Genomic DNA, 144179 nt, shown 5'->3' with positions numbered 1-144179 from the left:
CGGGTTTCTGATGAGCCTGGCCAATGGAGGTGGCGGTGAATAAAACATGCCTCCAGCTCCCGCCTGCCGCGTGGGTCCCTCCGGCAGACCCGCTGCGTGTTTGTGGGGATGGGGTGTTTGGGTAACACTTTCGCTCGTGCAGCAATCGTTAAAATAACTGGACAAGGCACAATCACGCACTTGAGAGTGCTAGAAACAATTTAAGAAATGTTCTTGGGACCAACGGCGGGTGCTGTGCAAACAGCTCCCCGGGGTTTGTGAAAGGGGCCCCGGCTGCCCGGCCCCCCCGGCCTCGCAGGAATGCACTTGCACCGATAACCTGCTCCGCTCCTTTCGTAACCTCCTTCGTTTCGTCCTTCAGGCCCCCCCCTGCTCCCTCCCCGGGGTTTCGGGGTGCTCTTTTTGCAATAAAATCAGGAAAACAAACCAGAGGTATTGCAAGCCCATGCCACACTATCTCCAGCTCTTCTTTTCTATCCAATATGAAAGCGAGGGACTTCTGTAAGAACTTCAATGTTCCCCACAGGTCTCCCTTGGGTTTTTCCCCTCCATGGCTTCCTGACTTCAGCAGACTTTAAGTTGAAGCTCGCTGGCCTGGCCAGGTTCGTACGGCAGCCCGAGCGCTGCTGACCCCGGAGCTGGCGGTGCAGCAGGGATGCGGGGGCTTGAGTTACAGCAATCCATCAGCTGCTAATCCACTCTGCCAGCCCCACCGCTCCGTGCTGCTATCAATCATGTGCGGAGCCCCAGGGCGGGTTCGCAGCACGGTTGCTCCTGTTCCAGTGGGTTCACAGGGCTGTGGCCGCAAAGGGACCCCCAGGCGTATGGGGACTATACGCAGCCCCCGGAGCTGGGACCTTCCAAAGGCAACAGGAGAGGGAGGGGGACATCCACAACGTGTCTCCCTGGTCTTTGGGAATGGTGTCAGGATCAGTCCCGTCTCTTCCTGTCATGGCTGGGGAAGTTGGGGGACAGCATCAGTACACCTCAGGAAGGGGCAAAGCGGCTGAGGTCACATTCGAGATTTGCGCTTTGTCATGGAAGTGCTTCAGAAAACCTCATTTGCTGTGGTGAGCAACCTCTGCCTCTGATAACTTTTGTCTGATATTTATGAAATATCTTTAAAAAGCAGAGAGGGGTGCTTGCAACAGGCTCCCAGTGCAAACAGGGAGCAGAGTTAGGCCGATGCCAGACGTGTATGAAATTGCACAGCCTCACATTGGCCCTCCAAATTCAGCCACGACCCTTTGCATCCCCCCACCAGCTGATGTAGTAAGGGTGGAGGCTGTCCCGCCTGCAGCAGCCCCACTTTGCAGCAGCAGCTCCTGGGCTGCGCGCGGCCGGAGCGACACAGAGGAGACGGCCAAGCCAGGTACCAGCTTCGTACCCGATGTTCTCGTCTGCTGCATCTTCCCTGTCACGCTGCCAGCTTCATCTTTTCAAATGGCTTTCTTTTACCTCTAATGCCTTTGTTTGGGGTTTTTTTGTCTTCTGTTTTTTCTTTCTTTTATTGCTCTTACACGCAATCTGATCCCAGTCTCTCGGATGAGCACAGTCAAAATAATACCAATACATCAAAATAATAAGATCTGATTCCAGGGGCTCTCGCAGAGCCACGGCACTGAGCAAAGGCTAACGGGTTTATTGATCACTAGCACAGGATTTAGCTCCTAGATGGACACTAATGTGTAGATGTGTTTTTTCTCTCTGGCAAAAGCGATGTGTAAATATTCTGTGGGTAATGATACAGGTCTGCTCCTCGTTCAGTTAATAGGGGAGGCGCCAGCAAGCATGAAAAGAAGCAAAAAGATTGAAGTGAAGGTCTTGCCTTCTAAAGCCGCATGACTGATCCTAATGCCCTGTCCTTTTTCTATCAATCAATCAAGGTTGATTGGCAAAGCTTTTTAATTCAAGTCTCTAAGCGGGATGATCAGCGTTTACTTAGCTAGTGTTGATTTCCACTTGACCAGGCTGCTCTGGAGTAAGGTATCGTCTTATAGCGCAAACCCTCTTACGAGGGATAAAGAAACTGAGACCGCCTCGATCCTCGTCGTTACCTCCTCAGACCCAACAATCATCCCCAGCCGCTCTCTTGCGGGTAGGGTGGACGGGGCTCCCGGGGGAGCCGGGCCGGCACCCAGCGAGGACCGCGGCTCGGAGGGAAGAGGTGCAGAGCGCAGAGCATCACGTTTGGTCCCAGCCCCGCCGCGGTGGCTGGCTCACGGCTGCCCGGCCCCACGTCCCCCCCTCCATCCCCGGCCCCTCTCCCCCGAGTGCTGTGCGTGGCCTGGGCCCGAGTCCCAGCGCTGCTGCAATATAAAACAAACCTGGCACCGGTAGCGCGCAGCCTTTGGCACATCTCTCCCGGCTATTTTTAGCTGCATTTCCAGAGAAATTGGGCTTATGCAGCCTGCCTCCGAGTGCAGGGGCTCCAGCTACTGCCCACCCCCAGCACCTCCGCCTCTCAGACCGGGTAGTTGCTCCAGGATGGGTTTAACTTTGCTATTGGAGAGGGCAAGCCCACGGAGCAGAGACACGAGCATCCCACAGACCCGGCCCCAAGCTCTGCTGCTCGCAGAGCAACCTGTTTCCTCCAGCATTTCTTCTGCTGCCTGCACCCAGGCACCCACCCAGGGCTGCCCGTGGGGAGAGAGAGGAGATGGAAGCATGCAATGCAACTAGTTTAACGCTAAACAAAGTGAGTCATTTTTATGCAGCAAAGTTGTTCCCTTGTAAAACATGTTGTTCCCTGTTTCTGGAAAAGATCTGAGAGGGTCTCATGATCTGAGCTGAGTGTGGTGGTTCGGCTTTGCAGGACTTGTGCTTGCAGGGCTGGTTTTTCCTCCCTGGCTTCATAAAGCACATCCAGAATATGCATACAACAGTGCAGAATTAACACAGAGCACTTAGTCTTGATATAAAAATTAGGAACTTTTTTTCCCCTCAGCTAATATATTTAGATCTTTTATGTGGAATAAGAATTTTGGGGGTTCGAGGGTTTTTTCAAGAAAAGTAGGGACCCTGTTCTGAGCCCCTGGCAGCAGGTAGGTCTAGGAGGGGAGTCTGGAGCCAGGCAGGACCACTCTGCACGCTTTGGGGGGGCTCAGGACCCACCTACAGCCAAGACTTGCCATGGCACGAGGAAGCCCTCGGTGCTCGGGGAGGGCCCATGAGGCCACAGGGGCAGTGGTCTGGTGTCTCCTGCAACGTGCCCTACTGCTACTGCAAATATCCATCCAATGCGTTGTTCAAAACGAAAGTGAAGTGCTCACCTGCAGGAAAGCAATCAGATGCAGCTTGGGGCATTTCACAGCTCCTTTCTTTTTGGCAGCAAAGCAGCACACGTTCTGCCACATACAGCCTAAGCTATAGGGATGAGACGGGAGTTAACAGGAGCCAGCTGTGCAGGTTAGGAACTAACTATTTCCTTCCCTTTAACCAGTTTCAGGGCAGCTGGGTTGCTCTGGGGCACAGGGTGTGTGTGTGTCCTGGTTTTGGCTGGGATAGAGTTAATTTTCTTCTTAGTAGCTGGTATAGTGCTGTGTTTTGGATTTAGGATGCGAATAATGTTGATAACACACTGATGGTTTAGTTGTTGCCAAGCAGTCAAGGACTTTGCAGCTCCTCACACTGCCCTGCCAACGAGTAGGCGGGGGTACACAAGAAGCTGGGAGGGGACACGGCCAGGACAGCTGACCCAAACTGGCCAAAGGGATATTCCATACCATATGACAGCATGCTCAGCATATAACTGGGGGGAGGTGGCCAGGGATCGCTGCGGCTTGGGAACTAGCTGGGCATCAGTCAGCGGGTGGTGAGCAATTGTGCTGCACATCATTTGTTTTGTATATTCCATTATTATTATTATTATTATTATTATTATTATTATTATTATTATTATTACTATTTCTGTCCTATTAAACTGGTTTTATCTCAACCCACGAGTTTTACTTTTTTTTCCGACTCTTTTCCCCATCCCAGTGAGCAAACAGCCGTCTGGTTGTTTCAGCTGCCGGCCGGGTTAAACCACAGCAGCATGCTTGCCCCTTTGTGCCACCCGAAGATGTTAGATCTCACGCAGCAGCACCCGATACAGAGCAGATCAACAGTATTTCAGGTCATTAAACTGATGCAATGCTCAGCCCTCCCGCCAGCCATTTGCATGTAGATCATGGATGCTCTAGATCGAATTAGTTCTTCTAAAATTTAGGTAATTTTCAACATTTGTGTACATAAATTCAACAAGTGAAAAATGGTCAGCGAAGCACCAGGACTTCAGGAACTGTGTTGCAGTACAAAGGCAGGGATCTCATTTTTATCTCTACCCATTTCTTTGATCCAGTAATCTACACTCTGCCATGGGATCTGTGTTTGAGCACTGACTTTTTGAACGTGCTCACCTCCTCTTTACCAAATTAAAACATTTAGCTGTTGCTGTTTAGTGTGCCAGTGTATTCACATACTCACAAATAAAGATCCTGCATCCCAGCTCATAATACTGTCTTAGCTTACAATAGTCTGGCGTTCACGTTTTAAGAAATGTAAATACTAAACATTAAAAATACTAGACAATTCCAGTAAGTGTGTGTGTACACTAATATTCCTTTTAGGCTACAAAACACACTATTACGGCGCGGAAAGACTATTGCACTAATGCCCCTTATAAAACCAGCCTGAGTTTTAGTACTCAGAAAGCTGCTTATCTGTTCCTTTGGACTGAGAAGACTGAGATGCCTTTGAATTATTAAAAGGGCTGAATTATGTCTCTGTCTAAACTTGGAAGTCAGAGGAGCCACAGACCTCTCCAAGACCTCTAAAGGAAGTAAAGTCCTTTAAACCCAAGCTCAGCTTTTCAGAAAAAGCATGCGACTTCAGGAGGGATCCCTTATTTACTTGTTTGTTTTCAACTGAACTTATTTCCAAGCGATTTGCATTAACACGCTTTACTTGGGCTTGGGCTTTCCAGTCCTTCAAGGAAAGTCCCAGCCTCAAGGACTGTGCCGTCCCGGGTGATAACAGATGGATGTGCAAGGAGGGACTTGGCTCCCAGCCCTGTGTGTGCCGGTCGGTCCAGCTCCCTCCCAGCATCATGCCACCAAGCAGCCTTTTCTAAGGGACATTGTTTTCACCTGAAAATTTGGAGACTGGGAAGCTCGATCTGCTTATTTAGTACAACCTAACACAGCACTGTAATCCTGAGAGGCCTCGGCATCAAAGGCAATAGTTTCATTTGCAAGCTGCGAAAGATTTTTAAATGGAGTTTTTCTTTGTAGAACACCAGCCCTGGGTGAAAGCCAAGGTCCTGAAGGTTAAAGGACGATAGGGAAATACAGCAGACCTACAAGGATACTGGATATATTTTCTATTTGCAGATTTATGTGTCTGTCCTGGCATGCGTTTTTTGTCATGCATACAGCATGAGCGCTGTATTTGACACTTTAAATCAAGGAACAAAGGACTAAAACAGTAGAGGGGACTAAATTGAATTGAATTAATTTGTTTATCCTGCAAATCAACATCTGCTCAGACCTATTTCTTTCCACTCTGAAGTTGTCATAACAGAAAATTTTGCCTTCTGCTCAGTCTAATTATAGACGCACAAGCCAAAAGCTCTTAATTTTCCTCACAGCCATCAGCAGGAGCTTTGCTGTCGCACTCAGAGCGGGCAGGATTAAACCAAGCTGTGTGTAAAAGGCTCTTTTTCAGGAGGGTGTTTTCCCCAGTAAGTTGCGTGTTGGTACCCATCTAAGGGGATGTTTTTATACTGAATTAATTGTATAGCTTCTTTTCAGCACTGATGAAAAAAAAGAAGACATCAGATCCCAAAGGATTGGGTCTGCTCAGGCTGGGCTGGGAGGAAAGTGCTTGGTGGCAAGCAGCTGTCTGCCATCGTCACCCTGCAGTGACCAAGAGGAGATGGACTTGTGCCACAGCACAAATAAAGCACCTTCACCATGGAGGGCCCCAGAAAAGCTTGTAACTCTATAAATATCCACCAAGAAAGCCTTTCCTCCATCCTCATGTGGAAGTGTGGCTCCTGCAGGATGGAGGTGCCCAGGCTGGGGCAACCATGGAGCCGGTGGCTTCACTGAGCCCAACAGAGATGCCTGCAGGTTCAGTGGCATCAGCCCAGGGAGCTTGAGCCTGGTGCAGGCTTGTCCACACACCTTCAGCTGTGGGATGTGTATGACCTTAGCAACCATGGTCACTGGGTTGCATTTCTGATCATATTGAATGATATCCTTTTCCTGCCACCCCCACACGAAGTCCGTGTGTCCCACACTGTGATGACAAAGGACTGTGGCTTAATCCTTTCAGGTTTCATTTCTTGGAAATATGAGGCATCCCCACTTCAAGAGATCTCCAAAAGCAAAGGGTAATGTTCAGCTGTTTGCAGTACTGATGGAAATGATACGGCTTTATTTGCAACCTCAGGACCAAACCAGGTTGGATGCAAACAAATACAGCTCCGTTGTTGTCAGAAAAGGGTCTATGTTGACTTACACTGCACAGGAAGATAGCATGACTTCTTCGCCTTGATTGTTTTGGCACAGCTCCTGAAGCAATATGACCAGCTTACAAGGAACTGTCAACACCAAACTCCAGATCTGCTGTTGAGGAAAAGGAGCATTCACAGGGCTTCCAGGTCTTCTTACCACAGATCTGACCAGGAAAAGGTCACGGGGATGGAAAAGTGCAGAGAAATTGCTCTTCCCTCCCTTCAGAGCCATACCTGTCCCTGAGCTCTCCCCAGGACCTTTTGCTGGTCAGGAAAGTGTCTCCAGCATCTGTCGGTGGCTGCCCCTGTCGAGGCCCTGCCCTGCAGGTCCTCAAGATGTTGTCTGCCTGCCTTACCACCCTACTGCTGCTTATCAGCAGCCCTGGCTTGAGGCTACCCCAGTAATTCTCAGTTTCAATGCATGGCCATTATTTCCTCTGTAGAGTTGCAGAGTTGGGTAAAAACAACAAGCTATTCCCAACGTTTGATATTCGCAGCTGTGGGTTGCAAACTAATTAACTCCCCTATCTACAGTCATCTTCAGCACACCAACTGGGTCTTCTTTAAGTAAGGCCCATTTAAAAAAGAGCATCTCGTTAGCAGTATTGGGCCTCATACATTTAGGGTTTTTTTTCAGAGAGGCTTGGGGAGATGAAGAGTTTTTGCTTATGAGTCACAGTCTTCAGATTTGAGTGCTTTTCTCTCCATTAGAAATATGCCCTGGAAAACTCAGCTGCTGAAAGCAATCCTTGTGCACGGGTCTGTATCAGCATACACACTGGAGGGGCCAGGATAGTTGTTCTCTCCATGGACCTATAACACCTTCCTTACCTGCTGTCTCTGGATCCTCTGTCAAGTGGTTGACTTCAACATCCTGTGGATCTCACCACTTGATATGACATATTGGACCAGAACTTACGAAAAAGTTCAATATTGCCATTTAAATATAAAGACAATATTAAAAAAAAAAAGGCCTAGCCATTCATAGCAGGTACCTCAGTTGCAGGTTCATCCTCCAGAATCCCTGGAGAGGCAAAAGTCCCTCAGTGAAGGCAAATGCAGGAGTGGTCCAGATGTTCCCTGTAAAATGTGGAATAAAGAGTTGGAGGGAAGTTAGTGCTGTGTTTAGCTATTGAGATTGTGCCTAGCAAATGGGCACAAGAGACCCAGGATAAAGGGACATGGTAACCGTCCTTGTTCCTCCAAACACTGGAAAATATCTGCATTTCTCTGAGTGGAGCCTGGCTGGTCTGTTAGTTGGATTTGAGGTTCTAACAAACAATGAAAAAAGACATGAAGTAGAGCAGGAATGTGCCTGGTGAAACCCTGCCCTGCGGAAGTCAATCCACTAGTTCTGGAAGGGCCAGGATTTGACTCTCCGCCAGCTGCCCTGTTTCTGCAATCTTGTGTGAGGAGTGTGGCAGTGGCTGGATGTAACTGCTGTGTCCCAGACATCTGCAGGACCTTCTCTGCAAGTGGCACAGGCTTCCTCCAAGCTGAAAGGCTTGGAGAATGAAGGTAGCACTTAAGCAATATCTTCTCCCAGAGACTGAGCAGGAATTTGGAGCACTTGAATAGTCCATCCCCAAAGAATCTTTTCCAGGTCTGACCCTGATCCTGGTGCATGCTGAGACAGGACTACGCAAATTCGTAATCAGGGCTGTAGACGTGATTTAAAACCCCATAATATGTATCTCACTGTCACATCACAGTGCTTTGAATTGAGGATCTCAAAGTATTGTATTTTCATGCATATAGCCTGCATCTCAGATAACTCACACCACTGTAAAAGAACTGTCCTTTGCAAACAAGTACTTAGCTAATCTGCATCCTCAGACAACCTGGGGGTCATCCCAGTGTACCAGTTATGTATGTGAAACCACGGGTACAGGGTGGCAAGCAGCCGTCCCCTCCTTCCTTTAAGCCTCTACCATCCGTTCCTGCTCCCACCTCCTTCCCACAAGACAACAATCTTTCTGCAGTCCACATTTCCCTCCCACTGTGTGGCAGATGTGAGACGGGACAACAGAACCAGCAGAATCTCATGCTGCTCACACCTGCCCTCTGGTTCAGTTCTGTTTCTCCATGTGCGGGCACCGAGCATGGACCACTCCACGGTCAGTGCGGTGGCAGCCTGCAGCTGCCAGGAGCTGGTGTAAGGAGGGTGGAAAGATGGGGGAAGTCACAGATTTGGCCCTAAAACTGAAAACCAAAATAACTAATTCTGTCTGTATTGCAGGTGTTGCCCTCTCAGAGGTAGCTCTATCCAAATGATCTTTCTGCATCTTGTTTTCTTATTCCCAACTCAAAGTGCAGACGGTAAAGCCTCCCTGATGCAAATTTCCACTCCAGCCTACAGAAGCTTGGCAGAGGAGCTGAGCATTTACAGGGATGCTTGCTGCAGCCAAGAGCCTAAAATTAGACTTTTAATGCCACAGCCAGCACCCAAGAGGTGACCTGATTTTCAGAAGTGGGGGGAAATTTCAAAGCCTGGTCCATGTATGGCTTGATACTCCATGGAAGCGGCCGAGTCTGCAGCAGCTCTGAATCAGCTCCTTAAACCCTGTTTTGCACCAGCCAGGCAGGTCTGCAGCACAGAAGGAGACCATGCACGTAAAACCCAACTGCCCTCTTATTAGAGGACTTACCTGCAGAGGTGTTTCATCTGTGGCAAATTTATTCGCCCACCTTGCCTCCTCCAAACTTCTCACTCGGAAAAATGTCTGATCATCCCTTTCAAGTTCTGCAGTTGAGCAACTTTGCACATGCATTTATTCAGCTGATAATGGCACAATGTATTTGCAAACATCAGCTCACGGGCACAGAAATTTGCCGGGCTATGGGGTTTATTTAAAAGCAGAAATGTATTTCATGGTTTTCAAATGAGCCAAAGAAATAGCTAGTCTCCCAGCCAGCAGCAGCAGTGCTGCTGGGTTTACACAAGGCCAGCCAGCTTCGGCAAGACAGTAACACATAAAACCTTTTTTATAACAAAACCTGTGAGTGTATCAACCCCTTTGCACATGCTGCACCTTGGGGCCTGTGTTTGTTTTTGACCAAGGTCATCAAATGAATTATATCCTCATTGCAGGGTTTGTTAGAAAGGTTTTTGAAAGCAGATGGGATTGTGAAACACTCTTTTACTACACCTAATGCATTGCAAATAACAGTGAAAAAACTGACAGCAGGCTGGAATGCTGAGAAAATTGCTTTGATAAACTAAAGTGTTTAAAATAAACTTTAATGTTATTGATTTTAACCCATGTCGGGAAGCTGAAGCAAGAAGCATTCTTTCTAGAGTAAATGAGTTCAGCTTCAAGTGTCTGTAAAATTGTAAGAACAATACAGGGAGCAAGAATTAATCTGTGAAAAATTAGAGATGTGCGAGCCATCTCAGAAGAAAATAAACAAAAGCTGGGCATCCCTCAAAACTTGCTCTGGTTTTATTATTTTCTTTCGCAGAGGAATATAAGCATCCTAGCTAGCACCGCGTGCGGTAGCTTGAGAAGGTGTTGGATGGAGGATGCACACAGTTGAAGCGCACGGTCCCTGGGCAGGGGAGAGCTCATGCAATGCCTGTGCCAGGCAGCATCGAAGGGCCATCTCCTGTGCTGGGGCTGAGCCGGGATCCTTCCAGGCAATATGTTTTAGAAGACATCTCATTTGATTTCCATTACAAAGCCACCTCCATGTCTTTGGTAGTTTCTCTATTGCCACATGGAGACAGCGTCCCATGGTTCAGTCTCTGAAACTGAGCTGAAACAGCATGTTCACCACCAGGCGAAGGCAGTGGAGAAGTGGTGGGGGGAGGAGGGCTGTGATCACATCAAATTGTCTATTAAAGCTGTGAAACAAGAAATTGGCACTCGCTGGAGCAATGCCCACAGAGAGCTGCTAAGTCTCTGGTCCCCATCTCATCCCAAGCTTGGGGACAGGGGGGTTGTCTTTGCACCACTACAGACTGGGAGACGTTGACAATCTCCTGTGGGCAAATGTCCCCAGAGCCATCAAAATACATAGAATCATAGAGTCATAGAATATCTTGAGTTGGAAGGGACCCATAGGATCATCAAGTCCAACTCCCTGCTCCTTGCAGGACAACCTAACTCTAAACCATATGACTAAAAGCATTGTCCAGATGCTCCTTGAACTCTGACAGGCTTGGTGCCATGACCACTTCCCTGGGGAGCCTGTTCCAGTGACTGACCACCCTCTCTGTGAAGAACCTTTTCCTAATGTCCTATCTGAACTTCCCCTGGTGCAGCTTCATTCCATTCTCTCGTGTGCTATCGCTTGCATTTCTCCTGTCCATAGAGACAGGGGAGTGTTTGCAGCTCAAGGGACCAGGCACTGCTCTCCCATCCCTCCTCCGGCAGTGATGTCTGCTCCAGGGCCAATGGATGTGCCACACCAGCATGGACCAGTATGCCCTGAGGGTCAGGCCCATCGCACGCCAGTCCTGCCAAGCAGGCTGGAGGGGCAGCCAGCCCCATCCCTGGGCACTGGGATATCCCCTGTGCCAGCTGCCTGGGTCCTGCCCCAGATGTTGGCACCGGTGGAAGCTGCCAGGGCTTCTCCAGCCATTGCTGTTTCTTATCGAAGCGGCTGGTCACTTGCTTTCAGAGATGAAAGCAGAACATATTACTCTCTCCCAGGAGCTTTTCTGCTGCTCCTCTGACCCCATCCCTCCTTTCTGGCTGTGCAGGTCCCTTTTCTGCTCAGGGATTGTGTCGGGTCCGTCCACCTCTGTTTGTTGGTAGTCTAAACAGAAGACACAACCTTTAAACAGCCAAAGAAACCCTATCGACAGCCTACAAGAGCTGAGAAATGCTACCTCCTGCCCAGGCCATGTCATAGACCTGGGCTGGGACTGAGGTCTTTGAACTGACCCTGGATTTGAAGCTTTAATGCCCCATCCTGCCCCATGTCCAAATCTCCTTGCACGGGCCCCGAACAGAGCAGAGGGTCAGATTCATAAAAGCTGCTTGCTTGCTTCTTTTTCCTGGAAATCTCCCAGCCAGCTGCTGCTGTGGCCTCGTCTTGTTTGGCTCATGAGGTCTGATAGGATCACAGCCCGAGGTAGTACAACCGCAGGCCAAAACGACTGGTGTCATCTGCTCCTCACTTGTAGGAACAAGCCCCCGAGGACTCGATGGTGACAGGTCTGTAGGGTCCCTCTTTGGGGTCCTCCTGTCCGCAGCACCCTTCTCTGCAGAGAGGATGTTGCTGATACATCTTCTAGATCCTTCCTTTCAAAAAAAGCACAAAATAACGCTGCATTTGTCTCGAGGCTTTGATAGATACTGTTACGTAAAGCAGCTGCTTAACCCCTGAGGGCTCTGTGCTCTGCTTTTGGCTCAGAGTCTCAGGATGTGGAAGCAAGATAAAAACAAAGTCTCCTGATGAAACATCTCTGCTGGACTCAAGGACTGTGAACCCACGGCGGGAGTGCAGGACCCTCAGGTCCAGCCCCATCTTGCCACGGGCAGCACAGTGGTGTCATCCCCTTTTGTGACTTGATCTGTCTCTGCCATAACCCACTCCGCTTTCCTACAGCGGCTGAGGCTTTGATGCTTCGATTTTGCACATACCAACACAATCCCTCTGGGTATTAAACCCTACCTCGAGTCCAAGTCTTTAAAAATATATATCGATATGCACCCTTTCTGAAAGTCTATTGGAATTGGCAAAGCCCCTGGTGCTGCATTACAGAGCTATTTGAGGGGCAAATAATACTACTGCTATTAAATCTCAAACGAACCCGTTTAGGATAATGACTGTTCCTGGGGTGGTCACTGCAGGCACGTGACAACGTCCCCCCATCCTGCCCCGTCCCAGCGTGTGCTGGCGGCCGTGGGACTACCTACATTTGGAACCGAGGAGCCAATTGTGGGCCAAAAATGGCAGAGCACGGCATAAAAAAACGGGTGCAATTTGGCCCTGCAGATGTATTTTTAGACTTTCTATTTCAGACTACTCATCTCTAGCATAACATCTGTTGGATCGTTTTATAGCTGTGATTGTTTACTGGTGACCGGTTGACACTGACACTACAGGGATTTGGTAATAGTATTTTTTTCTGTGTATCTGTAGACAGACGTTACTGGAAGGCAGTGAGGACGGGTAAAAGAGCTGTATTTAAACACCACAGCAAAGGGAATACATTTTTAAATCAATCATTTTCTTGCTACCTGAGGATCATCTAGTCTGTAAAAGACAAAAGAAGCAAGCTCTAGGCTAATGTTTGTTATTCAGAGATTACCTTGAATTTGACCCTTCTGCTCAATTTACTCTGTAGAAGCTGCTGAAATGATCATGTCCAAATGCCACAGAGTCAATTAATCTGGGCTTTGCAGTTGCAACTCTGTCCAGGGACTCCATGGTTTCTGCACTGTCAGTTCCTGCAAGAGTTTTATCTGCAGGGCACATCAGACAAAGGAGAGTGAGGGGGGGTTTAAATGATGAAATTGTGGTTTATTCAAACAAAACAAGGAGGGAGAGAGGCAGAGAGGACAGGCAGTTTCCATGAGAGGAGAATCAATCCAGGCAGAATGTCCAGCAAGGCACATTTAGACGCAGTGCGTAATGGAGATTGCATTGATTTTCCTCCATTTACTGTAAGGTAACTGCGAGTGAAACTGTAACAGGAAACTTAGAAATGCTCTTCACAGAAGCTATATTTAGGCAGACACACTGACATGATACCACTGAATAAAATAAACATGCAGGAGACAACCAGTCCTGAGAGACTTTCAGCTCCATCCACATGACATGCAGCGAGGGGGGTGCGTTATTCCCAAGCCACCTATGCGACCTTTACTGTAGAAACCTATAGAAAGCCAGCAGGCTGCTGGGCAACAACCTGGGTAAACTGGGGGCATCTCACTTAAACGCAAAGGGGTTTGCCCCTCCCTGCTAAAACAAAACGCCTGCTAGCTGGCTGGAGCACAGCTCCTCAGGCTGCTGTTCCCTTTTATATAACAGGATAATTTATGGCTTGTTGTCAACAGAAAGAGCAACAATTTGTTTGCTGTACAGGCTGGGAGAGATGAGTTTTCTCAGAAGTCCGGGTGATTTCTGGAATTAGGTGGCAGCTGCTTCTTTAAAGCCTCTGGCATCGTCTCCTGCGTGAAATTAAGCCGTGCACCAGGTCCAGCTGCCAGCTCTCGGTGATGCCATCGCAGTGTACGCAAGGGCCTGATTTTCCACGGGGCAGCCAAAGCTTTATCCAGTTGCCCGCGCTGAATGCCCTGTTGCTCCTTTCCCACTGGCAAGGGACACCTTTCCCAAAAAAGATGGCTCCCCAAGTCCCGGGAAAGAGCAGCACTGTGCCCATGGGCTCTGCTGGCTTTTAGGTCCTGCTAGGGTCTTTCCAGAGCGGCCATGGACAAGTCACTTAACCGCCCTGTAAGTGGGAGCGATGATGCTTTCCCTCCTCACAGTCTGCACGTGACACACGCTATGTAAATATTTAGTATTTGAGCCAACTAATGCTTGCCGGAGCGGCACAAGTGAATATCAGATCTGCAAACATTACGTCCAGGAATGCAGCAGAGAACACTGTTTATTTTTATGAGCTAAGTGCACACCTTCTCCTCTTGGCTGCAAAGGCTGCTCTGTGATGGGAGGGGAAAGCAAAAACCTGCACACTGTCCCAAATATCAGCTTATCCCTCTTTACACAGCATCCACATTGAAGTTAGCCTTGCAGGCATTAAGGACAAGATGTGAAACGACCTTCCAACTAGGCTGGAAGACCTCAGGGTGCCACCACCATTCCCAGTAGCGGAGGAGGACAGGGAGTTTCGGCAGGTAGCAGTGAAACTCTCTGCCCGGGCTCTGAAGAAATGGGTGCTGAGGCCAAATACCCTCAGAGATGAGACAGCAAAGTCAGAGGATGGTGTGGGGCTGGCAGTGTCTGCAAAGGAAGCACGGGGAGCTACGCCAGCTGGTCTTTGCCATGACCCATGCTTGAGGATCCCTCCTGAGTAGCTGAGGAATAAAGATAATCCACATGGGCAGAGGGTATATTTCAGCCCAAGAAGGTGACGCATGTAATCTACTCTTTGTTATCAAGTAAGCCCATTGTTTCCCATCTTCTGGTTTACACTAAGTGCCAAAATGATGGATTCATTTGTGGAAATCAGCCATGTGAAATCAAGCCCTTGTTTTTGCATACCTGGGGTTAAGTCACTTCTCTGTGCATTAAAGCAGGTTTTATCTCTCTGCCCACCAGAAAATAAATTCATGACTCTTCACCCAGGTTGAGGGGGTTGCACGAGCAAAGCCTTGCTCCGTTCCATGCGCACACTTAACATTTGGTTACATTAATCACACAAAACTGATCGCTAGGCCATTTCTTCTGCCAGACAGAGGCAAACCCCCCTCGGTCTGTGGTTACAGACTGCAGAACTGTGCTCCGTGCTGAAGCCACAAGCTAAGATAAATATGTTGTGTAGATATTTCAAACATTTGCAATGCCTCAAAATCCAACTGTTTCCAGGACAAATTTCTGTGTGAGTTTCACTTGTTACAGACAAGTGTCTGTAAGGCATCTCCAAGGCTTTTATCCTGTGCACGCTCCATCTTTCAGATGACTACTGTGGTAAATCAGCACGAGACATCTACAGTAAAAATCTGCCGCGTGACAATTAGATGTGTTTGCCGGTGCCACTCATCCTCGTTATATTTAGCAACATGAGCACCAGGTGGGCCAGCAAGGGCTGACCCGCTGCAAGGGACAGCATGGATGATCTCACTCCCCTGCAGCCTGACAGTGTGGGAGGGGAGGAGGAGGTGTCAGTGGAGGCCAAGGCAAACAAAGGATATATGTCATTTTTCAGTTATTCTGCTGTCTTTTTTATTGTTTGGTACAGGTCACAGGGAGGCCACTGGCCAAGGCGAAGAGACATCTCTGCCAGCTCTCTGGGGAACGTTTCTCCACAGCATCAGTAGCCTTGGTCCAAGTGGTACCCACTCATTAGGAGCCTACATCCACAAGCAGCAGCTGTGTATCTTTATACAGGAGAAAGAGCATGGTCCAGCGGTTGCACCCCCAAGAGATGATGTGATGGGGCACAATGTTGGGGGAGGGAATTGAAGCCCGGAGAAGGGTAAAATGTGCGCGAGGAGTTGCGGACACAACACAAGCCGTCGAGTGCCATCTGCTGCTATCTGGAGATCATGTTAGCTCTGCGAAGGGCACGACACTTAGGGGTCTGCCTAATATGGAAGGAAAAAGCAGGAATGAGCTCAGTGGTGCTGCATCTGCTCCCCCAGGCTAAGGACAAGCAAGGAAGGGGTCTGGAAATTGTATAGATCCACCGCCTGGCTCAGCACAGCCCCGATGCAGAGCGCAGCTGTGCCCCTGCGCTGGGGAGGAAAGTCTTTCCCGGTGATGTTTTTCTTGCCACCAAATGTTAATAACGTGGTGTGAGGTCCTTGCAAACAGGCAACTGCTGCCCTTTCTCCTCATGCCGCAGAGCTCTCTGAGGTGATGTCTTTCGCTGCTGCAGGGATGAGTGGTTTGCGTGGCCCTCGCTGATGCCATGCAGGGACCCCAGCCCCGGAGAAGGCAAACTAAGGCTGTCAAACCACTCACAGGAGCTCAGGAGCAGCTGTAGCTCCTAAAATAGTTGGGTTGTGCCATTTCAGTCCCAGTGGGCCAAAGCCAGCATCCATGCAGAGCAATTGGGAATCTGCCTGCACAACCCGTCCTTGTCTTCTCCGGACAGATGGAGCTGCTGCACCAGGATGTGACCTCTGGGCCACCAACAGAACCACGAAGAGGGTGTGTGACACATGGTCGACTGCTCTCCTCTCCTCTCCCATAACCTACAGCACCCCAAATCATGCCTTAATCATGGCAAGGCTTCACCAGAAGACAGAGGATACACCCTGCAGCCACATCACAGGCAAAATCCCCTTGCCCATGCCTGACTCAAGGAAATGTAACCCCTTCCCTTGACTTCCTCCTGGACCTCTCCCTAAATGCAAAGTGATGTCCATCTGCGGTGTCCATGCCTTGTCTTGGCGCATGGTGTGAGCTGTACACACAGGGCTGAGGCTGCCAAACTTTACTCTCAGGCAATGCAGGACCTGCAATTTTTGAACAAGTGCTCCAGTGATTATTTCATGACAGCATCGTGTGAGTTTGGCTCCTCCTGTCATTCCCTTGAGAAAGACTGACTTGGTTAGGAGCGCAGGTTCATTTGTCAGTGGTGTAACAGCTGCACTTAAATGCAGTTCTCATCCCTGCCACACAGCTGACCAACTTGTTCATAGACCTACCCCGATCACCCAGCCGCGATACCATAACCTGCTCCATGCAGTTCTCAGCACTGAAAATGGTGATTTCTTTAGAAATATAGATGTATAGATGTATCACAGAAATGATGAGACAGTTTCTGGGTGGAAAACGCTTTGTTTTCTGATCCCAGACTCCCCTTGTGCACTGCAAAACCCTCTCTTCCTCATTGAGAGGTAAAGCAAACAGTAAAATTGCCTTTTTTTCTTCATCTAAATGGGTCTTCGGATGTTGTGAGCTACTTCATGTCATTGTTTCTCTGACTCCACCGGCAGCAGGACAGTCCTGGGCAGAATCCACCCCCGATGCTGGGAACAGGGGATGCAGGGGGAGCAGCGCTGGGGCTCGGTACGGAGGCAGGGGTGGAGAAACCGGCATGTGCCGTCTCTGCCAGCAGCACCTGCTCGCGTGTGAGTCAACTGCAGAGCGAGAGGCTCTTGAGAGAATGTAAGAAGGAAAGCAGATATTTAAGAAATTAGTCACAAACATAATGGCTTAATCAAGAGCCTGTTGGAGGCAGTTGGGCTCCGTTTCACCAGAAGCTGTTCTGGCCACCTGGGCCAAGACGTGGGGGTGAGGGGTCTTGTTCAAGAGCATGGCTGGCTCTCGGCGTCCCTGCACCTTTCTTTCGCCAGCACCAGGGAAAACCTCCCGCCACGTACCTGCCCGTGCAGCATCTCTGTGAGCCAGCCCAGGAAACTGATCCAGCTGGAAAATAACACAGGGAAGGAGAAAAAAAAAAAATCACATCTTCCCCACAGCCAAAATCTCATGTCTGCCACTGTCCTCACCAAACCCCAGTACCCTCCCACAAGCACGGCCAAGATGATGGAGCAGCGCAGGAGCAAGTCGCTGGGAGGGAGGAGTGGGAAGGGTGGGTTTGCCTGAAACTCAGCATGGCTGGAGCTAATGACCCTGGAGATGGGTCACTGGCCTGGGCTGGTGTATCCATGCGGGGCATCACACCACCCTGTACCACGCTGGTACCTGGGCCACTGCGCTGAGCCATGCAGGCATCACCTTCAGGCCCTCTAAGTCTCCAAAAGAGATGACGCGGTGATGGCCTCCCCTCCCTCGCACTGCCTGATGCTCCTTTAGCTGTTGCTGTTTATTATAACAGCAGGTCATATATGTATTCATAATGACAACCTGGGTATCACTGCAGGACAAACCAAGGGAACAGAGCGGGGAGATGCTGAAAAGCGTTTGCATGTTTGTGCTGTTCACACTTGGCAACTGATTACGTCTTCAGTGCAAAATGGATGTTGAAGGTAAAGTAAGTGCATCTCCCAAACGAGAAAATAAGGATTATTCCATGAACAAAGAAAATTCAGACTGAATCATCTGAACATAAGAATTCAGAAACTACCTTGTATTAATAGCTTTCTATTTAATTTCAAGTACTAACTGGAATATATCCTACTGATAGGAACAGAGGGCACACTGCTATTAGTAAATGTAGTTTAAACATTTCTGCTGAAACATTTTTGCTAGCCGAGAGAGTAATTTTTACATAAAAAGCCGTTCTCTATTTCATAAAAGAAATCCAGGGTTTTCTCAGGAAAGTCAAAATGCTTCAATGCAGCTAAAACTACATTTTGTCAAAAAATATCTCAGTTGGAAAAGGAAAGAGGAAAAGATAAGAGGATTTTCCTAGTCCACTCTAGCCATTAGCCACTTTGTTGCTTAATATCTTGCTTTCATGACCTCTAATAAAAAGTGGGAAGGGTCCCTGCACAACGATGTTATTTTTTCTGTCTCTACAAAATGCCTCAAGAAATGTTTGGAACAATGCAAGAAGTTCTGATAAGAGATATTGCCAATAAATTCCCAGCTGCATTAAGATGTAAACATAAAAGACAAGCATTACCCAAAAAAAAAGGAAAAAAAAGAGTTACAATTTATGTTAAGAGCATTCAGGATGGAAAAAGCAGTTGCTATAAACAAAGCTAGTGGTTTGAATTAGATCTTTCTTTCGGTTAGCCCACCTACTTCAATCTGGCTCTGGAACTGAAGACAGAATCTGGCTTTTTCAGTGTATAGCTACCATTTGCATATCAGGTCCATGAAAATGTGCTATCAAGCTTAACTTGTTACTTCTCCTCTGTTGCCTGAACGTGAGCCCTTTGCACAAAGTAAGAGTACATGGCCACGTTTTCCTTACAGTAAAACAAATGAGAGCAAGGAGGGAATAAAAGCCACCAGCAAAACCCACTCCTTCTGTTTAAAATTATAGATGTAAGCAAAGAGCCCAGGGAGCAGCCCATATTAGGCAAAGTGCACTCTTTTCTTGTAAAAAGTTTGAAGAATTGAAGGTCTGCTGTCCCCACTTACAATCATCAGCGCGCTTGTGTACTGCAAATGAAAACAAGAGAAGATGCAAGGGTACCGGAGCAAAAGGAGGGGCTTTAAACTGCTCGCTGTACGGCCTGAGGGGTGGATGGGGTGATGAGACATGCACAGAGGGAAATCATGGGGTCACCCCGATTCGGCTTGGTACCCACGGCCGAGCTGGGGTTAGCATCGCTGCTGCACCCACTCCGCAAACAAGAGGGGATCTCTTGGCCAGGCTCCCCTGGAGAAGGGGCAGCTGCAGGGTCCAGATGTCCACCTCCGTGCTGCAGGTAGTGGTGAGGGGCCACGCTCAGCCCCACGGCTGATGGGGCTTTGCTTGGCAGCTCAGCAAAGAGCACCCTGGGCTCCCAAAGCACCGTCAGACAGCCTGTGTGCACCCAAGACATAATCACAAAATCGAAGCTTGTTTTAGCTCTGAGAGCCTCACCGTACGTGACAATGCTGGGTAACCTAGTGAGGACATCACGAGTAATCAAACCTGTTCAAAGCACGATGCAACGCTATACCTGGGTCAGGATCCCAGGTATGATTTCTGCCAGCTCTGCAGCTGAAAATGTGCTTTCTGGTATCTGGTCTCTCTCAAGCTTCAGGGATCAGATTGGTTTATGAACCTGCTTATATTAAGAACAAACAATTTATCACTGCAGATTTTCCGTGGAGTCGCCTCGCTGTTGTTCCTCTGGTTTCACAGCTACCTGCCCCTGAGAGCTTGAACCTCGACCCACGGCGTCGGGGAGCTGTGCAGCCCGCGGTGACTCTGTGGGTACCTCTCCCTCCTTCTGTCCCCGAGGCACACCTCAAATCTGGCATTTTTAACCTTTCTTTTTACTTTTCCTGTAATTCTTCCTGCAAGGTGTCTTTGATCACAAACATTGCGTAAAGGGCTCTGGTGCATAACATGAGTGAGAACAGTACACTCTCTATCCTTTACACACAGTTTTCTGTGCCATGGCTTTTGGGTTGGTTACACCACAATCAATAAGGTGTGTTTTTTTCCAGATAGACTCCACATACCATACAGTATGTTTAAAATTGCTGCATCAACAAATCAAAGTAAACAACCTTCTCTCCTCTGTGAGATGATGAAAAACATAAATTATGTAGTCTTTAAACAAATGGTAAAGAGTTTCCTTATTAGGCTTCAGGGTCCTGTGTGTGTATATGCCCCTTGTAAAATCCTTGTCATTCCTGGGTCTGTAGATCTGTATAATGTTCTTCACAGGTTCAATTGAGTGGTCAGCATACCATGCTTGGGCTGGGGGATTTGACATACACACACACACACACATATCCATGCGCATATATATATATTTATAAACTACAGAGAAAAAGTTAAAATCTCTGCTGATTCTTTTGCAGAAGTTTTCTTGAGGGTGAACGCTTGCCTTGCTTTCAGTAGAAGATTTCCTCTTCCATTTCCCTTCTGTAGCATTTTCTCTGTTTCTTGGCTTGCATAGAAATGTCTCCTATGTTCAACCTCTTGCTTTGCCAGGTAAGAAAGACGCAGGCTGGGGACACGACCTTGTCCTTCCCAGCCATACGAGCTCTAGTCCACCTCCATGTCCCCCAAACAATGGACCCAGTCACATCCTCGCCCCTGCCCTTCCCTGCCCACCACCTTCTCCTGGCCACAGCCACCAAGGCACCTGAAAACCAGGGAAGACCTTGGTTGAAAACTGCAAAAAGACACTGAAAACATTGTATAAAAACGTACTGACATCTTTGCTCAGTCTCTCCATCGCAAGCTGGGCTGTAGCAGACATCTGGGTGAGCTTCCCAGGGGCCATGGGTGAGAAAAGCCATGAGGTGCTGTGCTCGCTGCCCCAGGCTGGGGACCAGGGCAGCTCACCGCAGCCCTTTGGGAAATGTCTCCTTTGAGACAGGACATCGCTGTGACCGTCAGCTAGCCGAGAACGCCTGCGAGTATAAGAGTCACAGCACCGGCCTTCCCTACATAAATAATTTTGCTTAAACAAACAGCATCTAGTTCATTGTACTCGTTATGGGAAATATCTTGAATAAGGCAAATACTGAGGTTATCAGAGAGATATGTCTTATCTAAGGCAAATGGCAATTTTTAGGGGGGGTCATCACTGTTGACTGATTAAACATGATTCTGATGGGATGTCTGGCATGTACTTATCCATAGGAATGCCTCACTTTTTCTGGGTAGCCTTTGACAGCACGAGCCTGTCCTGGTCTCTTGCCCACCTTCTATTTCCTGTGCAATTACCTGTTATCTCAAAGCAAATGTACAACAAAGGAGGAGAACCAACAAGAACTTTGCAAAATGGGGTGCTGAACCACAGCTAGGCCTCCAAGGATTACAGCAACATAAATAAGAAGTGTGTGTACCCAAATGTACTCGGTATCTCACCATCCTTTCCATCCATCTCTTTTCTACAGCAGCTTTTCACCCCACCATGTTGCTGTGTCTCATTTGAGATGTAACTCACGTTAAAGGTAGAAAGTCTTTCAAGTTACTTTAACTGAGTCAATGAACAACCATCCCAGGATCAAGCCATGAAACTGCACTCTCTGAAGATGACCTTTTTTTCCCCTCTTATTTCTCATGGACTGGTAAGGAACTGTTCATATCTTTGAAACTATAAATGGGACTGGAAAACCAAGTACTGCACAGGTAAAACAGCTGGCTTAAGGATGTTTTTAACTACATCATCACCTCAATTTTCTCGCCCCATTGCTAACAATTGCTCTTTGCAGTAGCTGAGCATTTTGCCAGCATTGATGAGTCCACTAGCATGACTCCCTGAGAAAGCTGGTGGCATTACCTCTTTTTGTCAGCTGGAAAAAGGAGAAACTAGGAGATTAAGGTCAAAATTGCCACTTTCCCAATTACTAGGAGTGCTCAGCTTGAGATTGTCTTGAATGCTCCATGTTTTACAGCAGCAAGCAGACTTTGTGGTTTGAACATGAAGGCTTTGCACTGGCTGTGAGCACTCAGACATCTGGAAATCTGAAGTCAATTATTAATCCAGTGCTTGTGCCCTTATATCCCTACCAAAGCACAGACAAGTCAATGGCCATCTCCCACGTCTCCCCTCTCTTCCCTCCCCCAGTGCACGTGTACATGCATGCTCAGCAGACCCATGAAGGGACAGGAGAGACAAGAGAGCAGATAATGCAATGATCGTTCATGTCCAGGGACTTCACCTTGGCTCTCCACTTCATGTGGAAGGCACTCAGGTGCTATAAAGTGTGGTGGCAATTTATCACAGTAAAATAAATCAGCGTCTCATGCTGGGCACATAGAAAATGAGGAATACACTAAAAAATTGCATGTGAGCAATTTGCCACATACTTTGTGCAATTTGCATGATGGCAGGTGCAGAGGAAGAAACAGTTTCTCCAGCCCGGTGTTCAAACACCCTCCTCGGGCCATCTCTTCCCCCTCATCTCACTCAACACTTGCTTTCTTCGGTAGACACTGAAAAAGCCCCCCAGAGCCCTGTGTGCTCCCAGCGAGACCCCAGCCCCTCCCGGAGCACCAAGACTGAGGGGCTGGAGGGAGGCGGCATGCAGCACGGGAGGCAAGAGTCTGCCACCTTGTCTTACAATCAGCCCAGCCTCCAGCCAGCTGGATTCGCCTCATGTCCAGGAGGAAAAAAGAAGGAAATCACCTCTGTCACTGCCACCAGGCAGGGTTTTCCCCTTGCACCCTGCTTGGCTGCCCATCCCCAGGCTGTGGGAGAAACCAGGGAGCACAAGGGACATGGACACCAGGTTGTTCACCATGCCATAGGAATACTGGCCACGTGGGAGACATCCCCCCTGCGTGCTGAACAAAGCCTTGGCCAGGTGGCACGGGGTCTTGACTGAAACCAGTCTCTGAGTTTGGTTAAGGAGGTTGTTTTCAATTAAACGGGCATTTTCTAAGGTGATGAGTTATTCAAAGGTGATTTTTGGCTTTGATGTCTTAGCACATACCACAGTTGGTTTCTTTAAATCACTGCTTTTTAAAACCCCTGAGGTAAGACTATCCACAGTTTCTTCTTTGCTTTCAGCACTATCAGTCTTTCATGGTGCCACATTATTTTTATCTGATTACTTCTAATATTACTTGTCCTGCCTGGTGAAAATCCCCTGGAGTAACAGCCCTCACACCCTCATCCTTGGCTTTGAAGCAGAAAGGTTCATGATCTGGAAAAGTGGGTAAAGACTTAATTATGGAGAGAAAAAAAGCAGCTCATGCAAGGAAAGCTAGAGATAATAATTTAAAAATCTTATATACCTGCCATCTTACCTGAGTTGAGGTTTTCTGCCACGGATAATTCAACGCAGTTTAACATAACATTAGGGACCTGACTCCTGTTTCATTTCCCTCACTGAAAAACCAGAATAAATCCATTCTATTCAGAGGAACTAAACCTTTTTAAAAGGGATTGGAGGTCACCAGTAGGCGTATGAAATCTAGGCAAATTTACATGATGTAGGAGTCCCCAGCTTTTCAGCCACAGTGTAGCTATTAAGTGAACGATCAGCGGTTCATTATATCAGTGTTGGCACGCAGTACAAGGTAGCAGATGACTGGGTAACACATTTCAAATGATCGCTGTGAATCAGATTTAGCTCACGCTTTCATTGAGGGCTGCTCACCATTATCTCCTGCAGAGATCTTTTCAGGCGTCAGCTTCGGGGGGACATGCACTGAAACGCTCTCTCCCTATAGATCGATAGGTGTAGAGAGAGATGGAGCAGGAGGTCGATGATCTGCACACCTACACCCAGCAGGACCAGGCTGGGCAGCGCACAAAGCATCCCCTACGTGGACCTGCAGAGCTTCAAAGCCCCATTGCAGCATCTCCTACCCAGGGTGGAAACCACTGCCCATCCCTGCACTCCCAGGACAGTTTGTGCTGGGGCAGGACCAATAAATAGATGCTGTTTACATCTCCACTTCCTCACCCTAAATGTCAGGAGGGTTATGGGGTATATTTTGCTTTCGTGCACAATGTTCGTGTGGTGCATGCCATGTTTCCTGCTCTCAGTTTTGCCTGTGCACGCACTGATTGTGTGGATACTGCCTTATCTTTATCTCAGCTAAGCTTTTTTATCTGGTCTCTGCTGTTTATTGCTTAATACATCCCCATATAGTCATTTGGCGGCCGAACACATGCCTTGTGAAAGGAAGGAAAGAAGTGGACGGGCACTTACAGTAGATTTAGAGACTTATTACAGTAACCAGCAGTTCGTGCCAGACACTATACAGCCAAAGCACCGAATAGGATTGCAAAACCTACCAAAATCCAGAGATTTTAGGCTGATTTTTCTGCTATTTCTCTATCCCCCATCACTGGCTCAAAATAGCACTTTTCAGTGTACAGACCCGTACCAGTACTACTTTTCCACATGGGCAAAAGAAAGACCCTGAGCACAAGCACATAGGCCTCCAGCAGAGACAGGAATTTGCAGCTCCATGCCCCCAAACAGCTCACCGGCAGTGGTGGTGGCTGGCCAAAGCGCTCTCCTGAACGCTCAGGGAGGAGGAGCAGCGCCCATGACCCAGCAATCTGCCACAGAGAACTGCTAATGGCATTGCTTATCTCTTGGCAAAAGCTGCTGGTAATCTCAATTTCCATTTCCACCCATTCCCACCTCCCATTAGACCAATTTGTCTCCTGCAGCAAAGTAGAATAAAATATTTGCGGCGCTGGTACACTCGGTCACCTCAGTGGCCAGCAAAGCCAGCCGTGAAATGCAACTTATTTAGAAAGTCATTGCCATGATTTAGAGACATTCTGGCATGTTCTTTGCTTTTTCCTCACTCCTCTTTTTTCATCCCTCTGTTTTTTGCCACCAGGATGGTTGTCTTCATTTCTGGCTTCCACCAGAGGCAGAGACACCCTCAGTGACCAGCTCTGCCTGGTACGTCGCACGGCCTGAGCCGATACCCGCACAGCTCCTGGAGCAACAACGTGCCCCATGTGGGGCTGATGGTCAGGTCACAGTGCTCCCTCCACATCCACGGGAGAACTTGGAAATAGCATAAATGTTGCTGCATCCAGCGTCCAGGTCCAGGAACAATCCCAAAGCAGGCACCTAACCTCTCCAAACTGTTTTCTGACCTGTCCCAGTTTGCAGACCCTCCCTGCCCAGGAGGTGCCCTGGAGGGAAACTGAGGCCTGCTGGAAACAGGCTTGCATTGCTAATCCTGCAGATCCTTGTCCGTGGTGTTTGGTGGTGAAGTCAGTTGTGCCAGCTCGAAGGATGGATAGGACGATGAGAATGTGGGAGCATCAGGGAAGCCTCTGGGGTCATGAGACTCTTTACGGTGACACTTCTGCACTGGATGATCCCCAGCTGTGGATCATGCACCGTGTTTTCTTTATCTCCCAAAAGCTGGCTGCAGAAGGCAGCTCTCCTGATGCAGCAGCACTGCTCCTTGCTTTCTTTTCCCCAGATGGAGGGCAGGCAGCTGGGGACCGGGCCCCCTGAGGTGAGCCACGCTGCAAAGCTGGGGCTTGGAGCCCCTCAAAGGGCAGCGGTGTTTGGATGTGTGAGCTTCATTCCGTCTGCAGTGAGGACAGAGCCTGTTTGCAAATCTGGATTTCAGCAGGGCTCAAAAATCCCAAAGTAAAGACAGCCTGTGATTTAAATAGGGCATGTCTGTCTTAAACGTTCACTCGGGAAAGAGTTTAGCTCGTAATCTTCCTTCTTGAGCCAGAAGGGCAGGATCAGTCCCCTCTGTTTTCCTCCTATTGTATAGCACCCTCTGAAACATCATGAGACCCTTAGGGAAGTTTAGATATAACGGTGACGGGCACATCACGAACTCCTTACAAAAATAAATTTGCTTTGACTGTTGTAAGTTAATTGGGGATTTATTTTCTTTAAAGCCTGAAGCCCCACCTCTTCAGTGTCTGGGTTGGTTTGAATAGAACTCGGAGGCCCAACGTTCAACCTGGGCTTTGAATAGGATCCCACAAAGCATTTGCTTCGTTCAGACCCCGAATGGGATGGCGAGTGCCCAACAAGTGAGTCAGTGAGGTTCTGTGAATCTGTTTATCAGACAGCAACAATCATTTGTGGAAATGTCTTTTGTAGCAACAGAAGAGTCTATTTGATGGTAGAACTGACTAATGTAAATGAGGATTAATTAATGTTTTCCTGCAGTGATGTTGGCACTGATAGCGCCTTATTCATGTAATTTAATTTCTATTGACAGGCTGCTAATGGAAATGGATAGCAATGGGTGTCTCTTCCATCAGGCACGCTCTGCCACAAAAATAATTCTCCGAACTGGCAGTTGGACTCATTCGTTGCTGGAAACGTGAGGCAGTAAAAGAGGACGAGTCAGAAATGGGAAACAAAGGGACTTATTGTCTAATCCGTAGCAGTTGTCTCCCAGGTATTTGAGCCGGGATAAATGTGGGGGTTCGGGTCTGGTTTGGGCTCACCTGCCCCTGGACCCCAGTTTCTCTTCAGCCCCAAATCATGGATGTGCAGCTTCACAGTGGGAAGGAACATATTTAAACCTGGGCAGGGGGATGTGCAGCAGTCCCACAGCTCAGGGCTTGGGAGGGGAGAGGCTCAGCTCCTGACCCCCCTCCGCCTCGCTCACAGCCCAGCACCGCGGCCGCGGGAGGAAGGGAACAGCAGGGTTAATATGCGCTAAGTCGGGTCCTTCCCTCCCCACAGGGAAATCCTGCACGTACAGACGCAGAGCAGTCCCCACTTTGAATGGGTCCCCAGGAAAGCCACCGCTGATATTGTAAAGCAGTAACCAGAAACGATGCTGGTGTTCAGGGATGGTTTGAGTTCAGCAAAAGTCTCAGGTTGGGACCCTCGTATAAACTGAGAAAATGGGTCAGTTTTCTTCTGGTGTTCAACTCCACACTTTCTGCAACTGTTCTCCTTAATATTTTGAAGCGCAGTTGGGGAACTGCAGTTCATCAGAAATCATGGAAGTAGAAAAGCAGAAAGAAATAATCTGGTGAAGGAAATGTATTCCCTCTTACCTAGCTAATGCATGTACAAAATTAACATACAAATATTTTTTTCTGTTTAATGTAATGAATTCTGCACATTGCTTACTTCTTGAGCACACACTTTCTAAGTGTCCCTGCATCCATGGGAACTTATGGTGAATTTCCACAGGACCATGATTTTATTCTGTACTAGGTCCCACACAAGGCTGACTGAAAGTTCCTCTGGGTGAGGAGGGAATTACCACACCATCAGAGCCCCACACATGCCATCGCCCCTCTCCTTGCAGAATTGAATGGCAGGAAACCATCTTTCAACATCTCTGTATCTTTAAGCACCATCAAATGTCCAGCACTGAAGAAATTTTAGCTATTGAAGGTCTTTCCTATGGTCATTCTGAAACAGTCAAGGTGACATTTTGGGTCATACTCCTGCTTTTATGACAACCAGTAGAAAAATACTTTGAAATGTGAAATGTGCCTGGTTATAGTAAGTGGGAAGGCTGGAACAAGAGCAAAATACCAACCTGGAAACAAGATGTAGCAGCACCTCTCTGAGAGGCAGAGGCAGCCAAAGCAAGAGCCCCGTGGCCAGTAGCTGCCCCATAACTCTGCTTGTCCCCACACGTAAGAGCCTGCAGCTCTCCCTCTAATCTGATCACCCATTTACATGCTCACCATTAGCATTTGCTTAAACCTCATACCTTCGCTGAACTCCATCCTTGTCCTTTCAAAGGGAGAGCAATAACCTCTCCCCTCCGGGTATGCTGCTGCTATCCCCAGTCTCTAACCAAACTGGAGGCTCTAATTTGACAATTTTGCTGTGCTCTGCCCTGATTGCAGCAACAGAAAGGAGAGTCCAGCACCTCAGAAAATGAAATCTTTACTATCTCAAGTCAAGCACCCAGAATCAGAGGATGCTGAAGTCATGAAGGGCTGTGATGTCCAAGTGAACTGCAATGCTACTCCATATATCAAGGTGTGGGTCTGGGTGAGATCAGCTGTGCTCAGAGCTGCACCCTGGGTGGTGGCAACAAAGCTGTGGTGGCTCAGCCTGCACAAGCCCCCCCAAGGTCCTGGTAGCTGAAACCATTGCTGTTGCAGCAATTTATTCCCCGCTGCCTTCTGGGGCATCTCCTTGCTGCTGTGAGCAGGGAAGAGCCCAGCTGTGGAGACCAGATCCCCTGGTTCCCACCATGGGCACTTTCAGACAAGGAGCCAAACCTCAAAGTCCCCCAGGAGGGCACCCATGCCCAGCTGGGATACAGCAGTGTTCTCCACCCCTCCTCCCACTGATGCTGAATTAAAAATAACTGAGGCTTTTGTTAGCCAGGAGATGAGGAGCGGAAACAGCTCCCCAGCCTCATGCTCAGGGCACCCTTAAGGAAAGCATTCTGCATTTAAAATTAATCAGATGCTGAAAGAGTTGGGGGAACAGAGTCAAGAGCACAGGGCTTTCCTCTCCTTGCCATTACACATGGAGAAGTAATGCCCCTCATCAGACCAGCTCACGTGGCAGGTTTCCAGTCCTAAAAAGCCTTCTTTGGGTTTGAAAGGGAAGGAGTAGTTCCATTCTGGGGATATCCGTGCACAATTTCTTGAGTTTAATTTTGTTAATTACTTAAATGAAAAGAGGGCTTAGCACCAGCACAGAAGAGAGGACTGTTAGCAAACTGATAAGGTGAGGGGAAAAAAGAGCAAGAATTACTGCCTAAGGAAAGGAGAGAGGTTAATTCAAAAGTAAAGTGTTAATAAAAGCCTGTGGAGTCCTTGTTTTTTTGCAGTCAGCATAGCTATGGAGTCTGGTTTCCAGGCTCACCTTTGTCACAGAGGTATTCCTCCCCTTTGCCCTCCTTCCCTACAAGCACCTGCCTGCACAAAGTCCTGAGCATCTCATCTGTGACCGGACAGCTAAAGTGCTCCCCTAAAAGGTGAAGAGAATGGGGCTTGGACCTGTCCCTCTTGCAGAAATGCTCTAATTAGGTGATGGTATGGAAAGTGTCTCCAGCCCACCTTCCTTCCCCTCACTTTCTGCTGGATCCATCAAGCATCTGACGAGCATGCTTCCTAATCTTCCGATAATAATACCCTGTCACCCTACTTCTTCAACACTCCTACCCCACGCAGGCTTTCCGTATCTGTTTCATTTACAGAACACAGTAATTATCTGTTTTACACATGAAGATACTAGCAGCAGCCCGGCATTGTTCGGCTCGTGGTGTTTCACCGCAGGTTGTAGCCTACTCTCACAGCCCGAGAGGTAAACAAACAGCCTATTTAATAAGTACCAAATTCTGTCAATGCTGGTAGTTGCTATGGTGAGAATTCCCGCTGCAGCCCTTGGTCACTCCGGGCAGACAAATGTGGGCGTTTCGGATCACAACACTCTGTTTACCAAGGTAGGTCTGAAACGCATCGGAGGGCAGGGGCGGAGGTGGCTGGAATGGGGAGCCTGCTAAGGAAACCGCCAGAAACAAACACTCGCGGATGGGAAGATTTAGGAATAATCAGAAAACCAGCTCAGGTCGGCAGCACCGGATTCAGCGCTGGCTGAGAGCTGTTTGGTTTCTGTTGCATTGGTATTTTTCAGGGCAAGCCAGAGTGTGCAGGGATCCAGAGCACAAAATCCCTCGGCACAGCAGCCGGCAAAGGCACCAATGAGCAGCTGCAGATGGAGAAATATCTGCTCTTTCAGCCCTCGGGGAAGGCTGTGCAGAAGAGATGAGAAGGCTGATAGCACGTTGCTTGATCTGCCTGCTGCATCCTCGCTGTGCGAGGAAAATTGCAGGCTCCAGGGCTGTCAAACCGTCAACTTTCACTTGGTTTGACAACAAACTCGCTTCACATATATGGTTACATTTAAAGAAAATAAGAGGAGGAAAAAAAGAAAGCTGTTGGAGCGAGTAATGTCCACAGATGCTTCCTAGAAGTAGAACGTTATTTTGTGATCTGGCACCAACATTTTAGCAGCCTATAAAAGGTAAAGTTGGTACTACAGCCAGCCATTTGTACTGTACAAATAAGAGCTGTGAATATATTCTGGAAGTAATGTCAAAGAGGACCAGATGGGAAATGAGCAGCATTCATTCTAATTTAACAAAGACAGCTAACCCAGAATATGCATTAACATGTAGCATTTTTCGTCTGCCTCCATTCAGAACAGATTCTCGGTATCAGTTCCAAGCAAAGGAAATTGAAGGAATACTTACTCCTTGGTGAATTACTGCGCTCTCATAATTGGAAAAGTTTGGCATCCGAAGCTAGGTGTAATATGTTTTGCCTGGAAATGTATGCAAGGACACAATACACCCACAAACCCCTGCGTTCGGGCGCGCAGCCAGCTCCGGGTGTTTTGGTCCATGCTGGATGGATCCAGGGTTTCGGAGGCCCCGGGCACGTTGCTGGCCCGGGGAGGGAGATCTCACAGGGCATGGCAGCGAGGGCAGGCTGTGCCAGCCGCACGGTGGGTCTGACACCGGACCTGGGGGGTCTCTCTCCAGACAGGGGTCAGTTTGCACGTTAAAGTAACTGCAGGTCCGATTCCCTGTTTCCTCGCATACCTATGTCATGGCTTGTGTGCAACATAAGCTTTGGACACAGACTTTGAGGGCTAAAACCAAATTTGGAGGCTACTGAATCCTAGGTGTACTTTTTTAAAATAGAAACTCATTTTTGGCTCTTCCAGGATTGCATCGAGTAGGGTGAGACTGTTTGAGAGGAGGGATCCCAGGGTACAATAAACTGTGGGATTTCTTCATGTGTTCAGTAGAATCTTTGATCCTATTTTTAAACAAAGCACCATTTCCATTCCCTCTCGTGTTTTTTTTTTTTTTCTTAAATATTCAGAAGGGGTTAACTACAGAAAACAAGCCACATCCTGAACTTTTTTCCAGCCTGAATTCAATCTTTTTAATCAGAATTTTTCATTACTGGAACCTCTCTCCACTTCCAAGCTCCTTCGTGTAACAATTCTTTTTTTGAAATCCAGAACTACCGCAGCTCCCCCAAACCCCCCATCCTGCCACATTACAAAGCCAAAGTTTTATAACATTCTGCTGAGTGGAGCTCTGCATTTAAAACATACCTTTAATTTACAATAGCAGCGTAAGTTCAACACACAGCTAACGAACAGGTATCAGCTCTACTCCAGAGCACTCTTCATTTGGGAGAAATGCACAGACACAACCTGTGCCGGCTCCCGAAGTTTTTTTTCTCTTTACGCAGCCCCAGGGCCAAATCCTGCCCAGTGAGTGGCCCTTCCTGAACCAAACTCAGGGAGCCCTGCTGCAGAGCTTCTCTTTTAATAACAGCAAACACGGCAAAAGCCTGAAAACCAGTTGAGGTCAGACCGGATGACCATCAAGTTTCCATCCGACCTTGAAAATCTGATCAAAATGCACAGCTCTGACTGTGAGTTGACACTGTACACAAAATGCTTTTTGTACGACTGAAGCATCTGGTTTAATGGATCCCTTTGCTCCCTCAACTTTGTCTACGCAGAATCACATTTGGAGCGGCAACGTGTAACTCCTGGCCAGTGTTCTGTGTCTGCAGGGCACGAATCCTCTTTCTCTCTCTCTCCGTAACACGTACAATACATCCAGCTGGTATGTGAAGAAGCCACTTTCAGGAGCAGAATGGGATCTCCAACTTCCCAGGCGAAGGCTCTGCCCTTGATCCCAGGGACAGCTGTGCTAGCCCGACTCCGCAGGGGACCCGGCGCGCTGGGGGCAGACCGAATCCGGCAGCAGTCCCCGGCTAAGGCCTGCGGCCAGCACCAGATCCATCCCGGCAAACTTACCAAATCCCCGCTGCCCCCAGCTCTGTAGGTCCCTGTACCGCTTCCTATGGGGTCCCTGCACTAACACGTATGTGCTGTGTAATTCTCCGTGAATAAGAGGCGGTGGAGCCTGCTGAAAGTGGTGCAGCCTGTTTCACTACCTGCGTCATTGCGGCTTCGTGTGCTAAGCAGGTGCAGAACTGGCTATCGGTGAGCGAAGCGAGGCACACGCTTGGAGCCTTGCTTGTTCGTGGCTTTGAGGGTTTATAAAGCAATAGTGAACAACGTGTGAATATGCTGCTGTGTGAATATGCTAGGGATCATCATGGCCAGGAACAAAAATGCAGGCTGGAAAAAATCTTAACCTGCAGTTATGTGCAGTATAGTGCACCAAATCCTCTACGCCCCACCACCTTTTTTTTCCCCCATGCTTTCAGCCTCTGCAAAGCTAAGGTGCAGGTTGCGTCCTATTCATTAGGGCTGGAGTAATGACTTACAATAGCTCCTGAAATTGCTACCCTTGCTGGCTAGGGCAAAGAAAGCAGCATGAATCTTTATATGCAAGAAAGACTAATAATCTCTCTCCCTTCTCCCTTCCTCTAAAATCCTCCCTCAGCCCTCCTCTCCCGGAACAAACACACTTTTAAAAAGGCTTTTAAATAATCTCATGTTCCTTAACAAAATTACAGCAGCAGTTTCCTCCTTTAATAGCACTCTTCTTTTTAGTAATCTTGTTTTAGCTACAGTTTTTGATGGGAGAGAGCTGGTAGATGAATCATCTGTTGCCCCTCTTGGTTATTTTGCCTGGCTTCAGGAAGAAGGAATGCTGTTTCAGAGCAAGGTCTCTTGTTCAGAAGAGGAAGCTCTCATTTATGTCTGCTTTTAACTAGGAGTGATAAAAATTTTATTTGAATGGTTAATCAGGGCATAAACAGATGAATTGTGAATGTGACTCTGATCCAGCACAATGGATGGCATGGTCCTGGCTCTGAGTCACTTATCTCAAATGAATTGAGCTGTCTTCTGCAAGCTAAAGGTCTGCTCCTGCACTTCGCCTTCTTACAGAACGCACTGGAAGGCAGTGGCTGAAAGAAGGGTCAAAGACTGACCGAGATCCGAGTGTTAATGGAGACAGGGGGCACAAGTATTTTAGTTCAAGAGCTCTGATGTGGATAATCACTTCTCTGACAACCTCAGCTATGCATAAGCCCAAAGACAGAATTTTTTAGAAAGAGATCTGATTTTATTTATCCAAATATAAGGGCTGGAGGTGCCAGTCAGGGAGAATAAAGATTGCATGAATATGCACATCGGATCAAATTATGCATCAAGCAGTGATTCAAATAAACGCATTAGTAACTGGAAAAAATCTATAGGAACGTCATAGTTATTGGTTTGGGGGTTTTTTGGTTTTTTTAAAAAAAGAAAATCAGTGTCACTGCATAAGTACATTACTGGGCCTTTGCACTGGAAGAGCTCAGGTGTATCTCCACTGCAGAAGGCTGCACTGGCATGGTGCTCAAACTAGGACATCACCAGTGTGGTGTTCAGCAATGCCACATACAAATCTGCATTTCCTTAGGTCTGACTGCTTTACTTTCAAGCACATTGTGTTACAGTGGTCCCTACATGGCAGAAGACCCTAATAAAAAGCAATCCTTCCTCCTCCAATGTTGGGTAGGTTTTCCAGGTGACCAGAAATAGTGGACAGTATCAGCTGAGGATTCTGCTGTGCAAGAGCCTAATATCAGTAAGGAATGTATGAACCCTACTCCACTAATGGTAAGTAGGATGCTTTCAAACAAAGAAGATGGAATAATAGCTTTAAACACCTCATATTTTTTCTTCCATCATCTACCATACTCTCCACCTTACTCACATTTAAGTTTAACAAGCTGTGAGCTGGTCAAGGCCAACCACATGGCTAATGTGGTGAAAGGAATGTCATTGTATGAAGAGAAACATACCATTATCATAGAATGGCTTGGGTTGGAAGGGACCTCAAAAACCATCTAGTTCCAACCCCCCTGCCATGGGCAGGGACACCCTCCACTAGACCAGGTTTTGCAAAGCCCCATCCAACCTGGCCTGGAACACTTCCAGGGATGGGGCACCCACAGCTTCTCTGGGCAACCTGTTCCAGTGCCTCACCACCCTCACAGGAAAGAATTTCTTTCTAACATCTAATCTAAATCTCCCCTCTTTTAGCTTAAACCCATTACCCCTTGTCCTATTACTCCATGCCCTTGTAAATGGTCCTTCCCCATCTTTCCTGTAGGCCCCTTTAGATACTGGAAGGCTGCAATTAGGTCTCCCTGGAGCCTTATTTTCTCCAGGCTGAACAATCCCAACTCTCTCAGCCTGTCTTCATAGGAGACATATCTATGTACGTACATCTATCTATATTTATCTTATATCTATGTACGTACATCTGATACCTCAATACGTTGCACCTTAACAATTCATCATACAGATACATGTCTGCTTTCCTCCCTGCTCATTGAATATGCCCCTTCCACAGACATGGATATTTTATTGCATTTTCCTGAATTCTGCCACCTTCTCTTGGTAGGACAACAGCAACTCCTGGTCAACAACAGCTCCTGCTCTGCCAAGTGGTCCAGATGCAGGAGAGGGATGTCAGGCCTCCCTCCTCTGACAGCAGATTATCCAAGATGTCAGTGGCTTAGTCGGAATCTAGATTGGGTTTCAAGTAGATAAAGCATCTTGGATATTTTCCCTATGAATTTTCCATGGGAATTAGAGTCCTGATTCGTTGGCAGTTGGCTAGAATCAACATATTCAGAGTGGGTTTTCTTAGCATTGGTCAGACCAGTTCATGTATGAAAGGCGGAAAGGAAAATTCCTTCCATGAATAAAGCGCTAGCTATTTTGGTCACAAGTGGCATCAGTTTTTTATAAGTTTTCGTGGAAATGAATGCATGGATGTGCAGGTGGTATCACCAGGAAGGTTTAGGTTCTGACTTGCTTGAAACTGGATGGATGTTCCAAGAAAAAGAACTGGTGATCAGAGCTAACATTCAACTCACAAAGCAGGAAGAGCATCTCTGTGCCCTGACCTGCCGAATTAATGCAACTGGGATCCGCAAGGACTGGCTTCAAAAGTGAACAGGTAAATACAAGCATCAAGTACTTAGGCAGAGGTGTATAAACGAGGGGAAATACCCTTACTCATAAGAAAATCATTGGAGGGATGCAGAAGAGGATAATGGATCACCTGATGAAGTAACGCAAACAGCAGAAGGAATAAATAAGAAGAGATTGAAACCTCAATACATAATCACAATGAGAACTGAATTTGACTCTAACCAAAGAGAAGGAATCGCTTATAACATGCAAGAGGAATGCAGCTGGGGTGAGAATGACCATGAAACAACAGAGTTCACAAGTCATAGGAAAGGAAGGAAGGAGAACAGCAAAATAAATACAATGGACTTCCAGAAACCATATTTCAAAAACCTCATAGAACCGATAATCATGAGAAACAGGTCTCAGAGAAAAAAGAATTCAGGAAAGTTAGCAACACCTTAAAGAAACAATGGTAAGGACATCAATTCAGACAATCCCAGCAGAGAAGGGAAAGCAACTGTGATTTGCTTAAATCATAACCACTTCATTGACCTCTAATGCAAGAAAGTGCATCCAGAAAATGGAAGAGAGATTCACTTGCATGTGAATTTAAGTACATAGGCTGAAGATGTAGGGACCAAACCGAAAAAGTCAAGATGTAAAAAGAAATACAACCAACAGGATCAACAGGACATTGAGAGAACATAAAATACATTAGCAGGGACACGAAGGCCACGGAAGAACTACCCAACAGGGAAGGAAAGCTAGTAATGTGTGATGTGAAGACTGTGGAAGTACTTGCCTTTTTTTACTTCAGCTTTGAGTAAAAAGCCCACTCGCACACAATTAGTGCCATGGATAACAGAGAAGGAACTCAGTCTAGAAGGAAGAAAGAATAAGTGAAGAATACTTAGCTGCATTAAATATTGTGTGCTTAGGCTGCTTGTTGAAGCAATCTCATGGCTGTTAGCAGCTCTCTCAGACCCCACAGAGAACAAGCAAGGTGTCAGAAGACTGGAACAAATAAAGAAATGTTCTATAAACATCTGGAAAATAACAAAGAAGTGAGTAACAGCTAACACAAATTTGTTAAATCATCCAGATATTCTTCCTGTCACTGGGGCAGCGGGACACTCAAGAACTAATAGATGCAACAAACCTATCCCTCTATTAGGGATTTTGACACTCATGTCACATTCTCAGAACTAGAAAACAAAATCTAAAGCTCTGAGGGTAAAAAGCTGCTCCAGTGGAGGGAAAACCAAACTGAAATCAACAATATCGTGCTGTTGCAAGAAAAAAAAAAAAACAAACCCAACAACATTAAAGCAAGCATCATGTTTGTGCACATAGCAAGGAGTGACTTTGGCCTGGTCTGCGATGTATTCCTCCTACTTCATCTAGTGCTGCTAAGATCTCACTGGAACTCTGTGTCCAGTTCAGTGCACCGGATTTTAAGAAAATTGAGGAACAACGGCAGAGGGACTACAGTAGGACCACAAGAATGATCAAGGACTAGAAAATACGGTCTACAACCATATAAGACCAGAAGAATACTTTTTTTTTTCCATTGTAAAGCAGAGACGACAGAGGGAGGCACAACCATAGTCTTCAAATACATAAAGGTAGCAGCAGAGAGGAAGGGAATATGCTGTGCTCTACATCTGTTGCAAATAGGTCAAGAAGTAGTATCAAAGTACAGCAATACAGTAGCACACATTTTCTGATGGTTAACCACTAGAACAGATTATCACAACTATGAAATTTCTATCTGGGGATGTTTTTAAGAAGAGGTTGGATACCCATCTGTTATGCAAGAAGCAGGCACCATTTGTCCTTCCTTGTGAAATGGGAGAAACTAGATTATCTCTGAATATCCCTCTTGACCTTATTTTCTGTGATTCATGCACCAGGAAAGTCACAGGTAGAGGTTTCTTTGAGGATGACTGCAATGTACCTGAAGAGCAACAGCCGGCTGTGGATAGTGGATACAGCATGGCTCAGTTTTGAAAAGGCTTACTCAGACAGATTCTCTTCTGAAAATTCACAAAGAAGAAAAGCCTTCAAAGAGAGTGGATTGAGTCTTAGAAGTCAGATCAGCTGAGCTGGTTTTCTAATTTTTTTTCCCAAGTGACCAGTTAACACCTCCACCCTCACCCCAAGTGTTAACATTTTAGGCAGGGCATTGAAACATGGAAGGTGATCAGCTGAGAGGAATTCTCAAAGACTGTTTTCAGTAGATAACCTTCATTTTTTTAATATTGCTGGCCTTTATACCAAGCTGTATGAACTGAGACCAACTGACTTCTCAGGCCAGACTCAGCTTATGCTTCTGCTGGCAGAAGCCAGGCCCCAAAAGCAGAAAGCACACCAGGCAGCAAAGTTGAAACGCTACAAAACCACCTTCTGCTCTGGAGCCCACAGAGACCAGCACCAGCCCAGAGCTGGGAACCCACTGAAATAGGAAAGGATGGTGCCAAGGTCTCAGCTCCTTTCCTGGTACAGCTTCCATCAAGCATAACTTTACTTTCCTAGTAGCAGTCAGGAAGGAAGATAGATATAAGCGCTACCTTATGCCATCTCCCCTTGGTCTTCTCTTGGGCTGTACTAGCAGCTCAATCCTAACTAAGAGAAACCACTCCCAGGTCTTATACTGGAAGATACTTAAAAACAACATCCTTGCAGTTCAAGTCTACTTTGCTTCCATGAAGAGCACGCATATGCATGTATACACTCATTAAAGACATTACACGAGCCATAGAAATCCAACAGAACTCTCCAGTCAAAGTCAAGGGAGAAGACATGTCTTTATCCTGCCAAATCCACAGCAAAGCTTGAGCTAAGTTCCACAAAGAAGAGAGAAAGAAAAATATTTCTCCTCTGGTTACCCTCCAGCTCTCTTCCTGAGCAGTCTTCTCCATTCATACTATTAGCCCCAGCCCACAAGGCTTCTCATGGAGGAGGAAGGAGAGAAATTAATTCTTTACAGCTGGTTCCATCCTGCAAAGCCTTGCTCTTAGTACAGGCAGCTGTAGCCTTTCTGGCCAGAAAGGGAGGGTGACCTCCTACCCTGCCAAGTTTCAGATGGACAACATCCAAAATGATCTTCTTGCCTTTAACTTTCCCAAGCGGATGCGTTCTGGCCTGGGTAAATGAGATATATGTCCATATCCATATCCACATGCATACTGACAAATGACATCCCTATACCTCTGCTGTCTCTAAGGCAAGTGGATAAACCCTGCCCCTTCCTAGCTGCTATGATCCTCCAGGGATAGTTTATGCAAATGATTTAATAAGCATAGTTGCAAAGGATTTGCATACAGGCATAAACTTAGCACAAGCGTGCAGCCAGAGCACAAAGGCAAAAATCCTGGCCTAGAGGGCTGGGAATGAGGAGGTGCGGGATGCCGGTGCTCCACCCTGCCTGAGACTGGCGGTGAGCTCGTCCCACCCCTGCCAGAGGGACCGATGTTCTCCAGTCGTGTCCCTTGTGCAGGATGAGTAACTGCTGACTGCAAGCTCAAACCCCGGTTAAAGTCAAGCATGAGTTTCCCCAGCCCTATTTCCACTCCTTTCTCCTGCACAGCCCCCGTTGCTACCGTCAGCAGGGGTTGCCAGAGAAAGGAGAAGGAGCAGCAACTGGAGGAAGCGAGAGAGCAGCAATGGGAGGATATTTATGGGTTTTTTATCTGGATCTTGATAGCCCTTGTTTCGGTGGAGTGGGAGTGAAAGAAAGGCTCCTTGAAACTTGTACTCAGCATGGGGAAGTCTGTATCGACTTCCCCTGAGCAGCGGGCAGGTGTCTGCCTGCACGGGACGGCACAGACGGCCCCGCGGCTCAATGCAAAGGCACAGGGACCCTTCTCCAGGGAAGGCGAGGGGAGGATGGACCCCGCAGGGGGAAAGGAAAGGTCCAGGCCTCGCCCACTGAGGAAGGGACGGCTGCTGGTGCAGGGCGCAGGCAGATGCAGGACGGCCGGGAAAGACGGCGGGTTGGGTGACAGCAGGCTGGGCTGCAGGTGTGGGTGTAAGAGGAGACACGTCACACTTGGCAGGCAGGGCCTCGAGCGGCCATGGAGAGCACAGCTGATTGGGAATGAGTTATGGAGCCGGCCGCCTCCAGCATGCTTGCTCAGAGCAGGGAGAGCCTGATCCTGCGAGCTGTCCTGCGGCAGGGGTCCGGAGCCTGTGAAATGCTGGAGCAAGAGGGGGGCAAATCCTGCCACCGCACTCCTGGATGTAGAAGAGTTCACTGGTCTGTTGGAAGTGTCCAAGGCACCCCAAGGGATGCTTTACATCTTATCTAACTTTATCTCCCCCAAAACGCTAGTGGGAGGCAGGCCCCGTGGTAAGGCAGGGACTACACGGGAGGCTGGACTGTCCCCCTTCAGGGTTGGTCACGCAGGGATGGTCTAACATGGGTTGTCCAAGCTGCAAGGTGGGGCTCCTCTTAGTCTTGCTCAGCATTCACCTCCAGATCTGGCCACTGGATTTTTTTAAAACCTCAAAGTTCATATGTTAAGAAATATTTTTTTCCCTATTTCCTGAAAACTGTCACTACTTGTGCATAACTATAATGAAACAATTTTGCGTACCTGCAAAAGAAAAGAGTGAATGTCCATGGCACTTGAGAAGTAATAATAACCACAGCGAGAGAACTAAGGAGTTCAGGCTGAAAATGGGGCTGCAGCACCAAGAAGAATAAAATGAAGATTTCCCTGAGCAGAGAGAATGCCTGGAAATAGCTGCACCTCCCCTCTCTGCTCCTGTGAAGTCAGGTTACAGCGAGAAAAAGCATTTTTTAATGGCACCAGAGTTTTCGAGTACTGTAGAATATTTACGAAGGCAAAACCAAAGCACAAAAAGAGCGTGCAGCGCGCTCAAGGTAACAAAGAAATTCTGTGATACAGCAGGTAACCGAGCTTGGCTCGGTAGAGACTGAGCATATGCTGTAACTACTGGATCATCTTTCTTCTGTATTACATTTGCTTAGCTTGGTGATAAAAATATATGTCTTCCTCCACAGGCATATTGACCGCATAATGCTGAATGTAGATTATGAGGGTTTATGTTTGTTTATGACGATACATGCAAACAAAATACCTGTCTTGCAAAATATTTTGGCTGCCATCCACTGCAAAATAATTGTTAGGCAGAAAGCTAGTCTAAGAAACTCCTTCCCTTCAGCCACCAGAAGAATTAAAAACTGAAGAGCATTTGCCTGTCTTTCAGGAAGCCAGCAAGCAGTGCAGCTGGGCAAGGGTAGGGGCCCAGCAAAGTTTCTGATTAGCAAAATGTAGTGGCTTTAAAATAACACCTCAAACCAAGGTCCTGGCCCTCCCTCAGCCCCCCCTGCTTTCCCTTTGCCGCCTTCTAAAGGTAGTTATACCAGAGGTTATCTTAACCAAAAAAATGCTTGAATGCAAGTTATGTTGGGAGGCACACTTTCAAAGAGAGGACGCATAAAATAATTAAAAGCAATATTCACTGCTCCACTTCAGAGAGCTCTTGTTTGAGCTCAGGAGGGATGAGAGGGAAAGTAGGGGATGCTTCCTGGAGAGCAAGTAAGGTGAATCAGGACAGCAGAGGGGTAGGCTCAGGACAGTGGGGAGGTAGGAAACCGGAGCAGATTGTGGCGAGTGGGAGACGTGGCTGAGGAAGGAGAAGCAGGTCTGTAGGTGGGGAAGCAGGAAGGCAAGGGGAGTGGGGCGGACAAGAGGATTTTGGAGAGCGGCTAGCCAGCTGGCACACATATAGCAGCTGCTGCTGTGTCAGCCTAGGAGAGTAGCTGCAGCTGCACGCTGGCCATGAATAGCAGAGGAGCAGCGTGCCGGCTGGCTGCTGGAGGGATGGGAGGCAGCCGGGGCGCTCAAAAGGCAGGGGGAGGCTCTGTGAAAGGTTTTCTGCGCAGGGGAACATGACAGCCCTTTGATTTCTGAGCTGTTTGTTCTCCAATTGTCCACTCCGGTGGATGATCAGTGCTAAAGAGTTAAAATGAGGAGAGGGGGGAGGGAGAAAAACAGAAGGAAAACTTAGGTCCTAAACTCAAATCTGGGCTTTGATAGCGTATCCATAGCATGCAGTTGTCTGGATGTATAGCTTTCATAGTTGTCAGCAGGGATCAAAATCACAGGGTGCTTAAACTAAAGGAGAAATCTCTGCTCAGTTACTCTCATAGTTGCTTGAGCCACCACTGGAGGAGGACATGATCCCACCACTTGGCCATCTGCTCTGTGTACCACGCATGTCAGTGAGACCAATCTATAAGCAATCCTGTGTGAACTCCTACATGGCTGTGGGTGCACACACCCTTTGTGCTTATATATGAGTGCGGGTGCACACATCCCATGTGCTCCTCCACAGCCATGGGTGCATGCACCATGTGTGCTCCTCCACAGCTGTGCGTTCATGCACCCCACACAATCCTCTGGGGCCGTGGGTGTTCCCACCTTCTGTGTTTTTTACAGCCACGGGTGCACCCACCACATACACTCCTCCACAGCTGTGGGTGCATGCACCATGCAGGCACTTCCACAACTGTGGATGATCCCACTCCATGTTCTCCACAGCTAGATTTGCATGGACCATGTGTGCTCCTACATGGCTGTGGGCACTCTCAACCAGTGCAATCCTCCAGGACTGTAAGTGCATACATGATGTGTATTCCTCCACAGCTGTGGGCAGTTCCACCCTGTGCACTCCTCCACAGCTGTGGGTGATCCCACCCTGTGCACTCCTCTACAACTGCAGGTGCATGAACTATGCATGCTCCTACACTGCTGGGGTGCTCCTACCCCAGGTACTTCTTGAGTGTGTGCTTGCACCACAAGCACTCTTTCATCCTCATATGTACACGCATCCTGTGCAGTGCTACACTAAGCGTGGATGAACCCCATGTGCTCCTCCATGGCCAGAGGTGCATCCACCCTATGCACTCCTCCACAGCCATGGGTGCACATATCCCATGGTTGTTCCTCCAACGCTGTGGGTGCACGCACCCTGCATGCTCCTCCATGGCAGCATATGCACACACCCCACCCACTAACACGCGAGTGCGGGCATATGTATCCCAAGTGCTCCTCTGCGGCTGTGGGTGCTCCCAGCCTGCGCAGGTGCACGCACCCTACTCGTGCTCCCCCACCACCTGGAGAGCCAGCAGACCCCCTGCTGCTGCCGGGGCAGGGTAAGGCAAGGCAGCGCAAGGCAAGGCAGGGTAGGGTAGGGCAGGGCGGGGACCGCCACCGCCGCCCGCCGCCCTTTAAGAGCCGCGGCGGGAGCGGCGCTGGCCCCACCCGCCGGCCGCGGGGCCGGGCCGTCCCCCTCATTAATATGAAGGCGGCGGCAGCGGCGGCGAATGGGTAATGAAGCTGTCACTCCGGCACCTACTTGTTGGGTGTCCGCGGAGCCGAGGCGCACAGAGGGCGAGCGGAGCCCGCGGGAGGGGAGCGGCGGCGGAGCGCTCCGGGCGGCCCCGCCGGCAGCCCATGCCCTGCGCCCCCCGGCGCGCTGCGGGCGGCTCCCCCGCCGCCCATGCCGCGAGCGGCCGCCGGTCCGTGGCCGGTGGGCTCGGCGGGCTCCTCTGAGGCGGCCGCGCGGAGCAGCAGGCATGCGGGGCGCCGGCCGGCGGAGCCGGGTCCCCCGCGCCGCCGCGCTCGGCCTGGCGCTGCTCCTCGCCTCCTGCGTGCAGGTAGGGGGGCGCGGGGGGCTCCGTGCCCGGCCGCGGGGCGCCGGCGGCGGCGCGTCTCCCTTACCCCTTCTCTCCGCTCCCTTTCCACCTTGCACGTATCTTATCTACGTATTTAATTTTTTTTTAATGTATATGCGTATGCCACCGCGGCGGGGTTAAGCCCGCAGCCGGCGAAAGTTGGAGGGGGGAACCGCGGGGTGCCTCGCCGCAGCCCCGCGCTCCCTGCGCTGCCCCCCGGCCGCGGTAGTAACGAGGCTGTCTCCTCTTTGATTTTTATTTTTAGGTGTCCCGGTCCACAGGCTATTTCGAGCTGCAGCTTAACTCGGTGCGGAATGTAAACGGCGAGTTGTTCAATGGGGAATGCTGCGATGGCATGAAAAGCCCCCAGAACCAGGGCTGTACCCGGGACGAGTGCGACACTTACGTGAAAGTCTGCCTCAAGGAATATCAGGCCAAGATCACTCCGGTCGGACCCTGCAACTACGGATTCGGATCTACCCCCGTTCTCGGTGGAAATATTTTCTATTTGAACAGCAACAAATACTCCCATCAAGGCAGAACCCCCGAGACGGGCAGGATTGTTATTCCCTTTCAGTTTGCGTGGCCGGTAGGTTGATGATCGTGCTGTTGTTATCGTCCCCCCCCCCCCCCCCCCCTTTTCTTTTTTTGTTCCCCCCTCCCGGTTCTGCAGCGCCTGCCAGCTCCCCCGTTAGAACGCCGGGTGCGCTGCCCGGGCGGGGCCGGCCGCCTCCCGGGGCTGCGGGGCACGGCAGGCGGAGGGGGGTGCGGGAGATGAGCGCAGCCCTCGCTCCACGGAGGGGCGCGGGGGCCGCGACTGCCTCGCAAGGGGCTGCCGGCGTCGGGGTGCTGGCGGGCACGGCCCGGGGGTGTCGGCGCCGGGGAACGGCTGGGGAATGGCCGGCGGCTGCGGACTGACCGCGTGACGGCCTTCCGCACAAGCTGCGGGTGCGGCTCGCGGCAGCTTGTGCGCGAAAAAAAATTTTAAAAAATATAATGAAGGCGAAAAACCGCCCCCGAAAAGCGAAGCCCGACGGCAGCACCGCACCCCGGAGCCGCGGAGCCCCCGCCGCTCCGCGCAGTGCGGGGCTGCCCCCGGCAGGGGGCGCCGCCGGGCGGCGCGCGGCGCAGGTGGGGGCGCGCCGCGGGGCGCGTGCCGCGGCTCGCGAAGGGCGCGAGCTGCCGCCCCTCCTGGGGCGCGGGCGGGGCCGCTCGGCGGCGGCGCGCGCGGCGACCGTTGGGCGCGGGGGCTGGAGGGGCGGGAGCCGCCGCCGGTGGGCGTGAGGGCTCGGGCGGGGGCGGCGGCGGGGCCTCCCGCGTCCGAAGCGCGGCCAGGCACCGCACCTGCGCAGGGGTGAGCGCGGCGCTCTCCGCCGCCCGAGGGGCGAAGCGAGGCTGGAGCTGTTCCCCTCCAGGCGGTCCAGTCGGGAGCCCTGCTCTGATCCCATCAGACACCGGAGTCGTGCCTCGGCTGTGGGCGTGTGCGTGCGAGACCCTGGTGCTGCCCTGTCCCTCTCTGCCCTTCTCTCCCCTCAGGATCGCGGGGTGCCTGTGACCCATCCCCCCCCAACCCATTACCTCAGCCCCCGCTCCCCTTGCGCCTCCTGACCGAGGGGGCACGTCCATAGGGGCTGCAGGCCAGCGCCCATCCCCGTCCTTGAAGGACGGGGTACTTCCTTCTGCTTTTCGGGGGCGCTGGGTGCGGAGAGGGGCCTGTGCTGGGGCGGGCTGGGGAGTGGCGGGCGGGAGGAAAGGCCGGGCTTCCTGCCCGGCTGCAGGCAGGTAGGATCCTGCAGGGAGTTTCACAGCTGTTGCTCTCGGTCCTTCCAAGTGGGCCACGGGGTGGAAGCTGGCAAGTTGCGAGGCGCTGAGGAATGGGGATGGTGCAATGCCCTAGCTGAGGAGGGAGATGAGTATCGGAAACCCCGGTACCTGCGGATGGCGTTTGGCACATGGTGACTAACAGATGAAATGGCCCTTACTGACCTCTTGAGATACGTAGCTCGCAGGATCTTTGTTACTTTGAAAACTGCTGAAAGGAATGGTCAGGGGCAAAACTGCTTGTATTTTGTGCTAAAAGAAACCAGTCCACATAAATCTTTTAACTTTCTGATGTTGCCAGGGGCCTTCCAACCTGATGCTCATGTACCTCAAATTAAGAACTGGCTGCTATTTGAAAGTAGGGGTTTTGCTGGAGTTAGCTTAAAAAAAAAAGTAGAATAAATTTCTCTTCAGAGGTACTTACATTCTGTTTGCCAGGTTGGGGTGTTTTGATTGCCTTTGGTCCTGTGGCCTGTTGAATGTAGAAAGGTATTAACAGGTATAGTCAATACCATAAAACCAGGGTATTTAGAAGTCTGTTCTTAAGTTGTAAGATCAAAGGCAAAATTAAGATTCTTTCTCCTCTTTATTGACCATTTAATACAGGCTTGAAATGATAAACTCTTCAGTAGGAGATTTTGGTAACATTAGCACCTCAAATTTTATCTGCATGAGGAAGTAAAGGTAGCTTAATTCACACTTTTATTTTTCTAGTTTCTAGTATTGCTACTTGAAACAAGAGGAGAGTTTGATAATCCTTACAATGCAGGTCCCTAAGTCCAGCCTTCTTTGGTTTTTCTCTGTTGGAATAAGCACATTCCTACCTTGCAGCTGCCGGATATTGTTGTTCTATGCTCATCAAGTCCTAAGAAAGGCTTGTTTGACCTACCTCTTGCAGGTAAATTACTGCAGTGTCTCTAGCATACAATGCCCTGTCTGCTGCTGCTTCTCATATGCTTGCCTCCAGCATTTTAAAGGATTCAAAGTCTTTGGTCTTTCTTTCCACCGATTTTTTTGCAGCTGTTGCAAAGCAGCCTGTAATTTATTTAAACAGTGCCACTGCAGTTTAGTGGGTGGCTGGCTGATTTTCTGGAAGGTTTACTGAGTACTCTCACTGCCCACCCTTGCTTCTAAAAATAAACTGTGGAGTAGCTGTACTTTTAAAAACAGTCCCTGTATTGCAGTCCGTGGATGCACTTACGGAAAGAAGTCCCTCCTGTATGTTGTAGTTACGTTTTTGAACTCTGGATGTTCAGTCTGTTGATGGGGAATGTGGCATCTTTGTCACAACTGTACATGAGCTGTGCAGACTCTGCAAGGAGAAGCTTAATTGTAATGCTGGTTTAATGCAAGGGTTTTTTTGAAGTAGATTGAGTTCCTGGATTAGGTTTCAACTCCCTGGGGTAATTTCAAAATTATTCTCAAATAATGTTCTCTCTCTTTTCAAGTTTGTAAACAAGAAACAAGAATATGGACATAGTCTTTCAATATGAATTTTTTTTTGCTATGCAACAATAATGAAATTAGTGTTCCTTTATTGAATATGCTGGGAAGGGACAAAACTAAGGAGGATCAGAAAATGTATCCTTCACTTATGAAACAAATTTGTCTTGGTGCTGGCTGCGAGTGAAGGACTTACTTCAGTAGTTCTAGATTGGATTTTTAAGACTCAGAGAAATCCAACCCTAATGAAAGCCAGCATTGGTATATGTGGACTTCTTACTGAATCTCATCTGAATAACTCCTTCGCTTAAGGAGACTAACACATTAATGTATAAATTGCTTGAGGGAGGTTTCCTTGATGCCTGTTTGATATTGCAGTGTCCTGAGCTAGCAGTAGCTGTAAGGCAAGTGGTATTTTGAAAGATGGGAAGTTTTTTGCCTTGGTTTTGTTATACTGATTTTTGTTTTTAATTTTACTTGGTAAAATTTTACTCTAGAGAAGAGACACATGATCAAATTTTAAAGATGCAGTAACCGTTCCATGACTACTTCTGTTTGATACAGTGTCAGTTATCCAGTTTATTCCTATTTCCTGTCTTTTTAAAATATCATTTATCTGATCTCTGATTTGTAAGAGGAGCTTGGGATATTGCCAAAAAGTTCTTAAAATTGCTACCTTGGGATACATCATCCACAGAAATCTGGCAGTGGGAGAGGCTGAGGAACAGCTAGAACAATACAGCTGTCTTCTTCACCCACCTACCTCACATTTTTCTTTGCCTCCTGCTGTAAAACTTGAAGCTTAATGCTCGTTTGAGATTGTTAACAAACAAATGATGCAATTAAAATTTATGTGCAACTTTAAAACAAAAAAGATGGAAGAATTCAAGTAGCTTTGAAGAATCAATTCTGATCACTTACACAGTTTAGGTTCATTAGTCTTGAGCATTTTACTTTGCTAGCACAAAGCTGTTTGTTCAGACACTGAAGTTTCAGAAGTACTTTGCACAGCAATAGTTATCAATAACAATTAGGTTACTGGCAGAATTTTAGATTTGGGGTTAATTGAAGGCTGCTTCTGAGGATGATATTTTAAAATTATAGGTGTTCTGCTGGATGGGTTATGTGGAGCCATTTTTCATACTCCTTTGCAAGATGGCATGAAATGGAGTTGTGTGTGTGTGGTTTTTCCCTCCACCCTGTTCCTTCCCTCAGGGAATTCACAGCTTTTCCTGCACCATAAATATTGGTATGGCATCCATTACTTCAGTTAATTAGTCATATAGAGGAACTGTTCTGACTAGTTGTGGATGTTGAAATCATGTATTACAGTATGCATCGTTATCTTCCCTCAGCCCCTCTGTTTTTGAGATTCTAGTGTGACTGCCAGTCAGTGCAGTATACATATCAGTACAGTATACTTGGAACTCTGTAGGTGAACTTCAGAGTTCAGGGCCTTGGAGATAAGTAGCAGAAACCAGTAATTTCACTTCTCTCTCTCCTTGGTGCTTAGCTAGGACTCTGCGTATCTGTCTGAAGAAGAGGCAGTAGAGGTTCAGGCAGCCCTCGTAACTTGCTAGGGTAAAGAGTTCCTTCCCCATTAGAATGTGGGCAACTAATTTATTATTCTTGTAAGCACTGATCTTAAGTCTTTCCTATTTAGAATGTGATTGTAGCACCTCTCTAAACTTCTGAAGTACTGTTAAATTTCAGGTGGATAAAAGTATGTGAAAGCACATAAATTTAATATTTAGGCTCTGTGTGAGTTTCATCCACGTGCAGTCCACATGTGAATCTCATCCAAATGCCTGGAAGGATTCAGTCTTGATCTAAAACATACACAGGAGCATGAACCATCAAATATGTAAAGCTGTTGAGAGGATAACTTGGCTGCGGTGGTAAATGTTGAATTTCTTAGAAAGCAACCCCTCCCCTGCCAAAACCTGAGCAGGAATACTTGACCTTACAGCTTTTATCACTTAATGGGTACAGTGTTCTGTTTGGCACTTTGAGGCGTTGTCTACTTCAGTATAGGATTCTGCATCAAGCTCTCTCAATCCTTCTAATTTGAAAAATGAAAGTGTTTAGGCCCTGGAAGGCATCTAGCTGTGAAACGTGTTATCTGGGAACCTCAGTGTCTGTAGGGAACTAATAGCCTGGCTATAGGAAATGTTCTTGTCTATTTTGTTTGACTGGTAGATCTACAGTTGGTCTACCTTCTGTCTTAACACAGCCATCACTATTCTCTGATCAGGATCTTGAGGCTTTGTAATGAAAACATCCTGGATTAGATTACTCTGTGCTCCCTGATAGAGTAAACATGCATCCTGTCAGCTTGAATGACAACCCATTGTGACAGATATGCTTAAATTAAGCAGGTTAAAGCTAGGCCATTTAGCACTGAAAAAGGTGCTTGTACACAGCTATATCCAAGGGAACACTATGTACACTTTACTCATTAAAAAGATCAACATTTCACAAATGAAGCATCCTCAAGTGATATACAGCAAGCTTTACCTCTAAATTGTTGTTCTTTGCTTCATTGAAACACAGTTTAAAAAGTGCATGCAAACACACAGTCCCAAGCAAGACCTGAGGGCAGGGAATAAGAAGTAAGAGCAAGACCTTAAGTCAAAATGTAAAATTCAGCTGGTATAGTGATGGGTTATAATGTACATGCATCACACCTTGTTAGCAGAGCAAGTCAGCATGGAAAAATAATGTAGTTGATAGCTATATGTTGATGAACTACAGAAATGTTTAATATCTTGTTTGCCAGCAGCCTAACTTTTTTCCCCAGGTGGAAGGCTCTGTTGATAGCATAAAACTTCCTTTTTAATACTTGACCACTTTTTTCCTGTGTGCCCCTCTGAGCTTGCTGCTTGCTTGCTGACTTTGCATGATTGGCTTGTCAGTAGACTCTAGGACTACTGTGGTAACTGGCATGCCAAACTGTTTCTTATTTTGACAAAACACCCGCAGTCCTTGTGCTCATAAAGCCTTCCCCTGCCTGTTGCAATTCATGGACAGACATAGTGTGGATCAGAAAACATCGATTCATGTTTCCTCAGTCTTGGGGAATTGTCCGCTTTCACCTGCTTAGTACTGTATTTCCTTTCAAACTTTTTTGATCAGAAGTGGAAGGTTGGGGGAATGGTTTATTATATAAATTATATTTCTTTAGTTTCAAGTTACCCAAATGCAAAGAGTAGCTTGCAGGTTTTGTTATACTCTCCTAAAAGAAGATAATCAGGTGATGTTTTAGAGACTGACTTTAGCAATGCTGGGTAGTGACAACTCCAGTTGATTTCAATAGCAGCTGCAGGTGTCACCTCTAAAAAAGAATCAATGCCTTAATGGTGAGCACTTCAGAACCACTCTTTGAAAAAGGGATTTATTATTGGCATGCTGTGTGTGCCAGCAACTATTTGCAGCTTGCCCAGAATAGAAAGTCTAAAGACTTAAGTTTCATGTAACTATAGAAAATCTGTCTTCTAATTCTAAGCAGAAATGTTCTTTGCACTCTTAATCTTTCATACGTTGATGTCACTAAATCTAGAATTTCGTATGTCTTTGAAATAAATATGCCTCAGAGGACAGTATTCTGCTAACTTTTTAAGCTTTTATACCTTAAAGTTCTGGGGGGCTTTTGAATGTCAGAGAGATGGTCAGATAGTAAATAACACTTCTATTTATACTTCTTGAAAGCTTCCTTAAATAAACACTTGCTTATTTATTAGAAACACTGAGGCCGAACTCAAAACTTGCAGACCAATAACTTTACCTCCCAGACACTGAGTGGTATGTTTAGACACCTCTTGTCAACTTTCTAATCTTTATTCCAGAAGGTACTCCAGCCAGCCTATCAGTGAAATGCTACACTGTTAGCCACACAGCTGGTGCAGGCATTAAGTCTTTGACTGTAGATGGAATAGGTATTAAAGTAGTCAGGATTACTCTTACATTAGAGGATGTGAGCTGGAGAAGAGGGCGAGGAAGAAACAGAATGTTCAATTCACCACAGCATGATGGAGGCTTTGTAGCACTGTCTTTGGGCTGTTTGAAGATGTTTCAAACACTGTTTTCTCAAAAAAAAAAAAAAAGTGTGCATATGAACTGTCTGCTATGACTACTTGTAGCTTTAATCTTAAACAATCAGGTTTATCTTTAACATGGTTGGGGTAAAACCATAATTGGTTGTGTTTATATCAGACTTGTGATGTTTGACCTAATTGGGCTGTGTTCCCACAGTATTGTAGACTTTCTGAGTGATCCTGTGAAGTTCAAGGAAATCTGTTGACGTTGAGTAGCTTTGTGTTGTAAAAGGTACCTTCTGTGTTTGATGCTACTGCTTGTATTCCTTGTGCGAGCCCAGCTCACTTTGAGTTACTGTTAGAGTTCACTGTCAGCACAAAAGCTGCAGAAAAATAAGTTTCTGTCTAACAATAAATGATGTGAAACTACAGTTTCTGGATGTAAAAAATGCCAAAAAAGGTTTAGTGCATTTTAAGCTGTTTGCCATTAATCAATTGCCACAAAGTTTTTCTTGTATGAGAAGGATTGTATTTGAGACATGTGCAAGGTAAATGATTAATTTTTTTAACTTTTAAAATGACTTGTGTTTGTGTTTTCCTTATGGGCTGGTGGCTGTCTGGCCCCTCTTTTGAGCATCACCATCGAGTGTAGGTAAGATTAATTCCACTGATCCCTTCCGTGTAGTCTGACTCCTTCACTTTTTTCCTGTAGGTGTTGCTTTGTGCCAGTGTTGGCTCTTAAATACATGCTATGAACATGCTTTAGAAACTATTAAGTTCATAAAGCAGCTATGATTGCATTGTATGCTTAGTCATCTGCAGAAGCTTTAAATTACTGTGTGCCTGAAAGTTTCCCTCCCTCCTCTTCTGAAAACAAGGCCAATGTTTTGTCAACTCTGTGTGGGTCCTATTTGTGTTGCTTGCTCTAGTTCAGAGCTTCTCAGCCTACTGAGGAGACTAAAAAGGGAGGGTCACTTTCCTGCTAGCACATCAATTTGCTTTCCCTTGGTGGTATTCAGTTCTAGCTGCTAGTAATCCTCTGATCTGGAAGAAGTTTGGGAGGAGCAATTTGGAAGGGGAGAGGCTACTTCAAGGAGTGAGGAATAAGGGTATGCTGGTATTGCTTCTGTCTCCTTAATGATCAGCCAGATGCTTACCCAAAGGATAGTTGCTACTGTTCTTGACAGTGACTCCACCATTTTCTTCCTCTTCAGCACTCTGATATGCCTTTGATGGGCTTCTTGCTAGAAAGGTGCTCTGGCTTCTGGTTAGTGGATGTCTAAAATTGATCTTTGGCCAGAGATGACCACTGGCAGTACTGTCTGCCATATCCACTTGGCTTTTGAGCTTGCTGTGTGTTCAGCTGTCATGTGAGCAGGAGGTAGACATGTAGCTTGACCGCTTTCCCCTTCCCCCAGGGCTGGGGAATGAACCAGTGTGGATGGCTAAGGCCATCTGTGCTGGATCATGCTGGGCACCTGCTGAACTTCTGCCTCCCATGGGGTGGTGGGACCCTCTTAGAGCTGCTGCCTTCCCCTGCACCCCTGGAGGCCTGTCAGGAGGGAGAGAGCTGTGTGATGGCTCTTGTGTAGATCATCCTGAGTCAGGGAGGAGTGGCCATCCCTGATTTAACCATGGACTTTTGGTGCCTTTGCTTACTGTATAAGGGAAAAAATATAAAAATTAATCTTTAAGACTGCTGTCTTAAGTGGAGACTATCATATATCCATTGATATTATAGATGAGCAATGAAGCTAGACTAGGATTGAATAGATGAGTTTATTTTTCAATTACTCAGATTCCTTTGGCTTTTCTTTCTCTGGTCTGATGGCCAGAGTTTTGCTGGAAGACACTTGGTTTTAGAAATCCGATGTGTGTAACATAGTAGATGCATTTCAGCATCACCAAAGATTTAAATACCATCCAACTCTGAGATAACTCCTTGCTGTTTCCCTGAAATGTCTTTGCTGCTGCTTTTATGTTAAGCATTTTTCTTGCAACTATATTCAGAGAATGCTTTACTGGTATAAAAATCTTGTTAAGAGTTGAGCTATAGCTTATGCTTGTTTATTTAGCTTTATTCCAAGGTCATTTTCTTAGACTTGTAGTTAGCCTTTATTTTGTATAAAAAGGAGGAAGTTTAAAGGTTTACCTTATTAATTGCTGTTTCAGATACTAAATAAAGTGTAAAAAGCATATTTGACATGAAGATGTTCTGATAGCAAGCACTAAGAGGAACTCTCAGCTGAAACATATAGTAACCATGGATTTTATGTGTGGTTGAAAGGACTGTTTGCTCCTCAATAGCAGTTAGAATGCTACGTTAGATGGAAGGGGCAAGGCATTTCAAGGCTAAATGACAATCTTAGTCTTACTTGATTAGAGCTTGCAGAGGTTGCTAAGAAACAGCCTAATAGTCCTTGAGTAACCAATTATATGCCCCTTGGACAGATGCACAGGTGCTCATTCTCTGAAGTTTTTTTTAAATCTGAGATAAGACTGGAGTATTAGTACATAAACTGCAATCTGTTTACATCCTGCTTCGAACTTGAAAGTCCTGATTTTATATATATATCTCTCTAGTTCCCAGCAGGATGTGTGCTGGTGTTTTTTGTTTGGTACGTTACTATTTGATTATAATTACACTTAAATTGTTCTTGCAATGCCTCTTCTACTTCCAGATACTCCACTAAGTCTTTAGTCTCTTCTAGGCTTTCTAGTACTCTGAACGTACCACCTTAAGTAACTTTAAATATCTAATGTTCAAACTGGATAAATTTTGCATTTCTGGACTTTCAATGAATAGGCAATATTAATATTGATGCAGTATCCTACAATTGGTAGAAAATGCTAGTTTCGGGTAGAGCTATATTTCCTTATTCTTTCCAAAGTTCTGTACACGCAAATTGTAGTGCAATACTCTATGAGCTGGCAGTCAACCTAAAAGACAAGATTCTTTCATTATTTTTTTCCCTGGATATGTATAATTCTGTTTATAACATTGTAAAGTTGAAATGTCTACCTTGAAACACAATCTTCACTTTTAATGTTATAGGTCCAGGATTCCAGCTGGAGAACTTAAGTTCCAATTAGGGAGCTTGTTCATACTTAGAATGCTTGACTCACATGTGCTTTAAGCAGTAAGTTGAGAAATATGTAACTAGCTCAATTATTGATCTACTCCAGTCAAGATTCAAGTAGAAGTTTTTTAGGGTATGCAATTTTTGTACCGTTTACTATTCTTTCTGTTGGTTGAGGACAATTTTAATAGCACTGGTCTGGTAACCTGTGCTGCTGCTTAATAGATTTTTAATGACAGTTCCTTTCTCTTATACAATGTACGAAAATTTTTTGTGTGTGTGCTTCTATCTTTTTACGACAACATGATTTTTCTTATATCACAACATGGAATTTTTGCTGTAACTGGCTGCATGTAATCAGCAAAGTCTAGAAGTCAGGCCATGTTTACTTGGACTATTAAGAGCAAGTATAGCCATCTGCTGCCCCTCACTAATGACTGTTTTTTGTACACAACAGTGAGCTGATAGCACCTCCTGTGTTGGTTATAAACTGTTGTTATACCATATGTTTATATATAGGCCAAAAATATTTTAGTGTTGTATTTGACTGATGGAGACTTTTGTAGAACAAAATATTATCTCCCATGATTCAATTGCACAGACCAGTGATATCTTCTATCAGAAAGTAAGGAAGGGAAGGAACTAGAGAAACTGAAATGTTTAGACTTGCATACACATTTAAGATGTTGGTTGTCAAATATTTAGTGCTCCTGCAGTGCTTTTTGATGTTTGCTGTTAAGCTGTGATAACTTCAGGGTTATATGGCTTGTAGTCACTTCCCATCTCCTCTTGCTCTGTAAGAGGTGATGGGTACAGTGGTTGCTCAAACCTACCTGGTGGCAAATCTTTAGAGGTTAATTTCCAGAATTAAAATCCCTTTTTTTCCAAACACTACGTGTCCCAGACTTAAACTGTGAACTGTTAGAATGTAATTGTCACAGGGCTTAGATGGAAGAACAAACTGTTTCATATCAACAGATCTTCTCAAGCTGTTCATATCTACTCCCAGATCATTGCAAAGTAAGGTAAACAAAATAAGCTTTAGCTGGCAGGGAAAGATAGTCTTGACTTGTGGCAGCTTGATATCAGTGATAATTTGTTTGTCCCCAAGCCCTTAGGATGGATTTTCAAGATATGGTAGTCTGTGAAACTTCAGCTTGCCAAGAAATCTGGAGAAGACAGAACAGCAGAAGAGTCAGTGGCAAATGAAGTACTAAAGAAACTGAAAAGTATTCACTAGTACACATTCTTGAGTTGCAGGTCCAAAGCTGGACTCATAAAATTAACCTCCAGGTTTTTTAATGTTAGCTTACTTTACGTTGCTTCAGTTTTACATTGATACTTATCCTTATGAGGAAAGCTGTAACATTGGTATGCACCAGAGAAGTAACTAGGGGTCAACAATGAAATGAAGATTTGCTGAGATAATCTCCCTATCATAGCTTCTGGATCCATGTCAATGGGAGGAGATGGGGGTAAAAAAAAGAGAAAAGCACTCTTAATTCACTTGCTTCCAGTAACTTTACAGGGCAAGTGTCTGCTTTCAAAGGATGCTTCATGGGCTTTGCTACACTTCTTACAAAGCTTTCCTCCCAAAGGCGTGCCAATTTGTGGGTTTTGTCTGATTTGCAATAACATAAAGCTATATCAGATCCCCTGCAGTATACATTAAACTGAAAGATGTGACTTGATATTAAAGTTCTGATGCTGTGTTTTTTTGGTGGGATTGATCAAATCTTGGTTGTCATATATTCACATAGGTACTTTGGAATTGTAGGCTATACGTATACTGTTCTATGCTCTATTTGCTGCTGTAAGCAGTTCATTTTTAATAATAATAAAATACAACGTAGTGGTTGGTGCTGCAAACGTGATAAAGATTTACTGTAGCAACAAAGTACTGTTCAGAAGATTCAGTCCTGCTGCTGGAATATGATATAGGCATTTGTTTCAGGAACATGTTTAGTTGTGAAAAAACTAACTTTATAAATTCTGGTGCTACTATGTATATTTAACTAAATGTGCATGTCTATGTGCAGAATCCATGATTAATCCTTTGTTCAAGTTCCTTGCGTGTGTGGATCTATATAAAAGAACTTATACCATCTCTTACAGTGGTGACTGTTAGTTTTCTGCTCAACTTAGTCCTGTAAGTTTATGGAGAACAGCAAGACATAGATATAGCTTTGGTCGTGTCTGCAGTGTCCTGGTTCAGAGAGCCGAGGAGGTGGTAAGGGAAGAGGAGCAGCTATCTATGAAGTCAAAATAAGGTGTTTTCTTTCTATTTGTTCCTCTGCCAGCCTCTTTAGCACATGCAGAAATTCAAAACTGAGCTGGTGTTTAGTTCGAGGCTGAAATGAAGGACAACTTAAGTGCATTTTCCCCTTTTCCTGGATTAATGACACTTCTGTCACTAGCTGTGAGGAGATCTATAATCTATTTGCTAAGTCTCTTGTGCAAATGTGAAGTTCAAATTGACTGAACTGTTGTGCAACTCATGTAGCAATAACACCTAGACATTTGTGTTCCTTACAGTGAAAAGTCTGTGATGATACCTGTGCTCAGACCCAATGATGTTGGAGAAAAATGATGCATCTTGTTTGGAGCTATATGAATGTTTGATCAGTCAGCTGATGCCATTGCTGTGGGCCAGCAAAGCCTTTGCCTCGCATGTCCTCTTTCAAATGTGACTGCTGCCCAGCTAGCTCTAGAGTTGACTCAGTGGGTAGGACTTGAGAGTGTTGAAGAGGACTTAGAAAAACAGTGCCCTAATATCTGTGCTCCCTTAGGAACAGAAGTTGAATATGGGCTTCTCTTCTTCCTAGGGCAAGACATCTAGGCTCATTAGTTTGAATTGGTTTTGTGGGCATTTCCTTTTTCAAAAGCAAAGGGAAAGACTGTAGTGCTATCAACAGCTAACATTATTTAAAAGGGTTAAGATTAAAACACTATGCTTTCTTCCTGGGAAATTTGCATACATAGAACTTGGGGGCATATCTTTTTTCCCTATATTTGCCTACCTTCTTAGTATGCATATTTCCAATACAAAAGAGTGCATGCAGGTGTTCTGTGTTTAGAACAATAATTAAAGTATGTTATTACATAGTTAGTTTAATTCCCTCTTGACTTTAAGTTGAAATTATAATGATGCATGTCTTGAAGTGCCCAGAGGACACTAATATCCATGCCACATAGAGTGCGGAGGGGAAGGGAAGAGCAGTATTAATTACTAGTTCATCTTTGAATTCTAAATATTAGCATAAAACAAGTCTTGCACTAACCATTAATGGATCTTCATGGTTGTTACATACAGGTCAAAAGAGACAATCTACCTACATTTTCATTAATGCAACAAGAAAGTGTACATATAACGGGCTTAATTTATCTTGGACTTCTTCCAAAACTTTAGGAAAGGAGTAGGACGTGGATACTTGGTTAATATCAAGTTTGTCTGAAACAGTTCAAAGGTGGCGGCAAAGCTGAAAGCTTTGGCTTAAATCTAATAAAATGATGTTAAAATGGTACCCAGCTGTCTGCATGGTATTGTACTTGTCTCTTTCTAAAAGGTTTTTTTTCTCTTCTCTAATTTCATCAATACTTTCTTCTGGTCTTTGCTATTGAATTAACTCAGTGGATTTCTGCAAACGGCTAGTGCCAGCTTCAGCTGTGGTGGAGAGGTCTGTATCTTAATAGTTGTGAAGTTGTGAAAGTATCTAAGATGTGAATAGCTTGTTTATTTCCTTTTATGTAATGATCGGGCAAAATGTCTATTGAAACTTAATCCTGTGACCCTCTGTCTAAAACTGTTTTCTGGTAGTTTTCTGACTTGTTTCTCTGCCAGTATCTGATTTTAGTGGACATCTTCTGGAATTGCTATTCTTTTCTGTTGCGTATAATTTATGAGTTCATCTCAATTCTTAATTTCAGTTAAAAATCAACACCCTGTGTTGTCCCTAAATAGGATGGAAAGGGGAAGGCTATTGAAGTTCTAGCACACTTGCAGGGTTGATGCACATGGGGTTAATTTCATTTTTCTTGCTGCTTCTGCTCTAGAACTGTCAAAAAGAGAAACAAAATCTGGGGAGGCTGCACTAGGCTCTCCAGTCTGAAACAGGTACAATACAAACTGTGGCACTTGTTTGACTAACCTCAGGTAAACTCGTAGGATGTTGTCTCTTCTTTTTGTATGGTTGTAGTATAGCATACAAAATTCTATTGTTTTGGTAGCTGCTATATTTAAAATAGTGTTGTTTTGGTAATTGGCTGGCTTTTCTACTATCTGATTTCTTCTAAGGTATAAAAGGAAAGCTTGCTGATGCTATTTTATACCCCAATTTGCTTTCCAGAAGACCTCATTGAAACAGGCACATTAACACCTGTATCAAAGGATATTTAAAGATTGGTTAACTTTTAATCAGTTGTGTAAAGATTTAGTGCGTATAGATGTGTTAAGTAAATTAACTAGCAGAGGATGAGAAATGCTTCTTCTGAGCACTGGGGTTGGCTGATTCCCTTAACGATTTCGTGTTCTGCACTCATCATTAGCTCTGATCAGCTATTGAAACAAAGCTAAGTGATGAGCAGGATGATTTGTTAAGACTCTCTTTTCACGTTGCTTTTACTTTGTATCCTCATTTACTTTTATGTATCATCCTTCTTTGTAGTGTCAGTTGTTCTTTCACAGTGGTCATGTATGAGTAGAGCATTGCAGTGCTTGGGCATCTGTGGAAGAGCTAGCAGTTGGCAGAAAGTGTCCTTGAGGCCTGTTTTCTACATGTCTAAAGTTTTTTGTGGGATGCTAGACCTCTGTCCAGCAGATCTAAGGATGACCTCCAAGATGCAGGCAAATTCTGCCATGCTTTTTGTTGCAGATTGAAATGTGTGTGGTGGGCTTCCTTTACATAGAAGAAAAGCAGTTTTACTGACAATCTCTATAGGTTCAGTCCAAGGCTCAGACAGCACAGATTCAGAATTTGAGCTCAGATCAGCAGCTCCTGAGGCAGATCCAAAGGGTGAAGTGGATATATCTACTGTTTCCCTTTATCAGGAGAGTACTCTAGGTGTCCGTGCAGAATATCGAGGAACATCTGTCAGAAATCTAGGCAATCTGGCTTGCTCTGGAGAGACTGGATCTTCTTCCTGTAGTTTGTATCTGGGATCTTGAGTAATGACAAGGATTCCTTACAATATAGCAGTGCTGCATTTGAGGTGGTTCATTCAAGTTAGGGAAACTTCTGCAATAGGTCTGTGACTTTTTTTTTCCCCTTCCAGTTTTGAAGTACTAATACTTCTTCTTTCTTGTTAGCTGATGTTTCCAGACTGTCACAGATGCTCTTGCCTTCATGGCTTTTGCAACAGTCACACTAACCTAATCTTCACCCTTCCTATTCTATTCTTCCCGTAATTCCCCCTGGAGAATATAGGTGGTGTTTTGAAAGCTGTTTTATTCCTCCTCGGAGAGACTGGTTCCTGAGTTACTGAGAGGTCTGGCTTTTAACGGGGGAGGTATTTCTTGCTTGTGCTTCAGCTAGTGTAGAAGAACATGTCTGTCTGGAACTGTGGTACTTGGCTCAGCAACATAATAGACAGTACACAATCACTTTCTTAGTGGAGTAAGAGTAACTAATAGCACCAGCCTTCAACTATGCTACATAGATGCCAATAGGGTTTGGTTTTGACTCCTGTAAATAGAATAGCTAAAGCTGCCTAAGTATTTCAGTTACCTTTCTGTGTAAACCTCAGTTTAGTCTTCCCCAAGACAAATGCTGGTTTTCTTATAGTTAAACCAGGATTTTAATCACAAATGTGGTGACAAATACTTGTGTGAAAAATTGCTATAAAATCAGTAAGCTTAGTATTTCACTTGATACTTGTCAATCTTCAGCAAGTTAATAAATTATAAATTCTTACTGTATTTGTGCATTTCTCTTATCTTGCCTTGGATGACAGCATGTTCTGCTTTGTGTCACCTAACTTAATCACTTTTAAAAGACTGTCTGGATTACATTTTCCTCAGGGGAAGTTTTCAGAAGCCTGTAGTCCTCTAAACCTTTATTCCAAATAGTAAGATCTCCCAGTTAATAGCTCTAGCTCAGCTCGTCTTATTTCTGATCAGCATTTGCTGCATCTACTGCAGCAGGCACGTGGCTTGCTATGCATGTAATGCAATACATGCTTTGGTGATTTTTTGCAATTTCATGTGACATTTCAGTATTGCAGAAAGGAGACTCTTGATTAGGTTTTTTCAATTACGACTTTTCTTATGGATTTCAAAGAGGAGTTCTGAGGTATAATTATCAATCTAATTCAGGACTTTTTTGTTTCTCCTGGCTTCCCTTTTTTTTCCTTGATCATGACTTTGATTACCCTGGCATAGGTACTAACAGCTCAGGCAGGCATGCAAGATTCTACAGAGTAAATTCCTATTATTTTTTTAGTAGTTTTCTTGTTTTAATGTCAGCCATCAGAAAAAGTGGAATACTTGCTTCAGAACAGCACTTGTACTGAAACCAGAGCTCAAGGAATATAAGTAAATGTTCATGGAAGGCTAAGGGCAAGAATAGAGAAAATCTGTTTTCACTTTCCCAAGCCTTGTTTTCAACCTGGAAGCTTCCTGAACTAGTTGCAATTGGTCTCTCCTAAGTATTTGTGCCAGTCTGCCCTTGGACCCACAAAGCTTTTAACATTTTGCCAAGGGCAAAACGGTTTTATACAGGTTGCCTAAGCTTTGCGTGGAATACTGTCTTCTCTTACTACTTTTCTTCTGACCATGGCTCCTGTTAACTTAATTTGATGCCTTTTAGTTCTTGTCAAGAACAAGAAAATGGACGATCTATTCCTAACCATGCACAGGGCCTTTTTGTAGCTTTGTAGACTTCTATTACATACTCCAGTTGTCTCTCTTCCAGGCTGAGAAGTTTTGACTCTTTCACTCCTCTCATGGAAATCATTTGGTTCTTTGTTCCTTCTCTCTAGACTTTTGATTTGTAACATCCCCCTATTGGGGGATGCTATTCATATCATCTCTTGGGATAGTGAGGACAGAAGAACCACGCAGCTTCCCTCCACCTTTAGCTACAGAACTACACAGTGGCATAACACTGAATGTCTCTTTCTCTGTTTTTCCCCCTGTTCTCTAGCCTCCCCTTCTAGCCAGGGTGCACTTTCCAACTGGCCTCTGAATATTAAATAGTCAAGACATGGATGAGAGTGGGAAGCAGATCTGTTGCTGTGATGTGATCAAAGAACTTGTGTTAAGCTTGTGAAGGCAACTTGTTCGGGTAGAAACGAGGGCTTTGGTGGATTGAGGATTAGCTGTTTATGGAATTGACAAATCATAAGAAATATTTTCTGAAACCTTGTTTCAGTAAAATTTTGTGCAGAAGAACAAAGTCACAGGTGTAATTAACTCAGGGTTATATAAGGCTCTCTGAAAATTAGCTTACATACAACAAAGCTGGAAGTTTAAATGACAAGATTTGAAATACTGTACCCCTATTATGACAATTGGTACAAAGAATTCTTAGATACCGTGGAAAGAAATCATTGGTAGGATTAGACTGTGTATATGTTAGCCTAAGAACTGGTTTTAAAGACCTAAAATGCCATTATTCTAGTCACTAGAATAAAATTGTAGTTACTGATCATTCAGCTAAGATTAATTTTTTTTCATGAGAATTATGCTTGCTCAGCCAGTTGGCAAAAACCATAATCTGTCACTTGTGATGTATTGATTAGTTCTATAAACCAATACTTTGGTTGGCACTTGTACACAGGAGGTGCCTAGAAGTGGCATAAGCGGAAGACATTTGCAGCAAAACAGAAGTGTTTCAACAAAACTGATAGATGTGGTAGCTTGGAATGGTATTAAGCATTGATTCCTGTTTCTTGCTGGAAAATCTCAGCAAAGGCATGTTATTGCAGGAGCCCTTGCACCTGAGTAGCTAAGTTTTCACTGATACATTTTTTGTTTGTTTAGTTCTGCAAGTATAAGGAACACAAATGCTTTGGAAGCCAATCCCATGGTGTTTGTTCAAATTTAAGTGATGGCAGTTGACAGCTTGGACTTCAGAGCTGGAACTTAAACTCCTTGAGTACGGCAGAGATGCGTATATGCTGGAATCGGGGAGGGGGGATGGAGTTGGGTGGGGATGAATAGCAGATAGCTTAAAAAAAGCAGAGGCAGGAATTACTTCTATTCCACAGAACTAGCATTGCTGCTATGTGTGTAATGGTGAAAGGCACTGCTTTAAAATAGAGATGGGCTCTTCTAGAACCTTTAGTGTCCTGTGAGCTGAGAGTAGGTAGCAGATCAGCTTTTCTGCAGATAAGTCCTGACATGACTACTGCCTGGTCAGATCTCCTGCAGCTCTTCTAAATAAGAAGCTAATGACTTGCTTCTGGCACTGTGAAAACTGTTACTGAGGTGCATACTTCCTATTTATGCCGGGAGGATGCTGCTGCTCTGTCTGCAGCAGCTGTCTGACAGTGTGCTATCAAAGGTCAGGGCCAGTGCCGAGGTACTGGGAACAAATACTCTGTCTCTAAGACTTGTCATTTGTCACAAGGCTGAATTGACTGAGATTTGCTTTGAGTTTCTGTCTAGGGTGCTAAGTTAAAGAAGCTTGTGGAGTCTTTCTTCTGATGGGTTAGCTTCTCATATGTAGATGGATTTCCAGAGAGCTTTCTTTTTGCTCTGTATGCGGTCTGAGGTGACTGCATTAATGTTCTCCCTTGAGGAGGTCTAGTCAGAGACAGGGCATTTTGGCCTCTTGTGAGCCACCTGAAAATTGTTTCTACAGGCATTAGCTAAAGCTAATATGTGACTTAGCTGCTGAGTTCTAAAATAATCCTAGAATGTTTGCTGTTCCATGATATATCAAGACCCCCTCATATTGAGAAACTCCTGTTGCATTCAACCATTGCAGCAGGAATCGGAGTATCTTCAAACCTACTGTTGAAGATTTTTCTACAGATACATCATCTGGTAAGGTATGTCATGATCTAGCAGTTTGATCATCTTGGCGAGAAGCACACTGTGCTTCTGTTTCACAAAGCACTCACTGGGCACTGCCAAATAGATGTTGTAATACCCAAGTTCCTCCTTGAAGTTGTTTTATCTTTTAGATGCATGCAGCTGTTTGTTGGTAGGATTCCACCTAGTTGCTGGGTAATTTTCTTTAACTGGAGGTGAGTCTCTACCTGGGTGTTAAATTTTATGTATTAACTCCAAGACTGACTCTTATTCACCTGTTGTTTTTATTTGTGCTCTTTTTGCAATGAAATGAGTCTTAATAGTCTAGACATCTAGATTCCCTCTGCGAACCCCCACATGCGTACATACATACGCACCCCTCCAGTTTTGACTTTGCTTAGTTTGGGGGAGGAGTGGAATGAAGTGTTCAAACGTACGTAGGCGGAGATAGCAGCCTCTTGGCTGTTAACCATGGCAAAAAAATATGCCCGTGTCCCTCCCTGGTTTTGCAGACTTCCTAGAGATTGTCAGGTGGGGCTCTTCATAAAGAGTTCCTCTCACACAACAGTAGGGCTCCAAAGTTTGTAAACATCATCCTGCTTTTGTGACTGGGCCAAGAGTAGTAGAACTGCAATAATTGCTCTCAGATAGAAGGCTTCAACTTGTTCAACTGCTTTCTGCTGCCGATGTTTGCAGTACTCCAATCTGGCCTTCCACAGCACTCCTAACAAAATAGGATTGTTTGGCCCTGGTTTCCAAAGGGAAGACTTTTGTTTAGGACTTGCTATGCCAGTAATGCTCACTTCTCTAAAGAAAAATGAGGGTTTAGAGGACGGGTGGCTTTATGATTTTGTGTGGTGGAATGGCCTCTGTGTAAGCAGACAGGTTCTTGCATGTGAGTGTGATTGAAATATCCTTCAAGTTTTGAAAAACAAACCAGTCCCTTTCTCCCCCCCCCTCCTCTGAAATGGGGAAGGATTTTTTCCTTCAGTAAAGGTCTCCATTATGTCTTTATAATGTCTGCTTCTAAAAGATGAACCTGCAGGCTTGTTCCATTGTTCTGCCCTTAAACTTGTGTTGAAGAGGAGTCCTGGACCTTCTTAGAATCTTGCTTCATTTCTTCCTTACTCCCTTTGCGCTTCTGGCTTATTCATGAGGAAGTTGTAAGAACTTGCCTAGCTGCAGAGCTCCTGGGGAAGGAAATGGAATATGCTTGCCTTCAAGTCAGCTTTTTCCATGGCAAACAGGCTGTTTGGGGGAGGGGGAGAGGTGCTGGGGAAAGAAAAAAGGAGGGGGAAGCCCCCAGACCTGTGCTTGCCTCACTTGTGTAGAAGTTTCTTAGGAAAGCAAATCTGAGAGTTGACCATACTGATTGAGACTTAATGGACTTCGCTGCAAGAAATAAGTGATGACTTATTCCAGAGGTTACAAAAATAGATTAGTAATAAGACTAGTGATATGCCACTGTTTAACTTGGTTTTGTGGTTTAATTGTTCAAATAAAATGCTGCCTGTCCTTGATTGAGGTTTGAAAGGAAATAGTACTTACCGGTGATGAGACTCTGCGTTAACTGTGTGACTGAGGAATAAGAAGATAACGTGGATTCAGGAGCCACACTTTTTTCTACTTTATAGCTTATTCCTGATTTCTTCCGAGGTTTTCCCTGTAGAAATTCCAGTCAGTACTTTTATTCAAATGAAAATGATTTTTGTCTATTAGAATAGAAGTTTGTAATACACAATAGCTTCCTATTGATGCAGAAAATGTCAAGTATTGATTTCAGCTCAACTTTAGTTTTTTGCATTTTTCAGACTTTGAGTTGGAAAATTTAAGTTCTATACCTGATTGAAAGTGCTGTTAGCAGATTGATCATCTTTATTGGAGTGAAAAGTTTGCAAGAAAACCCAACCCCTTTGAATGTTGATTTGCACATATCAAGGTAGTAGTAATAGTTCATGAAAAGATAATGCTGAACTAATATTACAGGTTCTGTTTCCCCCCTCCCCAGAAAGGAGGTCGCTGGGATAGTTTGGGGAGCGTTTTGTTTAGTGTAAACAGTGGGATAATGCTTTGAAGTTGCTTTTGTCAACACCAATCCTGAGAAAAACACAACTGAAGCAGCATCACCAGGTTAAACAGGCTTAATTGTATCTTTTCAAACTGCTTGACATATCTATTTAGTTAACTCCTATGAAATGGTTCTTTCAGAAAGCTGTGCTTTTCTGCAGAAGTGTGCTGATGCTCCTTTAAGTTGTAGCCTTTAATCATCTGGTTTTTGATTTGATGAGCACAAATGCTGTCTTGTGTTTAATTCTTTCTGGAAGATAAACCTAGACACCAAAGTCAGAAGAAACAAGTGTATTTTCACTGCTGCATGTTTACTCCCATCCCTTCCTCCTCCAATCTGTGCCATGGTCACTTTTAAAATATTTTTCTAAATATTTTGCTAGTAGTAGTTGAAATGAACAGATCCTACTTTACACAGCTTTTCCTCTTATACATAAGAACAGAATGGAATGTGCATGTCTTGCTGTTGTGAGGTGTTAGTTGTATCAGCCTACAAGAGTTCTGTGCAAGTTAGAAAAGAAGCAGGTGTGATGTTATGCATAAGACTCACAAATTTGGGGCATTCTTAGGACACTTGTTAGAAAACTATAGTTTTCTGTTAAATTTATGTGGGATCTTGAATGCTCTTAGGTCTGTATCAACAGTGTCTGTGGAGAACGTCTTACCTTAAGTAGCCTTCAAGCTAGCCTGTTCTGAAAAGATACATCAAAGAGCAATATGCTGATGTGAGGGGTTTAAAGATTTACAGTATGGGTAGAACTTAGATTCTGGATAAGAGCTAAATTAAAGCAAGTTCTGTAATTATTTTCTGGAAGCACAATTTAAGAAAGACCAGATACTCTGGTCTAAGTATCTGTGTTACAGAAGAGTTACTTGCAGCTGGTGCTAGCAGATGATGTGCTGGGTAGTCTATGCTACTCTTTCGGTCAAAGAGTGCAGGCAGGGCTAATGCAAGCCAATAGCATAGCTTTTATAAAAGGAGTATGTCCATCATGTAAGCTAAAAGTATTCTTCAGAATTTATATCCATTAGTGTTATTCAGCCTATAGCTCTTAATCAGGTCATTGGGCAGGGTTAAAGTATGGGTGAGTCTATGGATGTTAAAATTTCCACTAATAAATATTTTTTTATGATCAAACAAATGTTTCTGATAGTTGACTATTAACTGGAAAGCTCTCAGTGCAGCATACCATAAACATTCAGTAACACAGATGCTTCTTTGTAAGTTTTCAGCTGGTATTTTAAAGTGAAGTGTAAAATTCAAAAGAGTTTAAGCAGATCTAGTGCAAGACTTGATACATGTGGTGAGAGGAAGAGGGACGTTTTGAACCAGTAGATTAAGGATCCGTTTCCTGTTTTGAGGTGTAGTAATTGTAACACGACGATCCATTGCGCTACTGTGGAGAGGAATTCCTCTTTAAAGTTATTGACTACCTGTAGGTGAGGAAGAGATGACAAGTTGGGTTGGTAACCTTGCTGTCATCTCTAGAGATAGAGTAGCCACAAAAATCAGTTTCTCTTCTGGTTACATTCTTACTATGTCTGTTAGGGGTTTTTGAAGGGTGACTGTGTAACTGTCAGGAGAAAGCAGGAAGTTGCACAACTGAGAACTGTCCCAGCTGAAACTGATTTTTTCCAGTAAATGTGCACTTGTCTGTCAATAACATTTACTGCTATTTCAATAACATCTCTAATCTCCCCCAAGTGTGACTACACATGAGCAAGCATACTGAGTGTAACATTTTAGGAACACCTGTAAACAGCCAGGTACTTGCCTGTTAGCCCAGAAGTAGACATGGGGAAGCTGAGGCTATGGCACATCAGTAAGTGAAAGGATTTAATAGTATGGATCTTGTCTTTGTTGTGTATGTTCTTTAAGCTTTTTACAGATGGGCTTATAGTTCTTGATGAGCACCAGTGTGAGGAGGGTAAAAGAAAATGCTTGAAATGAGGCCTGTGCTACCTGGGGTTTGCAGAGCCATGTCCTTGCCCTGCTTGCCACCAGGAGGCAGCATGAGCTGTGTGGGCTGCAGAGGTCAGTTATTTGACCAGAAATTCAGTTGTTCCACATTTTGGAAGAAGAGCTGCGCACCAGTCATAGTTGCTTGTAACGTACCATTAAGTTTCTGTAAGGTAATAGAGGAATGTTTTTCAACTCCAGAGTCTATGTCAGCTTAGATGGTCAGATTTGCAACTGGAGCTATGGGACCCATTTTAAGCGTCTTAAAATTGGTAGAATGTCTCTTTCTGCCCATTCACACCTTCTAGCATGTGTATGCTGGAACAACGCATTGCATGCAGCTCTCTTAACCCACAAAAATTCCCTAGCATCCTAGGCAAAGATACAAATCTGCTTTCAAGTGGAATGATGAGAAAGGCATAGTTGACTGATCTCTTTCCTAAGACACCAAGTCCAGCTTAAATTTTTTTCTGCCTTAGCCTGTGTGGGCAGTAAGATGCAACAGCCAATTTGCAGTAGGAAAGACCAGCACTTACATAAGATGAGTAAGGGGACATCTGGAAGCACTTGAGCACTATTTTGTACTTCTAATATACCTCTCAGTTTTCCTGTGTTCCACTGATTTGTATTAGAAGATCAGTTGTTAAAAGCAGGGGAGGTGGATAACAGAGCTTTGGATCGTGCACTGATTGCAGAATTGTGCCTAGTGTAACTTTTAATTTTGACCCAAAATAAGGAGACTTGCAATTGCCAGCAGATAATGTTAGGACAACACTATACAGTACTTATTTTCTGATGCTATTCAATTTACATTTATTTCTCAGATACCAGCTTAGGAGAGGGGTGGCAGGTAGTATAGGATCCTATCCTGCTTTCCTAAATGCTGAGATTTGGGGGTAGGGAAAGCAGGGAGTTGGAGGGTGAAGCTACTGAAAGGTTCCACTAACATTTAAAAAAAAAAAAAAAAACCCAAAACAAACCAAAAACCTATGTAGTTGAGTTGTTATATTGTCATACCTCAGAAGTAGAGACCTTTAATTTCTCAGCTGATCTCCATCAGTTGTTCTTTTCCAAAGGCAGTTCAAGCCCAAGTATGCCTCTGTCCATTGTAGTCACTGTTGAGCTTCCTTTTTCCCATCCTCCCTTGAGTAATTTAACTATTTACCACTATATCTGTTTCAGTGATAGAAAATCCTCCCTCGTGTATGTCTGAAGGCTGAAAGTACAGAAGAAACATTTTTCAAAGGCATAGCTTGTGGTTTATGTGTTGGTCATAGAATGGTTTGGGTTGGAAGGGACCTTAAAGATCATCTAGTTCCAACCCCCCTGCTGCAGGCAGAGACACCCTCCACTAGACCACGTTGCCCAAAGCCTCATCCAACCTGGTCTTAAACACTTCCAGGGGTGTAACTAAGCAATGATGTAACTAAGAAATGGAAAAACACATGCTCAGTTGAGTGCATTTCTGAATAGACTGATCCCTTGCTGTAGTCATAAAGGACCTCAGGCGGGGCCCTTCTGCTTAGGGTGCTGCACTGATCTTTCTTGCTGCTGCTGTTCTAAAATAGGGAGATTTCAGTGTTATGATCAGCCCTTCTCAGTGGGGTGGCAAGGGGCATACAAAGCACTTACAAGCTATCTCAAAGTAAAAATGTACATCTCTTGATGTTACAGTAAAATAGTCCTAAGCACCCTATGAAAGATAGCTGAATTTATATATAATCCTTTTCCTAAGACTACTCTTAATTTCTTGGATGAACCTCCCCAGGTCCATGTGAATTCATAGATCGTTAGCCTGTGAATTCTGTGCACATTAGGGCTTGGATCTGCTGTATTTAACGAGCTTCAGTTTTTGGTGTGGCTTGCCTCTAAGCACAAAGATGTATACATAAGGGTTTTAGGATAGTGGTGCAATAACTCTGTTCTTGGAGGTTTCTTCCTTGGTTTTAAATGTATGTGAGAATCTCAGTGTTAACTTAGACGAGTTGGAAGCTATCAAAGCTGAAGGGTTTGACAGCTACTCTTGTTAAACTCAAAACAGGTAAACATTATATGTATGCATAAGAACTTTTTCCTAAATAAGTTTAGTATTTGAATATCAACATCTATCCTACATATTTGGTCATAAAACTGAGAAAAATGCCTGAAGCCTTGCTTAGTAAAGTAAAGCCTGTATGTTTTTTCCAAATAATTTAAAAACTGTCTGAAATAATGTTTTTCCACTTTCTTCGGGGGAAAGTATGCTACCAAGTGTGCTTCCTGTAACAATTTATGTTTCTGCTGTGTCTTTTGCAGGTCCGTTTTTCATGCTACCCCTTTCATGTGAAAAGTGTAAATTCTTGATAGATGCAGGGTGGATTTTGTGTGTTTCTGCTGTTTTCTAGAAAAACATATCTAAAGAAAACATCTGTTATACAGACTGATCTTTTGTGCGCTTCCTAAAGGATGCCTCTGGTTTTATTCCTTTTTTTTCTGTCTTCTGTTGATTAAGTCTTAAATATCCTAGCTCTTTCCCAACATTCAGAACCCCTTACTTCATTCAAACCTTTTAGGGCTAGTTCTGAAAAGGATTTCTGTGGCTAAGCAAAGCTGAGAATTAGATGCAGTGGGAGGTGAAGAATAATAATTCAGTCCTTGATGTGTGTGGGGGAATGTTTTTGTTTTGCTGTTAGCATGATTTGCCCCACAATTTTTAATGCTGTTATATTTCATGCTTTTGAGAAGATGCCTTCAAGGGCGTTCATGTGATAGCAGAGAAGTGAAATTTTTAACTGCTTTCAGTTGGTTTTCTTGTAGCAGCAATTCCAAATTACTGTTAAGTCTGCTGTATAACAGTAGGGTTTTTTATTACTATCTAACTGGCGTCTTGTTTCTTTTCAGAGATCGTTCACGTTAATAATAGAAGCATGGGATTGGGATAATGATACAAAAGCTGGTGAGTATTTGTGTAAAACTTGTAGTTTTAGGTTCCTCTGTGCTGTATGTACACAAATCGGGGAGGAGGGAAATCATAGAATCATAGAATTGTTTGGGTTGGAAGGGACCTTAAAGATCATCTAGTTCCACCCCCCCTGCTTCAGGCAGGGACATCCTCTACTAGACCACGTTGCCCAAAGCCTCATCCAACCTGGTTTTAAACACTTCCAGGGATGGGGCGTCCACAGCCTCTCTGGGCAACTTGTTCCAGTGCCTCACCACCCTCACAGTAAAGAATTTCTTTCTAACATCTAATCTAAATCTCCCCTCCTTCAGCTTAAACGCATTACCCCTTGTCCTGTCACCATACTCCCTGATAAACAGTCCCTCACCATCTTTCCTGTAAAATGAAATGGTATACTGTTGCAATTAGCCATCCCTCCAAATCAGTCCCGAAGGCAAATATGCTATCTAAGTAAAGGGCGTGTACAAATCTAAACAGTAAATATTGGGTTAGGAACTGTGAAATTGTTACTGATAGCAAAAAGAATGGATAACAGTAAGCGAAGGTTGTAATACGTGACTCAATTATTAACTTTAAAAATGTTTAAAAATTATGGTAGGCCCTTTTTTTAAAAAAAGAAAGTTGTCTGTGCTGTGGAGTTGCACTTTAAATTCTCCTCAGTTCACCCATAACCATGTTGTGCAATCCTTTTCATGATGAAGTAAACAAATAAGCATTCTTGTTCCCCATAAAGAAACCATGGTTGATGTTTTTGATGAAACTGTTCTAAATCATTGTATGATTCCTTCTCTTTTGTTTCTCCTCAAGTACTGAAAGTTACCTTGCATTTGTGGTCTGTAGATGCTAATGCTCAGTATCAGAGCAGGGCTATTGCTTGAAGGAAAAGCAAGATTATCATATAACAATTTCAAAATCATGTGAAGGTGCTGGTTTGCCATATTGTTGCTAAAATATGACTCCAGCTTGAACCTATCCTTTGGTAATGGTTTACAAACCTGTCTTAAAATAATCAATGCTTTTGATTACAAGTCCTAAGTGAACTTCAGACTTTCATTGTGGTTAATGATGGACTACTTAATCTTGGCTGGGATCAATATAGAGGAAGTTAAGTGTTTGGACATTAAGATAGCAAATGTTTATGTCCCAAGTCGCCATCATCAGTTTCTAATCACAGGTTCCATTCTCTGCTGTTTCACTGACCATTCTTATCAAGATGCACCAAGCATAAAAAATGGACAAAGCTCAATTGATATTAAGGCTGTGTTAGAGTTTCAAGGTCCTTTTTCTTGAGGATTGAGATCAGTCCCACTTGCGTTATCTTGACAGATTTTCTTAACATACTGTCTCCAATGATAGACAAACTAATGATGAGTTTGTAGTTTGTTCCTGAGCCTGCCCTCTGTTAGAATTAAGCTTTTGTTGTTTAACAGCTCCTTCAACTTTTTCTAATAGGTATGTTTTCTTTAGATCTCTGGTAATTCATGTTGCTGCAACCCTTCAGTTGGTCCACAGCCTTCTTGAATGGCAGTTTCCAAAACTGGACATGGTATTCAAAATGAGATCTTGTGTGCCGAGCAGAGTAAGCCTGAATCTTGAATAAGTTTAGATATCCTAGATAGCAACAGATGGGAGGTATCCTCTTGAATGCTTTGTTCAAAAAGTACTACATGAAGTTAATTCCTTAAAATAGCTTCCAGTTTAGGAATAATTCACCTAGGGGCAGCTAGTACAGTGTATATCGGAATATTCATACCCTAGTTCTAGATGGCCGATGAACTCATGAGATGGTGTAGATGGGGGTGAACATGAAGACCCTATCCTGCAAAACAGATCTGTATGCATTTAAGTGCTGAATTTTGTTTTTTAATAAGCCACAATAAATAATGCTCTTCTAACTTGCTATGTTTTTCTTAAAACTTGCAGCATCCTCTTGCAAATCTGTAGTTTTAAAATCCATTTTTTTAAAATATGCTTGTTAGAGGGATAATCATTTCAGGCTTGTGTTAAATCCTTCTTATGCCTTTTAGGTTTTTAACATGCTCTAACAAATCTTTTTATTTGCATTGATGTAATTTTTTTTTTCTGAACTTCAGGACAACAGGATATATAATGTCTTTCGGAGGCCCAGTGGGCTATGTCCTTAATTTAACAGTTTCCATGAACTACAGCAGTCTATATAAGTGTCAGATTACAGTTTAGCTCTCATAAGAAACTGCTAATGGAAGGTGAGCTTCCCTTTAATATAGGCTGCCAGAGAGGTGCTGTTAAGTTGTATTGTACTTGAAACTTAGAAGGCTTGTCATGTGAATTTAGGAAGGCTTTCTTGGCCTATAATTTCTCAGAAGACTAGCTAAATGCTTGTCTTGTTTAAATGCTTCTGTAGTCTGTTTACTGATTCCATGATAGAGACCTGTTACTTTGCCATACTGCAATTTAGACTTGCACATTAGATTTCAGTATTAAGGAATTCTTCCTAGAAGAATTTCATTTTTTTTGAGTGGTCTTCACAGGGAGTTTTCCAGTAGGTTTTGCCTGGTGAATCTGTCAAGATGCGAAGATACTTTCCCTTGTATTTCCGCAAGGACTGCTGAACTGCCAAACAGGGACAGATCAGTAAAAAAATCATATGTAAGAGAATAGGAAAGGGAATATGGCAACTCCTCCAAAGAAAATACAAACAATATCGGCATCCTGGAGGGATGATGAGAATATCTGTGGAAAGCTGAACTCCCTGTCATATCCGAAACACAGAACTGATCTCTGGATCAAGTTATATGTGTCTTCTGTTGTTACTGTAAGAAAGATCAAAGTAATTGCTAGAGTCTATTTATAAGCTGATTAGTTAGTTCCAAAGTCAGGTTTTGCTTTCCTTTAATGGGGATGAGTAAGGCTGAAAGTTAAATGCAGGTCCTGTGTTCCTGCTTGGACTTTCAAGTGGGTATTTATTTAAAAAAAGAAAAAAACCAAAACCAACAACAAAGCAAAACAAACAAAACCCACCAAAAAAATCCAACAACCCAAACAAACAAAAAACTAAACCTGAAAAGACGGGTTTCCAGTTAACAGCTTGACAGTTTTAGAACAGTTGTCATTCTTCCCTACCTCTCTTGTCCTAGCATCCTGTATTCTTCCTTACACCCACTGAAAGCAAGGCAAGGGTGCTCAGAGCAGATTTGTGAAGTACCATCTCAAGAACAAGTCTGCCAGGGCAAATGTTTCCTCAGTGCTTACCTCAAACTACAGACTCCAAGGGGCTTTCAAACACTGATTCCTGAACTACTCCTGCACTCTTTTCCTCTTGGTGCAGCAGGGTTGGCTGGGAGGGAAGCTCATGACAGTGTAGTGTTACTGCTTGTTTGCTTTGTGAGGGTGGAGGAGGAGGGGGAGAGGAAACTGCCTTAGATACCACGTCACTGTAAAGGGCCTGTTCTCTGTCATCTGTCACAGCAGTTGATGCTACTTTCCAGGTAAGTCATTTGACTTGGCAAACTTCTAGTTGTACAGCAGAGGTCTTGGCAATACCTAACCCAGCGTTGCTGTTATGAAGCAAGCTGGCATCTTTACATGTGAAGTAACTTCCCATTTGATGACATGTCTACTGCGGGGATGCAGTGGTTGCCTTCCGCTTTCATGTTGTCTGTAGAAGACTTAGCTGTCCTTATGGCTTTTTGAAATGGTTGCTTGAAAAAGGCTGAAGACTGTACTTCTAGAGAAGAGCACCTCCTGTTCCTTTGGGCATGAAGTCTTTATGCTACTGTGTGTGTTTCCTTGCAAACAGCCACCAGCATCACCTTTCATATTGCCCTGTAAGTGACTTGCTGGGAATGTCTGACCTCTTCTAAAAGTTAGTGTGTTGATGAGTAGTGTTATTTAAGCATGCCTCCTGATTGCACAGTTATATACTCTTCAGATAAAGATTCCTCTTCCAAAAATCAGATGCTTAATTAAAGAGCCACCTTTTAGCCACCATCTCCTTTTATGCAAACATCTGTGCCACTGTCTGCTTTTCTAGAGAGACTTGTAGAAAACTTCTTAGTAATCAAGAAGCCCTATTGCTTCTGATGTGTGTGTCTGTGGGGATGTTAGTGTATGCTGCTTTTTTGACCAGTAACCAGACAAATTCAGTTAAGGAGCTTATTGCCTTTACTGAGGGCTAAAAGTAATGTGTGTGAGTTTCTAACATGAATGTCAATGGTAAACCAGATGCAGGGAGCAAACTTCTCTCATCAGCACAGTTAAATGTGAGAGACTGAATATCTTCAGAAACACTTAGGCATTGGGTGGGAGGAAGGAGGAACCTTGACAAACATGTTCCTCCCTGTGATTACAGATCTCTTTGAAAGATGCACCTTCTATTTGGGATCAGTTTTAAATTTGAAGTAAAGCAGAATTCTCATACTTTAGTACTTAAGAATTTAGTATTGGAAACTAAATGACTTGGAGCTGATTTCCTGATGCCTTTTGTGGTTCAAGGTAAATTTGGCTTGCTTATTTAGGCTGTTAAGCCCTACTTTTACTGATACAAGCTAGAGGGAAAGCTCTTAAGACTCAGAATACATTCTTTCAGAGGAGTTTGTGAAGATAAAGTTTATTTAAAAAAAAAAAAAAGGCACTAAGGGGTTATTTCCCATGTTCTTGACCCCAGTATTAAGAGGGCTGTTCTGCATAGGTATATTTGCAATAGCTGTAATGCTTGTTCCAGTTGTTTAACTGTGATGAATCTGCATTAGTCTGAAGATGCTTGATAAGATTTTAATTATATAAGCCACTTGTTTAATCTCAGGACCTGTTCTTCAGTCCATCTGATGCACTTTGAGGAAACACTTTTATAGCAGTGGCTGTTGCAGCCATTTTTAATGGGCCTCTTGCTTATAGCTGGAAAACAGCTCTATAATGCATATTTGCCGTTTGTTCAAATTCTTTGACTGTCCAATGATTCAGCATTTTTCCTTTAGTTTTTCATCAAGGTTTTCAGATCAATAGTCATTAGAGAAGAAAAAGATTGTGAAAGGATGTTGAATCTTACCATGAAGCTTTTAATGGTGAGTGGTGGTGTGATAGATATCAGATAGATGTTCAGTCAAAAATAAAATGCAGGCATCCTTTTCTAGCTTTCAGGTTCCTTATCCACTCTTATACTGATTATGTGCCACTGGATGACAGAGGAGTTCATGTATAGGAATTTGAGAGTTAAAGAACAGGGATAGACTTCAATGTGTCTTGTCTAGCCATCAAATGTTTTATGCAGACTAGTCCAGGCAAGCATGAATTGTAGCCTGTACATGGCAATGCCACTTTTAATATTAGAGAGATACTTTGAGTTCTTAATTGGAGATCATTTCAGTGCTTAATTAAAACAGGGTTGGTTTTTTAGTTTAACATGTCTTAAGAGGAAAGATTTTAATGGTAGAAGCAGGCTTGAAAAAAGATTGAAGATCACAAACTGCAGTGCAGAGCCCACTACTCTTGTAGCTTTCTTTGTCCTTTAATGTTGGAGGGACTGAAAATTGTTGCTTGAGTCCTTTTATGTGCTGAGAGGGAAGTGCTGCTTCGATAACAGATGCACAGGATCATAGAATGGTTTGGGTTGGAAGGGACCTAAAAGGTCATCCAGTTCCAACCCCCTTGCCATGGGCAGGGACACCCTCCACTAGACCAGGTTTTGCAAAGCCCCATCCAGACCTGGCTTTGAACACTTCCAGGGAGGGGGCATCCACAACCTCTCTGGGAAACCTGTTCCAGTGCCTCACCACCCTCACAGTAAAGAATTTCTTCCTTGTATCTAATCTAAATCTCCCCTCCTTCAGCTTAAACCCATTAGCCCTTGTCCTATCACTCCATGCCCTTGTAAACAGTCCCTCTCCAGCTTCCTTGTAGGCCCCTTTAGGTACTGGAAGGCTGCTCTAAGGTCTCCCTGCAGCCTTCTCCAGGCTGAACAACCCCAACTCTCTCAGCCTGTCCTCATAAGAAAGGTGCTCTAGTCTTCTGTCTTCGTAGCCCTCCTCTGGACCTGCTCCAACAGGTCCATGTCCTTCCTGTGTTGGGGATCCCAGAGCTGGATGCAGTACTACAGGTGGGGTCTCGAGAGCAGAGTAGAGGGGCAGAATCCCCTCCCTTGACCTGCTGGCCACACTGTTTTTGATGTAGCCCAGGACATGGCTGGCTTTCTGGGCTGCTAGCGCACGTTGCTGGCTCATGTTGAGCTTCTCATCCACCAGTGCTCCAAAGTCCTTCTCCTCAGGGCTGCTCTCAATCCATTCTCTGCCCAGGCTGTATTTGTGCTTGGGATACCTCTATGCTGTCAACTTCTAAATTGATTAGGTTAATGAGTTCTAGAAAGTAAGTAGATGAAACACACGTGCTGAAAATGATAGTTTAGTATTGCTTGCTACCAGCTTGGTGTGTTTTATATTATTAATAGGCTGAAGTTTAGACTTTATCTCACTACCGTTACAGCCTCTCACTGCGTGCAAGTTTTCAGTTTTTCATTTCTTTTAACGTGCATTTTAAAGAATACTTATTACGTAAAGAAAGTGGATGCTGAAGCTCTGAGCTGGCAATATTATAGATGTTTCATAAATTGGTATGCATGTGGAGCTTCTGTACTTTTTTTCTTGTCCTTAAATAGTGCTTGGAGTTCCAGCTGCAGCTTGCAGAGTCACCTAGAAAAACTCTTGCAATAGGATGTTACCAGATTTGAATAGTGAAAACACTTGAAAATTCTTATCACTGGGGTTACTCACTGTCTACCCTTACCCTTACTGTGCTTTGCTTATTCTTAACATTTACTGAAGCAATTGTGCGATTTCATTGTACTGACTGTAATTTTGTCTGATCTCCTGCTACTGAAGTTTCTGTACTAAGAATAAAATGGATAAATACAAAGTGGATGTTCCCAAAAATGAAAATACTTTGGCAGTTCTATAATCTTATATCCTAGAATCCTCGTCCCATGTGACAGCTAATACTTGGTGCACGTTTGGTCTCAGTTAATAGAGCCTGACAGTAGCAGTGTTGCTGCCTTCTGTGAGGGCAAGGCAGGATTCTTATAGTGTGTATTGCAACAGTGATTGTAATTATCAGTAGTTCTGCTGGGGATAAGGATAAGTAGGGTACAGAGCTGAAAATGGCCTCTTGACAATCTCGGGTTCACTTGTATATTTCTTCTCAAAATATCAAATACTACCCCCACAAAGTGTTCTATGAAATGCTTGTTAAAGATGTTTTGCCTTTACTGTAGAGAGAATGATAAAATGGAAAAAAGCTAGTTTACTATTGCTTAGTAACTTTGCAGCAACTTGGGTATGTGTTTTGCTTTAAAAATTAAACTTGCAGCAGAGAACTCTATCTCAGCTATTAGGTTATGCAGATTTTGCAATTTTATAAGAACAAAAAGGAGGCAAAAAGAGCCTCAGATCAAGATAAAGCTGCTGGTTGTCAGCGTGTGGGTGTGGTATGTTTGGCTGCCTTGAAAAATAAGCTATTTCCTATGGATTATGTTCCAGGATTTTTTAATATTTCCTTTGGGACACGCTTTAAAATTGGCCTTCCTGTAATGAACTTTGCAAGGCAAAGGAAAATTCAGTTATACGGTAGATCTTTATCATCTTAACGTTTTTTCTTAACCAGTTGAATACTTCTGATTTGAATTTATATGCTCTTATGTGTTATCAAACTTATCACCTGTTGAATTTACTTTTCTTTTTAAAAAGGTGAAGACTTGTTAATAGAACGAGTGGCACATGCTGGCATGATCAACCCAGAAGATCGATGGAAGACACTACAATTTAATGGTCCTGTTGCCCATTTTGAAGTACAAATAAGGGTGAAGTGTGATGAAAATTACTACAGCGCTCTGTGCAATAAATTTTGTGGCCCTCGAGATGATTTTGTTGGTCACTATACATGCGATCAAAATGGAAACAAAGCCTGCATGGAAGGTTGGATGGGAGAAGAATGTAAACAAGGTAGTATTGTTTGCTTCATTTTAAATTAGCTCTAATGTATATATAATAGGTATAAACTGCAGTAGGTACTTAGTGTTGGTGCTGTGGCATATTAATTTTAACACATACAGGCTTTGTACTTTGAATACAAATTTTTTTGGGGGAAAAAAAAAATCCTCTGTGGAGAGTGGAGCCCAGGGCAGGATACAGTGTTGCTTGCAGTGTCTGCTATGGATGTTATTCAACAAATTTAGGACTTGAAATAGTGAAACACCTTCTTACTAATTTTCATTCAATGGTGATGGTACTTCAAAGCAAAATGATGTATTACAACTGTAAGATTTTACTGAATAGTGATGATATCAGTAATACTGTAGTCTTCAATGCTGTAAAAATGCCCTCGTAACACTATTCTCACAAATGAAAGTTTTAAGTGTAATGGATGCAAAGCTCAAAGCTTTTTGATGGCTCTTAATGTGAACAGAAATTCAAGTGTAGTCATCATTTTTAATGTACCAATCAAATCTCAATCAAATCTCTTTGCATTTTGCCTTCATTCTCAGTGAGTAATTAGTGCTAAAATTACTTGACATACTCTTCTTTCTGTTGAGGGCTTTTTGGTTTTGTTTTTTGTTCCTGTTCAGTAAAAAGGGGAGAACATTTTTAGGGCTTACTCAAGGTCACGTGTATCTTTTGAAGCTTGGGACTTCAGTATAATACCAGGCTTAAAAAATTAACTGTATTTCATAAACATGTCAGTGATGATGTTCTTGCCACGAACCTATTTGGTAGCAACTTTTTCAAGGAGTTACCTTAATTTATTTTTCATAAACAGTTGTAATGGGGTTGTGTTTTGTAAATAGCTAGTTAGAAGCAGCAACTATCAGAACATGGCAAAATACAGTGTGCTTTGCACAAACAACAAATAGGCTAAATGACAGAAGCCCTATCTGAACAGTTCCGGGTTGCTGCTGTATTAATGGATACCTAGCTGCCCAGCCTGATGCCTAAACCTTTTTCTGTTTACAGCTGTATGTAAACAAGGATGTAATTTGCTCCATGGGGGTTGCAGTACACCTGGGGAATGCAAGTAAGTCTGCATGCTTGAGTATCTCACTCTTGAGTACTGATCTTTCTAGTATTTTCTGTGAATGTTACTACTTTTTAAAAGTCTGCTTTAAAATGGAAAACATTCTATACAAAAATGTGAATCGAAATATATCTGAAGTAGTTTTCACTGCATATACTTCATACTGGTTTGCAATCCTGTTCTATTTTTTGCACGTGTAGGACTGAACAGATTTGCTTTGTGTAATTGAAAACTATGCCTGTATCAGATGATAATATTTTCCTTTTTTTTATTTTCCTTAGGAGCTTTGATATGTATGTACTAGCTGTTCCCCTCAAACAGAAAGGGGAACTTGCTCATTGGACTGTTAGGCCTAGGAAATGCTCACAGTACTCAATATATATATATATTTAATCACTGAAATACAGTAAACTTAGCTTTTCCAAGAAAAAAAGATTTGGTTGTGTGGTGGGTTTTTTGTTTTTTGGGGTTGTTGTGGTTGTTATAGTATGGGAGATAACAGTAGCAACCCCAACCTAAACTTTCTACTCTAAGTGAATGGTTTTTTTGGTCCCTAAATCAGAGACAACAGTCTGAAATGTTCCCTTAACTTTGTGATGAAGCCTAAGTAGCCTCTGTGGCAGCAAGAGGAGTTGATTATTTCCTTGTAGAAGTTCAGGCATCCAGTGTAGTAGGTCAAGGGGAAATGGGTGTTATTTTTACACTAGCTGTTGAAGAAATGGGACAGGTCTACTTGCAAGTTGGAGATCCCATGTGAGTTCTTGAGTTTATTTGTGATCAGAGTTGTACACATCACAGTAAGAGTGGATTTGTGCAGTGTTTCTTTTGTAAGTTGTATTGAATCTGCTTGCTTGGAATGATGTGAAACTGAACTGGCTGCCAGAAACCCCTGAGAGCTGATAGATACCATTTGTGGCAAGCTGTGATACTTTAAGGCAGTTCTGCTTCATAGTCTTACTAGTAATTACTACAACCATTGTGGAAGTGGCAGAAATAGGATGCGAATTGCTAGGCTTTGGGCTTAGAGCTAAGCTAGGGCTGAAGTGCCAGTTTGTGAGCTGTGGTAGCTTACATGCAAACAAGTCTCATCCCGCTGGAGAGCCTGAACTTTCTGACAGTGGGATATGGCAGATAACGAAGTCCTACATCATTGCGCCACAGAGTGATTTCTTACTGCCCTGAAACTTCCATCAGATGCTGCTGACTTGTAGAAGATTTGGTGTGTTATAGCTCTCGAATCTGACTGAAAACTGTAAATTCCAGTATATGAAGTGCAGTATTTCAGTGCACGTGTAGTTTCACTTTTGAAGAGCTATAAAACCTCCCTTAAAATATCTTTTTCCAAGGCAGATATTTAAACCATAGCTTCCTTCTTGTAAGAAAGACTTTCTATTTACTGTTGTTGGCTCTTTTCATATCATTAAATATTTTGCTTGTGATTTCAAGTACTGTGTGCCCCTACTTCTGTTGGTAACTTTTTTAGGTTACAAGTAGAGATTGTGGTTGACAGCTGGACTAGTATTGTTTCTGCCTGAGTAGGAAGTACTCCTTTCCTTGAGCCTCCCAAGACTACACTTTTCCCCTTGAGAACCTACTCTAATGAATTTTGATTCCTGTAAGGTTTTCTGGAGTCCTGTAGGTATCAAAGGAGTGTCCTAGGATCGTGTGATGAATGTTTGCTGTTTGAATGCATGGAGCTTTTGAATAAAGGTGAAGAAGAAACAGGCTTAAGCAAATGGAAAACAGTAAACCTTTTTTTTTGGGGGGGGGAAGAGGGTGGTGCAGTTTCCTTTTTAGCTTTCATTTCTCTGTTATACCAGCTGTATCTGGGAAGACAGAAGTTGGAGAGGAGGGGTAAGGTTTAAAGAAGGGAAAACAAAACCTTTGAAGATGGGAGGCTGGGTGGCTCCTTTTCCTAAGGTGTCTCAATAGGTAGGCTCATATGAGCAAAGCCTTTCCTTATAGCATGTCATTGATGTGAAGAAGCATCTAATGTTGTAAGTCTGGGTGTCCCCTTCTAATCTGCCCAGCCAAATAAAGCTCACAAAAATAACGTTAAGTGTATTGAAGGAGTCTGACCAGAAATCTCACTATTTTGTGGATGGATTCTCTCATCTGAAAGAAAATACTAGGGGAAGGAATAGGGACTTAATGTTTCAGACGGATTGTATGCCATTTGCCTTGTTTCTTTAATGCCTGTCTGCTGAAGTGATAGATCTGTGATCAGCAGGTTGAAGGAAAACAATGGCCTTTCTATGTATGGCCACTCTGTTTCCAGTATTGCAGAAGATTCTTGGCTACCTCTTTAAATGTGATTTGGTAGCTTGAGCTTGTTCACACACATATTCTTAGTGCTTGTATTCTGTAGTAGTTATGAGGCTGCATTAGAAAGGTTGCTTTTAACCCAAATGGATACTACCTTCTATAGAAAAATGATGCTGAACTAAAAATAAACAAGGCTTACAGACATGACCTTTATCTTCAGCAGTACGAAGGAAGCTGTTATTTAAAAGAAACTGTTATGTTTGGTGCTATTGAATTATAATCTAGATTCCTTCATCCTGGTTTTTGGACAGTTGCCACTGTCATTTAACAGGTGAAAACAATGTCCTTTTTTTAATTCAGAAAGAAAATGAAAATGTGAGAAAAACATGGGTGTGAGATGTATGGAAATCTACTGGTGCCAATAGCCACTTGATTGCCAAAATCTGCAGTGGCATTTATAAATAGAAAAGTTGGAAAACAGTTTCTATCTTGAACTTGTATGAACATGCAGGTAACACTTAAGTAACTTAAGCAATGGCTCTGAGGCTTCAGCCTAACTCTCATAGCAAGGATCTACCTCCATGCGTTGATGTTCCAAAGTAATTTAGAGCTGTTCTTGGATTAAATGTTGCACTAAAAACAGATCTTAAAAGTAGCTAAATGACTGCAGACTGTTAATAAAGGATATGCCATTAACGTTAACTGTATATCATCTGTTGGGCAAGTTCAGGTACCCCTTGTTTTGAGGAAGTTAGTGTTGTGATGTTTGCCATTTCTTTTGTTGAGCTCTCATCAAAGAAATGCAAAATAAGTAGGGGACCATCTGTTATCTCAAAATGACATGATGTGGGAAATAATTTTATGGTATGGCTGGGTCTAGGTGATAGGTTTTTGTCATTGTGAAGACAGTTCAGAAAAAGTGATAACTTACTGAATAACGAGCAAAATTACATCCTTGAGGAAAGCAAAAGCAACTTATCTGGATCTTGCAAAGATGGGAAATTGCAATCTTAAACTAAAAAACCAAAAGCCTTTATGCGTATCTAGGCTTAAACTGTTTGGCCACTGTGATCTTCTATTTTATTTTTTTTAGTCTGCAGTGGCAGGCCAAATGGTCTTACTGATTGACTTCACCAGCCCATAGTAGTAGGAAGGATTGTCAAAGAAGCAACACTGCCAAGCCATGATGGTTGGTGCTTTTTGTATGTTTTTGCATCATTTGGAAGTACTCTGTTAAACTCCATTAAACTGTCTAGAGAAGAATGAAGTTTGATCTAGTGGCATATAACTGGCTTAGGCTCAATCACCTTATGAAGTTATCAAACTGAATATAGAGAAACTATAAGTAACAGTCTCCTTCCTTGATTAAAACTGCTGACTTGAGTATGTTTGGTACTGCTCATAAACTGTCAGTAGGTTTAACAGCTTAATCTTTCACTTCCTTGTGATCCAGAGTGGTATGGGTTTGGCAGAAGTCCAGATATGCCTCGTAACTGGGCTGCATTGTCATATTCCTGCCAGGATGATGGTATTTTCAGAAGTCTCTCTACTTTTCCTGTTGCCTTTGAATGTTTTAATTTCTCTTCCAAAGCAAAACAAAAGGGGTCAAATCCCTAACACTGCTCAGGTTGTGTTCAACTTCTGGAGCCATGGTAGGACCTAGGTTATGTCCTGGGAAATGAGATGCTTACTTTACACAGCTATGATACAAAAATTTCTGTAAAATCTGTAGACTAACTGAAAAGAATTAGAAATGGGATTGTTAATAGTACTTTAATGTGAGTTCGTGTAGGGCGAACAAAGCAAGCATACAGTTTTTAAAACTTTTAAGTAAATTGATTGTTTAATGTATGTGCTTTGAACTGTCTTAGTCTCAAATTACTTTTGAAGTACATGTGACAAAATTTTGATTTTACAATGTTGGTGACTTTGTTTTTATTTAATCACATATTTTATGTTTGTCCTGTTGAAACAGATTTCTCAAACTTCCTGTCCAGTGCCATGCCTTTTGTAGTCCTTGTATTCCATTTCAGCCCTTCTTTTAAAGCTGATTTCTTGTGTTCAGTACCTGCAGGTGCTGTCTGCCTCTCCTAAGTGGTTTTGCTCCCTTAATTGTATAAGGGCCAGAACCCACTCAACTATCTTTTAATACTTTCTTTAGATGCAGGAGCAAAATCCTGAGTAGCAAAACGAGCTACGACTACCTGGAGTATTGAGGGTATAATAGTGTTCTAGAGATTCTTTGTTAAATGTTAAAGGCTTGCATAGTCTTCCTATCCTTTTCTGTAGGACGTCTACCAATATCACTGTCTCACTTGTGTTTTCATGATGGTTGGGTGGATAACATGGTTAACATAAACATTTGGGAACTCTGCCTAAACTGTAAAAAAAAAAAAAAAAAAAAGCTGTTGGATTCTTGTAAACTCATTCTTGGGTACAAGGTGAACTGGTGAGGCATCTCAAAGTAGATTGTTATTGAAAGACTAGAGGACTAATGAAAGGTCGTAGGACTGAAAAAAGAAGGAAATACAATACCTGCTTGTAAAAATGGGGAGAAAGTAAGAGATGGGGAACTTCCATACCAGCTAGATCAGATAGGAATCTCCAAAGAACACTGAAACAGGTAGATCATTCCTAAACATCTAGAAAATGCTCACAGATGAGTTACTGGCTAACTAGGACTTATCAAGAGCAGATCTAAATAATATGGCTTCCCTCCACAATTGTTCCAGAATGGAATTATGAGAAATCTCATAAACTCTCAAATTAGGAGAAATCTCATAAGCCGCTCTGAACAATGAACTAAAAAGTCTTTTTTGAGCATTCTGCTAGCTGCTGTGGCATCTGACCACTTCAATTCCTGCAACTTTGACTAGCTGTAGTCCCTAAAGAGCATAGGGCTGTTGTTTGGCCCTGCAGGAATGCACTGGTACCAGTACCTGAACACCTTCTCCTGTCTCTTCTTTAATGCAAAGTATTGTATCTCAGCTTTGAGTTTAAAGAACTTGCGAAATTATTACAGTTGATGTGTCTCATCACATAAATTCTCTTGCCTGTTGTCATAACCAGTATGCTTTTATCATGTTGGTTTTTTTGGTCTTACTAGTAAGCCTTCTGGGATTGTATTTCACAAGTAGACATATTAAGTTATACAAAAAATACCATGTTTTGTTTCTTTTTTGGTCAAGGAACTGAGGCACACTCTGCACTCACTTCTTGGTTAGTGGGTAGAAAGGCACAAAGTATATCCTAAAGATGGATACTACTTGCAGGAGAATGTGAGTGGGTGTACAGGAAATAAAAACATGTAGTACTTAACCTGTGTCTGCAATAGTAGGTAGTGCAGATAAATAGAACAGTAGATGAAAGCAGCGTTGAGAACCCAATATCCATACTAAACCCACTTTTTTTTAATTTTAGACTAGCTCTAGTTTGTTCTTGTGGACTGAATACCTGTTTGCAGCTGGAACACATCACGTGTGCTCCTGGTATACATTATCTTACATTACCTTAGTTTAACTTAAAAGGAATCCAATTCCTTTGTTCCAAAACAGCTCTGTGATGTGAACTAACACACCATCAGCAGGAATGATCAGGCAGCTCATTTAAAAAGTATACTCCTGGTGTGAACTAATGCAAATGTAGACAAACCCTTAGAGCCACTTACTGCAAGTTAAGTGAGCAACCTTTCCCCATGTGTTCTGGGTAAACAATTTTGAACTATCCCCTCTACCAGCTCCTTCACAAAACTGTAAAGTACTGGAGTGAGAACGTTAGCTTTCAATGACTTCCTTTATTAGAGGAAAAAAAGTTTATAGGGAAAGGTTTGTATCTTTTGGTCTAATAAGAATGCTGGAGGTGACAGGAAAAGATGACAAGCTTTCAGGTAATTAAATTATTTGAGTTCATTAATGACCATCTTTTCCTTCCCTATTCACAAAACCATCATGCCTATTTCAAATGTGGGAAAGTGGAGAAAGCTCTTCTGTGACAAATCTTAGTACCGTACTGGCTATAACATTGAATCCAGATGCTCAAAAACGTAGGATCTCCTAACAGCCAGACCATATTGCTGCCTGCTATGTGACAATTAATCTCTTAAAAGATTAAACAGACTTTCTTATAGTTATTTTAAGTAAATAACTAATATAAAGCTATTGTTCTGGCCTATGCAACACCATCCTGTTCACGTCATTAGAAAATTTAGTGGTTTTCCATTTAAGAGGGTTACTTCTCCCCCACCCCTGAATGATGCATTTTGCTTCTGCTCTTAATGTCACTGTTTTGCTTCGTTTTCCTGTGTTGAGTGTTTTGGCCACAGCTTCCAATTGAAATATGAGTGGGAGAAGCTCCCTCCAAAAAGCCTGCTTAAAAAATGATATGTAATTATGGCACAATGATCTTCACTTCAGCTTTTGTATGATGTGCAAGATACCAATAAGGTGTAACCTGTGGTAATTAAAGGCTTATACCACATTGCCTAGATCCTCCTTAGGATTTTTTCAATTTATTTTTAGGCCCTATATTTTGATCTAGACTTGAAGTAATTTGGTTTTGATTTCCTTCACATTCGTGGTTTAGGTGTACTTGTGCATTAAGTGCTGACAAAGCTCTGTAGCTAGGTGTGGAAAAGAATTTATTTAGGTATTCCCTCTTTCTTGTGTATTATGAGCCTTTTTGTAAGGTTAACCAGAGTAGCTTAATGATTGGATGAGACCTGTGATATGAAGTTTTTCAGGTGAACTCTCTGCACAGAAAGTTCAGGACTCTCAAATACCCAGAAGTGATTGCGCCAGGAGAGTAGACTATGTCTGAAGATAGTATAAACCAGCTGAGTTAATATTGACTGAAAGCACCCTAACTCTTTTATGTGTAACAAGCATCCTCCTTTGGGATAAGGAGTTAATCATGCAAGGTGGTGAGGGAGCATAGTTTACAGACCATCAGGATCTGGGTACATCTCTTTGCCTTTCCACATCAATTCCCTAACTGCCATTGTAGGATTTATCATAAAATCATGGAATTTGGAAAGTCCCACCTCCTACCCAAAGGAGGTCTAGTTAGACCAGGTTGCTCAGGGTCTCATCCTTGCAAATAATGTACCTGTTTACATACAGCAACGTGGGATTTTTTGAACACCTTGTGCCATCTGATTTGGAAGTGCTCAGTTTAAACCTAGCTTTCACTAAATTTGAACACAAACATCTTCAGGGGAAAGCAAAGACCAATACCAGCTTTTTCCTTAATTAGAACTATTTCAGAAGAACATGAGGAAAGCATAGTTCTGTAGAAAAATCTATTTTATTGCACTTGACCAGTTTAGCTTTTTTAATAGCCCCAAGAAAAGCAAAAAAACCCAAATCTTCTACTTCTTCCTTTCCCCACTTCCCCCCTGCTCCTGTCTCCAAGTACATAGGTATCTTTGAACCATGTCTAATGATGGATGCTTCTGTAGAATTCCTTGATACTAAATTTACTACTTTACTACTACAAATTTACTGTAGAAAGTCTTACTTGTCCTGGAATTTAGCTGTTTGAAGCCCCACTTGCTTATTGTAACCAAGTATACACTATGAGTTGAATTATTGTGGCTTTATCTACTTGTAAATGACAACAGTATTTTTCCTGCATAGTTGCACTTTCTCTAATCTCAAGGCTGAAATGTTATCTAGAAGCTTTGCTAATGTTAACTCCTGCCACCTCCCCTTCTTCTCGCCTTGTATTTAAATTCTTATTTTCTATTGCCACCACATTCTCCTTTTAGGAAGATAGAAGCTGTGAAGCATGTCTGTAGAACTATCAGGATCTCTTCTGCAAGTTCTTGGTTTCAAGATAACTAGTAATTGTTCTTGTATTCCTACTGCACACTCTGTCTGTGTTAATCCTGACCTGAAGGGACGCTTTGGTCTGGGAGCAGATGCCTGTACTTCAGCCTTCCATCAGGAAGTTACTAAACTGTAACGATCTATTTATGGTAGTTTCTTTTGTACTGCTAATAACCCAGCAAGGGCTAAGATTAAGCCATCTCTGATTTTTTTGGTTGTAAAGATGAGTTAGAGCAGATGAAGTCAGCAGAGGGGAAGGACAAAGGAAGTAGAATCTTGATTCCAATAAGAATTTTCTTTGTCCGTTGAACAATGGGAATCCTTATGAATTCTCTAAACTTGGCTTTTATTTATTCAGATGTGAAAAATGTAAGATTGCAGAAACTTCCAATAAATTATTCTCAACTAGGGGGGCAGGGAAGAAGTAACTTTAGCCCACCATTAACTGTGCTAGCAGTTTCCTTTTGGCTTTTACACAAGTGGTTGTTATTTGAAAAGGAATGCTGTTGGGTTTTTTATAGATGATGTTGCTTTTGTATCTTTTGGGCTTCTCATAGTGGATCATTAACTTTTTTTAATCTTTGTGTTCTGGCTTGATATTTTTCTCATCACTGACAGTGTGCTTGTTTCTGAACTGATACCACTTTATTGATCACATCTTGCTCTCGGGGTGAGCTGAGATCCATGTAAACACTATCTTTTTAGAAGGAAGTGGATTTAAAGCTGCTCTAGCACCTGTTAATGTAGGATGCGACCAGACTTCCTGTTCAAGAGGAAATCCTAATTTACTCTTCCTTGTAAACTGAAGGCTGATCAGTTTACCACATAGTAACCTTTTGACTTGTAAACACTGTGTTCCTTTGGACTGCTTTTAGCCTCTAGAAATTATTTCCCTCGGCCTTGGTGGCAACTTCAACAGTAAATTTTGTGTTGAATATCATGAAAAAGCAGCCACCCTTTTCTGCTGAACTAATTTTAATGCAGTCAAGCATACCTACAAACTCAAGTAGGTGCTTAAGATGCCTTCAAGTTCTAAGAAGGTGGCTGTATTTTTCTTTGCACTCTTAATCACCAGTGCAGTGTTAAACAAAGAAACTTGTTATCCATTGGGTATGGAAAACAAATTGAGTTATTGTGATTATTTGCTTTGAGATGGCAGACTTTCAGCTCTTGAAAATGCTTGTTAGGTGTGGGTGGGGAGTTGGCTCTGGCTAGGATAGTCATGGTGAATCACTGGCAGTAGTGCCAGGTTTGGCATGGATGGAGATTTGGGTTGGGGCCAGTAAAGTGAGTTACAGTGCTTTTTTTATTGTTTATTACCAGCCCCTGAAAAGATTTTTCTGTCCTTGAGGAGGAAGGAAGAGATCAAATTTAGCAGGAGCAGTATTTGTTTCCTCTTACTGCTAATACAGCAAAAGAAAGCTACTTTTGAAATACATGTGTCCTACAGGCTTCTGACAGCCTTGCTTAGATTAGCGATTGGAAGCCTCTGGACTAGGTACACAGCTGAAGCTGTCTTTAGGGATCCCACAAATGTGAGATTTTGAATGAGAAGCAGATACTGGGACTAAGAACTCAAAGTAGTTCTAGAAATTTATATTTAAAAAATCATCTTGCAGAGATCTGTATCTAGATTCCTTCTGCCTATGTAAATAGTAGACATGTAAATCATACGCTGCCAGCATAACCTGTTCTGTTCCTCTGGGGATTGATACAGCTTACTAAAATGGTGGAAGTGGATTGATTCGCTAGGAACTGAGACTCCTTGTTTATACTTCTTTTCCTTGTCTTCTCTCACTACACCCCAAAGACTAAATTTATTTTCTCTTATGGTATTCAAAGCATATTGATAATTGAATGGTGGTGTTAAATCTAAAAAAGTACGGTTTTCTTTCTTAATGCTTTCTGCCCTGCCCAGGCATTAGGGCCCCACTGACATGTATGTGCCCAACTCCCATTCAGTATGTTTTTATGCATCTCTTTGCTAGTATAGCTCTCATTTGTTTATAAGAAATACTCTTAAAATAACAAGCAGAACATTTTTTTTGGTTGGCCCAAAAGAGCAAGCTTACTATTTCTTTTTGGTTAAAATGTGTTTTAAAAAAAACCCAACACATTAGCCTCTGTCCTTTTCTACTTTATTTTTAAGTTCAGACTTTAACGCTTTCCCTGTAGCATGAAGAGTTGCTTTTATTAGCAGAATTCTGTTACAGATAACATAAAGGTATTGGTCTCTGAAGAAATCTTGTGATAAAATTTCAACTCTGTTTAAAACAAATGAATAATTAATGGATTTTTTTATGTTGTCTCTCCTTTCTCCAAAGACCACCCTTTTCATAGTGTCACTAGAGAACACTGAGGATATAATAGAATAAATCTGTAAAAAGGGTTCTCTTGAGAAACTAAGTATCTGGCTTGCCTGGTCTTTCAAGACTGTAGCACTCCAGAACAAACTAGCTAATTTCTTGAAAGCTATCCTCAGAGAGGGGAAAAAACTATGGTGGTTGATGCAGTAAGCCAGCAGTCTCCTTTTGAAAAGTAATTTCAACTTTTTGTATAAATCATAATTTTTATCCTAGTGTGAGATGATTATGTGAAGATGGGACTTATAGTGAAAGAACAACGAATTTATGTACAGTTCTCATAACGCATAGTGCTTGGTGTTGTTTGTTGCCATGGTGTGTAATACAGTTGAGCAAGATGAGTTCCAGTAAGGATGTTCAATGGGACTAGTATGTCCCTTCTAAACAGGAGAAATAAAGTTTTATTATCTGTTGCACATTGAACAGTTGACCTTGTTCTTGAGAACGGTAAGTGCAGTATTTTAAATACCTGTAATGCTGATAATTAAGCATCATGTTGCTAACTTTTAACATGTGAACTTACATCTTAGGTGTCATTATGGTTGGCAAGGACAGTTCTGTGATGAGTGTGTCCGCTACCCAGGCTGTGCTCATGGGAGCTGTAATGAACCATGGCAGTGTAATTGTGAAACCAACTGGGGTGGCCTGCTCTGTAACAAAGGTACTTAACGTTAATGTACAGGAAAAATAAGTAAAGTTGCATGATTAACTGATAACTCATTAACCATTTTTTTCTGCTAGTGTGCAACTACCTGAGTATTTCTGTGCCTAATTCTTTTATGGCAGATGGTGCCTAAAAATCGTAAGTATAGAAAGTTTAAGACAAAAGGCTTGGAATGGTCCTGACTTCTGACTCGTGCAGTTGTCTCTTGCTCATCATTCCCTGTTCTGTGAATAGTAATGAGATGACAGGCTAGCTAATGGGATATGGGAGGGATGTGAGTGAATATCTTCAAGCCAGAAAGGAATCTGTATGTCTGACTAGGGATTAAAACAGTGAGATTTGTGTTCCCTGTTGATTGACACTCTTCCTCTGTCCAGATCTGAATTACTGTGGAAATCACCATCCCTGCCTGAACGGTGGAACCTGTATGAATACTGAACCAGACGAATATCGCTGTGCTTGCCCAGATGGCTACTCTGGAAAAAACTGCGAAATTGGTACTTCTGGATATTGCATGTAACTGAAAATCTGAAACTGTTCTAGGCATGGCTATGTTCTAGTTAGCTGGGTGGCATTTTTATATGCTTATTGTTGCTTTTTTTTGTAGAGTGGAGGGGCTGTTTTCTCCTTTCCGAAAACTATCTTGATTTCTGAAAGGGGAAGTGTGAAAAGTTATGGTGTGCAACTTGTCCTTCTAGCTTGATTGTTACTTTGTGTGACAGTGGGGATATGCCAGCTCTCTCTCCTGTCTAGTGTCTTAGGCTGGCTCTTCAAGAAACCAGTGAAGACAATAGAAATGCTGAAACAGTTTCACTTGGGTTTAGATAAGAGTGAGAATATTTTATCCCTTTGGTTTCTTTACTGACTTAATCCAAACATCCAACTGGGCTATAGTCTCATGGAAATGGATTACAGGTGCACCTTTCCCTGTTACCTTTTTCCCTGCTACCCATTTTCTTGTATTCTGGCCTGTTTGCAAATGTGTATCTTATACAAGCTGGGGACTAAGGAAGGTGGTGGTGATGGATGCTTCAGTCTTAACTGTGGTGTGTGCTTTTGGCCCAATGTTTAGCTTCCTGTGTTGACTAATCTTTTTGATCAACTGAAACTTAATTTTTAAAATCATCTTTTAATATGAGGCTCTTAACATTTGCATTATTAATCCAAAAGTATTAACTACTATGGAAATGTGCTCAAGCCCTCCTACAGAGCAGCCTAAACAAAAAGTGTCTTCCCTGCTTCCATTGGTAAAATGGAGGAAAGCATTTCAACCATGCTTCTGATGAAGTATGCCTTCTTGACTAAAGTCTTACAGATCCAACATGAAAAAACTGCTTTCTATATCACGTACACTACAGTGCATTGCTTTTTTCATGTATACATATATTATACAAAGACCAAAACTTTCATGTACTAGAAACAATTTTGGTATTTGGAGATTTTTTTCTGACTATCCTGTCTCTGGAGATAAAGTATCAAGTGCACAATTTCATCTTCTTTACTATTTTGCTTTAAAGATTTGATGTTTGGAGAAAAATGAAAACTTTCAGTTCAACTTTTTCACCTGTAGTATTCAGTTGGGTGTTCTGCACTTTCTTTGCCATGATGGATCATTAAGTCCTTTTTTCAAATGTGATATTCCCAGTCTTCTCAACTTTGAATTTTGCCATTCCTTGATAGTTAATGTAGATGGAAAGAATCCATTTTTTTTTCTTTCACTTAACCGTTGGGCCTTAAGTTCACTGAACTACTACCAATAGGAGGTTTCCACATTTATCAGGATGTAGATCTTCTTTGAACTTCTATAAAGTGTTGTGTGGTATTAATGATACTATCAAAACGTGAATTTTGTTTCATCTGGTAGAATGTGATGCAAAGTTTTGGCTAAAATGGATGTAATCTTGTCCTAGCTTGCCCCAAAAGTTGTAGGGAAGCACCTTGACTCTCCAGATGAGGAGGCAGCGGTAAAAAGGAGTCGTACGTTTGATGAGTTCTGTACTGATTATTAGCAGTAGATTGGTATATGAGCTGCTTTACTGGTATCTAACATCCTAGACAATGTAAATTCTAGTTTGCAAACTAGATAACATCTCTGAAAGAATGATTCCAAAATATAAATGCTAGCAACAGTTAGAAAGTCTTACCTAGTAAGGGAGTTGTTTTTTGTCTTTCCAAAAGCTTCCTTGGCTTCTGAGAGGGAAAATAGCAAAAATAATGGCATACAACTTGTCCCTTCAACTTGATTGTTGCTTAGTGCAGCATCTGCAAGTGTTAGCCCTACATGGAGTGACAACAAGCAGTACTGCCTATAATTGCAAGTAGCTCTATTTGCTGTTTCCAGGGAGCAGTATTAGAATGAAGCTAAACAGAACTTTGATACTTTACTACTACTGTTCAGACCTCTGCATACAGCGTATCTGTTTTGTCTCACCAAAGGAAAATAAAGTGCTGGAGCACTGCAGAGGTGGAAGTGTGTGGCTGGAAGCAGTACTTAATAGGGGACTTCTCTAGCTCTTGGGATATTGAGATATGAGTGACTGTTTTGCCTTCACGCTTTCTAGTCAGTAGATATGAACAGTGATGCACTGTCAGTAAAATCCTGCTTCAGTCTCCTGCTGGGAATCTTACTCTCTGCAGCTGGGAGAGGGAGGTTCCAAACTTCTGTATAGGCACCTCTCTACTGCTCATACTCTTAGACACTTTAATCAGAATGCAATTTCTAACCATGTAAGTTCTCCTTAATTGATATTGGAAGAGTATTTAGCAATAATTTCTTTCTTTCCAGCGGAGCATGCTTGTGTATCCAATCCCTGTGCTAATGGTGGAATTTGTCACGAAATTTCATCAGGCTTCAAGTGTCACTGCCCATCAGGGTGGAGTGGACCAACATGTGCTATTGGTGGGTATGCATTCATGACTGACCCCTTGGATTGGAAGGGTTGATACAGCTTACTTGATAATCATGCTCTGTGGGTATGAAATTTGGTAGTCTCTTGCCTTACCTGTTTCTTAACAGCTGTGCGTTGGGAGCCTCTGAAAAGATTAATGGTACTGTGCAGCTAGCAGTATCTATTTGATGCAGTTGAAATCTACAAGTTATCAAAAGCATAGCTTGACCATATACAAAGAAATGCCCTGTTGTCAAAGCTTATAGGACAATTTCTGACTCTTTAGCTGGTCTAAAGCAAAATACAGAATGGATTTGCTTTGAGATATAGATATGAATGTGAAAGGTTCTCCTCTTAAAGGTAGTAGAAGAGTAGATTACTCAGATGCTTAAGTGGCTGCTTTGGAAGAGAGGGAAGTGGTTGGAAGGTATTATGGATCTATGTAATTGGTTTGCAGGTTGCCTGTGACTTGGAACACAGGATTTTTAGCCATTTTTCAACAACATCTATCCTCAAAAACAAACCTCCAAAACCAACTAGCTAAACTTGTCTCATGATCTAGGAACTTGACTTTCAGTGAATGTGTTAATTGTTGGCAGATTAACTGAATCATCTTGCTGTTTGCAGATAGAAAATTTCAGAGTTCCCCTCTCCCTTATCTCAAAGATGTGAGAAAAGCCTAAGTAGGTTAGAGATGTTAGTCTGTTCCTAAGCTTATTTGTTGGTATGTTCTCTTCCCTCATATCAAAATAATGTAAAAGAAACCCACCCAAAAAAAAATGTTAAGCCAAATTTTAAACCATGTAATGGAAGGCATACTTTGACTTTCCAGATATTGACGAATGTGCATCTAACCCTTGTGCTCAAGGAGGGACCTGTATTGATGGTGTTAATGCGTTTGAGTGTATATGTCCACAACAGTGGATTGGAGCAACATGTCAGCTTGGTAAGTAATTACCTTCTAAGACCAATGGAGCTTATTCCTAAATAATGAATAGTTCTGTGTAAGCGTGTTTCTGATAGGATTTTATTGAAGAAAAGATTGTAGATAGGTGTTGCTATTGGTATCTTAGCTCTTCTTTAGTAGATCTTAAAGCCAGAAGGTTCAAGTGAACCTTCAACTATTTAAGCCCCAACTTAAACTTGCTTATAATAGTTCTTCTAGTATGCCCGATAACTTTTCTGTTTCAAAATACAGCATTGGTGATGGTAGCTCCTTCTTCATGGTGGCAGAACAGTGACTATGAGCTTACAGAGGCAGGGAAGGGATTTGCCCTAACTAACATATAACCTTTTTGAATTTTGGTAAAGAGAAAACCAAGATAACTTGCATGTGCTACTTTAGATAAGTGTGCATTAAAAACCTGTGGTATGTAAATGGTTTCAGTGCCCTACCAATTTATAATATGAGCTTCTGATGCTTGGAGTGCATGGAAACTTTGCTTGGTGCTGTGGTAATCTGTTTCTTGGTTTGTTCTTTATTCTCTTCTTTCTTTTATCTTCTTTCACAGATGCTAATGAGTGTGAGGGGAAACCCTGTGTTAATGCTTACTCTTGCAAAAATCTCATTGGTGGATATTACTGTGACTGCATTCCAGGATGGACAGGAGTAAATTGTCATATCAGTTAGTATTTCTTTAGTATATATGTTGACAATAGGATGCTTTATTCCTTTAAAAAAAAGTTTTGTTATGAATGATACATACTTGTATAAGAAAAAATAACTGTTGTCAGGATTTTCCTAACTTCCAGTAATGTAAGTTGAAAAAACTGTTTGAGAATTTATTTAGAGGTATAATTGGTATTAAAATGAGCTTAGATATGCACTTATATAACTCTAATATCTCATCCCTGATTCTGAATGATATCATGTACTGATTCAATTTAAAATACTTTTTAGCTAAAATGTTAGATATGAAATTAGCTGATAGCATTTGATTGAATTACACTGTAATAGAAATATGTAATATGTAATTTTCTATTACAGAATCGTTAGAATAAGAATCTCTTAAGACATCAAACACCCTTGCTATCCATTGAAACATCTAAAAAAATCCTTTCTGAAAATCATTTATTCTGTATTTTTGTTACACCTATACTTTACAGCTTAGTCTTACAGTATAAATTCTAATGCCTTGCATATTTTATCCATAGATATTAATGACTGTCATGGACAATGTCAACATGGAGGGACTTGTAAGGTAACTCTTGTTTATTACATGCCATGTTGAAAATAAATCTTGTTCTGGCTAGTTATGAATTATAGTTTGCAATTACAGGTTGGTTAAATGAGGTTAAATGTTATGTGTAGTGTGGCACTTGCAGGCTCTTGCACTATTTCACAAAATAACTTTGTGGTACTACTGCTGTTCACAAATCCAGAATATAGAAATAAATTGAATTCTTGTGTGAAAGTTTTTTATCAATAAACAAATTTTTCTACTTTTGCTTTTTTTTTCCACCCCCCTCTGTGAAGGATGAAGTGAATGGTTACCATTGCTTATGCCCTCGTGGTTTCACAGGAAAAAACTGTGAGACGGAAGTCAATGAGTGTGAAAGCAATCCATGCCAAAATGGAGGCCGTTGCAAAGACCTGGTGAATGGATTCAGTTGCCTGTGTTCACAGGGCTTCTCAGGAGTCTTCTGTGAGGTGAGGGCAGTGGTGACATTACTGCAATACTTGTCATGGATTGAATTCTTGAAAGAAATATATCTCCAGGTTTAAATGGGAGTAACCCAAGGCTAAAGCATTACTCACTAACGTAGCTGTTACATGACACTCTGAATAAGCAAATTTGTTGTGTAGTGCTGTAATAGTAGCTCTAACACTTGAATTTGCAGCCTGATAAACTGCAAGCTGTTGCACATAGGTGTTGGCTCTCCTAAATGTTTTAAGGCTGCAAGTACTCATGATAATGAAGATCTGCCTGTTTCTAGGGGAGACATTAGACTCTTCAATGTAAAATTATATTGCCCTGAGTGTATACTTTCTGGCTTTCACTGATAGCCAAATTCATGTAACTGTTATGGCTAGCAAGGCAGTGTCAGCTGGAGGCATTGGATTAGAATTTCGTTGGACTTGCCCCAGAATTTTTCATGGAGGACATAGGAGTGATCTCTCAAATGCTGAAGTAATTTTATTCTGTATTATTTGCATTATTAAAGAAACAATGTTGTCCTCTTACTCAAAATTTAAAAAGGTTACAGATATTGACCAGTTTTATTAAACTGTTGCAGTACCTAATAGGTCATGTTACCATTTCTACATAACTTGAGTGCTCTACTTCTGGCTGATTCATACCATACTGTGTAATTAAAGTTTTAGCAAGTCTGTTTGAGTAATAGGGGGGAGTTGGCTGCTTGCCTTGTGTGTTGCAGGAAATATCTACCATTGATTCCAGATGCTGAAGTACCAGCTACTGAACTTGCATTGGGAAGGGGAAATTTACACTAATGGAAGGAAACAAATGGAGACATCTGATAGAGGAGATCTGAGAATCTTTCTCAGACCTTAGCTGTTTTTCATAGTTTGCTTTGAATGTTCCATGTGAGAGCACAAAGTAGCTTGCTGAAAATCTCTCTGTTGCAGCTGGAATTGTAGGTGCTCCTCTGAATTAAATACTTAACACCATTTGTGTTCCTTCTGTTTTGGTTAGCTTTGATTCCCCCCCCATTTAGCTACAGAACTACTAAAAATAGCGACCAAATCTACTATTGGACTTAATTTTATGTCTGTAAGGTTGAGAAATCTATCTTTTTCACAAGAGATGTGAAGAGGGAAAAATTCACTTCAGGGGAAGAAAGCAATTGTTATTCTTAACAATTTGGAGGAAAGATACTGTGATGTAACAATATCTCTTTTGGGGCTGCTTTGTGGATTCTGAGGCAAATTTCAGGTATCACCAATCAATGATCTTTAAGATGAAGAAGCAGAATTACTTTGCTACAGCAATTTATGTTAAGGATTATATTATGAAAGCTAGGCTTAAATTTTGCTTTTTTAATCAGATGGTAAGAAGTGTTCAAAATATACTTAGTATTTCTGTGTGCAAATTGGTATGATGATAGTATTTGTAAGAATAAGGCCCTGAGCAGCTTGGTCTAACTAGACCTACTTTGAGCAGGAGGTGGGAGTAGCTGACCTCTAGAGGTCCCTTCCAGGCTCCGTGGTTCTACAATAAATTCTATGTGTTAATTGAGATGGGAAGAGAAGTTACTCCAGAGAACAGTTTTTTTTTTAAGATTCTGTGTATTTTAAGTGTCTTGCAGACACAAAGTTGAGAAGTGCACTGGTATTTAACTTGCATTACAGCACTTAGTATGTAGGTGTAAAGGACAGAGAATTGACTTACGCTGATCCAGAATAGTCACAGTAAGATGTCTATTAATGGCTTGTTCTTTGCTAACAAAGTTATTGCAAATGTGCTTGTTCAGCCTCCTGCAAAAGAGTATCTTTTTAGCGGTATCAGATATGCTTTGTTTTAGGATTGACTAAAGTAACCTGAGGTTTGTGTTGCATGATGGAATGCAATATATATGATTCATAAACCTTATTAAAACTTGAAGTTGCTTGTAAATTAGCTTCATCTGTGTCTTTGGCAACACAGACAATGGTGCTTACTCCTGGGAAATGAAGCAGCTGCTGCTAACTATGGTCTCTCTTACAGATGGATATTGATTTCTGTGAACCTAACCCTTGCCAGAATGGGGCTAAATGCTATGATTTGGGAGGAGATTATTACTGTGCCTGCCCTGATGACTATGATGGAAAGAATTGTTCTCATCTCAAGGACCACTGCAAGAACAATTCTTGTAAAGGTACCTGCTGTTGTCCAGAAACTTGTCTTAATGTACTGGTGGTACATTAAAAAAGAATAGTATTTCTGGAAATAGCATAATGCAGAAATATTTTTATTGTACTCACTTGGACTTTGTGAAATTGCGAGGCAGTGAGAAGAAATGCTTGTAATGGTCCTTATTTATAAAGAGGTAGAGGGTAATTTATAGCTAGTGTCACTGTCAAATTGTGATTAGTCTTAATTTTGGATAACTTTTAAAACTAAAAACTGATTGGTGATGCAGATTATTAGTCTCATAACATACTTCTCCTTCTTAGTAATAGACAGCTGTACAATAGAAGTCTTCACTAATGCTACCCAAGAAGGAATCCGTTTCATTTCATCTAACGTTTGTGGGCCTCATGGACGGTGTATTAGTCAGCCAGGAGGAAATTTTACTTGTGCATGTGAGAGAGGCTTTACTGGAATATACTGTCATGAAAGTAAGTAGGAGTTACTTCAAAATAATTTGTTGCACTAAAATCTTCCTTAAAGTTGTTGTTGTTGTTGTTATGAAGCTTTACAGTAAAACATGAAGATTTTAATAAAGTTGCATAAAGCATCGTTTCAGGTGTACTGCTTGAAATCCAGTTTCTTCTAGTAACGGTTGTTTTTGTAGTAGTTCACACTGCGATAGAAAACTGGTTTTAGTCCACCTTCAATGTGAATGTGTCTGTACCTACTACCTTTTTGTATACTCTTACAAGAAGCCACAGATTTCTCCAACATGAACATAATAAAGAAAGGAGAGACACATGGACACGCAGCTTAGGAACATGTGTGTTGCTGTTCTAGGTATTTTTGGAATGCCTGGATATTTTTGCCAGGTAAACTTAATGATCTGGTTTGACTTGCTATATGAGAGAATACATCTAGAAGTCTTACTAGGCTTGAGAACAGATGTTTGAGCTGTTCTTATGTATGTACAAATGGAGTATAACTTCGCTGTTTTTCCTAGAGATATGAGTGTAGATCACTCCTCTAGGTAGGTGAAGACAGCCTTGAGCAATAATTGTTGACTTTTTGTCATAGATATCAATGATTGTCTTGGGAAACCTTGCAAGAATGGTGGGACATGCATCGATGAAGTTGATTCATTTAGATGTTTCTGCTCAAGTGGCTGGGAAGGAGAATTGTGTGACATAAGTGAGTACCGCTAAGCGTTACAGGGTCAAATATTGCTGCTTTGCTGTATCAGTTAGTGATGGTTGGTACGTGGTTAATAATCATGGGCTAATTTCTCTGTTCTATAGTTACAGTCTATCCAATGTTGTTTGCAAAAGTATTTTCAAGAAGAGTTTTGGGTAGCAGCTCTAAAAGTTTCAGTTCCTTTTACTAGGACCATAACCTGATTCTTTGGTATAGTTAAGGATATATCTCGGGAGGAGAGAACTACTTTTTCTCCTGAGGAGAGGCAAAAGTGAATATACCCTGTTAGAGGGTCTACTCACTATATTGCTTTTATTGCTATAAGCATATGTAGTTCTCAGTACTTACTGTACATAAAAGCTTGCCCTTACCCAATCTAATCATACACAGTAGTTTCCAGTTTGAAAAACTTTTTAGCTTTAAGCCAGTGCAAGCAATAATGTATTTCTACCTTCCTGAAGGAATTTATAAATTTAATATCTATTCCTTTAGTAAGAAAAGAACTGCTGAAGCCTGACTTTTTTTTTTTTTTTTTTTTACTCAATATCATAAGTCGATGTTTTGTATTCTGGGTTCAGTGGGAGCAGCCTTTACTCTTGCTGTCCTAGCTTGAGATATAGTGGGCCTTAGTTGACAAAGAAGTGTACTAGGCCAGTTCACAGTTAAGTTATCTCAGAGGAAACTGCAGTTGATTCTTTTTCTACTCTGAAGCCCCTTCTAAAATGTGATGGCAAGGACTTGCTGAGACTTATAACAGGACATGCACCAACTGAGATGTGAAGTAAAGATTGAGAAGCTTTTGGCAGCTATCACTGTCAAAAGAGCTTTTTGTGTGGTCTAGATAAGATTTGGTCTGGAGTAATTATGTTCTACCTATTAAAATGCTTGTTTCAAGTGAAAAGAATTTTCTCTAAAATTCATGTATGCGTATATGTTTAATGTGTGTATACACACACATATATTGTGTGTTTATGTATATGGTTAAGCTATCTAATAGCTTTAACTGTCTGTATTTTGAGACATAAAGCAGGACAGGGAGTCTTAACTGTCTCATGTGGATGTCCTGGGTCAGGGCTCCTTTTCAAGGCATTGTGGTCCTTACTAGAAAGTTTTCTTTGAAGTTCGGAATACGGCTGTTTGCTGGAAAAATGAAACTACTTTGGTGCTCTACTTAAAAGCCATACTAAATGATACTTTTTCTCTTAAGCTGTCAGAAAATCTTTCATAATTCCTGTTGTTCATTATTAAATCAGAGTTTTTTCCTTGCTTATATAACGATAACCCGGTAACAATTAGGAACGCTGTCTTCCCAAATAGTACACAATTTATTTCCTTTATAAAGAGGTATTTTATACTTTCTCATGGCCTTGGCTAGGCTGGATCATCTAATTTGAATAACTCTTTCTAGATTTCAATGACTGTTCTCCTAACCCATGTCACAACGGTGGCCGATGCATTGATTTGGTAAATGACTTCTATTGTGAGTGTAAGAATGACTGGAAAGGCAAAACTTGCCATTCACGTAAGTGTTCTTTACTTTGATCTTAAGTTTACCCAAAGATTTGTTTTCTTCTCAAGAGACTAGAGTTCCTGAAATTTAAAATAAAACAATCACAGTGAAATAATAGGCGTATTTTCATTACCTTTTCCAGTTTCCCAGCAACAAAATGGAACATTCAAAAAATGTGTTCCTTCATGTAGTAAAATAGCATTGAGAGAGATGGCCTTAGATTCCATTCTTTCAGTTGTTTACTGTAATACAGCAAGTGGAACTATGTGTTTCTGGTACTACTGCATTTAAATATGATATCTCTTTAAAAATAATTTTGTGATGAAAAAGTACCTGCTCTTAAAACTCAGCAAGACCAATGGAAATTAAAACTGGTTTATTGTGATGTATAGGTGAATACCAGTGTGATGCGAATACTTGTAGCAATGGTGGAACGTGTTATGATGATGGAGATACATTCCGCTGTTCGTGTCCTCCAGAATGGATAGGAAGTACTTGCAACACTGGTAAGGTTAAATCATTTACAGATAAAGCTGGAAAAAGTAGAGAAGTGTTTAAATACTTACTGTTTACTAAATAGGCACACTGTTCTTCTAGTTGGCTAGGTCACAGCTGTTCCATTTGGCTGGTGACTGAAGTTTAGTTTCTTCCATTCACTTGACATGATACTGATTTTTAGGAAACTGTTCTCCACAGGCTGCTTACATGGTCTTTTGCATAGCTTCTCTAAGTGGATTTGGAACATTTGGACTTGTCTTGACTTCTCTATTAGTCTTTAGAGACCCTGTGTAAAGGTTTTCTTGGGAACTTAGTCACTGTCTTTGAAGATTCATAATGTGAATAAGATTGTGATTGAGAGGTATATGAGCAGACATAATCAGGAAAAATGAAATAATGTGATTCTTCCTATGGGATTTGCAGGATTACTGCCTGCTGCAGGGAATTACTCTTGATCTTTTTGGGGATTGAATGTAGTCTCATGGTACGTTTATTCTGAATATGAAACTTCCATTAGGACTAAGAAGTTGGGTGAAAGTAACTTAGTATAGTTTTTTTACTTTTTAGATACAATTGCAGCATTTAAAATCTGAACTTTAAATACTAGTATTTAATTATGAAGTACACCTCATGACCTGGGTAACTCACTGCCGAAGTTAGAATTAGCAGTATTTGAAGGATGCTTACACAGATGGGGAAAAGTAGATAATCTTTTTTATAGAACTTCATGGTTTAATCAAACAACAGAATTGGGATGATGGTGAAGGTAAATGAGAGATTATCAGTCAATGTGACTATTTTTTGGAGTCTTTTGACCTTCTTTTAAGTCTTGCATTGTTGACTTAAATGCTATTCAGGGTTGTTATATTGACAAATCCAGATGATACATACTTTTTGTTTTCTGTGCTAAATAGAGACCTTTTCTGTTTTCAAAGCTAAAAACAGCAGCTGTATTCCAAACCCTTGCATGAATGGTGGAACATGCGTTGGGAGTGGAGATTCCTTTTCTTGCATCTGCAAAGAAGGATGGGAAGGACGTACATGCACACAAAGTAAGACTATTCTCCTTTCTTCCTTTGGGATATTAGGAGTGTCTGGCACAGAGCTGTTAACTGAAACAAAGCAAGTTTATAAAGTTCATGTGCCAAAATACCTGAATCATTCAGGGTGGGAGGTAGGTAAAGAAGATCATGTTCAAGTAATGAATGAAGACCTTGTCATGCATGCTTTTTTTTTTTTTTTTGCACCTAGTCTCTGCCAAAATAAGACTTTGTCTTCTATAGAAATATAATTTTGGGAACATGTGCAGAGCAAAAAAAAAAAGTCACAGAAACGCTAATTTTAATAATGAAAAGTATGTGGAAAGGAAGGCAGTAGTGTATATTCCATCACTTTCTTTGAGGATAGCAGTTGACTACTTTGACATACCAATACAATGAATTGGTTAGGTGGAGTAAAACCTACAACTCTGATTTCTATTTTTTTCCAAGGTGTAATATAGAGGGGGGAAAAAATTCTAAATATGAGCCCTGTTTTTACTCTAAATATACTCTGAAATTAACGTTCTACTGATGTATGCCCTAATTAGCAGTTTTAAAGCTGACAGTGCTAGTTATAAATGCTAACAAATAATTTGGAGCCATTTATAATGGGAAAGATTTGTTTAAGAAATCTGGCTAGTTGCACATATACATATGAAGTGTCAAAGTAGTGGTAATCCTTCAGAAAGCTTTTAGAGCCTGCTTGAATTATCCACTACTAATGCAACCAATACCCTGTTTTATTTCTGTTATGTTGCCATCATGCTGCATATCAGTCTGTGCTGTTGATATATCAAAATGCACTGAAGTTGTAAAATTTGAATTTGTCAATCTATTCATAGAATTTAAGGTATTTCATTGGTCTGCTAGGTCTAATTGAACTTTATTTGCAAGTATGGAAGAAAAGCTTCAATTCTGTATTATTTTTCTTTGCCTTCCTAATAGTTCAGGAGACACTATATTTGATAATACATGTTCAAAAATAAATAGCCACTAGTTACACTAGTCTGTATTCTTTTTTATAGATACCAATGACTGCAACCCTCATCCATGGTAAGTATGCGAACTCCAGTTCTATACCTATTGTGAAAATAAGTGAGCACAGTAATATGGATAGCTATTCCAGATTAGAACTAATTCTACCCTAAAAAAATTGAAGCCAGCCTCTGTAAAAATCTTAAAACAATTTTTTGCCATGCCTTATCTGTTCGACAGCAACAAAGACCATAAAACAGTCCTGAGGTGATTGATATAGGAACAGATAAAAGCATTTTAGTGTAGTCTTCATGCCAAAACTGACCAGTAAATTACTGGGATATAAAATGAATCAGACTTGATAACAGTTCAAGCATCTATGATTGAGTTTTAGGAAAAAAAAAAAGAGAAATCAAAATTAATTTACAATAAATATAGGTAATATAAAAATGTCCTGTTAGATCAAATACTATTTATACATGTGTTTTAAAAATAAAATTAATTTTTTGGAAGACATAATGGGAGCATTTTAAATATAGAGGTTATTTATGATTGAAGGGGAAAAAACCTGATATGTGGATGAAGCAAACATCTACCTTATCTTTCTCTGTCTATTCCGATGCAATAACCTGTACTTCATGTATTAAAAACCCCAACAAACCCCTTGCAAAAGTTCAGGCTTTCTCCATGTTCGCTTTACAGTGCTGCTCTATCTTTGAGTTCTGTTGATACACATTTCCACACATGCATGCACTTTGTAGTGTTGCTGTTTTAACAGGTGACTTACTAAGCAATATTGTTTATTTAACAATATTCCCATCAACAGAGAAAGCATAGAATGTCCCCTAAACAGCAGCAGAAGGTTTAATTAACAAAGCTTTAATTAGAGACCAATGAAACAATGTAGATGGCTTATTAAGTAGAGTCATATTATGAATTAGCAGGGACTTTTTAATTCTAAATTGTTGAATAGTGAGAAAGTCTATGAATTAGGGACAATAGAAATTTGCATTTGAACGTGCTGCATGAGACCCATGGTTTTTGCTCATCTTTACACTAGTGAATTTACCCTGAGAACACTTGGTGTAATGATAGGTTTATTATTTTTACAGTTACAATGGAGGCATCTGTGTTGATGGTGTGAATTGGTTTCGATGTGAATGTGCACCTGGGTTTGCTGGTCCTGACTGCAGAATTAGTAAGTACCTGTATGAGTAAAGACCTGAAAGATTGTACCATTTTGACACACAAATTGGAAAGAATTCCGTGACCGTTTTTGCATTAGGTTAACTGAATTGCAAATATGAAGCAGAAGCCACCTGTTAGTCAGCCAGGTACCGATACCTTGTAAATAATGGCAACTTATGTTCCTTTCCTTTCATTAAATGGAACTGAAATGAGTTGGCTTTAATTATACTCTGAATTGGTTGCTGGATTTCATCGGACTTTTCAGAAGGTTCTAGGGTGCTGGCTTCATAAAACTTAATAAGCTTCTAAGTTATTTTCTTGATAAGCCACTTTTTAAAGATGACATATATCACTAGGTGTTTCATTTAACATTAGAAGCAGAAATCCACTGAGACATCGCAAACAAAAACATCAGGAGTGTAGTGCTGGCATGTGAATAACAGAAGTGTGATGAAGGTCTTTCAAAGCATAAAACCTGTTACACTGCAATTATCCTGAAGGGTAGAAACTGAAAAGGGGGAACAAAAGACCTTAAAACTACGTTGAAGAGATATGGAAGAGTTGGTTTGGTTTGGTTTTTTTAATGAAATATTACCATTTTCACTTGCATGTGATAGATATCTTTTACTTTATTTCTACCTCTTTGGAAGATTAGACTTTGACTCTTCTGTAGCCTCAAGGCTGTTGGCCTTGGTCCTTCCACTCCAGTAGTATGGTGGTGTGCTTTCAAGTTGAGATTTCATCCTCATTCTGGCAGATAGTAAATGAGCCAACACCTCTAGTGGAGGGTGACTGTAGCACTTGTGGTACCATCAGCTTAGTGATCTCTGCATATAGAACCAAGGATGGCAGATAATCATGTTTCTGGATCCAGATACATAGTGAGGGATATTGAATTCTCTTTTTCCAGACAAGAAATGCAGAGAAGGACTATTTGTAGTCAAAGGCAAATACTGTGCATTTGTAATAAGACTGCAGACTTTTTTTCTTATTTAGGCTGGTATAGACAAAAGGAGTACCTCTGACAAAAATGCCTTTTATGGCTGATAGCAGAAACAGAATTAACAGTCTCTTTATTTCAACATAGAGAGGCTGGAAAACCTTAAACCAACACAGCCTGAAGAGGAGGAAAGAATAGTTAAACCTTGTAGTAGTTTAGATACTTCTGTATTTGTATAAAACTTCTTCCTGGAGCACTTCTGAAAGAAGCTAGAACAGAACCAAAAGCTGTTCCACGTTCACTTGGTATTTTCCATTGCCTACATGGGTAACAGTCCCACTAGCACCATTTATCATGTTCACTTTCTAAGTCCAGTCCTTTTAAACACAGAAGATGAGCTGATGCTGTGCATCAGTCAAGAATTGGTCTTTAAACAGTTTTTCTGAGGGGTTGGAGTGGGCATTAATTTTCTATGGAAGGAAACCTTTCGAAAGATGCTTTGGAAGAGAATGGTTGTGGTTGAAAATGAAGCAGTTGGTGCCTGTGGCTCACAACTTGACAGGTTGGTTTCTCTTGCCTTTGGTAAACTGTTGCATAAATTAGTATTGGTCACTTCCCCAGGATAACAAATATCACATTGCTGTGCATCTGAATGGACTGTGCTTCCCTGCCTTTTTCAATAGATTTCTGTGGCTAAGCCTCTGAATCTTTGAAGGTTGGGGTTTTTTTTAAGAGGCTTTTATGCTAAATCTGTATGTACTAAACTAATCTACTCACTATTTCAAGGTTATTAAGAAAAGTAACATCAAATGTCTGTTACAAACTAAACTATTACTCTTCCTTGTGGCGAATTCTATTGCAGTAAGTCACTTTCTGAGCACTGTTGAGCCAATTCATTGTTCAGCTCTTGCACTGTGATAACTTCCTGGAAGCATGTGCTTTTCTAGGAAGCCCTAATGTCTGAGATTTAGTGCCAGAACGGAATGTGGGATTTCAGTTCTGTAGCTGAATGTGGAGAAGGCATTAGCACCTTCAGCTATCCAACACCTCTGCTCTGTGAGATGAGTCAGCATATGACTGCGTCTTTGATCACCAGAACTTAAATTAGGTAGCAATTATGAGAAATCTGTTAGAGGTTACTGCTGAAATGGTAGAACTGTCCAATTAGGAGATTAATTCTGAAGCCAAACTCTTTTGCTTGTTAGGAAAGCAGGTATTGTCAGATTATGTCTCAGTAAATGTTTAACTATAAAGTTCTATGTTCCCACTGTTGAGTTTTATCTATTTTCTATCTAGATATTGACGAATGCCAGTCTTCCCCATGTGGATATGGTGCCACTTGTATAGATGAAATAAATGGATATCGATGTACTTGCCCACCAGGAAGAATTGGTCCTAGGTGCCAAGAAGGTATTCCTATATCTGCTATCAGCCTTTACCCAAAAAACAGTAGGGTACAATGTAGCCAATATAGAGTTTGTAGACAGTAGTCTGATGTGTAAGGAACAGTAGCTAGTATTTTTTTATTTGAATTTGTATAGCTTCAGTAATTCAGAGGTGAAGTGTCTGAGAGGTGCTTTTTTTTTTCTTAGTGATTGGAATTGGAAAGCCTTGCTGGCTGAAAGGAATGACCTTTCCCCATGGCAGCAGGTGGGATCAAGAATGTAACAACTGTCACTGTTTGGATGGCCGTATTGACTGCACCAAGGTAGGCATTTTGACCTATTTTCTTAAAGCCTTCTGGCTGAAAAAAAACTTACTGTTCTTCATGCACAAGTTAATCTTTGGTTTTTTCCATCTAGACTCTTGCATAGGTCTCCCCCAAACTGCCTTTGTTTAAAAAAAGTGTCTAATCACTTCCTCTGCCAAAGTTTTTTGCAAACACAGTTTTAGAGCCCCTAATTTTGTGAAACATTAGTTCCAAGGTAAAGGACATGTAGGAAGAAAAGTTTCTTCAGGGGGTAATAATTTCCTTTTTGTATCATCCTTCCGTAGGTTTATGAATTGGCAAATTGCAACCTTTGTATATTTATTATGGACTGTACACTGGTGGTTGTGAAAGTATAAGACTAGCCTAAATGCAGATGGAACATGTTAGTATACATGCTCCAAGCCTTTCAGCCCGCCTGAGATAGTGTTTCTCAGTGGATTTGTGGTATCTGTGCAGCTTCATATCACAGCTGGAGAGAGACAAGATCGGTGCGGCTTACAAGTTGTAGGGCTAGGTGGGAAGCTCCAGATGAGCGCTAATAGCACTTACAACACTGCCTGACACGACAGTCTCCCATGTTTCACTAGAAGCACCACTTTAAAAAAAACTCTGGGTTTTATTAATCTGTCCAGCCTTAATCTTAATTTGTTTAGCTAGGTATGCACTATAAGCAAAGAAATAACTAAATCTTGCACTTAGTGATTTAGAAATGCTATTTTTAGACCATTTTATGGGGTTGTGATTTCAAGTTTGAGATGTATTCAGAAGATAACAGTACATGAAGGTAACTAGAATCTAAGAAATAGTGGTGTGGTAAATGCAACTTATCCGTATATGGTGTTTGGTCTTTCATGTGTAATAGAACAAGTATGCTTTCTTGCTGAGAATTGTGCTTTAAGAAATCATTAAGTTCCTAAACTGATAGCTGTATAGTATTATATAGAATCTTAAAGGGTATGTCATGAAATAGAGCTGTGTTTGGAAGCTTGCTGCACCTCAGTAACTTAGGTGTACCGGCATACTGTTTTCTTTTGGGAGAGTGGTTGAAGTGACAGTGTTCACCACCACTGTGCATCAGCTTTTAACATCGTCAGCATTCTCTGGCCAGGATCTCAGAATAAGTATCAAAGAGAAATTAATCCTTGTGGAGGTGTGTTTTTCCTTCTATATTATAGAAACTTAGATGACTAATTTAAAATAAATGCTTGAAGAACTTCTGTATAACTCAGTTATGTGGGACAAATCTGTAAGCCTCTAAGGAGAGATGCCCAGGCAGGGGTGTCTTGGGTAATTTTTGCAGTTTTTACTCTTTTGTGCATAAAAAATGTCCTTGTTTTGTGGAAGAGCAACTCCATCCGCTACTAGGACTACAGCAATATCTAAATATGTATTTTTTGCAGTTGTTAGTAGATCGTGACCATCTTATGTGAATTGCTTATTCTGATTTGATGTATAAGAGCAATTAAGTGTAACAGTACTTTGTTCTCTTTAATTTCTAGGTGTGGTGTGGGAAAAAACCTTGTTTGTTACACAAACACTGGGATAATTCAAATAACCAGTGTCCCATGGGTCAAGAATGCCAGGAGAAGTATATGAAATGTTTTCAGCCACCATGCACAGACTGGGGAGAATGCAGTGCTTCTGAACCTCTGCCTGCTAATATCAAGTGTCTGCCTAATTCTGGATACTTAGACAATGACTGTGCTAGAATTACTTTAATTTTTAATGGAGACAAAGTCCCCCAGGTGAGAACAGAATTATTAATGAAGTATGGCAATATATGTAGGGATTTATTCCATGTCAGAGCATGGAAGATTAATGTTTCTAATATAATTCCTTGCTGTCATAAACCTGCAAAATTTATTATTAAACTCCTCTGTTGCTGTTAATTGTGCTTTGTCTGAAGGGTGAGGCAAAATTAGGGTTTGTACTGAATATTTTGTTTTCTTTTTTAAATCTCGAATAACTAAATTCTTTTTTCTTTCATTTCAAGATGGGTTCAGACTGGATTAGGATAGTCATGCAAGCTCAATTTCTTACCTTCCATTCCAAAACCCTGTTCTTCACTTTTCTGCCCTTTCTTGCTATTTTCTACTGCCTTCTTCATTGGGTCTCAGTTAACTGCAAAAGCTCTGAAGATGTTTATTTTTATGTACTATTTTTTACTTGAACTAAAGTCATACCATCTCTCCCTTGCTTCTAACAGGGCACTACAACTGAAAATATCTGTTCTGAAATTCGGTATTTACCAGCTACTAGGACTGTTTCTAGGGACAGAATTCTGATAATATTATGTGATCTGTCTTACTCCACAGAGAATGCAGTGGAAGTTGCTATTGTAAGTACGAGACTTGTATTACTATGCATAGGAAAATGTTTTCTTCTTAGTATGAGCTGGGGAGGAGGTTGTTCATGTTTGTTTCACTTCAATGCAGATACTACAATCTGTGGCTTTGACTGCAAAGTGATTTTGTGATCTTACAATTTCCTATAGTGCTAGATAGCTGAAACTGCAGGTTTCATTAATAACAGAAGGCTACTGCAATCTCCTGATAAATTACCCTAATGACTAATTCAGCCCAAATTAGTGAACAGGTGCCTACCTGTTCTGTCAGAAATCTTGGGCTATTGACCTTATCAGTAAGGAGATCTGGTTGCAGGTGGCTGGATTGGATCTTGCAAAGAAGTTTCTGCTGTGCATTTAGAGTCTAGCTGCTTCATTAAATACATAAGTGGGAAGTAGAAGAAGGTGTAAGTTGAGTAGATGAAAGTAACTGTTGTCCTACTGAGCTAAAGACCTGCTTTAGAGGCATTTACAGCCCAATGACTCAATGACTGTGTATTGCTTAATTTCCAAGTAAAAAGTTAATTTTCATAGTAAAGTGTTCAGGCAGAAACTGGACTGTCTCCACCGTAAAGAACATGCTGTGCCATGATGCAGGAAGCAAAGTGTATGGTATAAATAGAGCAGACTGTTATTAGTCCAAGCTTCTATCTAGATAATTCACATGTCTTGAAGTGCTCCAAACTATGACTAAGTTTAGCTCAGCACTGTAACATGGAAGTCAACTGCCTTTTTATTTGAGGTATGTTAGATTAGCAAGTAGGCGTGTTACCTACCAAGTCTGACATTGCATCTGCAGTTCAGACAGAGCCAGCCATGCTATTGCTACAGTAAGCTACTGTCAAGTAGATTCAACCTAGGCAACTCAATTAAGATGTAGCTGGATTTAAATAGTAGATTTCCACAGGTGATTGCAATAACTTTTTTGTTTTCATATTCACTCCATTTAGTCTTTTGTCCCACATCGAGATGAACAAGATAATAGCCTCATACAGAATGCTGCTAATACAATAGTAAATGCAATCACTAAGCGGCAAAACAGCACTGTTATGTTGGCAGTAACTGAAGTCAAAGTAGAAACTATCGTTGTTGGGAATTCATCATCAGGTAAGGTTCTTGATACATACATCCTGTGTGTGCGTAAGCATTTTCTGTTCCCCTACCGTCAGTTTTATTTTTCTGTACATGTTGGGGAAAATGATAGATCAGGTTGTTTCTGTAATTGCTATTACTGACTGAAGAGAAAGTGGCTTTAAAATCAAGATTCTGTGCTTGTCTACTAGTTTAAACTTAGCCTCATTCCTTGCCACTGTTTTGGCTCTGACTGCCAGGTCCATTCTCCAGTCTAAGCATACCTTTCACGAGATCATGTGCTGTTCAAATCCTTCCTGATTCTCCTGTGTTAACCTTAACCCAACCTCAGCTCTTGATGCTGCTGCACTATAGAAACTAAGGCTGTGAAGTAATGAGATTTGGGGAGGGGGAAGATGCATTAGTGTGAGATACCAAGTCTCTTCTGAAGTGCTTATGTATTATTTACCTTAACAAGAGTTAAAGATGTCTAGTACTTGGCCATGATAATGTAAGACTTTGCTTTCTCTTTCAACATGTGTTTCTCACTAGTGCATAGCTGGCTTAAAATGTAGTGTTCATTCTTCTTAATGAGGATATGGTGTAGAGAGAGACCTTTAGCTCTGAATATTGGCTCTCCAAGAGCTATGCCAAAATAAGCAGTTGCATGCCTGTGTTCCTGCCTGGGGGAGGCAGGAGATGGTCTTGTGGAAGACCCCTGGTAGGCATTAGTTCACTTAGTTCAACTAAGCCCTAGAATGGAAATCCTACAATGGTAGGAGGCTCTCCCAACTTTTTCCTAGACCTTGCCAACATAATCTTCTGGAAGATCTTCCACCCATAGTCCAAACAACTAGTAAATTGCTTGGTTCTACTTCCCTTGCATTGCCCTTCTAGGAAATGCCTTTCATCTGTTAAAGCCTTGGCAAATGTACTATTTCCTCAGCTTCCCTGAAGGAGTGTACCAGCTTTGTTCTTGGAACAGAAATTGCATAGATGATAAAGAATCGAGCTGAGATTCTGACATACCTTAGCCTTTCTTCTGGTTGTGTGTTAAATACTAGGGCAAAAGGAATGGGGATTACTTTGCCTCCCACCTCGATAAAATTCAAAGATTCTCTGAAGAAAGTGGATACACTTTGATGTCTCTTGCAGCTAGTGCTAGAGAATGGTTTCCAGACTCATCATTTCAATATGGATGCTCAGTCTTGACTACTGGCCCCTTGTTCTTTAAGTGGAGTTGTTATGAAGTAAACTGTAACCTGGACTCTCATGTTCTTTGATTTGGTTTGTTGTTACACCTTAATTGGGTGAGGTAGGTGGAAACCTATCACAAAATGTGGTGTAAAGCCCTATGTCTGTGAGAATCTCACTTCTGTGGGATACTCAAATGTCTAGGTGGAGATGATCATTTAGGCACTTTATTAATTTCTCTAGCTTTAAGAAAAAATACTCTGAATTTGGAATCTATATAGAGATAGTTCTCCGTATAAGAACCTTTTAAGTGAACTTGGATCCACAGTCATATGATGAAATGATAGATGTAATAGCAGTGAGAATGCAAGTTTTGTATTCTAATCTTGGAGAAGCCGGTATAAAGAGCTCCTTTTTCTTTGAAGTATTTCTCCTTATTCATGGTTTAGTATTAGAGTGCTTATGAAAAATGAGGAGAGAATAGCAGTTACTCCTAAGAGAACAATCCTTCCCCAAACTGCTAAAATACCATTTTTAGATCCCGTGAGGACAAGCATGTTCACAGTTTATTCATCCCCCTTTACCAGAAGGAAATGTTTGAGAATGGGTCGTATTCCATAAAACAATATGTTGAGAAGACACTTTAACATTAGAACAAAAGACAGTGGTGTTGAAGCAGTTGGTTGTTCTTGTGCAGCCATTTGCAGGTTATTCTGTAACCAGTTGTCTTAAAACTGCAAAGCGAATTTATGTTTGGATCAGAGGTTAGAGTGGTAGGTTGACAGCATTTGTCTGCAGAGCTTTTGAGCAATCCTGCTGTCTCTACAAAAAGCAAAGCACCTCATGTCTTACTGCCTCTTACCGTGTGTGAATATTTGCTTATCAAGGAGAGTAGAAAAATGTTATTATCCTGTCCTAGCTGTAAAGCCCTTGAGGATGGCAGGGAGGGAAGTGTAAACATAGATAAATTTTTGGGAATGGCTTCCTAGAGAAATAATCTGGTCCTGTGTGGCTGGGAGAGCACTAGTGGGGTTTGTGATTGGGAATGTGGAAAAAAAACAATTGCTCAACTCCTTTTGTTCATTGAACAGTGAAGACTCTTATATCTACTGGCAATATTCTGCTGTTCTATTCTGAAGTAAAACTGGAACATCCTAAAGAGTGCATGATTGATTTTGTTACATAGCTGTAACCTGAATGTTTTTTGAAGTAGTTGATACATAAATGTCTGGACTTGATGGTAAAGGACTCTTCTTTCTGATAGTAAATGCAGGACACAGTTCTGATTCAAGTGCCAGTACTTCTAGAGCAACTTAAGAGGGTAGTACTCTTTATAGCCTGCCTCCTACAAGGATAGGAACAAAAAAAGCTCTCAAATGTAGCATTTCCCCCCTCATCATTAAGCAGGGAAAGCTCTAGCTTAGTTTAAGCTAGCAAAGAGTGTTTCTAGATGGACTAGTGCATTCAGACAGTTATCACTGTGCTGTAATGACACCTTATTTACTTTCTCCTAAAAATCTTTCTAGGGCTAATCTCTAGTAATGTATGGATGCTTTTCTTGCAGATATCCAGTGCTATATATCTAGTTCTGTTAACTCAAGACTTTGGTTTTTTTTCATTTGTCCTCTAGATTATTTGGTTCCAATTCTTTGTGCTGTATTTAGCATTGTATGGCTGACTTGTATAATCATCTGCGTGTGGTGGACTCGGAAGAGAAGAAAAGAGAGAGAGAGAAGTCGTCCTCCCAGAGAAGAGGGTGCCAATAACCAGTGGGCGCCTTTAAATCCCATAAGAAATCCTATAGACAGATCTTACAGTAACAAAGACATTCGTTATGAATGCAAAAACTTCATATCTCCTCAAAAAAGAACTTGTGATGCAGTAGAGGAGTATGTAGAGTATGAGGAAGAGGAGGATGAAGAGGAGGAAAGAGATGAGGAAATGGACAAATTCCTCTCTCACAAACTTGCAAAGCCTTTGCCAACAAAGGCATCTGACACATCAGAGAGCAGTCCAGTAAAGAAATCCCATCAAATAGGCAAAATGGACAACAGATCTGTAAAAAATGTGAATGCATCAAACTTTGAAGGCAGTAGAGACTAACCTGTATTTGGAATGTAGGCAGGCTGTGCCTACACTTACTGGGGAGGGGAAAAATTGACATCTCCACTTCACATCAAGGACTAAAAATATCTGGAGTCAAATGTTCATAGTTTCTTTATTTTGCGTAAAAAAAAAAATAAATAAAAATAATAAATAAAATTTATTTTGTTTCTTTAGCCTTGTATAAATTATTCAATGACTGTCAGATGAAAAAAATGAGTAATCTTTGATAGTTGCTATTTTTGTAAAGTTTACTTATAATACACTTGCTGTGTGGCAGAGGAGAGGTTGTATTTTCAATATGTGTAAAGTTTATTACAAAAGACTGTACACTGTTTACAGAATGTATTTCTTTTTATTACTTGCTCTAATTTAATGGTGGCTTTAAAACCTCCTGGTTGAGGAAATAGTGTGAACTTAAACTGCTTTCTTGACTTTGAATCTCTATTAATGGCAGCTCACTGCACTTGTTACGTTAGTAGCTTCTGTAAGATTTTTTCCAAATTTGCCTTACACACTTTGTAATAGGAACAAAAAAAATTATAGAGATCTTTCAACTGTGGTTTAAAAGTGGCCTTTTTATTTCTGTTTAATTACTTTAGAATTGCAGTATTGAAGCATGTGACAAGTGCCTTGAGATCAAACTTTTTCTATAGCAACTGTCAAAGACTGCCATATCAATATAGTAAAATTGTGAGAACTCTAGGTTCCCCAGCTGACACAGTTTATTTTCTAATAGTGAAAGTGCTTTTTTGTAAATATGTACATATTACATGAATCACTCTGTATATTTGATTTAATAACTTAAATATTTTGGTCTTTTTTTTACATGTCATTCCTTTTAATTTATGTTGCAGAAAAGGAGGTTTTATGGCAGTTTATAAGACTTTTTTTGGTATTATGTCCAGATTAGAAAATGATGTTAATACAATCAATGTTAGGAATCTGTTGGTCATTTGTATTTACATAGGAACATAACCACTTATGTGTAAATAGATCCAGAAATGTTTGTTTATCCCCATGTTCAGCCCATCTCAAGAACACTAACGGGTGCATCTACTGTACAGTACCAACATAGCGAGGCATTGTTTTTTCTTTTGTGAATATGTTAATTACATGTGGTATTACTTTTTTGCGTTTAAATACAGGCCTAATGAAGGGAACAATATTTTCCTCAATCTTGTTTCTGTTGTGCTTTATTCATCTTTCGCTCTAAAGGAAAAAAAAAAAAAGGCTGGCAAACTCAGAAGATGGGAGTACCTCATTAGAAATGGTTACTTGTAATGGAAGGCTTATGCATTTTTTTTAAAAGGCTTTATTATTGCTATTAACTGGGCAAACTATAAGTTTATTTTAATTACTGAAGAAGCATAACACTACATACACCTAGTTACCCTACCAGTGAGAGGAGCGGATGTTGGAGTATAAACTCTGGCCCATGAACAATGTAAACATGAATGTTTTGAAACCAGTTATTTTATACAGGAATGCAGGATTTGCTTTGCAGGATCTTCTGTTTTAGTACATTTTTGTTTGACATGTTCTTAAAAAAAACTTTCAGAAAAGAAACTATTTATTAAAGCATTTTATAATGATGTTTGTTGTAACTTTTTTACTTGTGCTAAATATTCAAAACTTATTTTGATAACCTGGTTAGGAGTTAGTTTAGAAAAGGGTACTATCCTTCTCATGTTCCCCAGTATAATCCTGAGTATTTAAACCAAAAACACTTTTTCTGCTACTCTTGTAACTTTTTGTACTGTAATGCTGCTGTCTTCCATAATCTAATAAAATGATTCCCTCATTGTGTGTAAGATACTTCAGATTGTGTTTGCTTTTTAAGTGCCTGGAGTTGTGATGTGCTGAGGCTTAAGGAAGGAGTGCTAGTCCTGACTTAACGCAGGGTGCTTCTGTAACCTGAGCTTCCAGCCTGCACCCAGGCCCTGATACTTCCTGAGCCAGCTGGGCAGCCTTGTCCTCTGCCCACTCCTGCACCGCTAACAATTTGTGTAGGAGGTGGCATCCCTCATGTGGACTAGAGGCATAAACACCTTCAGCACCTAAACCAGGACTCTCCGTATGCTGCCTCGTCGCAAAGGACAAAGGCTGGCTTTAGCTGACAGTTACATATGATGTGCCTTTCTTGCAATGGCTCTCCTGCCAGCTGCCCAGCAGAGGCTTGTCTAGCAGTATCGTTCTGCTTCCCTGGGTGATAAGGCGGCTGTTTGAGCATGCAGGGGCCTGGGGTGTTCTTGCTAAATTGAGTTGTATTTTTAAGTAATACCATTCTCCTCTGTTCTGCAGTCATTCAGACCTTCTGCTTGTCATGCTCCAATCTCAGTTTAGTAGGTCTATGCCTGTTTGTCATGGTGACTTGAGTGGCTTTTGTATAGCATATTTTCTGTAGTAAAAGGTGAACTCTTACATAAGATAACAGGGAACATAAAAGTTGAATTTCTCCTAGTAGCTATCAACCTCCAAAGCAGATTTCTAGATCTTTTGTTATTATTGTCCTTAGAGTATTGGCTTGTCTTTCTCTTGATAAGCGAGAGCTGTTTCTAAGTTCTCAAAATCAAATTCTATTGTTATCAAATATCTGTTAGTGGGGGAGGAGAAATCCAAAGCTGAGATAAGCAACCAACACTGTTTTCAATGATGACTTTCTAAAATCAACTCCACGGTGCCTTGGGAAAACTTAGTGGCTGCCATTAGCTCCTCAGAAATAGTGGGAGCAATGCTATAACCATTCAGGACAGTGCCAGGCTAGGAAAACGTCTTTGTAAGATGTGCTGCAGTAGTTGTGAGTCCCTGCTGCAGAGAGCAATTTCTGATACTCGCAATGTACTTAAAATAGCTGAAAGAATGCTCCTTGTTGGAGGTTTTACATGAATACAAATAAATGTAGTGGGTGTTGCTGCTGCAGGCAAAAGGAGACAGATTTTTATATGCATATAGAATAAGACTCTGCTGTTCTGCCATGCAGCAGTGAGCTGGGTTGCTGCTCCTGAAGGTGCTAGCTCTGCTGCTCCGTATTACTGAAATATTACATAAAGTAATGGGGTCACAACAGCGGTCATCACCCACTGTCCTAAACAAAGGGTCAGAGTGTTCCCCCATGGCCGATACCGTGGCCAAGGCTTGTTCCCCTGTGCGTTGACAAAATCAGCGTGAGCAAGTGTTCAACTTGGTAGTGCTGTTTGCCTGCCAAAAACATGAATTACTTTATGCCACTTTCATGTGATGACCAAGGGCAAGTTATGTAGACCGAGATAGGTGAAACAAGATGAATAAAAGAGGAGGATGGACAAAAAGTAAAGTTTTTGACTTGCATAGTTTCTTTGATCCATTTTACACAGATTTTATTTCTGTGCTGCTCATAATTGTGTGTCTCCTCCACATCCCCTTATTCAGTAGTTTTGTTTCCTTTTGACTTGTTCAAATTTTTACATGAAATGTTGTACATCTGAACTTGCTGGTGCACATGTGCTAAGCATTATGTTACTTGCAGAATCATATCTGTTATAAGAACTACATAATCAGGAAAATCAGTACATGGGCTCTTCCTTGAGATTTTTTTCTAAGCAGTGAGTAGTTCCAGGTTAATTTTTCTTCTCCAGTGCTCTTTTCAAGATCTGATGCTAACCTGAAACACTTGGTGAGCTTGATTCTTTTATCTATTCGCTGTTGTCTGGTTTGTTCTCCAGCAGACTGTAATTAGTCCTGTTGAGGTCAAGCTTGGATAGGAAGCTATTTCATATAGCAAAATAACTCACTGCTGCCTCATATTTTTTTGAAGAACAACCTAAAAGTTAAAAGGCATTTTAGTCACAGATTGGTAGGGGTTGGAAGGGACCTCTGGATGTCTTCTAGTCCAACTCCTCTGCTAGAGCAGGGTCTCCTAGAGCAGGTTGTGCAGGATCATGTCCAGGTGGGTTTTTAATATCTCTGGAGAAGAAGACTCCACAACGTCTCTGGGCAGCCTGTTCCAGTGCTCTGTCACTTCCTCAAAAGCTGTGGAGGACACTAGTTGGAACGCTACAATAAGGGATCAGGGTAGCATGGAGTTAACAACTTGCACAGGAATGTGGGTTGGTGGTATCTTTCTCTCACTGTTCTTGAGTGCTGATGGGCTATCATCCTCCTTTGGATGCAACAGAGAAGGGATGAGCCTGAAGAAGAGTCCAAGTAGCTTGTGAACCTTCCTAGGCAGTTAGTATCCCTTCTGTCATGCAGTCTAGCTGTGACCTTTGGGAGGCTTATTGTGAGCCAGGAGGATAGAGGTTGGCTTTGATTTTTTTTTCCTTTCTCAGCAGAAAAGTAGGTGTTTGAGTCACTCTTAGTAGGAATCTTGCTTTGGAAAAATGCTGTGAATCTCAGACTTGCTCTGTTCAGTGCTGCAAAGCAGTCCCTAACTAGCCTCTTGTCCTTATTTCATCACAGATGGTGGAATAAAGAACAGGCTTGTAAAGCAACAAATGGTCCCCTTGGGAATGAGATATGACTAAGTCCTTCCCGTGTTCATCCCTTTTACAGCACCCATTCTTATGCACACAATGTCTCTATAAGGATATATATGTGGAACTTTTTGCTTTTGCTCTGTATACAAGTGATGTCTTTCAGCAAGACAGCAGGGACTTTAAGTGCAAAAATCTCTTCCTCAGACACTTGATTGTAAACATCTGCTTGCAGTCAAATGTTTTTAAATGAATGTCATAGGTAACATTCTTAAATAGGACATCTTTTTTTTCTGTAAGTACCACTGAGGTTCATGGTTCATTGGGTCACCTTTTCCATTGCAAAAGCCAGTAAAATCTGGGTGGTTTGTATGAATCTCCTTTTTACACCATACATACTACTCCTGGAGCAAGAAGAAACAGACATTGTAGAGTGGTGTCTGCATTCATAGCACCAAGTCAGTCTTACAAATTTGCTGGACAGGACACAACTTTCCTGCCTCAAAGTTAACAATCCAGGTTATTTGCAGAGAATCAGCATGGTTTGCACGAGGCACGTCATTTCCCAAAGACGGAACAATGCAGTTTTGATGATTCTTGCAGCTAGTGAGTGCCATAGTTCATACCTATAGCCTGTTCCTACAACTGTGCAGATGGAGCACATCCTTCTCAAAGGGTACTTTGCAATGTCTTTATAAGAGGAATATATAAATCAGCTAGCTTGAGTGAAAAATGACCAGGTCTTTAGAAACTCATAGGAGGAACTTTAGTTAATTTCTTTCCCTGGCAACAAAACTGCTTCAAATTTTTCTGGATCAAGAAAAAAAAAATCATGGAAACCTTAGGTAGTGTTTAGGAGGGGTTATGTTCATGTTGTTCATGTTGATGATACTCCATCCATATTTCTCTTTATAACGACAGCCACACAAAAAATGTGTGCTCTTCTGAAAAGAAAACTAAGATTTCTTTTTTTTTTCAGTGGTGGATAAGGCAGAAGGATCATTTCTCAGGTGTAAATGTGGCAATCCTGTAAGGATGCAAGACCGTGACTAGGGAGTCACGCTGTTTTCTGGTGTATGGGTTCCCAAGAGAGACTATCACTTTCAAATATTCTGTCAAAACAACCCCACAAAACCAACCAAATGCAAGTCCTTCAGCCCAGTTTGGTAGGGAAAGGCATATTAACTTGTAGATCTTTCTCAGCTGCTGTCCTATCTTTTCTCCCACCCTTCTGAAGGAGGCTTCGGTTGGAGGGGACTTCTCCCTGTGGCAGATTTGCTGTGCTGATAGGCTACATATGAAAGAAGGTTGAGCTGGGAGCTGCAGAGCAGGTTTGGAAACCTCTGTGGCAGCGGCGTGCGTGAAGCCTTTGAAGGCTTGGCCATCTGTCTGGAGGCATAACCCTGGGCATAACCCCACCTATGAATTAACAAAGCCCTACCTGTGGGTGGAAGTTGATTCAGCCAACAGCTGTACTGGTGTGGATCAAAGGTCCGTCTAGTTCAGTATCCTGTGCCCTGCAGTGGCCAGTGGAAGATGCTTAGAGAAAGTGCAAGAAAGCAGCAAATTGCAGCGCGAGCCCTTCTCATACCAGCTTCTGTCACCTCTTCTCCATGGCATTGTATCGTCCCTTTAAGGCTTTCAGTCTCCACAGCATGCTGTGGCAATGAGTTCCACAACTGCACAGTGAATTGGGTGGAAAAGTGCTTCCTTCTGTTTGTTGTGAATGTGTTCCTTGGTACACGTGAGTACAGTAAGCAGTTGTTCCCTCTCCAGAACATTTGGGATTTACAATGCAGACACCCCTCTTTCCCTAAATCTTAGGGTTCAGAGTCCCAGTCTCTTTCGTCTCCACTTGCAGAGATGCTGTTCCACATCTCCAGCTGTTTTTCCTGTACGAGCTCTGTGCCCTTCCAAATTACTCTCTGCCACTTTTGAGTCGGGATGACCAAGAAGCAGTGCTGGGAAGTGGGGTGAGAGGGTCCACGCTGGGCCTGAGCGTTGTGATCCCATTTGGGGCGGGTAAGGCGCAAACATGCCAATGCCCAGGACTCGTGCACACAAGGCTAGTAGAAGAACTCAGAAAGCTGGAAGAACTAACCCTGCAGCCTCCCCAGCGAGGAGGAGGCTGAAAAGGACATGGGCATCACTGAGTGTGGAAGAGGGGTACGTTTTGGGGAATGCTACATCAGTAAGATCCAGAGATGAGTCAAGGAGGTACCACATCGCATTGCTTCATCCCACTTCGATTTCTCTGCTGCTGAAGAACTGTGCAGCAAGTCAGAGCCAGCAGAGTCTTCAGAAGTGGTGTATCCATAGTCCTGTGCTCTCCAAGGTGAGACCAAAATGGCCACGTTCATGCTGTGCCTCCAGCGCTCGCGGTTGGCTGTTGGAGAGGCAAAAGAGAGAAGGAAGAGAAGGAAGAAGGGTTGAGTAGCTGGTGGCTGTTGTCCCGTGCCCAGCCCTGGGCAGATACGTGGTTTCCACACCATTATCTGGCAGAGAGCAGCAGCTCCTGTTCGTCACAGGGCTGCCGTTATTAAAAGCTTGCCCACGTCTCAGAACTGCTGCAGACAGCTCGTTGTTTTAGCAGCAGAGGAAATACCCTGGCAGGGCTTTTCTAGGTCCTGGTACCTGCCAGTGCTGGAAAAAGCAGCAACATAACTCCAGAAGTGGCTCAAAATTACACTTTTGTATATTTAGGAGCTGTAGTTTTATATAAAGTTGTAAGCGTTACATCATTTTCAAATAGTATATGATAGATGTTGGGGGGTGGGGGGATGTCCCTCCTTTTGCACCCTTGTTAGACGCAGTCCCAGGACCTGACCTCTCTGTGGATCAGAAATTCAGGGACAGTTTGTATCTGTTTCTCCTTTTGCCACATGGTTTATCTAGTTCTTCCCTCTTTTGTGGTCCCTTCACTGATGTATGTCTACATGACTGGGCTACACTCCAAAATCCTCCGTGAGTTACTTACGAGGAGGTGTAAAGGGACATGAGAAAGGGCCGTTCGGTGCTAAAACCCCCAGCCAACCTGCGCAGATGTGCAAGCCAGCCTTTGCTCCAGCCAAGGTGACATCCCTGACCTGGCCTGCCTTTCGTGGGGCTGAAACTCCCCGGGCAGGGCTGGCCCCTCCACAGGGCACCGAAGGTTCAACTGCTGCAGCATTTTCTAATCTCCACGTCCCAAAAGCAAAAGGGTGAGTGCAGCAGCTTCTCAACAGGAGGGAAAATAAGGTATTGCTGGAGTTTGGGCAAATTAAAAGGTGAGTGTGGATCAGCAGGGTCTCCTCTCTATTTCTCTCCTCCCTCCCATTTTTTTTTTTAGTAAAATGCCAAAAAAAAAAAAAAAATTATAGCAAACAGCTCTGCTCTTTTGCAATATCCTTGAGCACACACTGCAAAATGTGAGGGTGCTGCCTTGGTTCCCTGGACCCCGATGGGCTGCTGGGGGGTGCCTGGATGCAAACTTCAGCCTAGCGAGGGTCCCTGGCGTGGTGGCATGGGGACAACCCTCACACACGGCCCCCAGGCACCGCGGATGCGGTGGGTCGGCAGGGAGGTGTTCTGACAGCCCGCTGACATCGCTTTCAGTACAGATAAACCAGCGAGGTTATCTCAAGTGCAGCAATATCCTCTAAAAAAGCGAGGAGGAGAACCTACTTTGCACCGTGTCACCATGGATAAAAACCTGTTAATGAGCAGCGGTGGTGGAAGCGGAGACCCAGCACCTTCTACGGGCATTGTGTGGCAGCAGCCTGGGTGCATGGGACCTGCAGCAAAATGCAGCAGAGGGACGACATGGCCAACATTTTCCAGCCTGGGTGTTTAAATTTTGCTCTATATTTAGTGCCCTAAATGAGTGCTTTGATTTGCAGTGTTTCCAAGCACCTGCTGCTTCCATTGACTCTGGTGGTCTATATGGGTCCCAGCAATCCTCAGGGTTAAGCTGCTCTTTCTACATGCCTAAATTTGGGTACTTGGGTTGGGAGCTGCGGGTGCTATATTCTGCTTGGGTTTGTGTTTCTCCTGCTGTGGGGTATGGTGCTAAACCGGGGTTTGTGGGCAAAGTGTTTTCAAAATAAGCATGGCTTTGATTTGCCAGTTTCTGGTTCAGCTCATCTGAGCGATTAATAATTTACTGGAGCAGAGAGCGATTAAAACTTCTGGAAATAAAAACTGAATGAAGGCAGACTACTTTTTCCTAGCAGCAGATGCCCCGTGCACGCACATCTTGGCCGCTGTGGTCCGTCTCTTTTGCAATGGGAGTGTTTTTCATGGCCTGTCCCCTGCACAGCCGGTGGAAACGCTGAGCTCTGACGCCGACTGCAACCATCCCACTGTCAAAACCTCCAGCTGGCTGCGACAGCTCCGCGGGCACCGCTGCCAGCCCAGCCGGCACTTGCCTTTTAAGGAGCCCTGGTCTGGAACAGGGCATAAACACTTTTCCCTTTCATGCTCCTTTCCAGGGCAGGTAATTTATGTATCTAGGTAAGCACTGGCAACCATGTTTCTGTCCCTTTGTAATATCCTGTTGTTGCTTTCCAGAGAAAAATACCAGCAGATATTCAAGGTTACTTCCTTGGCATTCTCTGTGTGTTTTCAGCCTGATTGTATCTGTGCTGTTTAGACATTTCCTGACATGCTGTATCTCCCCTGCTCCTGCATCACAGGCTGAGCGTTAACTTTGCATGCTTTGCTGCAACAGACCTCTCTTTCCTGACCATGGCCCCGACTCTTTTTCAGAGGCTTGCTTCCAGCCACGATCCCTCCTTTCTGCTACTCCCACTTTCCCAGATTGCTCCTCAGATACTTCTTCACGGTGCTCGATGGACGTTGGATGCTGAGGCAAGTCTTTACCCAGAGCAGCAGATGAAGAGTGAACGTGGTGAGGATCAAACGCCCACACAAACATGGGCGCTGCAAAGGGCCCTCGACTCTCTTGCTTCAAGGCAAATGACATCTCTCCAAGGTGGTTTTGAAAAGTGACTCCCATCACAGGCTGACTGCCCCAAGGCTGCATCCAGACCACGTTGCTCTGGTTCTCTGCAGCACCTGGATGAGATGGAGCAACCCCAGGATCTTCGCTTGTGCCTGGTTCACTGACCTGCTGCTGCTCCCTTTTTTCATCCAGTCCCTGAGAAGTGTGAGTCCAGGTTTGTGGTTCCTCATTGCTCCAGGATGCATTAAGGAGATCAGAGCCCGTACCCATCTCCACTCCCAGGCCTGGGCTTCAGCGGCACGGTCCAGCCCCCGGCACAAAGCCTGTATTGCGCGTGATGCTGCAGATGAAAGCTGTTGTTTGTTTACAAGCTTTCCTCAATTAGAACTCATTTGCTGCTCACACACTATATTTAAAAGCTCATCTATAAATCAGCGCTGGTGATTTAGGAGTGCCTGTTTTGTTTTCTTTCCTAGATACATACGATAATTCCTCCACCTGTTAAAAATCTGTTGCTAATATTTGCTGTTAGGTTTCTTTTTCTTTTTTTCTTTTTTTCTTTTTTTCCTGCCAGGATAGCCAGAGGCCTACAAGTGTTTATTTAACCATAGCTGTTTACTTCTCATAAATCTCCCTGTCTGCAAATCCATTTGAGATCAGGCAGGAAAACGCTTTGCGATCAAGCTGGATTTGATCAAAATAGGCAGAAAGTTTCAGTTTGAGCATCTTGGCAGCCTGGGATCTCTTCAGAGCCACTCTCTCAGTGAGGCTTTCCAACACGCAGCCCCAGAAGTACGGAGGGGATAAGCTCATGTCCCGGTGTCACTTTGTAGACCGGTGTCCTGGCCAGCGTCACGGGTCCCGGGCAGTGGAGCAGCGGCAGGAGCTCTGCCCCATGGGGTGCTTCCCCGAGCCCTCTCCAGCCTCAGGGGACGGCTCCAAGCAGAGCCACTGCGCCCACCACCGCTGACCTTTTAGCTTAATTGTTGCAGGTCAGCTAAGTGGGGAAAAATCTGATTGGATTTTTTTGTTGTTGTTTCTCAAGGTTATTGTTTTTACAGCTTCCCTGTCATTTTCTTTCTATTCTGTTTATTCTTCATTATGTGTTTTCATTAATCCATTACAAACTTATCACCCAATGTCTATGCATACAGGACGTACAGGAAAGCTGGAGAAGGGACAGTTTACCAGGGAGTGTAGTGATAGGACAGGGTTTAAACTGAAGGAGGGTAGATTTAAATTAGATGTTAGGAAGAAATCATTCACTATGAGAGTGGTGAGGCACTGGAAGAGGTTGCTCAGAGAAGCTGTGGATGCCCCATCCCTGGAAGTGTTCAAGGCCAGGTTGGATGAGGCTTTGGGCAACCTGGTCTAGTGGAGGGTGTCCCTGCCCATGGCAGGGGGTTGGAACTAGATGGTCTTTAAGGTCCCTTCCAACCCAAACCATTCTATGACTATATATGATTCTGATTTTTCAGAAAATCAAATCAATTGGATCAGATTTAGCCGTGGGAGGATAACTTTAGCCTTTCAAGAAAAGTTTTGTTGAGATTGCAAAGCCCTTACTATAAAGATTGTCCTGTGCTTGTGTGCACTTATTTCATTTCACCTTTCCATGAATGAAACTTGTGAGAGCTCCTGAGCCAACTTCCAGTGTAAACTTAAGAAACGCAGGGTAAGCCCAGGATGAGAAGACAAACTTCCTTGCTGTACAGGTGAACTGATCCAGCAGACTTCCCAGGAAAGGGAGTGTGCCCAAGATTTGACACCTACGGCTCTGGATTTCATCAGTCGTTTCTCCCAACTAAACCTGTCGTGCCACAGTCTTATTTGTAGAATTTTCCATTTTAGTATTTTTCTGTTCTGCCTACTGAATGTTTATGACACTGAATGTTTGGAGAGACCAAGATGGGTTTTCCAATGGGCTATGAACTGGATTACTGACAGAAATGTGCCCACACAGTTATCTGATTGGGACCTGGCATTTCTTTCTCCCATGTCCCTGGACCTTCCCAATATTTCATGCTTTAGCCCAGGGCCAAGTGCTGACCCCTGTTTCCCACTTCCACACCATGGAAGTCTGCAGAACCATTCTGGATTTTCTGCAATGTGCATAAATTTTTTTTTTTTTTGTTCCCTTCATAGTTTTTAGAACAACTTGAATGACTTTGTCAGGAAACATAATCTTGAGTAAGATAGAAACAAGAAAGTTGAGTCCTTGTTGTATCTTCCATGCTATTTCCATCTCCGATGTATTTCCTTTCTCAAATTGCTTCTCTCCAGAGTCACACTCTGCCAGAGATAACTAGGTGGCAGTGAGTGAAGAAAGGAACAGTATTGTCTACAGCTTTGAACCATGAATAGCCTTTGGAAAAACAGCAGCAGAGAGAGATACAAGTTCACGTTGATAAAGCGGGTTGCCAAGTGACAGAAGACTTGATCCTGTTTCACTGAAGCTGGTGGTGAACTCCCACGGACGTCACTTTTATCGCTGCTCCCAGCCCATCTTGGTACCGTCCACCACCAGCCTGGGCAGAGCATGGGCGGATAGTGGCCGTGGGGGTTTCTGCGGGTGTGGGGCTGGCTTTGCTGGTTGAGCATCCTTCTGCTGCAGCCACTGGCACCAGGGTAATGTGCACCCATGAGAAGCAAGGTGGGTTAGTCGAGGTTCAGCACCGTGCTGATGCAGTGTCTTTTGGTTTTGTGTTGTTGAAGGAGTGAGCCCACATGCATACATGTATATACATCATATTTATGTATATCAGGGCCTCATTAGCCACCAGTTTTTAAGCAAAAGCCCCGGCAGACAGCATCTGCTGCCATTGACCAGTCACCACTGATGAAGACTGAGGCCCTCAGCTCTCTGTTGGTATCACAACTCATTCTCAGTTCTGGCTCCATCAGCAAAAGCCACCTCTCACTGTGTTGGTCCAAATGCTGGTACGCTCCTCAGACGGCACAACGGGCCGATCTCATGCAACGGGCTCACCTCCCCGGCCCTCCCCCAGACCCGCCGCTGTGCCTTCGCCAGGTGGTGGAAGGGGATAAAGCAATTTAAGGATGCTTTGAGAGCTACCCACTACCCTGCTACCCTTTTCTGCCCAGTCGGCGCATATGACATGGAACATCGGGCAGCCCTGCAGCACGGTCGCTTGCTGCTGTCACCGAGACCATTCGTCAAAGCCCTGCGTAACGTCAGCCGACAAAGGGAAATCGTTTTATTTCGGTGCCTCCGAGGGGGCTAGATGAATAGCTGAACTGCAGCAGCCTAATGGATTGAGCGGGGGGCGGGGGAGGAAGCGGGATGGGACATGGCAACAATTTGCTGGGAGGCGTGTGGGGAAATGTTGTCGCAGCAATGAGGAGCGGGAGATGGAGTAACAATGGCTCCGGTTTACATTGTGCTGCGCCGGCGCTGTGATCTGCTGCCAAGATCAACCCGGGAGAGAGGAACTTGAAAATAACACGAATAGTGTGGCAAGAGAGATACCCTACAGCATATCCTGCTCCCTCGGACTTTGCCTTTGAGTCAGGAGTGAAATATTGGAGCTATTGTGGTGAAGTGAGACTTAAAAATAGAAGGAAAAATTGCAGCCTTTTTTTTTTTTTTCTTTTCTCTGAGGGGACATTAATTGTTTTTAAGTTGTGCTACTTCTAGTTTGAGTCAAGAAGGAAAACACTTCAAGGCATTGAAAGGGCTAGAAAACATGTCACTCATCAGCTGCGGTGTGAGGGCTGCCCCTTATCTCCATTGCCATAGCGATGCTGCTGCTCTGGTTACTCTCCCCGATGGGTTTCACACCGTTCCTCGCATTACCCTCCATGCTCAAGATCCTTTCATAGGAGGCCTGGTTAATACCACGAGCCTTACAAAAAACTAACGCTCAGCTTTGGGCTTGGGGTAGCGTTTCTGGTTACCCGTGTGCGCACCCTGGGGAACGGAGGGCTGGTGCCAGGGGTTTCTGCACAGGAGGTGAAGCTGTCTTCCAGGGGAAAGTTGGAAATTGTCCTCTGTCTTGCAAGAGCAATACCCTGAAACCAAACTGGGTTTGGGAAGTCACAAAGCTTATATTTCTGTTAGTGTTTTAACTTTTATTTCTTTGTTATCATGGTGATTGGTGGGCCAGGGCTAGCGTAGTTGTCTGACAAAGCTTAGGGCGTCTCTGGGTGTTCAGAGAATTGCATTTACGTGAATGTGGGATGAAGCAGACCATCACTGGATCTGGTCACGGCGATGCAGATGCTGTTTATTTGACACCTTCAGGAACAGCACACCCCTCTGCGTTAGGCTCCTGTCCAGGCGCTGCAGGATGCTGCTGATGTTGGATCTCTTAGAGGTGCCTTTCTGGGTGCACAAACCCCTCCCTCTCTGCCTCTGAGCTTCCTTGGGAGCAGAGAAGCCGGTCTGGGACACCACCACCACCACTACCCCGGGACAGCTGTGGATGGCTTCCAGCCACCCTCCCAGGGGGTGGCCCCCCATCCCAGACCTGCTGCTACCCTTCGATGAGTGACTGCTGCCATGCAGGGACAGGGCTGCTCCCCTACAAGGAGAACGCTGCACTGGTTTGTATAAATATAGCACACGACATTTATGTCTGAGTTTACCGAACTCAGTCCTTTCCCACCAGTAAACTGTGAGAACCAGCAGGGTCGTAGCTCTTATGGCCAGAAAGAATTGCTAAATCTGGGTTTACCCATATCACTGAGCTCAGTCACTTGAGCTCAGTAGCTTGTTTCACTAAAGCCAACACTGCTCTGAAGACACTGGGAGATGGAGTGCCTCTTTCTCTTCATCCCAATAACTGGTCACCATCCTTGTTCAGTCATGTGCTTTCCTTCTGGTTCAAATATGCTTGTCCTTAACTTGCAAACCACCTATGGCTTTGGTAATGTTAAAGATGCCAGTAGGACTGAATATTTTCACCCCTTCAAAGCATGTATATCAGACTGTCTCTCAGTCCTCTTAATTAATTTGCTAAAATTAAGGAGACATTCAGCTTCTTAAGAGACTTCCTCTAAGGTCTGCCCTCCTCCCCTGTCCTCATATTGCTGCTGTGCCTTTTATGTCCCTGATGGATAACATATATCCCTGGCATTCAGCATCAGAAACCTGGTCTCCCATGAACAATTTCCAAAACTGAGAATGTTTCATTTTTCCAGGTGCTTTGGGATGAGTTTAACCGAAGACCCCACAATGGCTGAGATCCTCCTGGCAGCAGGTCCTGGGAAAGCACCTCCATGGGAGGTGGCCACCACTGAACAAGAATAGTTGATAGTTTCTGTGGGAAGGTGGGGGGACACAGCTGCACCTTGCCCAAGTGCATGGCTCCTCCAGAACCTCAGAGGAGCCACCATGCAACGGCTCATTTCTACAGCAGATTAAATCAGCAGAAGGAAGTGAATAAAGAACAAACAATGGATTTTAAAAAAATGGAGAAACAGCCTCTTATTGATGTGAAGCCTGAAAAAATACCCAAGTGCTGTTCAGAGATGGCATGACTTGATAAAGTTGATGAAAACACAACATGGAGGCAGAGAAACAACTCAGGGCTCAGTACGGCACTGGACATGGGGGTTGGCATCCCAGACGGGATCCCTGACCAGCCAGGACAGGCCTGATGATAGTGCTGTGGGGAGCAGTCAGTGGTGTTCTGAGTCCATCACGTGCTCAAGGAGGGGTATTGACTCAAACACTGAAAGAGGAGCAGGCTCAAGTCCTTAGCATAGGGGCTTTTCAAATGCCCTTAAAAAGGAAAGGGAGAAAAGCACCAACAGCACCCAAACATTGAAGAAAAAAGGAGCCGCCATCTAAAATCTGGACTATTCATGCCAGGTTATGGCAACGCTTTTAGGCTCCAAAGCTCTGAGAGAAGGCTGGGATGAGGAAGTTCAGGATGTAGGACCTTGACTGCCAGATCTGCTCACTAGAGAAAGGTTTCCTTTCCACAACACTTTTTTTAGCTCAGCACCCAAAGGAAGCCTCCCATGCACCCTTCCCTCTGTGTTTGACCTGTGGGTGCAGAGTGGATGGCCACCTTCCTCCTTCCCATGGCAAAGCCCAAGAGCTGTGCTCACCTCACTGTGACTTTGGCTTTGCCCTGGGTCGAGAAGAGCCAGGAGCCTCTGTGGTTGTTAAGCTTTGCTCACTCCATGTAACAATGACATGATAATGTCCTGGAGCAACAACATGTCAATGCTCCAGAGCAATGACATGCTAACATCCTGAAGCAATGACATGCTAGTGTCTTGGAGCAATGACATGCTAAAGTCCTGGAGCCAGCTGCAACCAAATCCTCACTTGAGCCATGATAGCACTTATTTTACCAGAGGACCATCAAACTCATGACTTATCAGTTTTGGCACAGTGTGACATCATATAAACATGCAGGACTGCCTGAGAAATTAAACTCATTGCATTATTATTATTATTATTATTATTATTATTATTATTATTATTTTATTCTTTCGGTCTTTTTATTCTTCCACATGGGCCCCAAGCAGCTCAGTTCATCCCCCACTTCTATCCCCCAGGCACAATTATTGATCCCCACTAAATTGTCCTTCCTGCTAAAGAAAGTCCTTTCTCAATGCAGATCCTTTGTGGAGTTTTATTTGGTTCATCAGGGGACAGAAAGATATGCCTCAGCCTGCATTTCCCATCAAAATGCCCCTGAAATTCCAACAATGAGCAAAAAAATACCCCACAAAACTCCCCACCCACAACCTGCCAAGAAAAACCCAAGCCCATAGTCAATAATTCCGAGGAATTCACAGGGACCTTACGTTCACCAAACAAATTCCTTGCTGGGAATTATTAGCTTGGTTGGAAATAAGTGTTTTCTTGCCCTCTGTCCAGTGTTGCATCTCAGATGACAATTTACCAATCTTTTGCCCACAGCAGGCTGACTGCAGAGGCTAAATTGCCAATTTACCATTTCATCCACCAATCCACAAAACGATGTCACTAAAAGGGGTCATAGCATGGGATTTGTTTGGTTATCAAATAATTTCTCCTTTAAAACATAAACTCTTTGCACAAGAATGCTCACACCTTTCTACCATCCTGCTATAAATCATTCAGTCTTCAGCAGAAGGAACATTTAATATTTGTTGCTTTTAATCTGGACAGGAGACCAAGCAGCCTTCTCCTGCAAAGCTAATTGCCACAGAGCAGCCCATGGCTTACAAACATGAGAAACCTGTCTTCCTTATGACTAATAAATAATAAAAAGACCCATCTCAGGCATAGGAGTGCAGTGATTCAGCAAATGCTCCAGCAATGGCCCAGATGACATTAATCAGCCCTCGTGTCGGAGATGATGTGTGCGGTCATCTCACAAACCAAGTTCACGGCAGCAGGTTCTGCACACTTCTGAATCAGCTACAATTTTGAAACCGCGAGGTGCCGAATTTCCCAAGTGACCTCAAGGTGGTTTCCCAAATGGGGAGTCAGGTGCAGAGGGTTTGGAGCCCACACATCTGCAATGGGACTGGGACACCATCCAGCTGTGAATCTCCTGTCGAGTAAGCTAGCCAAAGGGCTCTTTGTGCAGGATCTCACCCGAGAAGGAGAATGTCGTAGGAAAGGAAAATGTGCAAAAAACTTACTGCATCAGGCCAGTTTTTAGTGCAGCTCCTTTCTTCTGCCTTTCCTCCATGTATCCAGAAACTGAGTTACTTGATGGAGAGTCAGTGAGACCTTCTGAGAGCACCTCCTTGGCTTCTGCCCATACACAGAGACGCTCCCAGGCTTGCTCCTTAGGTCTGGGCTCGTCTTTGGGTCTGGAGGCACCCATGGGGGAGGGATGCTCAGCCTGCCTTTGACCGCAGAGCATGCCCAGCAGCCCAGCTCAGCGCTGCTGGTGTGGGACCAGCCCCTGGCATGGGCCGCAGCCGTGCAGCATCGCTTTCCACAAACGTTGTGGTGTGCAGCCACCATGTCCACAGAAGCCCTCAAATTTTGGTGGTGCAGGTGAGAGAACCTGTTTGGCAAGTGCTCCGTGGCCCAGGAATTTGGGTCCCCTTTAATCTGATCTCCACTGCATGCCTGCACTGGTCCTGCGCCTGTTATCCCCTCTGCAGAGAGACTCCTTCCTCGCAACTGTGTCACTGTGCCGGGCAGTCTGCAGCGGGGCTTCCTGATGCCCCTTTGACATCTCTGGGAGCGGAGTCACGCCAAGAGCAGCTGAAGAAAAGCACCTCTGAATATTCTGCTTTTCAGCATTTTTTTCTCCCCACTGCACTGTGCATGAAGTTAGATATGCCCTGGGGTCCATCTCCATCTCCTGTTTCCACTTCTGCCCGCGCCTCCCCAGGGACTGCAGCCATGTTGTCTCCTTTTGAAGGTCAGCAAGAAGTAGGGTTAATACAGTCACAAATCTGCAGCACAGCCCTCCTGAGCCAGAGCCCAGGCCACAAACAGCATTGGGCATTATTTGGACCAAACTCGGAAAAGGTCCTTGCAGTCCTCCCCAGGGGATGCTACCAGGGTCACTACACCCCGCTGCCTTTCACGCTCCTCACAGATGTTCTCCAAGAAATTTTCTCTGCAATCATTTTGATGCTAAGTCAAGTGGATATCAATATATTTGCATCAGGGGCAAGAGCCTCTGTGTGCTGTGTTTGGATACTCGCTGCGTTTAAATTGAAGAACATCCACATTTGGAGGTGGGTTTTTTTTTTAAGAACATCCACGTTTGGAGGTGGTTGTTTTTTTTCTCACAGGCTTTCCCATTCCCCACAGCCCGTAAGTGGCTTTCTGCCAGCTCTGCAGCTCCTCGCTCCTCTGCCCAGCAGCGGCACTGGCGATGACACATTTCGCAAGTCTGCGGGGGAAATGAGTAAAGCTACATGGGATGAGAATTTCCTTTGGGGGGAATTTATGTGATTTTGAAACTTACCTAAGTTTGAAATATTGGTTCCAAACCAAAATGTAATAAAAAAAAAATGATATGTTTGAAATCTCTTTCCAGAGGTGCAAGTGGGACTTCACATGTCAGAAGAACATTCTCCATCAACACAACCAATGGTCCTCATTCCAGTCTCAGTCTTTTCTGAACTGCACTGCTGTTTGTAATAGAATATGCATTAAAAATTAATAAAAAGTTGTTTTAAAAAAAAAAGAAACAAGCTCTTTCTTGGAAAAGGCTGAGAGTATCTTGACCTTGCTAGGAAAGTGCCAGTGTAGCTTCTTGCAAAGTCACTTTTGGTTGAAAGCTCTATGTTCCCACAGAAATTTTCAATTTTTTAAAGAAATGGCATTTTCCTTTCCTTTCCTTTCCTTTCCTTTCCTTTCCTTTCCTTTCCTTTCCTTTCCTTTCCTTTCCTTTCCTTTCCTTTCCTTTCCTTTCCTTCCCTTCCCTTCCCTTCCCTTCCCTTCCCTTCCCTTCCCTTCCCTTCCCTTCCCTTCCCTTCCCTTCCCTTCCCTTCCCTTCCCTTCCCTTCCCTTCCCTTCCCTTCCCTCTCCTTCTATCTTTCTTTCTATCTTTCTTTTTCTGACAGAAAAGGACTCAACCTGAATATTTGCAGGCAGCTGTCTAAATAAGCTACGTCAAAAATATCTTCTTGTGACACTGAAGAATGAGCAAAAGTATTTTTGGTCACTGAAGTGGATGTACTTAATATCACACATTTTCCCTGTACCCTTTTCCCAGCGTATTTCCCAGAGCTGCTGGGCAGTGCACGTCTCCGCTCGGGAATTTCTTCCTGGAGGTTTTGCTCCCCATCTTGGGCCCATCTGAACCTCCTACTGACATTTCATCCCATTCCCTCTCCTCCGACCCAACGTGAGCCGATTGCTTCTTCCCTCTTTTCTTTTGGCAGCCTGAAAACCTCTTCAGGGATCGCAGCCATTTGTTCTCAAAGTGTGTATCGGTGCCCGCAGGCAAATTTTAAGTCCCTAAATCCCCTCTGAGATGCCTCAGTGGTGCACTGAATCTGGTTCAACAGTCTCTTAAGCAACAGACCCTCCGTAAAGAGCCAGGGGATGGGCACATCCCTTTCTTTCCGCTGCAGTTTGCCCTCCAGGATGAATAGGAGCATCCCAGCTTGCAGCTGATTATTTTTTTAACACATGGGGACATCTGCCTGGGAAAGTAGCTGCCTCCCCAGGATCCACACGCTTTTCTGCATCAGGCATAAGTAAATGGAGGGCAATTTTCCAGAAAAGTTGCTGGGCGTGTGTGTGACAGCTAGAAATTGCAGGGAGGCCCTGATGGAGCGGGGAGAGAGGCTGCGTCCCGTAAATGGCCTTTCCCGGAGGAGGAGAAGGAGGAGGGGGGGGAGGGCGGCGATGAAGGTGGGTGGGGGAAGCCAACACAACCAGTGCCCTTTCTCCTTCTGCAGAGAGGAAGGGCAAATGCCATTCTCAAACGAGGCTGTGAGCGTGGGGAAATCCTGCATTCGTTTCCAAAGTATGGCAGATGCGGTGGCTGAGCCACCCAAGCCCCGCAATTTTCTCCCCAGCCCTGTGCAAACAGCTTGTCCCTTGCTTGCCACGTCCCCCCGTGGCTCGGCCACCATTGCAGGGCTCTGTGGTGACTTTCCCTGCCTACACGAGTTGTGCTCGCACACAACGCGACAAAGGAACCTTGTAAAACCGGGAGCAAGAATGGTGTTTGGCCCTCCGACCCCTGACCCTCCAACAATTTAGTTAATGATTCTGGTTATCAGATATACTGGCTCAGCAGTGCATCCATCACCGGGCTGACAGGGATTCAATCCTATAAGGGGAGGGAATGTGCAAACACATTCAATCCTGGCCCCTCCAGCCCCCAGCGTGCCTCTCCCCCTAAATCAAAGAACAAACAGAGAGTTTCCATCGGGGGAAGATCTGCTGTGATTTATTGTCAAATAATACACAAGAAGGGCCTGTAGATGCTGGCAATGTCTCACATGCAGGACAAACCCATGAGATGCTGCTTAGCTGCAAATGCTCCTTGCAGTATTTTGGGAGAAAAGCAAACCAGCAATTATGCTTTATTTTCCATGATGGTCTTTGCCCATTCCTCTGGAATATTTTAATTGCACTGGGTTCAATCCTGCAGCCCAAAACTGAAGCCAGCAGCTTTCTTTGCTGAACCTAAGGCTCAGACCTTGCATCTGATCTGTACTGTTTCAATGTTCTGGCTCTGCACTGAAGCCTCTTGTCCCGTTTGTTTTCAGCCCCTGCCCAGGACACTGTGACATGCCCCCCCCCCGCCCCCATCCTGCCCAGTTCCTCCACCTCCTTTTGGTAGATTCTGCAATAAATCACAGCAGTCTTCACATGATGAAAAAACTCTGTTTGTTCTTGGATTTGGGGGAGGTCGGTAAAGATGCTGTCAGCCTCAGCAGCCCCAAGGGCACCAAAGTGAGGAAGAGAGAGTCGGTGCTGCAACACCCCAGGGTCAATTTGCCCACACTTGGACCCAACCTAAAGCTTCCCAAGGCTTGCGACCGCTAGCTCGCTCCTGTATTTTTGGACATCACAGTATTTTCATGGTAAGCAAGGTCTGAGACAAAACGCTGAAATACAGCTGCTTAGCTCACCAGCTTTTTTTTAACAGTCTTGGAAAAATCCGGAGACACTTCATCTGAATAGGCAGTGCAGAAATGAGCCTGAACACAGAGTCTCTAAAGACCAGTCCCTCCTTCTGCTCACATGCCATTAGAAATCCCAACTCCTGTTTATTTTCTTGCCTCATCACGTCACACGTGCGTGAGGTAGGCAGCAGGGAGGCCCAGGGCATCTCCCAGGGTGTCACTTTTCACCCTCCCAGATCTTCCATATGGAAGATTCCCCTCCAGAGGAGAGGTCCAGAGGAATCACCATTGAACCCCAGCTGTCCAGGAGCACCACGAGACAACTGACCGCAGAGCAGGGCGTGCATTAACCAGCCCGGCATGCATCTGTTTTGCATAGCAATTATTTCAAATAAGGCCAGGGTTAATTAGCTACTCCTGGTTGCTGCTGCTTGAAACAGGCCACCCTCTGTGTGAAGGGCTGCAGCACAGAGCAGATCTGGCATTTGCCTTCGCTCCTGATCAGAAACCAGGCAGGCAGCACCAGCGTGGGTTTAGAGGGGTGACAAACACTGTGCTGAAGTTGTTTTGGACCCCTTACGCTGCCCAAAACCTTGGCTTAGCCTTCTCAAAGCTCACTCATAAGCAGGTAACACCAGCACAGGAAAGCTGGCTGTAGCAGGGATAAGGCAGCGCAGGCACCTCCTGGCCGATGGGTGCCTGATGCCAAGGCACTCTTCCTGGCGGCCCCGGTGCCCAGGCTCATGAACAGTCGAAACCCCCTTCACTGGAGTTTACAGCATGGCCAGGTGCAGCATCTGTACGCAGCGCTGTTTGCAAGGGAGAGGCTGGCCCCAGCCTCGGAGCAGTGGCCAGCCGGGGTGAAAGCTGCAATGAATGCACAGGTTTCCCCCTGCACTCGTTCCCTTCCCTCCATACTTCTATTGCTTTTATTTGAGGAAGCCGAACACAGCGCAGGGATAGCCTGAGTGATTTCTGGGTAGCGCTTCTGCACTGGAGTCTCCGGTCCCACGCTGGCATCCTCTGTGCTGGCCGGGTCTTGGAGGGACCATTGCGTTACGGAAGCTGCACTGCAGCACTGCGTGATAAGAGCAGATAAGACAGTTCCTGCTGTGATTACAGCACGACCAAACAAGTTTCCTGATCCTATACCTACGGCTGCTGCTCCTTGAGACAATACTGTTATCCCTGGCAGGAAATGCAGGCAAGCAGGAGCAAACAAGAGCCACCAGCCCTGCTGCCCTGTGGCAAATAAATGTCACACTGAACCCTTGTCCCATGCAAGGGGCTGGGTTAGGGACTCGGTGCAGGGAGATTTCCCAAGGAAATGTCCTGGCAGGGCAGAGCATCCTCACTGCATCAGACTTGGAGGGCTGGGAGAGGGGAGTTCAAAGGTACAGTGAAAAGAGAACAGGATGTGAATCAATGCTGAAAATGTGGCAGAAGACAATTAAGAGTTCAGAAAAAGAGTCTCTCTGCCTAGCTGCAATTTGCAATTGGATTCTATAGGGGAGTGGAGGCTCACAGCAGTGGAAACGTTCTCCGCTCCACCAGCTCTCCCCAGCTCCACCACAGATGTCATGACTGCTCCAGCATTGTCCAGCACACCCTGAGCTATCCCCAAACCACCACGGCCTGACCACCTAGTCCAGCAAAATGTGCATGGAGGAGCTCTCTGCAGCATTGCATGTGTGGTCTGGGCTTTGTGGGCTTGGCTGCAAGAGAAGAGCCTGGCTGGCAGACTGGCTCAAGCCCTGTTGATGCAGTCCCTGCTGTCTCAGGACCTGCCAAGTAAGGCTGAGGAACTCTCAGCAATGTATTCTTGTGGGACTGTTCATTCACGTGGGCACTGAGCTGGACAAATGCTTGTGCTCAACGTTAGGCACATCGTTGCCCAGCTGGTATTTGAATTTTAGTGTATACCATGTCCTGACCCATGTGGGAAGACTTTGCTGAATTGGGACCTCACTCACAGGGGTTTGCCTGCCTGATTTCCCTGACTCTTGAGGAATTATCACTTTCTTTTTAAGTGAGCTAAGGGCTTTCTAGTGCTTTATATTTTGCTAGGCTGCTGTCCCAGCAGCAGACCAAAGCAGAGAGCTCCAGACCCACTCAGGACTGTGCCTCTCCAGTCTCTTCTATACAGTTGCTTGAAGGAAACGTTCCTAATTTTAGAAGCAGATATATTGTACCACTATTGTATATTCAACTCCTCCTGTAAGCATATAGATACTTACCATGTGATTCTTACCCTGTTTATATGGCAGTGAAGTCATCGGGGCTATGCCAGTGGAAAACAAGTGCAAATGGAGCCCAAGCAAAGGCCATGCCTGTGTGACTTGGTGTACAGCTGAAAGTGGTTTCTGAACCTCTTGTTTTTGCAAGTTCAGTGTGTCTGTGCTCATTTAATTTTAGTGCGCAACCTGCAGTCTGGACAAACAGCATAACGTCATGCCAGGGTGTGCATTCAGCATGTGCAGTCAGTACAAAGGAACAAATAACGGCCCGTTCGACCACGGTATTTAGCAAAGCCCACAAGAAAGAGCTTTCCAGCTATCTCAGAGGGCTCATTTGCATTGAAAGAGCCAGTTTGCTTCTGTGAACGCTTCTTGGCCTGCCTGAACAGTGCCACCCCAACGGCTCTCAAGAAACATTTTAATAGGTACCACTGGATAAAACTCTGTAGCTGCAAATCAGAAAGCTGACTAGAAAAATTACTCTGAAGTTCTTTTTTTCTCCATTAAGAATTAATTTGCATAAATACAGAGGGTTCACCAGGAGGTTTTGCTGTTTTTCAAGCTAATTTCTGCAAAGGACCCGTGAGGCAGAGATGATCTCTCCTCCTCACCAGCAGAGAAAGTGCTCTGGTAAATACCTCTGGAGTTGTCCTGAGGTGCAGTGGTTGGACATAGGCTTTTTCATGAATCAACATGGGGTGCTCAGTCCTGTGAAGACCTGCTGGGTGAGCTACCTCCTTTCATTCTGAGAGTCAGGTCACTGGTTGTGGTAGACCATCTCCTGGCATTTTGCCTCTTGGGAACTGCATCTTGGCAAGGGGTTGGGAGCTCACAAGAAAAGAAAACCGTGTGTGTCTTTTGGCCAGCTCAGAACCAGGAGATGAGAAGGTGTGTGGAAATAAAAGACATTAATTATATACTCAGACGGTGGTAGTGATTTCTACTTTACTAAGGAACCAGCTACCAAGTCTCCTGCTCTCTACCACTGCTCACCAGATCAGCAACTCTAATGTCAGAAGAATAGCAATGATAATTTATCATGATTAAAGGTGGAATAGTCTTTCTAGATGCAATTAGGTGTGCTTTAAAAGGAAGAGAATATAGCTAAGCCTTGCAGGCATGTTTACTTGACCACAGAGGGCCCTCATCAGAACATCCAGTACTAATATATTATCACTAATGATGACAACCAACAGTTTCTTGTCCACATGCATTACAATTACACATTCTCACTTGGCTGGAGAGTCCAATTTTCACAAGGAAATTTTTCATTCATACAGGACAAGAAATATTAGTAATACCTACAGGTTGGTCTTTCCTACATTTTTTTATTATTATTATTCTGCTTTCCACTGCTAATTTGTTTCAAATTATTTCCAACATTATTAGATTGGTATGAATGAACAGCCACCACTTTTCTCTTTCACCAGCCCCCACGTGTCTTTAGATGCTCCACATTTTTACAGTTAGCCCAAAGGCAATATTCGATCTCTTCAACTGGCCATCACAAGAGGGTCTGCCAATCTTTATTTCACCACAAACCTCTTTTTCAGTCTGGCATTTGCCATCTGAGCTACGTGTTCCTCTCACCTCAAGTTCACCTTTGCAAATGTTCCTTCTCTAACAAGCATATTTTAAGGGCCACTGCCCCTGATATCTTATGCTATGTCCTACACTTAACAAATTGCTCTGTAAAGATCATAGAAGGCTGAAGCAGATTTGGAGGAAGACTGTCTATCTCAATGCAATCCAATGGTCTGGAGGTGGCTATTACCCACGTGTAATACCATACATATAAGCAATATAATACCGTATGGTAAGCGATACTGTAACACAGCCTCCAAAAGCAGTGAGCTTTAAGAGGCTCTGTAAAGCAAAGGTAACAGCATCAGCTCTTCTCACAGCTGGAGGTGAAATGTGTTAAGAGGCACTACTGTGAAGGGAGCCGTAGAAGTATTTTGGCTAGACCCCAAACCAAGCGAAATGACCCAAGAAAGAGGCACTAGGAAAGCCTGAGGCTGTCTGAAGGGGAAAGTCATGGCAATCTCAGCAGCCTCTGACAGGCAACGCTGATGTCCTGAGGTGCTGTGATGGATGGGGAGGTATTGCATTATCTGGGCTAAAACCACTTCCCCAGCTCTGGGGAAGCCCAGCGCCTCTGTGAATCATATCCTGCAGTGCACAGACCAGAGCTCTGCGGTGTCTGCTGCCACATCCCTCTGTCTGCTGGGCTGCTCCTGTGGGAGTACGGAGGGCTAGTGCTGCCGCGGGACCGTAACATCCAGCCTGGCAGCCAGCACCTAGTCCAACATCACTGTCACTGCTAGGGAAATTCCTTCTGAACGATTTGTCTCCCTGTACCTGCAAGATAGTCTCCAGGCATAGCAGGCTTGCTTTGGGACACTGCTCCAGCACTCATCTGTCTGCTGAGGGGTGAAGACACGAGTCTCTCTCCCTGTGCCAAATTTGTCTTCTGCTGTGATGCAGAGCCTGCATATCAGGTTTGCTCTCAGAAGACCTGCTGTCAGGTTGTGTGGATGCTAATTCTAGGCTCCTTCTAGTAAACCTCCTCTTTTATTTCTGTCTTCCCCACCATCCACAAATTGTTACTTGACCAAAAAGCTGCTTAAGTAAAAAAAAAAAAAAAAAAGTGCCAGTCAGCTCAGGAACCACTTTTCTTTCTTTGAAATGTCCTGGCTAATGACAGCTCCTGCCCAGGATGCCCAGAAATGAGCTGCCCATTTTGGGCAGCCTCTTCCCCGTGGGGCAGGAGGAGATTGCATTCAGTTGCTCTGTCTTGTCAGGCTGAGGGATTGTGCCTTGGGACTGCATGCATATATTTGCCACTCAATCAAAGAGCAAGTTGCTGTCCAGAATGAGGCCAGGGGCTGCGTCTTTCAGATTCACATGTCTGTCCTGCGGAAGAACTGGAGGGGAGCCAGCTCTGGACCCATAGCTTGTTTTGCCCCAGACGCTATTTTGATGTATTGCAGAGAGCTCAGACTCAGCTCTGAGAGCGGACTGGTGTTTCCGAGCCCCCAACATCCCCAGCCATGGCTCAGTCCTAGCACCAACTGCTGTGCTGTGTTATACCTCTCTACTCCGATGATTCTGCTGCATCCTGCTAAGTAGCTGCCTTTCTAGCACTTTCTTGATGAATAACCCTCTGCAGCCACTTCCTACTATCATTCACAGTCACTTTGCTCCAATGAAACCTGAAGGCAGCTCGTCACTGATCTCAGCTGGGCAGCTGGATCTCTCAGAAATCAGGGCATTGCAATCAGTACATTTCATTGCCTACAGAATAAAGCTGAAAGCCACCCATGTTTTTCTTGGAGTCCTCGCTTGGCTCAAAGGTCCTGGTCCAGCCCATCACAGAGCCTGTCCTGCAGAGCGGTCCCCTCCTTCCCGCCTGGATGGGACGCAGCACACTGGAATCTCATTCATGCATCTGCTGTTGCACCACTGCTGCCAATCCAGCCGAGGCTTTAGGAGAGGAGAACATGATCGCTTCGCAGGGCGCTGGTGGAGTCACCGCACAAGCGGAGAAGACCATCTAATCCTCACATTCCTGCAGGAAAGAAAGCCCTCAGTGAGCTAAACATAAATGGCCAACGGTGTGTGTTATTTTTAAGTCTGAAAGCCTGAAGGCAAGGTTTAAAGGCGAGTCTAATGGCATTTTTTTCATGAGCTGTCTTAAGTCCCCTTGTCTCTTGCCTGGATTGCGTCAGCCAGCAGTGACATATTTTGGTGCGGGAGCTGTCTCTGTCCCTGTTCTTATGGCGCTTTAAGCCTCCATACACGGCTGGAGCGGGCAAACTGAGACACGGAGCAAATGCTGTCTTCCATCTACATATCTTGTCATCCAGGATTGACAGAGACCACAAAGTGGCCTCATGAAGGGATAAAGTCAAACGATACGCCTGCCTGATGTTTCGTGTTATACCCTGCCTCTCCTCCCTGGAGCCGAGGGGAGGCTCGCCATGCCCCGCGGTGATTTCCCTGCCCGCCAGCTGTCCGTCACTGACCACCGGCAAGAGGCCCCGGGCAGCCCCGCTGCGCCGCACCACCTCCTCCCTGCCGCCCCGCGCGGGAGCCGGGGATGCAAAAGCCTGGCACGTATCCTCCTTCCCCTCCCTCCCCACGGAGAGCTGGGGCTGCACCAGCCCTCCCGAGTGCCCGGGAGCATCATGACTCCTCACGCTCTGCTCCCACCACTGCCAGAGCACAGTGCATGTCCCAGCCGAGACAAAAATCCACGACTTCACGCGATGGATATGTCTAAGTGCAATATTTAGCCACTTTGTCGCTGCGTTGAGCGGTGTTAGGAGATGAAACGAGGGTCACAGATGCGGAAGGAGGAGCACAGCGTGTGCCCTCTGAGGAGCCCTGGGGAGGCAGCCACCCGAGGACACGCACCCAGCACGCCCAGGTGCAGCAACCAGTGCTCACTGTGCTTGCTGTGCCGTAATGAGCATCCCAGGTACACGCTGATATTGCATGGCATTAAGTAATGGGCTCCTGTTTAACACTTTCTCCTTTGGAAGCAACTGTAGAGGCAGCTGAACAGTCCCCAAAACTCCACGATACCCGCCACACTGACATTTTCATTTTCCAGCAATCACTTTTAACAGCAACGCCATTTTTCTGAGACTGCTCCAGCCAGCTCTGCCATAACTACAAAATATAACCAGCTTTGACTTTTCCAATGTTTTATACTCTAAAATTAAGAGGGTTTTGTTACAGTACAGATGGTTTTTGCTGAAACAAGCAGGCATTTGATCTGGGATGAAATCCGGAAGGTAGGTGGGGGCTTTTTTCGGAAGGAAAGATGACTCCTGGGGACAAGGAAGCTCAGGTCTTTCCCCATATAGAAAGGATTGGGCCAAAGTCGGAAACCGTCATGCCACAATGCCGATGAATGCAGCCAGACGGGCCCCATGCTAAAGGCTGAGCATGGATTTCAGCCCATCTTTTGGGATGGCCTCACCTACCTACACACCAGCATGGGCTGACACTCGAGCCTGAAATCCCTGCTGCTCCCATCCTTGTTTTTCAGTGTAAAGAAGATACAGAGCCATATGATGCAGAAAACCACCACTGGTGCTTTGTTTTCTGAAGACAAATCTTTTCAAATGAGCTGTCTTTTGTATGATGTGTTTTAGTTTTGGCTGCGACACCTTCTCAGTTGCCCCAGCTCCTCTTTTCAGTGACCTCACCTGCATTTTTCTCTTCCTTGTCCAGGTTTTTCTGTCCCATCTTCTATTACCTGAAGACCCTAGCTCTCACAGACAGCAAAGATAACGGAAATCAGATAAATCTCCCTCTATCCATCAGTCCAGCTTCCAAAATTCCCTTTTCTCCTCTGCTGTAACAGGCTGGCACCTACAGGGCATCTTGCACAAATCGGACTGTTCTGAAAGCAAAAAGTCCCCTGTATGAGCAGGGACTTGGGCCAGTCCCCACACCTCTAGAAACAGGTATCTAGAAGCAGCAGTGGCTCGGGGTGGTGGCACGATGGTCACCTGGCAGCACCTGGACTTGTAACCAGGGCCTCCTCCCCGCTGGGTGAGGGAGTCCAGGCAGACTCTGGTGTCGGAGCATCTTCTACAGACTCCCCTGGAACAGAGGATTTCTTCTGATTTGGTGCAGAGAAAACAAAGGAGAGGAAACACCAACATCAGTTTGGGGATGGAGGCGAGGGTACCTCGTTTCTGAAATTTTTTTTAATTAGTTCGGTCATGAAAGTGAAAAAAAAATCAGTTTAAAGAAGCCAAACTGACCTTATTAGCAATACAATTATGAAAGCACTGCCTTCCCAGGCAGAGGAAAGGGTCTCATCTTCAACACTTTCATTAAAATAATGACTTCTACCACCTCTCCCTCCCCCCCAGCCCTCACCATAGGTCCTCCCTCTCCCATGCTGGCGACTGTGCTGGGATATGCCCCCGATAATCTTCTGCGATCCTGGGGGCCTGGGAGGCAGGAGGGCCATGGAAAGAATCCCAGCATTTCCATCTGTTGAATTCCCGAGCGGCAGAAACCTGACCCTGCACGGAGCGGGTACGCGTTGCATTATTGCTGCTGTGGCAGAGCAAGCAGCCTGTGCTCCTGGTCATGCATTATTAAGCAAGCTTAGAGAGAGAGGGAAAGACACCAGCGAGAGGGTGAGTGAACCTGAAAAGTGGAAAAGTCAAATCCCCCATAATAAAAAAAAAATAAATAAAAAAATAAAAATTCAACCCTGAGTAGCCAATGCAGCAGCTGCTTTCATGGGCAGAGCTGACCAGATCTGAGACAGAGACATGACAGCCATGCTGATGGTTTGCTGCAATAGCGTGGGGTTTTTCCATGATTTTTAGCAACTTCCTAGAAGGGGAAGGAGCCTGTGTGAAAAATGAGGCAGTAAATGTGAAAGCCTGCAATGCACTTGTTTCTATCCTAATTAGCTCAGGGCAGAGGGAGTGGGAATACTTTGCCATTGCATGAGCTGCCCCAGAGCCAAAGCCCACAGAGGTGGTGCAAGCCCATACAGCGATGCGTGGGCTGTGAGCCTGGCCAAGTGCTGCTGGGGTGGCATTGCTGGCACCTGAGGCTGGGGGACACCACGGCTGGTGCAAATCAGCTCAGCTTTGGTTCCCCAGGCAGCGCATCCCCTCGGTCCCGAAGCACATTCGGGAGTGGTGGCAGGGCCCTCTGCTCCATGCAGGGCCCTGCCATGGGCACAGCACTCCTAAGCCATCAGCCAAGACTACCCTGGGACCCACATTTAGCTGTGCAGGTGCGTCCCTGCAGCCGTGCTCCCGGCCAAACTGCTGCACTGTGAAACTGCGTGGCATGAAGTACAGGGTAAGAGCGTGGGTGCAGGGTTTGTCCTCTGGAACTCCATCACACGTAGAGGTGGATGGGATTTGATGTGGGGGAATGAAGGTGGACCCCAGAAGTCACCTGCCTCTGCCCAACTGATCACGGTCACAGTAACAGCAGGAGGGTTTCAACCAGCAAACAACATTGAGCTCACCTGTGGGGAAAGGCCATGCAGCAGTGGAGGTCCTGGACCAGAGATGTAAATGTGACCAATTATGAGATCCCTTCTTAGTCTTTTCCCAAGCCTGTTTAGAGATGCTTTTATGGAGGCTTTTGCCAATTTTCCAGCCCAGTGGGAACTATTCCTTATATGGAAAAACAAGAGCATAGAGGAACTTAATGTATTTCTAGGTGCTTTTAATGAAATTTAACAACTTTGACAAGGAAGCAGAATCAGCCCAATTAATTCTTCGTGAACCCAGAGCCCGTAACTTGAAAGCCTGTCTCAAGCAGAGCAAAAATGGCCACTCCTGTTATTTGCAGAAGAGGCAAAATTGCAAAGGGCCAAGTATTGCAAAACCCCAGACTCTACAGAAGGTGATTTATAGTTACCTGCAAAGACGTGACTAAGGAGCTCAGGAATCCCAAGCTGAACAACAGTCCATTGATAAGCCCCAAGACACTGTGGGCCAAACTCTTGGCTACCCCCCAGCTGACCCCTGGCAGTGTCCTGGGCTCGCCCGAAAGGCGAATGTGTGCAGGTGAGAGGCAGCTGGGAGCGCAGGAGGACACTGCTGCGGGCCAGGGACTCTGCCCTCCGGGGCTGGTTTGCTTTTGTCAGCAGAGGATGGACCAAATCCATCGCTGGAGGCAAGCGGCTCCATCGCTGTCAAGGGGCCGAGGGTCAGATCTCTGCTAATAGGGTGTTTTTTCAGGGATATTTTCTTTCCACTCGTGCTCCTGGAAATGCAGAGGCACACAAAAATACAAAAGGACAAATCAATAAGCATTTATGAGCCTTGAAAAAGCTTTCTTCTCGCTCAGGTAAAATCTTAGTTGCACTCTGTATGTGGCTGAGATGATTCATTATGCTGCCCTCTCCCCCACAGGCAAGCAGAAATAAACAGGAATACTTTCCAAATTCAGGAAGGACACCCTCCCTCCCTCTTTTCCCCAGCATTACTATAATTTTCTTTAGACAGCTCCAATCGTTCTCTCTGAACATGTGCAAAGTCCTGATCACGCTTGGTTTGCTGCAGCATAGCCTGGCATACAGGCAACTGGTCCTCCTGGCCGTGGATACATCCCCGATCGACAGCTCATTTCCCTCTGTGCCAAAACACTCCTCCAGTCCTCCGAGCTCCGCTTTTGCTGTCACGGGAGTCAGAGGCACAACTTCCCCCGGCTCCAGCGGGAGCAGGAGCAGGTTTTGAAGGCAAATCCGCACGTATCGCCATATGTTGCTTTCTCTCCCCGTTCTGTTTTCCTTTCGGCCCTATCTGCTTCATCAAAGAAAGGGAGCTGATCACGGCAGCCACGCGGCCTGTTTGCACAAAGGCAGTAATTCAAGCCTCGGTGCGAGCTGTTTTGGCAGCGTAGCCTAGGCAC

General features: G+C 43.7%; 1 protein-coding gene and 1 long non-coding RNA gene across 2 annotated transcripts; one reads left to right on the top strand and one right to left on the bottom strand.

The window, feature by feature from the left end:
- Positions 1-15134: 15134 nt before the first annotated feature.
- Positions 15135-30363, bottom strand: LOC129207477 (uncharacterized). The gene is made up of 3 exons (XR_008577451.1): positions 30315-30363; positions 17467-17512; positions 15135-15716 (listed from the first exon to the last, which is right to left on the bottom strand). It is a non-coding gene; the product is annotated as an uncharacterized LOC129207477 (long non-coding RNA).
- An 11969-nt stretch (positions 30364-42332) lies between these two features.
- Positions 42333-114415, top strand: JAG2 (jagged canonical Notch ligand 2). The gene is made up of 26 exons (XM_054828066.1): positions 42333-42665; positions 42949-43272; positions 68943-68997; positions 76716-76970; positions 77979-78039; positions 89023-89153; positions 89534-89653; positions 91942-92055; positions 92877-92990; positions 93556-93669; positions 94199-94245; positions 94521-94694; positions 96712-96862; positions 97161-97325; positions 97915-98028; positions 99440-99553; positions 99934-100047; positions 100975-101091; positions 102105-102132; positions 103167-103252; positions 105479-105592; positions 105775-105890; positions 107393-107638; positions 108100-108231; positions 109188-109344; positions 112133-114415. Exons 1-26 carry the CDS (start codon positions 42333-42335, stop codon positions 112603-112605), a joined length of 3969 nt encoding a protein of 1322 aa, XP_054684041.1. The 3' UTR covers positions 112606-114415.
- The last annotated feature ends 29764 nt before the right edge of the window (positions 114416-144179 follow it).

Source organism: Grus americana, chromosome 5 (assembly GCF_028858705.1).
Source record: "Grus americana isolate bGruAme1 chromosome 5, bGruAme1.mat, whole genome shotgun sequence".
Classification (NCBI taxonomy): Eukaryota; Metazoa; Chordata; class Aves; order Gruiformes; family Gruidae; genus Grus; species Grus americana.
This window is presented reverse-complemented; position numbering and strand designations above follow the sequence as displayed.

Coding starts and splice junctions, on each gene's coding strand:
- JAG2 (XM_054828066.1), top strand. CDS start 42,333: ATGGGTAATGAAGCTGTCACTCCGGCACCTACTTGTTGGGTGTCCGCG. Junction 89,154..89,533: donor TGGCCTGCTCTGTAACAAAG/GTACTTAACGTT, acceptor TCCTCTGTCCAG/ATCTGAATTACTGTGGAAAT. Junction 97,326..97,914: donor TGGAATATACTGTCATGAAA/GTAAGTAGGAGT, acceptor TTTTTGTCATAG/ATATCAATGATTGTCTTGGG.